This window comes from Macrobrachium rosenbergii, chromosome 23 (genome assembly GCF_040412425.1).
Source record: "Macrobrachium rosenbergii isolate ZJJX-2024 chromosome 23, ASM4041242v1, whole genome shotgun sequence".
NCBI lineage: Eukaryota > Metazoa > Arthropoda > Malacostraca > Decapoda > Palaemonidae > Macrobrachium > Macrobrachium rosenbergii.
The window spans coordinates 28,727,869-28,864,509 of NC_089763.1; the positions used below are offsets into that span (position 1 = coordinate 28,727,869).

General features: G+C 35.9%; 2 protein-coding genes and 3 long non-coding RNA genes across 11 annotated transcripts; 4 read left to right on the plus strand and 1 right to left on the minus strand.

Annotated features, from left to right (window-relative positions):
- The first annotated feature begins 11,158 nt into the window (after nucleotides 1–11,158).
- Nucleotides 11,159–22,333, plus strand: rept (RuvB-like helicase 2 rept). The gene is given in 12 exon segments (XM_067125488.1): nucleotides 11,159–11,245; nucleotides 13,744–13,878; nucleotides 15,281–15,456; nucleotides 15,797–16,025; nucleotides 16,862–16,971; nucleotides 17,845–17,963; nucleotides 18,119–18,231; nucleotides 19,995–20,215; nucleotides 21,256–21,394; nucleotides 21,717–21,725; nucleotides 21,727–21,820; nucleotides 22,159–22,333. Coding segments are annotated over 12 exon segments (1,383 nt in total). The 5' UTR covers nucleotides 11,159–11,236; the 3' UTR covers nucleotides 22,188–22,333.
- A 6,976-nt stretch (nucleotides 22,334–29,309) lies between these two features.
- Cka (Connector of kinase to AP-1) lies at nucleotides 29,310–74,681 on the plus strand. 7 transcript variants are annotated; one of them, XM_067125489.1, is made up of 16 exons: nucleotides 29,310–29,648; nucleotides 36,855–36,958; nucleotides 39,436–39,594; nucleotides 40,207–40,266; nucleotides 40,931–41,051; nucleotides 43,281–43,359; nucleotides 43,570–43,658; nucleotides 46,682–46,763; nucleotides 61,115–61,405; nucleotides 64,427–64,557; nucleotides 65,611–65,789; nucleotides 66,171–66,340; nucleotides 67,684–67,851; nucleotides 68,077–68,246; nucleotides 69,105–69,270; nucleotides 70,496–74,681. In XM_067125489.1, exons 1-16 carry the CDS (start codon nucleotides 29,325–29,327, stop codon nucleotides 70,663–70,665), a joined length of 2,463 nt encoding a protein of 820 aa, XP_066981590.1. In that variant the 5' UTR covers nucleotides 29,310–29,324; the 3' UTR covers nucleotides 70,666–74,681. The 7 variants fall into 7 exon arrangements, with proteins under 7 accessions (XP_066981590.1, XP_066981591.1, XP_066981593.1 ...); XM_067125490.1 differs by having other exon boundaries at nucleotides 65,614–65,789; XM_067125492.1 differs by having other exon boundaries at nucleotides 43,570–43,655.
- Nucleotides 74,682–93,397: 18,716 nt separating this feature from the next.
- LOC136851411 (uncharacterized) lies at nucleotides 93,398–98,550 on the plus strand. The gene is made up of 3 exons (XR_010856868.1): nucleotides 93,398–93,524; nucleotides 96,796–96,916; nucleotides 97,538–98,550. It is a non-coding gene; the product is annotated as an uncharacterized lncRNA (long non-coding RNA).
- Nucleotides 98,551–101,134: 2,584 nt separating this feature from the next.
- LOC136851413 (uncharacterized) lies at nucleotides 101,135–102,537 on the plus strand. Its single transcript, XR_010856870.1, has 2 exons — nucleotides 101,135–101,310; nucleotides 102,030–102,537. It is a non-coding gene; the product is annotated as an uncharacterized lncRNA (long non-coding RNA).
- On the minus strand, nucleotides 102,018–110,902 carry LOC136851412 (uncharacterized). Its single transcript, XR_010856869.1, has 4 exons — nucleotides 110,370–110,902; nucleotides 108,407–108,616; nucleotides 107,864–107,956; nucleotides 102,018–103,531 (listed from the first exon to the last, which is right to left on the minus strand). It is a non-coding gene; the product is annotated as an uncharacterized lncRNA (long non-coding RNA).
- Nucleotides 110,903–136,641: the final 25,739 nt, after the last annotated feature.

Sequence of the window (136,641 nt, forward strand, 5' to 3'; positions counted from 1 at the left end):
CAAATGATGATGATAATGCCAAATGATGATGATAATGTCAAATGATGATAATGCAAATGATGATGATAATATCTAATGACGATGATAATGTAAAATGATGACTAAACATTAGTCAAATGATGATGATAATTTTAAATGATAAATGATAATGATAATGTTAAATGATAATGTCAAATGATGATAATGCAAATGACGATGATAATGTAAAATGATGACGTTAATATAAGTCGAATGATGATGATAATGTTAAATGATGATGATAATGTTAAATGATTATGATGATACCATCAACTCTGCACCAGCTTATTTTCGTGACGAACGGCCATTAGTCGCTTCGGACTGATCTAAATCAGATAGCCGTTGGGAATCACTGCTTTTAACAGCTAATACGCGTCAACACTAAGAGCGTGTATTAATGTGTTTGTACAAAAAAAAAAAAAAAAAAAGGAAAAAAATCTGTATGAGCCGTGGCCCATGAAACTCTCGGCCACGGCCCGGTGGTGGCCTGTCCTAAAGCGTTGCCAGGCTCACGATTACGGCTAACTTTAACCTTAAATAAATGAAAAACTACTGAGGCTAGAGGGTTGTAATGTGTTTGTACAAAAATAAAAAAAGTAAAAATTCTGTATGAGCCGCGGCCCATGAAACTCTCAGCCACGGCCCGGTGGTGGCTTGTCCCATAGCGTTGCCAGACTCGCGATTATGGCTAACTTTAACCTTAAATAAAATCAAAACTACTAAGGCTAGAGGGCTGCAATTTGGTATGTTTGGTGACTGGAGGGTGGATGATCAACATGCCAATTTGCAGCCCTCTAGCCTCAGTAGATTTTAAGATACGGGGGCGGACAGACACATAGCCATCTCAGTAGTTTTCTCTTACAGAAAGCTAAAAGACTTTAATTTTAAAAACAACGAGTTGGAATATAAAATTTAGGCCAAATGCCAAACGCTGGGCCTGTGAGGTCATTAAGCACTGTAAATAATGTTGCAACAACTGTTAGGTGAGGGTGGAATGTAAGACGGAAGAAAGAGAATAAGAACGGAGTTACAGTAAAAGTAATGAGAGGGGTTACAGCTACTGGCCGAAGGGACGCTTCAATGAACCTCAAGTAATGCGTACAGTGTACTGTATATATATATATATATATATATATATATATATATATATTTATATATTGTTTATATATATATGTTTATATATATGTATATATATATATATATATATATATATATATATATTTATATATATATATATATATATATATAGATATATTATATACATATTTATATATATTTATATATATATATATATATATAAATATATACATATACATATATATATGTGTGTGTGTATGTTTGATTTACATTCCATCAAAAGCATTTAATCTTTTAGAACCGTTCTTCCTTAACTTGTAACCTAATCAAAAGTGCTTTTAACTACTTTCCATAATCGCTCTGGATCAAATCAAAACACCTGTCATAATGCGACACATTACCCATTGCATTCAAATTTGCAGCAGATTACAAAAAAAAAATTAAACCTTTTGACAAAGTGCAAAAGCATCAAAATGAATCATTCAATGGGAAATCGCAACGAGAGAGAGAGAGAGAGAGAGAGAGAGAGAGGAGAGAGAGAGAGAGAGAGAGAGTTGACAATCAGATTAAACTTTGAAGTTTCATGTTTCAGACTGCAACATAATGATGCCGATTTTTTTTTTTTTGTGGCAGGGTGGATTGGTGGGTAGGGGGTATCGACAGGAGTCTTTGCTAATCCTCTTCTCCCATTCTCCCTCCCCCCTCTCCCCGCCACCTCTCCTTCCTCCCCTCCCCCTCCAGAGGAAGAGTTCAAGGACACTCACACACAATATATACTTCGGAAGCGTCAGCTCTGAGCCACCATTGTAAACCCATTAACGCCAAAACTTTGGAGAACTGAATGTGTGTGGGTGTGTGGGTGTTTGTGTGTGGGTGTGTGGGTGTTTGTGTGTGGGTGTGGTTGTGTTTGTGTGTGTGTGTGTGTATGTTATGTGTTATGTGTACGTGAATGAGAGAGAAAGAGACAGATATATAAATGGATGGATAAGAGAGAGAGAGAGAGAGAGAGAGAGAGAGAGAGAGAGCTGGATATTGGTGTTTGTGTGAGAGAGATCGAGATAGAGGAATGGAGAGAGTTGAAGGCATGTGTTGTTTGTGTATGTGTATGTGTGTATGTATGTGCAAGAGAGAGCTGGGGGATGAGGGCTGGAGAAGAGAGAGAGAGAGAGAGAGAGAGAGAGAGAGAGAGAGAGGAACATAAATATATGTATGTGCGTTGGGGAGAAAGAGTGAGAGTGAAAGACGAATATTTGTGTGTGCATGAATCTGTGAGAGAGAAAAAGTGGAATGTGTGTGAGAGAGAGAGAGAGAGAGAGAGAGAGAGAGAGAGAGAGAGAGAACTAAATGAGTGTGTGAATGTGTGTGTGAGCGAGGCCGAACGAAAGAAAGAAAGAGAGAGAGAGAGAATATCTGTATATGTGAAAAAGAGAGAAAAAAGTGAGAGATGGCTGGGGAAAGAGAAACGGCCGAATATGAGAGAGAGAGAGAGAGAGAGAGAGAGAGAGAGCTAGCTAACACAGCCTGGCTAAAGAGTCATTCGGCACACACATTACCACCGACCAACGACTCCCGTTCCTCACACTGAATCGCCTCTGACGAAATGTCTCGGGGAAACCAGCCTCTTTCTCGCCTGAGGACAGTGGCGATTACAGTCGCTTGATGTTATTATGTCATCTGCAAGTCTGTTACGTGACGCTTTCCTGTTTCGGGTTATTCCCTTCTCCAGGTTCGCTGTTAGTGGACTTTGTTCCTACCTTTACCTTTCTTTCGTAGTTATTTTTTATATGTTTCCTCTCTTTTATTTATGGTTTATCAGAGCTTATTCAGTTTTCCGTGGCGTTGTCGTTTGACTGTTTTTTTTTTATTCCGCTTTCATATTTGGGAAGAACAATAGTCAAATGGAAGCTCATTGGCAGAAAGAAGAGAGAGAGAGAGAGAGAGAGAGAGAGAGAGAGAGAGAGAGAGAGAGTTATGAACGTATGTTTGTATGAAAGAGTGAAATGTGCGATATATATATATATATACACACACATATATATATATATATATATATATATATATATATATATATATATATAAGAAAAGAGAGAGAGAGAGAGAGAGAGAGAGAGAATATTTGTGTGTGTGAGAAAGAGAGACAGAGAGGGAGAGAGATTGGTTGGGAAAGAAAGGTGAACGTGTGTATGTGTTTTGAGAGAGAGAGAGAGAGAGAGAGAGAGAGAGAGAGAGAGAGAGAGAGAAAGAGAGAGATTTTGGAGAAAGAGAAAGAGAGAAGAGAGATTGTGGGAAAAGAAAACGTGTGTATGTGTTTTGAGAGAGAGAGAGACAGAGAGGAGAGAGAGATTGGAGGGAAAAGAATGGTGTGGGGAAGAGAGAGAGCTAACAGATGTATGTGTATAAGAGAGAGAGAGAGAGAGAGAGAGAGAGAGAGAGAGAGAGAGAGAATCAATCTCGACGACAGCACCACAGGACAGAGTGCCCTGGTATCCTACAAGACTTCCCAAGACCAGCCTTCTGCAAATCCCGTGGCCCCCTAAAACATAATGGGGGCTCCTAGTGAATCCACTCGATAACCCAGCCATTAATCAAGACATACGGAGCAAGCAGCCCGTCTGAGTAGCTCCATCTCGTGAGTATTGGCCGTATTTCACGGGGGAATCGCCCGTATTTCATCCGGGTGGAGTTTTAAGGGGCGCTGGATGGTAGGCCTTGGTTGAGGTGTCCGAATTTGTCGATAATGCCTTAAAAAAAGGTTTTGTTTTTGGTTGTTTATTAAGTTTTTTGATGGCATATGCGTATACATACACACACGCGTGCAGGTATAAAAGCATATTTGCAGGTATGTGTTTATATATATATATATATATATATATATATATATATATATATATATATATATATATATATTATATATATATTTATATTTATATATATTATATATATATATATACATTTATATACATTTATATATGTATATGCATTCCACCAAGGGAACAACCATACACCAACTCGGTTAATTTTTCGCATCATTGCCCATAAACCGATGAATGAATTCGATAACTTATTATAAAAAAAAAAAAAAAAAGTGATTCTCAAAATCCGCTTCCATTATTCCGCATACCTCATGCGGAGAATTCTTTACGTCCTCGAAATGACACCTAATAATAGCCAGCCACTTTACGGGGCTAATTTAAGTGGCTAATTTAAGGGGTTAATGTAGGTGGCTAATTTAAGTGGCTAATGTAGGTGGCTAATTTAAGTGGCCAATTTATGGTGCTAATTTAAGTGGCTAGTTTAAGTGGATAATTTAAGGGGCTAATTTAAGTGGCTAATTTAAGGGGCTAATCTAAGCGGATAGTTTACGTGGATAATTTAAGGAGCTAATTTAAGTGGCTAATTAAAGTGGCTAATTTAAGGGGCTAATTTAAAAGGCTAATTTACACGGTTAATTTAAGTGGCTAATTTACTCATTTAAGGAGCTAATTTACACAACTAACTCAAGTGGCTAATTTACGGGGCTAATTTACACGACTAATTCAAGTGGCTAATTTAAGTGGCTAATTCAAGGGGCTAATTTATGTGGATAATTTACACGGCTAATTCAAGTGGCTAATTTACTAATTTAAGGGGCTAATTTACACAACTAATTTAAGTGGCCAATTTAAGGTGCTAATTTACACGACTAATTTAAGTGGCTAATTTACACGACTAATTTAAGTAGCTAATTTAAGTGGCTAATTCAAGGGGCTAATTTCGAAGGTCAATCACCCAGCAGCGTGGAGGACGCTAAAAAAAAAAAAATCGGAGTTAGTTACTGAGGCGATGATTTCTAAATTTCAAGATTTTTTTAAGAAAGCGTTAATGTTCGTTTTTCTTTCTTGTAAAAGCTTTAGAGAAGAAGGCTGAATAGTATTGCTTCAGATATAATGAGGATAAAACTTTGTTGATTGTGAACACCGCCAGAAAAAAAAATCTTGCTTCAAGATACAAAGTCATTTATTTCGCTGCCATTGCTAACCTCTCTCTCTCTCTCTCTCTCTCTCTCTCTCTCTCTCTGCAAAAATGTAAGAAAAATCATTCTTCAAAATTTCGCAACATTTTTATGATAAATGTTTTAACATGAAATTCAGCGAAGATATTATTCGGAAAAAAAATCTCTCAAATACAAACATTTAAATAAAAAGGCGTTCATGTTTCTTTTACGAAAATTTCCTAAAAATTATATATTTTCCTATAGATTACAGTGAAATGTTAATCAGGAAATCCAGCCCTCCTTCTCCCCACCTCTCTCTCTCTCTCTCTCTCTCTCTCTCTCTCTCTCCGTCAAACATTCAACAGTCACAAGTGTTTTTTATGATACATATTTTACTCAAGAGTAAAATTAAATACTTATGTTAATCTGCAAAAAAGGCAATAAATTTTTAATCAAGAAAACCACACACACACACACACACACACACACACACACACACATATATATATATATATATATATATATATATATATATATATATATATATATATATATTGTATATATGTATATGTTATATGTTTTCTTCTATCGTCACCACAACCATCATTTAGTTTTCTCTTTCATCTACCAAATTAAAATCCCGTTATTCCCTCCTAATGACATTTATTCACCCCATCAAACGGCAGCCAATGGGAAGGCCACTTTTTCATTTTATTATTTTTTTTTCTTTTATTTTTTTTTGTGAAACTCATTATTTTCTTAACGCTCGATTGTACTTCTAAATCAGTTCGCGACCAACAAAGAGAGATCTATTAATTCGGGGACACTCCGATGGCAACGGGAGTCGGTGTTGACATATACGGTGGTACGGTATTTACAAAGTCATAATATTATAATGTCCACTTCAAAAAGTGTTCAAAAGCGGATTACCTTACCTAATGCGGACGAGCTTTGTACGAGTATATGTGGGGAATTAAATGTGTTTCTTCTTTAACTCGTCTCTCTCTCTCTCTCTCTCTCTCTCTCTCTCTCTCTCTCTCTGAGATTCGCGCCGTAAGGTTGATGTATACTTCCAGAATCCATGTTTTGATTATCTCTCTTTATTCGTACATACATACAGTACATATGTATATATAATGTATATGTATATATATATATATATATATGTATATATATATATATATATATATATATATATATATATATATATATATGTATACATATATATATATATATATATATATATATATATATATATATATATATATATATATATATATATATATATATACATACATATATATATACAGTATATATATCTTTAACGTTATCAAAATGTAAATTGCACCTTTATAGAGAAACGATTCACACCAATATTTGCAACGGGGGTTTTTTCAATTAAGCCAATCAATTACGGGCAACGCTGAATCGCAAAAGATTGCCTAAGAGAAAAGATTAGCTAATGACACGGCAGCAAAAGAAGATGATATTAATTACTTCCTGTTGTTATCTTGATTGCCGAGAGTGATGTCTTCCAGATAGCCTACTGAATGGGAGATTATATATATATATATATATATATATATATATATATATATATATATATATATATATATATATATATATATGTATATGTGTGTGTGTGTGTGTGTGTGTGTGTGTGTGTGTGTGTGTGTGTGTGTTCGTATACAGTAGATAAAACTACAACTAAATATATTCGCGCGCACGTATGTAATGTACATATCAGTCTAGTCTGATTCAAAAGCTCAGTTTCCTTTGACACACGAAAAATACGATGAAAAGGTCAATAAAAAACAAAGGTCATGCCTTGGTTCTGAGAAGACAAGGGACTTGTCGACTTCCAGGTAACGAAAGTGGGACGAAGCGTCCGAGCCGATAGCGCTAGATAAACACAGGTTGGCGTTTGGGAAGTTCGATGTGGAAATGATTTTATGTCATCGTTTTACTTTCACTTGAGTGAATTGGGCTGCTTATTATTCACAATACTCAATACACTGTTCATTAATCTGTATGAGAAAAGTGTATTTATGTCACTTATCAAGGCAGATATCGTCAATACAAAGTGAGAATAATGTAGTGAACGATACCTACGAAACTTGCTAGTACGATCGTTCAAAAAGTACTAATTGGCAGCTATCATGCGGTTTATTTATCTCTTCTCTGGAAGCAAAGGCACTATTATTTTATGGAACGACTGCCATAGTACGTCTAATAAGAGGCGAATCTGTCATATATACCAAAACTGTAAGAATATATTGCGTGTAGCCAAATTTCGAGTCAAAGACGCCACAAAGGTGATGCGTAGAACGCGCCTGGAACAGAAGAGCAGAGGCGTTCTCAGTAGAGTAGATTTATATAGTGATCTCGACCGAAGCATTCTCGGCATCCGTGTTTACGCCAGCGAAGGCGTCTGACGCCGTTAACTTTCCAGTTCACGGAAGGAGACCTTTCGTGGCATTCTGGATTTCTCTGGAAACAGGCGATTTAACCTGCAGGGGAACTGTCATTTATATATATTCCATTCTCACAAAAAACCGTATCGTTGGAATAACAGACCGCGCTCAGGCTAAACTTATTTTTTAATTCATCTGCTTCTTTTGAAGTTATCATCACCCAGATTGCAAACGATTCTGCTTAAAAAAAACTATATTTTGTAGTTTTTCCCGTTAGAAAAAACCTATAATGGAGTAATTTCCACTTTATTTCACTGCCAGTAAATATGGAAGGAAGGAGCTTGAGAAGAAGAAGAAGAAGCTTGAAAACATATGCTTTTAGTGGCCATAAAAACAAAGGCCTTTTGTAGCCTATCCATAGAAGTGTATGCCTTTAGTGGCCACTAAAAAAATATGTGTTGTGACCACTAAATCAATGTTCTGCAGTGGTCATCAAGCCACAGGCTTGTTTTCAGTGACCACAAATGAACAGAGAAGACGAAAACAGTTGAAAAAATATATACACATACATACATGTATATATATATATATATATATATATATATATATATATATATATATATATATATATATATATGTGTGTGTGTGTGTGTGTGTGTGTGTGTGTGTGTGTGTGTGCGTGCGTGTGGGTGTTATATACCCATAAATTAATTTTAATACATTTTCTTGTTTTTTATCTAATCTATTTCTTTTTTACTTGTGGCTTATTTTTTGTTCAGCTTTTATGTATATATATATGTATATATATTTATATATATACATATATATATATATATATATATATATATATATATCTTAAAACCTATTCTTTACACCCGGAATGGAAACGGAGAAATGTCATTGAATATTACATGAACTTCCCTGGAAAGGTCTCACCTGACTGGAGTCCTGGAATAAAAAAACAAAAAAAAAAGGTCCGCTTTCCAGCCCTCACGTGAAGAGGCGGGTTTAAGGAACTGATCTGTCAACTGGTCCACCTTTGTCCGTCCTGGAAGAAGAAGAAGAAGAAGAAGAAGAAGAAGAAGAAGAAGAAGAAGAAGAAGAAGAAGAAGAAGAAGAAGGGGGAGGAGGAGAAGAAGACTTCTGGTTTATTCCGCCTGTCTGTAAATTAGATAGCGCTGTTTTTTGTAAATAACAGACAGGTAACTTTGCCCTTGATTACAGGCTGACAGTATTACCGGTTATTAAATACAGGTATTAAAGTTATTCTTGAATAAAAATAGGACAGTCTGAAAGTTATTCTTAAGTGAAAATCTCGAGTTTTCTGTACAGCATATAATGCTGTATGAAACTCTCAGCCACGGCCCATGAAACCCTCAGCTGTGGCTAATGAAACTTCCAACCACGACCCGGTGGTAGCCTGTGTTGTTAACATCTATAGCGGTGCCAGACGCACGATCATGGCTAACTTTTACCTTAGATAAAATAAAAACTATTTAGGCTAGAGGGCTGCAATTTGGTGTGTTTGATGATTGGAGGGTGGATGATCGACATACCAATTTACAGTCCTCTAGCCTCAGTAGTTTTTAAGATCTGAGGGCGGACAGAAAAAGTGCGGACAAAAAAAAATGCGGATAGAATAAAGTGCGGACGGACAGACAAAGCCGGCACAATAGGCCTAGTGTTCTTGTACGGAAAACCAAAAAAGCACAGATCTGCTCATAAGGTGCCAACTTGTTATTTTACTTTCCCTTTTACTTCTTTCTTCTTCTTCTTCTTCTTCTTCTTCTTCTTCTTCTTCTTCTTCTTCTTCTTCTTCTTCTTCTTCTTCTTCTTCACTTCCTTTTCACAGCAGAGTCGAACTGCTTTCTTCATTATCCGTTTCCAGTTCGTAAGTTCTCCAGAAGTTGCGGCCGAGTTAACCAACTTTCTAATAAGTCCTCAGCTTCCGCGACCAAGTCTATTGTCCGATGCACAAAGTTGGGATCCTGTGGGCAGGTTTTGTTTTTCTCCCTCTTAAAACAGGGATGTTATTTGAATCAGCCTTCAAACAAGGTTTTAGAGGAAGTGGAATCATTTCTGATAAGTAGTATTTTTCGCTCGAAATAAAGCCAAATATTTCTGATCGCTTGGCTGCATATCAGAGTCACAAGAGATTATTCGCTCTCTCCGTGTGCCTGTCTCTATGAGACTAGAAAAACGCATTTTTAAACCAAAATGAATAAAGCTTTTCAAGGTTTTTACTATTATTATTATTATTATTATTATTATTATTATTATTATTATTATTATTATTATTATTATTAGAAGAAGAAGAAGAAGAAGAAGAAGAAGAAGAAGAAGAAGAAGAAGAAGAAGAAAAACCCTTATTGGTATGGAACAAGCCCGCAGGGGCCACTGACTTGAAATTTAGGCGTTCATTAGAAAGAAGTTACAGATGATAATGGAAAATCCATAAAGAAGAGACCAGTTATCAAGAAAGGAGAAAGGAGGTAAAAACCAATAAATTACTAATAATAAATACTTGAAGATATGAATAAATTATTAAAACGCATTGTGAATTGTTTTAGGATAGTAACCAAGACTTTATAGTATATATATATATATATATATATATATATATATATATATATATATATATATATATATATATATATGTGTGTGTGTGTGTGTGTGTGTGTGTGTGTGTGTGTGTGTGTATACACATATAATATGTATTCCAGAAAATTCTTTTACTGAACACGAAAAATAATTTATATGGGTAATGCAACGAGCATTGCCTTGAAACTGTAGATAGTTTCTATGAACATGAGAGAGAGAGAGAGAGAGAGAGAGAGAGAGAGAGAGAGAGAGAGAGAGAGAGAGAGAGAGAGAGAGAGAGAGAGTAAACTGCAAATAACTACAGGCCTACCTCGTAATCAGTAGGAAACAGATCTTTTTACCATTATCTTCTTTTCTGGTTAAGTTGGTCATAACTAGATCTCTCTCCCTGTCTCTCTCTCTCTCTCTCTCTCTATCTCTCTCATGCATGCATGTATGTGTACGTGTTTGTGTGGGCGAGAATGTGCACATATGGAGAAGCGCAGTGCAACAAGCCCAACAACAAAGTACGGAAAGAGAATTTGAGAAGTAAAGAATGAACATAAAAGAGAAACAGGAAAAAAGATAAACAAGCAACTGAAACAAATAAAGCAAATACAAAATAATAAATAAAAAAATTACATCAAATTTGATTTGATAGATTTGATGTGGATGTGTATGCGTTTGTAGAGATGCAACATTGGTGCCTTGTTCCCGCCAGTTGAAGACTGGCATATTTACTGCCTTTAATTTATGTTTTTGCTAATGTTTATGTCTTTGGTTAATCTAATATATTTACCGTTTTTTTGTTTATGATTTTAAGCTCATCCCCAAGAGGCTAGTACTTAGCACAGTGCCTATTTTGCGCGTAAACTGTTAGTTACCGAAACAGAGGGTTGCGTTAGAAGTCTTCAGCTTTATCTTAAAATGAAAGTTGCAGCTGACTGTTTAATTCATCTTTTGATTTTCACAGTATATCGTACACCGCATAATATAAAAATCTCCTCTTTTAGATAGCCTACAATTTCATTTTAAACGCATCTCCTCTGATACAGACTAACAAATTAATTAAAATAATTTTTACACATTATGTTTCGACGTTTTGACCAAAGAAAGAAGAAGAAGAAGAAGAAGAGTCATCACGGAGATTTGTTTGTTTACAAGTACCTTCGAGATGGCGGCAGTAAGTGTTCAATACGGGTTTTTACACGTTATAATATGAGATATTGTAGTTTTGTGGAAGCTCCGTATCAATTGAGAGTTAAATGTTGATTTTTTAGTTATCATTTGAGTAATTTATCCTTTGGTAGAACTTCAGGAAGAGGTTTTAATCTGCCATGCTCCGTTGCCATGGAACACATGCCTGTTATGAGTCTCTTTGGCCCCCTCCCTCCTCCCCAAATCTTAAGCCTGATCATGTCCGTGAAGGATGGAAATCGAGCAGATGCATTCTCTTGCATATTATCCCAAGTTTAAACAGTTATGTCTACCCTTGGCTAGTTTTTATTAAGCTACTCATGGTTACGTCCTGTGGCTAACCAGCCCGGCTAGCCATTTTTTTTTAACCTACGGTAACATAGGCTAGACAATGCCGGGTATTATTCTACTTCAAACTGTTGTATGGTGTTGGGGTATTTTTTCTGTGATCTTATGTCTCCTTAACGTGATTGGTACGAAACACCTGCTCTAGGCTACGAAATGGTAAAACTGAAGACTACTACCGCAGCCTGGTCCTGGCCAGTCGACGACTGAAATATTTACCACCTTCTGTCAGTGATTTTGTGTATGTTTATGTCTTCTGTTTATTTTTAAGATATTTCTCATCTTTTATTAATGTTTTTACATTCATCTCCAGGGTGCTGATAGCCTATTAACACGTTCCCATTTTGCTTGTAAACTGATAGTTACCAAATCAAAGGGGCGTGGTAGTATTCGTTAGTTTTACTTATGAAACTCTTTTTGCAAGTTTACTGTTACAAAGATACTTACCATCTTTTGTCTATAGATTTGCCATTCATTCCAGTGGGGCTGGCACTGAACGCGGCACTCATTAGATTGGTGCTGGTATTAAATTAAAACTTTACCAAAGGCAATCTATGGCAGCTAAAGTGGCTTAGGCTAGGCTAAGTTAGAATAGCCTACCTTCTACCTAGCCTATGCAAAGTTGGTGAGTTTAGTGTGCCTGGAGGCCAAAGTTCAATCTGGATGGTAAAATTTGACAAGAACTGAAGAGTTTTGTGTCCTTGGCATGTTGCCAGTTTGGGTAGAATGTAGCGTGAGAGGTCACAGCTTATTTGGGAGGGAGAGTCCATGTTCCAGCTAAGTGAATACATATTTTGGACTTGGCATGAGTTAATGAATACAGCTTAGCATTACTTTTGGTGATTAGCTTTGGCTTGCCTATGCTAAAGATCTTCATTTACCTTAAGAGCATTTTTGAACGGTGTTCAGACTACTATTTCTGGGTAAATGGGCCTGGACAAGGCTAGTAAATTGAGCAACAAAGCATGATTGGCAGTCTAATTGTATAACAAACCAGTTTTTCATCAAGGATGTGAAGTGTAATGAAGGCCTTTATTGTTCCAACTGCTCAAGATAGGCCTCTTGTATGGTTTCTGTTCTTTAAGCCGACATTATGTCTTGTCCATGCCCAAGTAAAAATGTGGAGGAACCTCAGTGGAAAGTCAGGGTGTAGGTTAAAGAAAATGAGAATGACTGGTTAGGACCATCACCATTTGTTGTATTTTGCTTCAAGGTTTTCATCTCACTATATGTTAAACTGAAAAGAGACAAAGTGGCACATGCTAGAAATACTGTACTTCCTCACCTAACCTAACCTCACATGGGATGCTCTGCCCCACCAGACTAGATGGAAATAGATAGGTATTTTTTATGTCAGTCGTTAGTATACATACACCATTGAAGACTTAATTGACTGTTACCAAATTTCCAGTGCATTGTAAATGTGTTGCTGTTTCTTCATATATTCTTTAATTGAGCATGGAAGTGTTGAGCTTTGCTAACTTTCAGTGATGAAGATGGATCCTCAGGGGAGCCTTTTTTGTGAATACCTTACGGCATACTATACTTAACTGTATCTGAAACCAGGGTGCTTTTGATTATTTTGTGGTACTCTTGAATGATCTATTATAATAACTATCAGTGAAATTCCGTGTATTTTTCATGTTTTTCCCTAACATAAAATTTAGAGTTAAATCACTGGGAATCCAGGGTGATACAGTTGGGAAAATATCCTAAGAGAACTACTGTTCAGCAAATGTGAATGTATGAGCGACAAAGTTTTCTTGGCTTTTCTTCCTACCAGAGAAACCTCAGTCTTAACATAACTATATTTTATCCAAATGAGTATCATTCCCCCTGTACAGTTGTTAATAGTCTTTATGTAGGTTTCCGCTGAACCTGTTTAACCTGAATCTTACTCTACCGGACCAGGGCTAGTGTATCAAAAATTACCATGAAACTCCTTTGTAAAAAACTTATGTTACAGATTAACTTTCCTTATATCTCTGTTCCCATGAGGGTTTTTATACTCTGATGATATCTCTAATTAGTCTTAGTACTGTACACTATGTATCTCTTAATAACATTGTAATGCGGGACATGTTTGAAGTCATCAAAAGAGTCAGTTATTGCTATTCAGATAACATTATTTTCTTTCAGGTAAGCCTAACAGGTGAAGAACATGAAGTGACAAGGATAGAGCGCATTGGCGCTCACTCTCATATCCGGGGTCTTGGTCTGACGGATGATTTAAATGCCAAACCATCTGCCCAAGGAATGGTTGGACAAATCAAGGTATGTTTCGAACACTGAAAATTGCTTTTTCATAAATTGCTTAACATTTTAGTCACCATATTACAGTATTTAGATTAAAATGTAAAATGCTTGAATAATTTTAGGTGGTTAGTATTCACTGGAGCTTGGAGTAGAACATCACTGCCAGAAAATAAGGTGTGGTTGAATTTTTATTGCACCATGATACTGTATTGTAATCCTTTATATAACAAAGTAAGATTAAATGTATGATTCTGTCAGTGTAATACAATAATATGTGAATTGTTTTCAGGTTGCTTTGCTGTAGGTTGGTTATTTTTTTCTCATAAGTTTATATATTTATTAAAATTATGTTCCTTAAGCTACCTCCTTGTTTGATTGAGTGAATTTATAGGTTTTGTCTGATAGCTTTGTCATTTTATGGTGTTTATGTTAGCTGTTTTTTTCATTTTAAATAGTTTTATCACTGGTCTTGATCCCATAATGTAACTTGATTGCAAGAGCATCAATAATCTTCAGATTTCACCTTTACATTTAATTTAACTTTCCTTAAAGACATGCTTTTAAATTTAACTTTCCATAAAGACATACTTTTTTCTGTATTGACTGTAAGAAGCTTCCATGTCATTGAATTTTAGAAATAAACTCTCTTAAGTGGAGTTTTAAAATTTTATGTTGAATTATTGAACATAGTTGGCCACCTTTAGAAGGTATGACTAACCAAGGCCCCCAACAACAGGGGTTGGGGGTTGGATGTGTCAGCAGGTAGCGAGAATTTGTCAGGTCAGATGATAAAGCAGTGTTCCTCTGCCTATTCAGATTAGGAGTAGAAGGCTCTTACAAATTAATGACAACACTTTAATAGGGGAAAAAATTCTCATGACTAAGGAGCCTCAAGTTGCTACCAAGTATGGTGGATAGTGGAAAAGCAGATTGGTAGAGTAATTTTTAAAGTCATTTGTGGTATCATTGATCCTTGAGTAATCTCGTGTTTAAGCCCTCTTTACTTCAGCTGTCCGTAAACAACGCCTCTTGTACTGTATTTGTTATGTGCTCAGATATACTCCAGGCATTGCTTTTTGGCAGTAATTTGCAGTGGTATCTTCCTTCGGCATTAATTAACCTTTCATAGATTCTCCCTTGTAAATTTTGTGACCAGGGATTTTCAATATAAATTCTGTTCAAGCTGTAGATTTGTCTTTAGATCTGTACTTTGCTCTTTCTGCAAGAGACGGATTATCCTGAAGTGTCATTTTTTATTTTGTAATAGCAAGCTATAGGTGATGATGGTATTGTTCTGGTTTTCCTTTCGGGTTAAAAGTGATTTCATTGCATTATGAAATAATTTAATTGAAGTTAATAATTAGAGATTTATTTTCTTGAAAGGGGATTCAACAAAATTCATGTGGTTTGTGTATTGCAGGCAAGGCGAGCAGCTGGTGTGGTACAGAGTATGATTAAAGAAGGGAAACTGGCTGGTCAAGCTGTCCTTATAGCTGGCCAGCCAGGTACTGGAAAAACTGCCATAGCCATGGGATTGGCTCAGTCGTTAGGTCCAGACACACCATTTACAGCAATTTCCGCAACAGAAATATACAGGTTAGTATTGTACAGTACCTAGATTTTTTAGAGTGTACAGAGTAAAAATGTATAGTAACTGTACAGTGCAATTTTATTTGAAAGCTCTGTAATGTATTCAGCTTTTGTTTGTTTAAGCCAAGATTACTGTTACGAAAATACAGTATTTTTGTGAAGGAGGCAATTGCATGTTTAATAACATTTATAATATAAACCTTTGTTTTTTATAAGATGGCTTTAGTGCTGTGTATAGTATAAATAGTGTGGCAATATTATACAATCTATGTTTAATGTTATACTGTATAGTGTTACGGATATATTTGCATATGAGATGCAGTGCAAGAGGTGTATCTCCTTTCAGTTTGGGTATGTCCAAGACAGAGGTGTTGACACAGGCATTCCGTCGGTCTATTGGTGTTCGCATCAAAGAAGAGACGGAGATAATTGAAGGTGAGGTTGTGGAAGTCCAGATTGACAGACCCGCAACTGGCACTGGCGCCAAAGTAGGAAAGCTGACCCTGAAAACCACAGAAATGGAGACCATTTATGATCTTGGTAACAAGCTGATTGAAGCTCTTACGAAAGAAAAGGTAAATGGTTTGCATGATTCGGTATAGTAATTTAATAATTTAGTTGCATTTTATATATTTTTTTTTTTTGTTAATTTATTTTTTCTTTTTTGATAACTGATCAGTTCTGTCTGTATAATATATCCAATTACCTTCTGTTACCTCTTTCAGATGAACACCAGATTCTTTGGACTCTTGAATTGCAAGTCAGTGGCCCCTTTGGGCTTGTTCCATATGAATCAGGTTCATCTTCTGAATAATATAATAAAAATATTGATGAAAGTTTCATTTTCGCACTTGTTAACCAAGGGTTGTTGGCATATTTTTTTGGAGACGAAACTGTCAGGTGACTTTTACTACCATAAGTCAGATGTTAGGTAATTCTAGATATTCAGAGAGTACAGTATTAATTCTGTAGGTTTGTTTATGATAACGTTTGATTATTGAATTTTAGAAAGAATAAAGAACTTTTTTGGCTCACTCAACATTCATTACTGAGAGTGGTAGCCCATCTCCAAAATTTTTGAAAGAAGTTCATGACTTGATACATCATTGTTGGTTGTAAGCAGCTAATATTTTCCTGCTTTTGTTTACATATTGTCATGGTAGAAATATGTTTTTCATATTTGAATATATTCAATATTTTGTAGTATAGTAGTCTTTCTGTATATGACATGCAGTTGACTCATGCTTACATAATAAATGAGTTCCTGCGCCTTCTCGGTTCAGGAATATTAGGCTTGTTGAGGGCATGGTCTCTTATGTGGGGCATTTTAATAGTGTTTAGGCCAATTTATTTTATTGTGTGGTGATTGACCAGATTTTGGAGTACAGTAGTCGACCATACATTTTTACAGGTACAAGCTGGTGATGTTATAACTATTGACAAGGCCACTGGAAAGATTACAAAACTAGGGCGTTCTTTCACACGTGCCAGAGATTACGACGCGACAGGACCACAGACAAGGTTTGCTGTTAAAAAGAATGCCTTTTGATGTTTGCATCAATTTTTCTCTTGGGAAGACTTCTGTTTTGTGGGTAGGAAAATCTTTTGTTTGAGGTAAATCAACAGGTTCTTACTGTTGTAGTGGGATATTTTCTCTGGCTTCTTGAATTTAGGTAGATAAGTATGATGTTATTAAAAGTGTCATATAACTAGAACTAAATTTTCATGAACTCTTCTTTTTCATCCCCACTGCAATCCTGAAGCTAAGGGGCCAGTTGCCTTGATGCACCTTCAGCCATTTACATCAAAAGTAACTTTCTCTTGTAGATTGCCCTTCTCCAAATCCTCCTTCACTTTATCAGACCACCTAATCTTTTGCTTCTGTAAACTTTTGTGAATTTTTAGTAAAAAATATGTTGCCTGAGCCGTAAATGATTTGCGAGTTTAAATCTACTTTATGTATGATGGTGTGTTGTTCTACAATAAACCATTTTTCTAATTGTGATGCTCCAGTATTTTGCATTCCCTGTAGGGAGGTAGTGCCGTCAGTGCACATCATGTGGTGCAATGTTGACATTATTTATGGGTCTTTGCAGCATCCCTTCAGCCCGTAGCTGCAATCTCTTTCATTCCTTTTACACTACCTCCATTCATATTCACTTGATTCCATTTGACTTTCTACCCTCTCTAAAAATTGTTTCATAGTGTAACTGCAAGATTTTCCTCTTGTTACACCTTTAAAACCTTACTGTCAATTTCCCGTTCAGCATCGAATGACCTCATAGGTCCCAGTGCTTGGCCTTTAGCCTAAATTCTCTATTTTATTCTATTCCAGGTCTTTGTACATCAGGCACGAGCAAAGGTAACCGTGTTCATCATCATGCTCTATTTCAGGTTTGTCCAGTGTCCGGAGGGTGAATTACAGAAACGAAAGGAAGTGGTTCATACAGTTACCTTACATGAGATCGATGTCATCAACAACCGGACACAGGGATTTCTCGCCCTTTTCTCGGGTGAGCTGTTCACTCGTTAGTAGATGCTGCAAATTAGTGCTGGAAAATCTGTTTTTATTTTACAAGTAGTATTGTTTCATGTTTTCAACCTTTTACCAGTTTTCAAGAAAAAGTTTGTGCATTAGTACTGTATGTTTTGTTTTTTTTACAAACAGGTGACACAGGTGAAATTAAAGGTGAAGTTAGGCAGCAGATCAATGCGAAGGTGGCAGAGTGGAGAGAGGAAGGCAAAGCTGAACTTGTACCTGGGGTTTTGTTCATAGATGAGGTGAGTATGTTAATAGATTTTTAAAATTCGCTTTTAGAGTCATACAACTATACAACTGGGCACCTTAGGGCACCAGAAGAATTGAAAGACCAGGACCTACTTGGATGAGAACTCTGAGAAGGGAGGCTGGAGATTTGTGGAAAACATGGCACAGGAAAGCCACGGAACCCGTGTGGCTGAATTTCACAGGGACTCTCTGCATCACAAGGTTTTGGGGCCAATGGTGACAAGTTAAACGGCCAGGGGTAATGTTATTCATACTTTTATTTCAATTTTTTTGCTGAAATGCTAATGACATTGTGGTATAGTTGAAGCATAAAAATAGTTGTTTGATGATACAGTAATTAGCATAACTGATTGATGGTGATACGTTTAGTACTGCATCACTGTACCATTGCTTTTTAAAGTAAGGTTAAGTTGTTCCGGCACTTGGTCTTCAAGACCTAAATTTCATAATCAATCAATCAATCAAGAATGTCATAATGGCGTGAATAGAAAGTGAACTCATTCCTACAACAGGTAAAAGAAAAAGAATGTAATAGTTTCAGTTGTTTGTTTGTACTTTATTGAATGTGGAACTGATTGTCATATTGCACAGTATGCATTGATAAATGTACTCAGTTTTTATTGAATGTTAATTGGAACTTTGTAACAATTTAAGTTTGCTAACCAGAATTGAATGTTAATTTAAACTTCATAAGAATTTTAAATTGCTGACAAGAATTTCTTAATTTGGGTCAGAGAAAAATATTTTACTGGAAATGTCAGGAAGAAAATACGACATGAACTAAACCTTGGTTGCCCCCAGATGTTTGAAACTTTTTGCCTTTTTTGCTCTTATTCACCTGGCTTTCCAGCTAAGCAGATGTTTTAGACCAGTAAGAAGGACATGACAAAATTTGATGCTAGTTTTGTTATTGTACATTTAAATCATTAGCTAAATAAGGTTTAGTTTACATTCTGTATGAAATTACGTAGGATCATTTTTCATTTTATTAGAAGTTTTACTTTATACATTGTATCTTTTAGTAAACAAGTTTTTACTCAGTGGTGTGGTTAAATTGAGGAGGGGTTGCCATTCAAAATCTGTAAGCGCCAGAACTCTCATCCTTCACGGAGTGAAAATGCCTAGTAACAGTTTTCTTTGATCACTCTGTGTAACTTTATATGTCATATTAATGAGTTTGGTGTAATTTTAAAGTAAAGTAGGTAACCTTTATCATTATATGTTTAAAACGGCCTAAAAATTAAAATGAAGCATCAATATAACGAGTAAGTACCATATTCAATTTGGTTATGATACTTTTTAATGATTCGTGATGAATTTATTCAGATATCTTTTGATGACGACTATAGTTGTCGTCAGAATATCAGAGGTTGAAAAATGGATGATGATCATAACTATTATTACAATATCAAAGAGTTTACAATATTTTGTGCATAAAAACATGTATTGCTCCTAGTATGTGAGTACTGCTTAAAGGTGTGCTTTGCTTGGTACACTGTAAACAGAGGTGAAAGTTCTTTGCAGTGACCCTTTGACCCCCAGCTGCATCTTGCTGTATGTTTCTTCTGTTCCCCTTTGGTCGCTTCCCACGTAGCTTTCCGTAATCTTCAGCTTCTTCTAATTTTCAGGTCATTTTCAGAATAAATCCTTCAGGAGTACCCAGAAAGAATCTGTATTTAGATAGTGTTAAGTAAGGATGCAGTCTGGGAGGTTTTCTGAGCAAAATGAAGGTTTAATATTTATTTCTCTTTTACAGGTTCATATGCTTGACATAGAGTGTTTCTCATTCTTGAATAGAGCTTTGGAAGACGACATGGCCCCTGTGGTCATAGTTGCCACAAATCGTGGAATAACTCGCATCAGAGGGACGAGGAATCTCTCTCCCCACGGCATCCCCATTGACATGCTGGATCGTATGATCATCGTTAAAACGTCTCCTTACCAAGATAAGGAAATCAAAGAAATTCTCAAGATCAGGTGACCTTGCAAGACATTCTTTCGAGTATACCTTTACTTGTCGAATAGTCCATGTCATCATCATTAATATTTTTAAGTCTAATTTAATATTCATGGGATTAGATGTGAAGTGGGTTCCCTCTGGTTTAGAGCTTTGTCTAGGCCCCATTTTCATGATTTTCTGGGCCATCTTAAAGGTTTTTGTCCCACAGTCTCTATATTTATTTGTTTTCTGGCAGTTTCTTACCTCTTGCCACATGTCCAAACTGTCTCCTCACTTTGGGATTTAATATTTTTAGTCCACTGTACTGTGTTTCTTCCCACCACATACGAGCTGAGAGTTTGAGCAATCAGTCATCACACCTTTTCAGAATCTCATATTTGTTTGTCAGCATGCCTCTGCTATAGAGACAAGTATAGGCCATGTACACATGACAAATTTAATTGCAACAGTGCAGTAGTTGTAAATTTTTGTAAAGTATGCTTTCACAAAAAGTAAGCAGTACATTTTATATTTATCGTGCAGGTGTAATACTTTAAGAGAGATAGGCACAGGAATCATTTATGCAGCGTAAGAGAGAGGCGCAAAAATTATTTATACAGCTACTGATGCATGGAGTAAAATATTTGCTGAAAAACATTTTTTAATATATGTGACTTTTTAAATAACCTCAACTTGGTCTAAGTCCTGGACTTATGATATTCATAGCATGTTTGTGTAATCTTCATTTCTACTTGTTGATGTTTTACCTTCAGGTAAGATTTATTAACTGTATTCATCATATTGTTTTATTCTGTACCTCTTATCATTCAAGTTTTGCTTTGATATCTTTTACAGTATCTGAAATTATTGAGTTACTATTCAGGGTTTACTTAATGCTCTGATAAAGTGTATTTTATTTATATACCCTTGCTTGTGTTTTTTAACTCTTGAGTTTAAATAGTCAGTGTATATAGTATTAAAGACTAGATAACTGTTTCTTGTTCTTTAATCTTTTCTCATGGTTTTTATCCATAAAAGATCACTGCTTTCTTTACCTCATAATGTTATTAACTGACAGATGTGAAGAAGAAGACTGCGAAATCAGTGACGAGGCTCTTGTCGTCCTTACAAAAATTGGTGTCGAGACTTCTCTGCGATATGCTATACAGCTAATCACCTTGGCAAACTTAGCAGCTACTAAGAGAAAGGAGAAACAGGTGAGGAAATGTAGTGTACATGTTTTATCGTTTGAGAATTCAAATGTCAATAATTTATTTGAAACGGGAAAAAAGCACGTTAAAAGAAGAAGAAGATCTGGACAAACTGTGTAAGCTTTCCTGAAAAATTGATGGTGTTGACATTGTTTTAACGACAGAATGTTTACTTCTCACGTCAGTAATTTACTGTGCTTGTTGTGTTTTCTTATTTTTAATTGTGCCCAGTTGCTTCTATATTATTTTTTTTTGTATCTTGGTCTTTGAAGCTATAAAAATCTTGTGTGCTTTTGTATGTATTTACTCGAGGTTTATATTCCTTCAGATAACAATACCCTGATGTGAAAAAAGTATACCAGCTATTTGTTGATGAGAAGCGTTCTCAGAAGTTCCTCAAGGAGTATGAAGATGAATTTATGTTTGATGAAGGTAATTTTTCCTGTTTTTCTCAAGTGCACCAAATGATACAAAAACTTTTGAACTTCATATTTCAAAACGTTTCTTTATTCAGTGAGCATTACAGCTGATTTTGCACTGTAAAAGTATTTGTGATTGGTTAATGCACAGCACATATATAAGTCTCTTCCATAGACTAAAGCATGAATTTTGCTATTAAAGCAGAATTAGTGAATTATGTCTCATGTATACTTGTGAAGCCTTAAATATTGGCAGTTTGCCTAAGCGTTCAGAGCGTGCAGTTTGTTAACAAGCTTGAAAATATTGGTTGTGAGGGATTTTTATCAATAGTCTCGTATTTTTTCTTTCAGGAACAGACAACGACATGGAAACAAGCTGATTGTAGAACTATAAGCAAGTGTACATCTCATTCACATTTAAAATAGCTAAAGAGAAAAAATGTATTACAGTGCTGATCAGTATTTGAAATTGGCATTCCATTGTTCACTTATAGTGATCATTTCAATTAAAATATAGACAGCCCAAGTAGTTTCTATGTTTGCAAATTTGTACATTTTTGACCTGGTGACAATTCTAGTGACTTGAGGTTAGCTTTTTCTGTAATTCGTAACTGGGAGCGAGTTTTTTTTTTTACAATGCTGAAGTAGCTTGATGAAATCTTGTCAAGCTGTAGGGCTGCATTTCATGAGTGACGGAATAAAACTTAATGTCAGTGATCTCAGAAGGTGGTAAATCATTCTATACTTTATGTACTTTGTAAGTCATGCAGCCCATGGTCTAATGAAAACAGCTTCCGTAGACTAGGTAACATCAGGGAAATTATGAATTACTAATATTAAGAGACAGCTGCACTTTTCCATCAGCCACAGTGATATGGCTTTGTGGATGCTGCTGTAATGAAAAGATCACTCCTGAAAAAGAATTGACATGTTCTCTGAATGACTTGTTATTTTTGATAGATCATAATGCAGTGGCTAAGCTATATGGAACCTGGTTAGGTGTAAACACAAATAGGATTATTAGTCCGTAATCCTTTGTCAAGATCAGGTTTGAAATGTACTCATGGTACAAAGTGTGATGGACATCAATGTACTTAAGTAGGATTTAATCTTGTTTATCGCTCCACTATCACTGAGCTAAGGTTGTGGTTGCCTTTTCAATCCTCCTTCACTTAATCACATCTGATTTCTTGTTGGAGTCTAGAATTTTGACTTGGTTGTCTCATTAAGATAATTTTTAATTGTAAACTTCCAGAGATGAAAGCTCTTCAACCTGACATGCCCTTGAGCTTATGGTTTTAATGCCAGCAGATTGCCTTTTGCTAACTCATCTTCATTGTCTGTAGTGGAGGAGAGGACACCAGTGTACTTGAGAAGGATTTAATGTTGTTTATCCCTCCACTATCACTGAGCTAAGGCGGTGGTTGCCTTTTAAATCCTCCTTCACTTGATCACAATATCTAATCCTTTGCTTCATCTCTTCCTCCTCAGTCATCCTTATTACATGCTCATACCATCTCACTCTCAACTCTTTTATTATCCGGTATTAGTATTCTTCACCAGCATGGCACTACTACTAACTTCAAAATTTTCCAGCCTTAAACAGCAACACCCCCAAAGTCCACCCTAGCTCCAATTTGCTTCAACTGCTGTTCCTCCTCCTCTTAAAATCCACCCTAGCTCCAGTTTGCTTCAACTGCTGTTCCTCCTCCTCCCTTAATGCCCATGTTCCTGAACCATCATCATCACTGGTCTGGTTACAGTACAGTAGATATATATTTTCGGTTTCTTTGACATTATGTAGCACACTACCGCTGCCAACTCCCAGTATATCCCGAGCTGCTTTTATCCTGCTTTCAACCTCAGCTTCACACCCTCCCTCTTGGCTTAAAACAGATCCTAACTATTTGAAATTCTCTACTTGTTTTAACTATGTCAAATGCCTTAAAGAACTAGAAGGGTTTAACTGAGAGTAAATATTGTATGATGTACTATCAAAAATGACCTGCTGTTTTACAATAATAGTATGCCATATTCTTGTTTATTTAAATATTTTCATTTGTTATATGTACTCTACTGTAACAGTTGAACTGTATTTCCTCTCATCAACACAGTGGTTGTGTCTGTCATCTTTAGATTACTTTCATACTTGATTTTATTCGTATAGACTGAAAAATTCTTTATTTGACTCATATTATCCTATAATGGACAATTATTTGTTTCATCATTTATGTATATATATCATGTTTGTTCTACATGGTTGGATATTTAAGGTCCAAGCATTCTTCTCCATCTTCCATAGTTACCTGAAGTACATCTGATCCTCATCTGTGCCTTTTTGCCACGAGTTTCCACGCTTTCTGATCACTACTCTGTCACTTCAGAAGCAATAGCTTAGTTTACTCAGGCTGCATCGTTATGAATATTGGTCTTGGTATGACATATTTACAGCTAGGAGATGAAGGTACACCACAAAGAACATTTGGTGTGGCCAGCCTTATGGGAATTGAGTATTTTAACTCAGTGGCCTAGGTAAACTTCAGTAATAATAATGTCAATTTGGGTGGTTGTGGTCACTTGTAAGGGTCTCTTGATGGTGGTGAGCAGGATTTTAAAGATAACCAATGTGGTTTTAAAGTATAACAAAGTTCCAACACATCAGTAATCCTTATAAGACTACATTTTCATAGCAGAGCCCAATATGCACTGTGCAAACTGAATTGTTGCCATACAAGAGATTACCACATACAGGAAAGCCAAAATAAACTGGAACTTACTTTTGAAAGTAAACCTATGGATTTTGTTAGGATAGAATTATTTCATTCTGCTGTGCAGTGTTACTCTATATGACTTCGAGTTAAGTTGCTAGTAAAGTTTTCCAGCTCTGAGATGACATGTAAATATGATATACTGATATTTTTGTGTTCAACATGATTAGTATGAATTCTCGAATTTCATACAGCAAATAGCTATTCAGCATAAATCTCTAGGGGTATAGTGCCAACAGTGGACCTCACATGGTGCGCTGTAGGCATTACTTGAGGTTCTCTGCAGCGTCCCTTCAGCCCCTAACTGCAACCCCTTTTACTGTTCCTCCGTTCACAGTCTTTCTTCGATCTTACTCTCCACCACCTCCTAACAATTGTTTCATAGTGCAACTGTGGGTTTTCCTCCTGTTACACCTCTAAAACATCTTAGGTCCCAGCACTTGGCCTTGGCCCAGATTTTATATTCCAGTTCCAAGCATAAATCCATTTCAGAATATATGTTAAAATCTTTAACATTTTCAGTCTGCTCAAATTGAAGTTTTTACAGAGTGGTGAATCATTAGATAAAAGTAATTAATCTTGTCCCTTCAAGAGAACAAACCCTTTGGACAGGCCAGTGAGATAAGAGATTTTTTGTTCTGTATTCAGGTTAACCTCAGTATTTTTATATGGTATGTAATTAACCTGTGAATGGCAAAAGTCCCAGTCAAAACAATTAAAATAAATATACTTTATTTAAAACAATATAAATATTATAAATATGACATAAATAATACAGCTTACTGAGTCTGCAGTACTTCAAAATTAACAAACTACGGCATGTTGATGTAAATATGATGTTCTTAAACCTCCCTGAGGAAAATGAAAGATTTGAGCTTGACATTCACAAAACTTAAATTCTGTACTTCATGGGAACATCTTTCACATAAAACTGACAAACGACATATTTTTTGATAAAGTTTGGAAAAAATTTCCAAAGAGAAGGCGTCATCATTTCTACAAATGACCAGAATTTCTTGCATTCATTCATCACTTTCATGACAATTTACTGCACGCAAATGTGCAGTAATTTAGAATTTTTTTAAGGAACACAAAATTCTTATTCACGCGCTATTATCTGGATACCGTGTCCAGCATAAGGATGGGGCTTAAAGCATTTTTTATGGAAGTTTCGACAACTTCTCCATCAACCACCATTTCTTCTAACACCATATGAAGTCTGTCGATATTGAAAAGGACATGACGCTCGGAAAACTTCCCAAAGTACCGATGGAGTGCGTTCACATACAAACTAAGGAACTCGTACACCATGAGTTCATTTTCCGACTTATCGGCTGCAACAATGAAGAGACAGGGGCCAAACCATCGAAATATGAGGGTGAAATCTCCATCTTCCAGGAAATGGCACTTGGAAAAAAAAATATATATAGTTGTCAGTGTACAAATCTTTAAGTGAAAATTGTAATATTTCAGGCCTGAAATGATGGCAAACAGCATCTTATAAACAACAAACTTATCTTAATTGCAATAGTGTCAAATAATTACTACGTGATGAATTGTCTTGCATTTGCAAAGGACCAATATATGGTTAAAGAGCTACTTACAGAATCCTTATCACCAGCTAAGCATTTGCCAACGACTCTTGCTTCATTTGTTGTCCGTATACTTTGATGTGTATGCACAAAATAATGAGAAAATTGCACATTTCCTTCTTTGGATGATATAAGTAAATACTGCATCATTTTGGATATTGGTATGAAAGTACTCTGCAAAAAAAGTGAAAAATACTAAAGGCAACAAAAGAACAATTTACAAACACTGGAAATACGTAAACTGCACATACTAAACAGCAGATTTTGGTTTGCAGTGTTAAAGACAAATATTGTACATTGTAACTTATAAAAATGAATCAAATGTGCATACTACATTTCCAGAGAACTGCACTCATAGAGTTCCTAGCCTAATTAATAATTTTGATACATTGTTTTTTAGTTCTTAGTATACCTGGCTTAAAACCACATCCCAAGGTTTTGAGACTGAACTTTTTATATTTAAGATGTAAAAAAAGATTGAAGCAATTATATATATATAAAGATTGAAGTGATTATATTCAAGATACAAGGAGAAGAGAGAATTAAGAGAAACAATAAGGACCAATATGCCACACAGTATATATACCAATGTAATTAACCTTAGTCTAATATAACCTTAAAACTCTTAAATGCTATTTTCCATTGCATGTGATTCCGCCCAGAAACGCACTTATTCCTCACTGCTTGAGTTTGGAAAATTCTGTAAAAAATTCCACTGTTAATACTAATTTAGTCAATTATCTTGATAACAAGAATGAATTGAGAGAAAGTGACTGAATAAACTGGGAAATCATTCCACATTAAGGGAGTACTATTCCAACCACAAGCTGAGCATCAATTACTCTATAGATCCTAACTCATACATCAAAGAAATATGCTCTCCCAGGCACTGTCTTGATGTATCAAATCTATCAAAAGAAAAATCTGAAGAATTTTGTTTTCCAATTGTTATGATAAGTGGATTGACAGTTAATATGGAAATATCATATGATTACTCAAGTGTTTCTGTAAAAGTGTGTAACAAACAAATGTGCAGATCTGCCTGGGCATGTTTGGCAAAGTGGGACCTAAGACAAGGTCCAGTGCAGGTAAGTAAGATAAGCTTAAGCAGTAAGCAACCACTAACTGACTCAGAGAGGATGAGGTCTTAATAGTTGAATGACTTGCTGCATACAATACAGCTAACCGATGAAGTCAACATGAGAATTGCTACAGATGGAGTCAAGTTATTAGAGCCAAGATGCAACTCGAATGCAGGCTTTCGAGCCTGTAAATTTGCCGCTCCAAGATTATACAGTAAGCTCCCACTCGATACCAGGAGGGCTGAGAATGAATAGTCGATCAATAGAAAACTAGAGACTTTTATTTTTTCCGAGTGCTATAACAGTGTAGATCTGACTATTAACGTGAGAAATCCTAACTCCTCTAGAATGCTGTGTCCTGGCGCCTAACCAGACCTTACCTTCCTAACCTAACTTAGGGCACTGTGCCCTAACCTGGCCAGGGGAGCCTTGCCCCCTCCTGGATCCCCCAAAAAACAATGAAACCTGGCCAGGGGAGCCTTGCCCCCTCCTGGACCCCCCAAAAAACAATGAATATCCTTGTCTCCCTACTCTGCGCACTATCCGACTACATCATACAATAGAAAAAAAAAATCCAAGATTGTGTCTGCATTGTTAGGCTACGTTTATGATGAAACTGTGTGCAATTTAACCTTAAAATACACTGCTTAAATTACTGCAGTTATTGCATGGGTACCAAACCTAACTTTGCCAAACAGGCTTAGCTCTCTCCGACGCAGCTCAAAAGTGATTGACAGGGGTAAGCTTGAATGCACTGCTTCAGTATGGTGCTTGATCCACGCATAAGCTTCACTTTGAACTTTTTTTTATATTAATATGCTTGGAATAGGATGGGTATACCCGACCAGGACAAAAGACATTAAAATATATATCAAAATAAAAGGGGAACGGGAAGGGTTGAAATAGCCAGGTCACCAATAGCCTTTGCACAGGTAACCTTGGTGCCAATAACCAAATCATCCGAATGTCATGACCTAACAACTCGAAAGTATCGTAAATAACCACCCATAAAACAATACGACATGACAAACTGACAACAACCATTACCACAGTAAGTAAACCTTGACAACCTACACCTTTGGTAACGTCGCAGTATGTAAACAAACAAGTCTGGTGAAGGGACGGGGGTGACTATCCCGCACTTCAGTTCAAATGATCTGTTGGCCACATTTCGTAGAGGGCTTACGTAAATAAGATCTCATGAAATATTGTACTGCATCATTTTTGACAATTTTAATTACATAAAAGACTGAGACTGCAAAATTGACCAAGTTAAAACTGTCAACAGCATCAAAGGGCAGAGGTTCCGTCCCGTGCACTCACGAAACTTTTGGCGGTGTTCTTTACGTGTGAATAACTGTTATTTTCCTGGAAGCACACTTTTCATTCTGTATTGTCCTGTATTAACAAATAGTATAACTATTCTGAATTTAAACTATTTGTTAACCATTTATTATTTTTCAGTGGCGATTATATTGCTACGTATTTACACCACAGGCAACTTTCGTACATGGCCCAGAAGTGGATTGGCTTTAAGATAAAATTACATGATACATTTTAACGAGGTTCCATTTCTGTTTTACACAGATTTTCATTATTTACATATAGTGATTCGACAGTCTATTTAATAAATCATTCATATGAAAGTGCATTAGAAATATGCATTCATATGCAAGTGCATTAAAAATAAACTTTGTAAAACAAAAACTATGGAACTAGAAATAGCTAGCGTATCTTGGTTAAATTTATTAATTCATATAGTTTTCTGTAGCTAGCATTTTTTAAAACTGAATTCATTGATTAATTGCAATTTCTGCATCCATCTCGAAATACAATGAAGCATAAAAGTTTATCCAATAAGGAACGTCACCGCGTAATTGCTCGCGAGCGCTGCCTATATTTGTTGTGATCACATTGCTTGAGAGCCCCTGTTGACACTGCCCTCTGTTCCTATGTTATTTTTCTGCATCTCAAATTTTCGTTATGTAAAGAAAGACACGATAATTAAATACATATTAAATTTAATATAAACTTATAATTTTTAAAAGCTTCAATTTTGACGCAGGAGGGATATCATGCGCAGAAACTTCGTCGAAAGGATAATCCTTCCGAAGACTGACTCCTTGTGGGAGCACGAAGCGAATATTGGTCAGTGTAGTGTTAGTAATGGCTGCCATGGTATGAAATTGCCCACAACAATGGACGAGGCTACCAGTCAAAACCAGCTGGGAGGAGGGAGTGGCACTCCCGCTGGTGTGGCGGCCAACAGACAGAACCTCGAGGAAGCCAACCAGCGACTGCAATACTCCATCCCCGGGATATTACACTTCATTCAGCACGAATGGGCCAGGTTCGAGATGGAACGATCGCAGTGGGACCTCGAAAGGGCCGAACTCCAGGTGAGTTTTCGTCGCCCAAACGACCCCATTTCCCTCCCCCGGGCCGATTCAGTTCAGTTCCGTTCGCCCTCCGTCCCTCGGAGCGATATTCCGCGGAAACGGGCGGTTCCGTCCGGCATATTGGGTAAATATCGTGTCGTTGGGGGAAAAGGGTGGGTGTGGGTGGATCTCATTGATTGACGGTGATCAGCTGTTTTATATCAGTGTTGCCATTTCCTTTTCCCCTTCTCGCGGCTTTTTCGGTTAATCGGCCTCTTGCCGTCGGCCTCTTTTTGACAGCTCTGGCGCTCGTTATCCGGATTTTTCCCTCGGCCCCTGTGCATGCCTGGAAAGCTGACCTTAAAATTCACAGGGCAGGCGAAGGCCCCCCCGCCTAGCAAAGGACGTCGCCTGATCTGTTCTAATTTCTTGTTTACGTTTCTTTCCCTGGAGGCAGGGTTCAATTTAGATAATTCAGGTAGTTACATTTGTTGGAAATGTTTTACATTTATTGGAGATTTTCCTGCTTCGAGAGCTGAGCCAGGCGAGGTATATTTGTGTGTGGGAGAAACTACTGTAACTTTGGCATATAATGCATATAATCTGTGGCTGGCAAAGCCATAGCCTATCCCATGTTAAAAGAAGCCCAGAGTGAGAAACAGGGTTTTTTAAATCGAGGAATAACAAAACAGTAATATATGTATTCCTGGGGATGTCAAAAGTTCAAGCAAAGATGCAACACATTTACTAACCTAAAACCATCCTCCTTGTATTTTATCTATTAAATTTTTGTTTTTCATTTTTAGCAACTGACGTCTTCTTTCTCTATTTCCTATTACCTTCCGTAGCTTCTTTCAAATGAACGCCATATTTTTTGGAAGCTTGAATTTCAAGTCAGTGGCCCCTCTGGGCCTTTTCCGTATGAATAGGGTTCATCGTCTGAATGATAATAATAATAGTGTAATCTGACTTACGATGCCAGATACAGTATTAGGCTATCAAGGACACCAGTAGGGACTTTTTCCACCACCAAATTGCCCAACCAAACAAGACCTTAAAGTATGGTTGCTGACCTTAAAGTATGGTTATTTGCCTGGTTAATATGTTCACCAAAGCATTCTGATGGAACTGAATACAAAACTCGTCACAATATAAAAAAAAACTATTAAATAAACTGCACTCGTTAAACCAGTTCTAAAGATCTTGGTGTTACTGAAGATTATATTGCAACTCACTTCATGGAAATGAATATATTTACTATTGGAGTTATCCACAAAACTTTTGTATAGGAGAACCATTTCAAAGGCCTTTCCAAACAAGTGACTAAGCAGTAGAAATGGAAAGAAACTTAGAAGCATCGTACCATTTGCACATGCATAGGCTAGCCTATTGCCGGTGGCAGTCCCAGGAGGAATGAAAAATAGTACAGGAAATGAAAATTTATTTCAAGAGCACATCGTCATAAAATACTGTTTGTGTTCGGTTGCTCTGATGTAACGTTACTCAAGTTGGTTCAGATGGGAAGGTGTGTTGTATGGAGAAAATGAGTAGTAATCAAATATAGCATGCAATGTAAGCAAAATAAAAGGTAATTAAGAAATAGAAACTTCCCCTTAATTTAACAGTTATATATTGTTTCCTTGAGATTTTTGCATAGAGGCTAAAAGCTGAAGATTTAATGGAAAAGCTAAATAATTTGTAATTGTAGAAAAACCCAGTGTATTTAGATGTAAATATTGAGATATTAGTTGAACCTTGTCCGTAGGCTGTTTAAGGCTTGGTGGTAGGCATCTATAAGATCAGAATGGCCTTGCCAAGGCCATCTCCAGCTTGACAGTCAAGGCTAGGCCAACATTGATATAAAACCTTTTGCAATTTGGCCTGGGATTAAGGTAGTTGAGCATTTGTGATTACTGAAAACCAGTGGGCTAGATTCAAATAGGACTTACCCTATGGATTTATTCGTAATTGATAGGTGGAATTAGAATAAGGTAAAGTGAATGATTTTAAATAGGTTTAGCCACAGTCATTAAGACTTACTGGCTCTGTAGATGAATTACTTTAGATCAAGCACAACAACTGTCACAGGAAGATTGACTATTCTGTGTATTATTACTGGGCTTCATCCTAAAAAAACATCTCCAAGTTAACAATGCCAGTTGTAGGTTATCTAGTATTCCCAAATGTTGGCACTTGGTAACACTTGGTCAAGTTTGTTCTTGCAGGCAAAGACCATTTACGGCGTTAACTGTCATGTAGGTATAATTTTAGAGTATTATATGTGTTCCAAGACGTAGTTCCATCATGAGATTCATGACATGGGCTAGCATATAGGAACCAGTTGCAGGGAGTGTAAGACATAACCTACCAATGTTGTAGTATATTTCGAAGATATGCTATATTGTATTTTGTAACCGCCTTCGAGTTTGAGCTTCTTGAAATGTGTGAATGATTTTCACAAGATTTTTAGGCAAGGTTCAATCTGTGCCCAGCTTACTTAACAATTAGGCTATTGTACAAGAATGAAGGAGTGTAAAGGAAAACCTTGAGGAAATGTGGGACCAGAAAGGTCAAGTTGTTGTGAGATTCTATTGAACGACAGAAGCAGAAATAGTGTGATTACTTGAAAGTGGTAAATATATACTGAAGAGTGGGTAATTGAAGAGAAGAAAGCCAGTGAGGAGGATTAAAAGGTATACAGGGAGGATGGGCAGGTGTCAAGGATGAAGAGGAAGGTTTGGAATTACAGGCAGTCCCAGGTTATGACAGATTTGGCTGGCGGCATTCCGAGTGTACAATGCTCTTCAAAAAATTATTTCCCGATTTACTACGCGTATTCCGGGGTTACGACGCTTACAATGCCGATCCCAACAGAAGAAGTATATATGGCTCCGAAAGGCAGAATGGTCAATAAAAATGCAGGTCATGTCATTTTCAAGACACCCAAAAGATTAAAAGTAAGGTTTTCATAGGATTTTTGACGATTTTTTGTGCTAATGATGATTTCTGCTTATGATGGGGCGTAGGAATGGAACCACCTTCGTAAACCAGGGACTGCCTGTAATGGAATCATAGGATCAGGATATAAGCACTCGCTTCGAAAAAAGGAGCACTTTACTTGCTTAGATTGCAGTGTATTCAACAATACTCGGTAATTACAACATTTGCAGGCTAAACATTGTTTATTGTTGCAACATTTGCAGGTTAAACCATTGTTTGTTGTCGCTTGAGAGGAGAGAATGATGTTGTTAACTGATAAGAATAAAAATTTTTCCTCTTTTTTTGAGACATTTAGCTCAGTTTTAGCAGGAAGACCCCAAATTGGACCGCTCAGTATATGAGCATGTGGTTAAACGGCTTTTAATGGAAAGCCTGCTTCATGATATTAACTGGATGAAACATTTTGAGGGAAACCTCGTCAAGCTCATTGGACCAGACATAACATTGTGTAACATCATAGGGGATGTACACCTCAGGAACCTTAGTGGGTGTTTGGGATTGGCAATTCATCTTATCACCATCTTTGGGATTTATGAAGAGTGTCAGCTCAGTTAACTCACGCAGGGCAGAAACAATGTTACTGATAGTTAGGCAAATGGTGCCTTCAGGGACGACCATTCACAGTGATCGGTGGAAATTGTATTGCGAAATTGAAAAGCGTCTTGGTTTTATTCACCGTACAATTAATCATTCATTATACTTTGTTAGTGGAATGACTGGTGTTCACACATAACCTGTATAAAGGTCCTTGAATAAGCACAAGTTGATTGGCTGTGCATGATAATTTTTGAACTCAAACATGGATTTTTGGCAGGAAAGAATAAACTGCACGTTTATTAACAGATGTTTTTATCATTCCTAACTTAAGTAATTTAGAAAACAGTACTTATTTTAAATAATTTAGAAAACAGTACTTATTTTAAATAATTTAGAAAACAGTACTTATTTTTACTTATCTAGTGGGAGTGCTTATCTTTACTTGCACACATGAGGGTGTTCTAATCTTTACTTGTCACCTGTGAGAATTCTTATCTTGACTTGATCTCAATAACTTTTTGCAAAGCAGAAAAAAGACTCAGTGACTCAGTTTCAAATTTGTAGTACTGATGGGGATTTTTAATTTGAAGTAGAAATAAGGTCAAAATTTTGAATTTGACATAGCAGTACTGAACTTCAAATATAGGGACTTCCAGTTTTGAGGTAGCAACAATGACTTTCATCCCTGATTTTGACACAGCCATAGTGACCTTCATTTGTTAATTTGAAGTGGCAATAGTAACTTTCTATAATGAATGTTAAGCAATAGTAGGGATATTGAATTTAAAGTTTGAAGTAGCAAAACTGAAGTTTTACTAGTGAATTCGCAGCAGGAGTCTATTTGAAGTACCTGTAGCAACAGTGATTTTCAGTTTTTCATTCAAAGCAGTGGGAGTGACTTTCAGTTTTAAGTATGAAGTAACACTAATAACTTAGAATGTTAGCATTGCAGTGGCTTTGGTCCTTGCAGAAAGTGTTAGGGGCTGCTTAAAGGAGCAAGAACGTGCTGGCATAAGGCCACCTTATGTTATAGTGACTTATACAGTAACATAGAGGATATCATTTAGTACCAAGAATAGCTGTGCTATGGCTGGAAAAATTATGCAGCCAGACACCTTCATTTCTCACCTTTGATGTCAGCAGTGTTATCAAGGCACTCCTTGAAGTTAGTAAAAGATCAGATAACAGGTGATAAGGAATTGTTTGAACACTTGATATATATGAAGCATTAACTGCCATGGTGATTTGACTCCTGAAATAGTTTATGTGGAGTTTGAGACGTTATGAAGTGATTTTTTTTAAAAACTATTTTCTTGAGCCAGGTTTTAATTTCAAATAGACTATACCTATTCCTTTGAATGTTGGTGTTGAAGGTTATTAAAATGTTAAAAGATTCAGTATAGGCAGTCATTTTTTTTGTATGTAAGGGTTTAGTGGGTTGTAAGTTCTTTGCAACACAGGTGATGCCATTCAGTAACTTATATATGGCTACGATTTTTCTGCATTTGAACTTTTGTTGTATAACTATTCCGTTTTTCACAAACTTGCTCCATTTCTGTACCTTGCTTTAGCTGAGCTTGTTTTTATGCACCAGTCCTTGCCCCAACTTCGTTTTTGTGCAGTTATCCATGCCCTAGCTTGCTTGCGTCTGTGTTGTAATTTCTGCCGTAGCTAGCTCGATTTCATACAGCAATCCCTGCCGCAACTTGCTTGTTGTCTTGCATTTAGGCTGGTGCCCCACCCCGTCTGAATTTTGCTTGTTTTGTTGTAATCCCTGCCCCAACTTTGTCTCAGGAAAGGTCTACACTGAGTCAGCCATCATCCATGTTCGAGTACATAGGCTGTATATATTGCGAGGCATTCTTTGAAGTGTTGACAAACCTGCCATTAAAAGTACTCTTCCCAGGGCAGATGCATCCACACCTTTGTTGGATGCAGATGTTATCATGGTATAGCTTAAAGCTTGTATGGACGTATGTTTTGTATTGCACTCGTATCCTATTTATTTAACGTTTGTTGGCCACTACTTGAAGTAAATTTTTCTGTCCATGGAGAAATGGGCAACCCCTTTAGACAAAGTGTTGTTTTAGTTCATTATGATTACCAGTTTTTATTTTTTATAATTAACCTATTAGCTGAATCTTTGGCCTTCTTTGTCCTGTACCGTGCTGTACAGTTAGGTGTGATTTGTAATGAAAATGAACTAGTTTGTAAGTTTTTGTGAGACACCTAAAGTTTCTGTCTTCAATTACATTTAAGTTTCGACAGAGTTGTAAGACTAAACTTGGTGTTTGATGGATGCCTTGGCAGACACTTTTTATATAAATGTATACCTGCTGCCTGAATGTTTTCGGTCATGATTTAGTTCTTAGAAGTGTTTGTAGGTTGGAGAATGAGTTTTCGTCTGTGAGTGTTTGTAAGGTCATTGACAGCAGTGATGTACTATGTTGGAGGTCACTTGAGGTGCAAGCACTTGACAGAATACTGTACTGTTCCTGCAAACTACAAAACTTATGGAGAAAATCTTCGCAACACAAAAATAAACTTACTTATAGTCAGGAAGTAATGAAAATATTAACTGCCACAAATACAATGTAAAGAATTACTCGTAATATGTATTTTCATGCAAGAAGTTTTCATTTATATCATTAAGTACAGTATTGTCCAGTATATATATTTGATGTATGTAATAAATACCATGACAAGCTTAGAAGCCAATGCTCTGTTGCTTTATATATTGTTCAAAAGTTAGTTAGAAACCTGTCCAGCATTGTTGGAAACGAGTCAAAGAAAATGTGTCTTGTAAAACTTAACTTCTAAAGTTAAGTATACCTTAGTTTAACCAGACCACTGAGCTGATTAACAGCTCTCTTAGGGCTGGCCCGAAGGATTAGATTTATTTCACGTGGCTGAGAACCCGTTGGTTACCTAGCAACGGGACCTACAGCTTATTGTGGAATCCGAACCACATTATGACGAGAAATGAATTTCCATCGCCAGAAATTGTTCGTTGTATAGAGAAAGCTGCAAAGGCTCCCTTACTTTCCATTTATAAACTAGTTAATTCAATAATTAGCACTATCTAGACAGCTATACCTGTATATCTTACTTATCAAGTTATGATGAGAAATACTTCTGGAACGCTTGACAGAGTGTTTCTGTTATCTAGTTATGAAGCTGTACGTACAATGTCGTGAGCAGGGTATTAATTATGAGCGTGTGCTTAAAAAAATGTATGCTAATGGTACGTTGTTTAGCATCTCGCTTGGAAGAGGTTTTCGAATAATTTTGACATGTATTGTGGATTGCATGGCTATTTAAGGGATTATAGATTCAGCTCTTGGGAGCATCAGGTTTCATTGCATTTCATTACGTTTCGAATAGTTTAATTGGATTTTACCCTGTGGATTACAGATGACAGCTTAGGATAAATGGCCTTGAAATACATCTGAATGGGGTTTTCATTGACTAAGAAAATAGTAGTTACTGGTTTGCAGTCTAGTTTTTTACTGTTTTCGATGATTGTGCTTAATTTTGTACGCACCAGAAATATTTCCGTAGAATAAGGCTGGAAGGAAAATTAGTTGCTTTTTAATGTGTTAAATCCAGCCTTTGTAATTGGAGATTATCATTAGTTTGAGGAATTAATAACAAAATACAGTAACGGTTTTTTTCTCTTTTCTTTTACAGGCAAAGATAGCGTTTCTCAATGGCGAAAGGAAAGGGCAAGAAAACCTAAAAAATGACCTAGTTAGAAGAATAAAAATGTTAGAATATGCTTTAAAACAAGAAAGGTAAGTGGTTTTGCATTGCATAAGTATATGGTGGTTTTTAGAATACTATTGAGGTATCTCAGACTTCTTTTTCCCTGCGTTTTGTGGTTTTTATGGTGACCAAGGAGTTGTTGGAAACTTTCTTTCCCCCTTAATTTGATATTGTTCAGTGTTATGATCAGTGTTACCTACAAAACAGCATTACATAATATTGGTTAAATGGTTAAATTATGTACAAGATTGAAACCTAGCATTAATCTTTTTGAAATTAATTTTTTTGTAGATTTTAATTTTTCTTTTAAATTTCAGAATCAGCTTTTGTAAAAATAAGTCATTACTGCATTTTAGCGTGAGTTTTCTATCTTAATGAACTCAGAGTTATTTGACATTTTCAAGGCATCTTGTTTATGTTCCATTACAGTCTTGTATAATTGCATTACCAAAAATATACTGTTTTAAAGGGGTTATAACTTGACATTCAGTGAATTTTATTTTTTATTGCCATGCATGTATTAGTTAAGTGAACATATCTTTTTCAATATCAAATTACAGTACCCAAATAGTGTTTCTTTTAAGTTCAGTTACATTACGTAGAACAATGGCGCATTGCAAATTTTTCATTTTTGACTGGGAGTGATTTGTTTATTCTTAAATAAGAGAGTTTAGATTTAGATGATATGGACATTGTATTATTTTGGGTTAATCGTATGAGCAGTTAGTATGTTTCTACTCATTTTTCTCCTTTTTTTTTATTTCTCCTCAGTAATTCTGTATCACCACCCCATTTCTGTCATAGGGGCTGCCCTTTCCCTCAGCTCCCATCTCTCTCCCCATTGTGTCAGTCAGACTCACAGCATTAATGTCATTATAAACGTTTGACATCGTGGCATTTTCTATCGAGTCATCCAGCAGCTATTTTGTGCGAGTGTGTGCGTGCGTGAGTGTTATGACAGATCAAAGGTGGCTGTGAAGCATGTTCTGTTTCACTCATACTCTGCTCTTTAAAGTCAATATTAAAGCTTTGTGTTCTCTTGACATCACAACTGCAGGTAGAACATCCCATAAGCCCTGGGCTCCCCTCCCCCTCTTGAAGCTGCTGAGCTATTTTGTATTCTCTTGGCATTTGCCTCATTTTAGTCGGGGAGGTATGGAAATCGCGTTGGGATTTTATTCGGGAGGGTGATCCGTTTGAGCCTCTAAAAAGCGTGGTGTTTTGCTCAATGACTGCCAGAAATTATATTGGAAAAATGGAAAATAATTGTATGGTATTTAGTTGTTCAGTTTTCAAGTTTTTTATTCTGATGGTTAAGATAATACAGCACTGTATAATCATATAGCTACATCACCACTGTAGGAATGGATAATACGTTTATCTTGATCAGCTCACGCAGCACACTACATTAGGTAGCTTGTGGGATATACTTTCTTTAAAATCTGAGATACAGAGGGCTTTTTGCAAGTCAGTATCACTTGATTTGAAGGTTGAAGGTCAGTATGACTGCATTAGTGCTTTGTTGGTGGTGTTTCTTATTAGAATGTACTGCAGTCCCTTCCTGAAATTTTGCTCACACAATACAGCAATATCAGTCACTGTTCTGTTTCATTTGCATATTGTGTTATAAATTCTTTGATTACTAGAGCTAAATATATGGTTTGGTGCAAGTAGTTGGCGATGAAAGTTGGGAATTTGCCGTTCATCTGCAAGCTGCTTGCTTGAATAGACTCCTTCTATCTTTTACGTCATCGTGGGGGCAGCTACTTTCCTTTAAAAAGTCTGGAAAAAATACTTTTTTTTTTTAGACGCTAGCATAGTTGCATAGTGAAACAGTGAGATGGGAATCAATTTATCAAAGGCTGGAACTTATGCTGTGTTTGAATAACAAGACTTTTCAAGCAGACCCCAGTATTCTGAGGGGAAAAGGCAGCGGATGATTGAAGAAAAACAATAATGGAAACAAAATCTGAAAGCTGCAAAAACAGAAAATGTTTTGATCAGATTTACAGGAATATTGATGCCTGATGTTCATACGCGTTGTTGAGGAAATAGATTGCCGAAGAGTAATGAATCCTCAGATATAAAATGGTAGGCTGAGTAATTTTAGCAAATGAAAGTAAATTTAAAGCAAAAAAAAATTTAGGTACCAAATGAGAATTAATGATATGCAGTTGTGAAACATTGCATTGTACAATCTCTCTCTCTCTCTCTCTCTCTCTCTCTCTCTCTCTCTCTCTCTCTCTCTCTCTCTCTCTCTCTCTCTCTCTCAAAATAAAATTAAACATGGAAATAAATGAAATTATCATTAATTCATTAAACATTTCAGGCTTGTACAATCTCTCTCTCTCTCTCTCTCTCTCTCTCTCTCTCTCTCTCTCTCTCTCTCTCTCTCTCTCTCTCTCTCTCTCTCTCTCTCTCTCTAATTAAAGGAAAATAAATGAAACTATCATTAATTCATTAAACATTTCAGGCTTTCATTAACATATGACTTTCTATTTTTCAGAGCCAAGTATCATAAGTTGAAATATGGCACAGATTTAGTTCAAGGGGATATGAATCCCCCATCGGAAGATGGGGGTGAGGAGGTACGGGTAGACACAGATGCTATTCTCTCAACCAATACAAATGTGTCTTGGAAGCAGTCAAGACAGTTACTGAGACAGTAAGTATATTATTAATCATTTTAGATGGTCACTCAATACAGTAATTTGAATGTAAACATTAAAATACTTGATTTCTCTTATGGATCACTATAACTGTTTATACCAAAACTAGTATGTATAGGTATGACAGTTGAAAGTTTAGTGAGTGTACTGTCTGCATATGGCCTGACTTGGGTGTCCTTGCTAATGTTTAGCTTCAGGGATTTATACTTAACGTTTTTTTTTTAGTTTAGTCTCTCTTTTATATGCTAGATCTAAGGGTCATGGGCTAAAATCAGTCATATTTAACTTTGTCCATAACTTCTGAACTCTGGGAGAAAGTGGCCTGACCATAGAATTTGAAATCTGTGGGAGAGAAACTTCAAATTTAACACGTATGCTTTATTTATCAAGCCTATATGTGGATAAATATATAAAGTTTTGATGTCAGATATTTGGCATGCATACTCCACTAAAGAAGCTAATGCACAGTTTGTGGTCAAAGTCATACTTGAACAGTACAGGTCATATGTAGGAATTTACTACTGCCTGAAAAAGTTGAAATGATACATTCTTTTTTACCCAGTTTTTCAGTCAGATTATTGATGAATGCAACTTTTATTTCTTTTCAGGTATCTACAAGAAATTGGTTACACGGATACAATTATAGATTTAAGAAGTAATAGAGTAAGGTAAGGCGTTTCTGTTTCCTTAATTTTCTTTCCTTTTTTTTTGAAACGGCAGAGTTTTTGTTAGCACTAAGTATTGAACGAGGGAATAAAATAGCATTCAGGGAATGGATGAAGTATGTAATAATTTTTTAGTGGGCTTGAAAGAATTTTTTATGATGTATTTATAAAGCACTATTTATACATTCATTGAAAAAGTACTGTTTACACATTCATTGAAGTAGTATTTATTCATTGTTTAACTTGATTAGCAGTTATGAGTGATGTGTTAAGCATCAGGCTCTCATTTTTTTGGTTCCATTTACTTACAGTGCCTTTGATACAGATGTAACCAGCTGTATCCAAAGCTTCTATAGTTTTTGAGACTGACTGACAACTAAAGGCCATACATTACTGTGGTTGTACATCTGTTGGTTGAACATTTCATTACGCATCAGTAGTATATATTGGACTTTCTCTGAATGTATACTGGATTTTATCCGAAGAGAAGTCATTGTTACTGATATAAATCAGAGGTCACTGAGGAGTCACACTCATTCAAGATTTTGCCCTTTTGAAGGGCAAACCTTGAAGTATCGAGAATTCACCAGTGCATTGTATTTTGGTTAATTTCCATCGTTGTTTTATAATTCTGGTGTATGTATTTGTATGTATTTGTTTTTGACAGGTCATTATTAGGCATTTCTGGAGGCGAAAATGAAGAAAACCACAACAACACGCCGGCCATGAACGGTTCTGATACGACGAAGCGAGCGCCTGATCCCAATCGGTGTTATGTTCCGAAAAAAGTAAGGAATTGAGTGTGTTTTGCTCTCAGGTTCCTCGACACTAGGTTGAATACTTTGATTTTAGTTTGCTGGATTCATAAAAAAAAAAAAAAATGGTTTTTGTTGTTGTGTATATAAGGTAGTTACTGTATTCAATGAAGTGAAAACTTAATACAGTGGAAATTTATAAATATTTTGTATACAAAATTGAATTTTATTAGCTAAGTTGGAATACTGAAGCATTTTAACCCTTTGGCTTGTGGCCCTTATAAATAGTAACGTCTGTGGGAAATGGCAGTGACTTCAGTGATAAGTATGAAAATGCATATATTTTTTTTTTGTTCAGAGACGTGTAGCTCTGGCAGATTTCATGTTAGACTGCACAATTATGATTAATTTTGCAGTTGAATGATTGCTCTATACAGTGGCGTAATAAAAAACTTGGTGAAATGAGTAGAAGTGAGAAGATATGAGACACTTTTTCTCTTCTCAAAGATTTTGTTAAAAAAGTATATGTATAGAGTTTTTATCTTTGCCCCAGAATACATGCAAATAAATTACCTAATTGTTGCAATGCAAAAATGTGTAATCATAATAAGGGAAATGTGAACAGACGAACGACAAAGGAGCATCACGTTTCCTGTAAAAAAAAGTGACCCTCATCGTTTCCTGTAAAAAAAAAGTGACCCTCATCTGTGTTATACGCACAAAAAACTTTTTGTCCTGTTTTGTGTTCAGTGGTGCATGGCTCCGACAATTTTCATGGTGGAATGCTCAATTTTGACTCATTTTGCAGCTGAATGAATGTTCTATACATTGTCACGATACATATCCCCCCAAAATCTATATATATATGACCAGTCCTTCTGGAGAGTGTGGTACCTCTCTAAGCAGTCGCCAACCCCAACCTGGTACTTGCCAAACTGATATGAGGTGTCCCTCCTTTAGCCACTCTTTGAGCACACACACAGCAATTTTTCTGTCTCCCTGCTGGCATTAGCTGTTTGAAGATATGCCGACGCAATACTGTCTTCGGACATCCATAAGGATCCAAGATCCTTGGCCTCTCCACGGGTGATGGCGTTTCCCGGAGGAGTTGTCCTTTTTGTTGTCATCATCTCCCTCCAACACAACAGGGTCATCAAGATCAACAGCTTCACCAGAAGGCATCACATGCGGGCAGGAGGGCTGTAGCACCCCTGCTCATCAACAGGCAGTGAAGAAGCACGAGGGAGTTCAGTGCCGCTAGCAGGTCAATTGTCAATGTTGAAGTAGGATCCTGGGCCATTCTGTGGAATTCCAGCAAAGTCAGTTACCATGCATCCATGCTGTACTTCAGGTACAGTACATGAGCATTCTTCTGCAACATCTGAACCAGATAAACCAGCAGCTTATTTGTCCTCATGGCATTCTGTGGGTGAAGCTGGTGTATTTGATCATGGTCAAGTCTATTGACACCTATCATGTACTTTATTTGTCGTTGTACCACACACGGACGTTGCAGAGTTGTTGTTTGCAGTAGTGACTTGGCTTGCTTTCGTACTCTCCACACTGTCAGCATCTGTGATCACATCTGATGAGGCGAGCGTCCTGCCAACGCATCGTTGCGGCAGCAGTCCTATATGTATCGTTTACTCGCTGAGGTATATGTGCCAACACTCACCCTGCCATGAACAGTGTCACCTTTCGTGGTATTATGCTCACTTTCACATTCACACTATTTGTTTTACTTTTTCAAGTATATCTGCAATATTTAAAGAATAATTTGTGAAATAATGAGCAAATTTGGATCACAAACAATGGAAATAAAACACTTTTCCTGTGAGAGGTGAACGCAGGTGCTTATCCTTTCACGTGTGTGACAAGACTGAACAACATTACTGCCTTGTGGGCCTCTGCAAGAGATGTAAGTTCAGTCACTAGGCCTTTGTTTGTCACCCCACATCACCCCCCTACATGCTGGAACAAAAGGCACCTGCGTAGTTTGGAAAAAATAATTTTATTTTATTACTCTTTTGGGGGGGATGGCGCCTATATCCGTCATTGGTAAGCCAAGGTGTTATTTATGTCACCAGTAAGCCAAAGGGTTAAAGGCTTTAGGTAAAGTGTTTGACTTTGGTATGTGAATTGAAAATTAGAGTAGGATATTTTCATCACTTATGGCAAAAATAAATTTAAATTATAATAAAGCATAACTTATTTGTGCTATCAATCATAATGTAAAATAATTTTTTTTTTTTTATCCCACAGCAACCATCTACTTTAGAGGCACAGATTAGGGATGCGGAGAAAGCGGTCATGGACAATTTTGACTTTTTGCAGCAGGAAGGTAGGTTCTTTGTTCTGCTGCATTTTTGCCCACACAATTTTACAAATTGGAAGGTGGGTCTTTGTTCCCAAACCAATCATAGTTGGGGTAGTTGAATTTCTACATAGATTAACTTCTCCGAATGTATATGTTTTGCAATTGATCCTTGAGTATTTAAAGTAATTTTAGTGTTCCATATAATATATTTAACATTTATTTCGACTTCTACAGGTATGGAAATGGATGACGACGACGATGTAGAGGAGCCAGAAGAAGATGACGATGTACATAGAATAAAGAGTCCTAAAGTAGCCAAGGTGGTAAGCAGTTACCTGTTGTTTGGGGATTTTTAGGAAATTTGATGTACAGTTTTTCCTAAACATTCGATCGGGTTTTTAAGTGCTTTTTTTTTTGTCATCAGTTCTTCACTACCACCCAAAGGTTTGAGCTTTTTTATTTATTTATTTTTGGTTACCTCATGCTGGGTTTGATTGTGTAGGGTCTTCCCTGTGGTCAGTGATCAAAAGCGCTCATTTCTTGGCTTGATGTGAGTCGTCTTGTTGGCTGTTGATGATGTGTTATCACTGGTTTGGGGGGTCACTTTCTGATGTTAATTTATTTCATTCCTACAGATGGGTGGAAGTAAACTCTGTGTGCATCTCAATACGTATTGATTTGGTGTTACTGCGTAAAGGAACCCATTCTCAATTATGTGTATTGTGATACAACTTAAAATTTTCATTAGGTCTTCTTTAGTAGTGGAGTATTTTGTTTCCTGAAGTGTATCCAAGTTTAGAGCAGGCATGACTTCCCTTTTTCAAAGGAACATCACTTTGGTCTCAGGAGTCTAAAATAAGCACTGCAGGTGCCTTCTCAACAACTTTTGTTGAACATCCAGGTGAGGGCTGTTAGTCCTTCCAGTGTTATTCATGCGTTTCATTAACTGCACTTGATCATTTATACTGCAGTAAAACATAATACTTCTTGATGCACAACTAAAATATCTGGCTGTATCAGTAGTGGAGGCTAGTTCTTTGTTCATTAACTGTATTACCCTCACTTATTTATCCATGACCCTGGTATAGGGTCGTGGATAAATGCCTATATTTTTAAATGTTTAAAACCATTAATCACTTTTGGAAATAGACTTGGGAATTGTGTTGCCTGTGTAGAGGAGTTGGATTATATTCAGTTTCATCTGAAGCATAGAAACTTAAACTAAGAGCTCAGTTGGGCATGATTGTTCCAGGTAAAAAATGTAGAAGTAATATGTGTGTATAGTACATGTAATTATGATTTTATCAAAATTTTATGATTTTTTTTTATCCTGCCATTTATGTTAAGGGCTGACATTGATTTTGAGTTGATACTCGCAGTGGGAGTACAATCATAAGAATGATTTGGGCTTACCACTAGGGATTCGCTTGTATTTCAAAGTCTGGCTAACTTGGGCATTCTTGAAGGTGGTGTTGCTTCAGGATGGAGATGACCTCCTCAGTTTTTGTCCCAAATTTCGGGATTCATTCATTCATGCGTTCATTGACACTCAAGGAATTGTGGTGAAATGGGAGAGTAAGGTCTCCAGACATTTTTTCCTTGGGACTTGTGATAGCTGCTCAGTGTATTTTGCAGCTACACAAGCCCCATTTGTATAGAAAAGATATCATAGAAGGCATGACCTGTGGAGTGTGTATAATGTGAATAGTCCTTTCTACTGTTTGTCTCCCATACTGCAGACAGCCAGTGGCTGTGACTTACGCTGGTCCACATCCAAAGGCTGTAGTAGGATGCCTCACCCTTCTACTTCCCTAAAATGGGGGTTAGATTGGGAGTTTTAATAATAACTATACCCTCTGAGCTGTTATGACCATACAAAATATGGTATTGGCAGGTTTTCCTGGCTATTTGTAGAGTCCAGGGTTCATATAAATGCTTAAGTCTGGCATAAGCAGTTAAAGAGTAATCATATTTCCCTTCCTACTCATGGACCTGGGAAACTGACAGAAGGGGGTGTGAGTTTGCTGGCAATTCTACACATTCTTAAACAGTGTCTTACAAACTCCTTGCAACCTTGCAGCTTGACTATACTGTAGCTTCAGCCTGTGAGTGCCTCTCTTGTAAGACAAAGAACTTAGTTATGCCTGTATTGTCGTGCATAATGTAAATAGCAATTTTCATATAGTGGATGACCCACCTCTAATCAACCCTGTAACTGAAGGAAAAAGTGAGGGACCAGGTAGGTGAGTGGCAAGGACTCCCCAGCACTTACAGTGTTTAGCTTTTGCTACTTTGTTGACGGTCTCAACAACTGAATCAGCTTGCACTCAAACGATACTTCTATATATGAGGGTTCCATAAGAAAAATTACAGCACAAGATAAATGTAGTTATAGGTAGGAGGATTTGACACAGTATGCAAGAGCCTCTTATTTTAGAAATCTTTTGCCTTTCAAGTCAAAGTTCTTTGAAGTAACAATTTTGTTATAATGTGTGTAGCATTGGCCAGTTAACTGAAAACGTAACAGACACGTCACATTTTTCATTAGTGTTCACTAATCATGAAATTGGTGAGTGCTTCCTAGTACTGTGTAATAAGAATTTAAAACTTTTATGTTGGGTAAACATTATTATTATTCCTTACTTTAACTTGACCAGTTTTGAATATTTTTCTCATCCAACCAGTTTGAATATTTTTCTCGTCCCACAGTTTGAGATTGATAATCATTATCTGAAAAGGTGATCAAAGATGACTTTTGGAGAAGTGTATTAATTTTGAGAGTACTATGTTACCAGATTTGTGGTCTTGCTATAGTCTGCTTCAGTCTTTGGCCACATTAGCTGCTGCGGATTCTATAAACACATCACATTCCATAGACAAGCTTGCTTAAGGTTAAGATTTAGCCATTTGAAAATTAATTCTTGTAGGGGGCAGTGCACCTCGCAGGGTGCACTGTAGGTATGACTAAAGGTTCTTTGCAGCGTCCCTTCAGCCCTTAGCTGCAACCGCTTTCATTCCTTTAACTGCACCTCCGTTCATATTTCTCTTTCTTCCATCGTACTTTCCACCCTCTCCTGACAGTATTTTTTCAGAGTGCAACTGCGAGGTTGTCCTCCTGTTATGCCTTTACAACCTTTTGCTCTCAATTTCCCTTTCAGTGCTGAAAGACCTTATATGTCTCAGCATTTGCTTGGTCTTTGGCTTAGATTTTATATTACACTTGAAAGTTAGATCTCTCCATCAAATTTTAAATAATGTCACTGGATATAAATAACTTACTCATTGCATGGCAGTGTAGACCATGTTTTAGGGATCAAGTAAACTTACACAGTTTAACCAATTGCAGACTTTGGACGTGGATGATGTCGACGGCGAAACAGAGCTAGATCATGAGTTCCGATTCCTTCCGGAAATGGAGGATCCCTCTCGTAAGTATCAAACTTTTAAAGTGTCATATTCATTGATGACATAAAGTGTCTTTTGTGGAGTAAGTTTCGATCCGGCGAGTGTTTGTGTGTAGGTTTGATATTGTTAGGCTTCTGAAGCTGAAGGTCTTCCAGTGTTTACACATTCCATCACGTTATGGCTTTTAAAAAGTGGTTTGCTCTGCTTTCATTTGGGTTTTCAGGAAAGGGTAAGATTGAATCTGTCATTAGGAAACCCTCAGCGAGATGTGACTGATGTGAAAAATGGTTTTTGAAGAAAAGGTGGCAAAGTCCTCCTGTGGTTGAGATGTTTTAGGTTTCAAATTTTCTATTTTATTTTGTATCCTGTGGTTATCGTTTCTTTAGCATTATCTTTGTCATCAGGAACTTATTTTGCACATGAATCTGTCTTCAAGTTTTTTCTTGAAATAAGCTTAGCATACTTTATTTGCATTTCGTCCTCTCACACCTTTTACTTCTAATCTTGTGATTTTCGTTTACGAAAGATCAATAGTGATCTCATACCAATGTAGTATAAGTGATTGGAAACTTTTTACTTCAAGGTCAGTTGAAAACAAATGTTTTTTTTAACCCACCACCACTTGCAAGGTTAATTTTTGTTTATCAAGTTCTTTGCATCAGCATTAGTATGTGTCTAGTGTAGTTTTGTTTTTAGTATTGCTTCATAGTGTTTAGCAGAATTGTAAAGTATTGTTACATTTTAATCTAGAAAAATTTGCTTGTTATTTCTAGTTATTTTTAGTGTGGTTTGTTGAGTAAGAAATTAAGTATTTAGATGAAGTCACAGTAATGTCAGTTGCTATTCATAGAATTTCGATTATTAATTTGAAGTAAACATGGCCATTTCTGAACTTATTGTTAAACCATAGGCATCAAATTAATGGAATGTTAATCTTGGTATTGGTATTTTGGTATTGTTTTATGAATGGTTTCATCCCAGTGAGGTGAGGATTGCCTTGTCAGGACTAACAGTGACCCACAGCAGAGGGCTAAAGCAGGGTACGTAATCCACTGTTTAGGTCAATAAAGGCACCCCAGGTTTTTAAGGAATGTGCCCATACTATTCCTCTTCCAGTTTGGGAGCTGAACACTGGTCACTTGGTTTGTGAGTTGTCAATACCCGTGCATTATGAGCAGAAAGGAACTGGGGGAGAGTAATACAGCACAGAAAAGGTGCTGTGTACCTGTTTGAAGAATCTGAAAGTAAAATTGTGGGACCACTAAGAAGGTGTGAGACAATAGTGCAATGAGGCTATGACAGAAGTATTGTGCAAGAACAGACATGTGACATTATATATTTATAGATCTTGAGAAGCCAAACATCAGTGTGCCAGACAAGCAGTTAGGTTAGAGGGTCAATTAAGGAAGCCAAGGATGCTAGAGAAACTCATTGAGCTAGCGATAGCGCCATATTTTATTTCGGTAAAATACAAGATTGAGATATAATGACAGGCAGATTCAGCTGTGTGCAGATGACAAGTTGATAAGAAAAGTAAAGAACGGGTATCAGCAGTGTTTGAAAGGGAGAAAAGAGGATTTGACGTTGGCGTAAGCCAGAAGAAGTTCGATGAACTGGAAAAGGAGCAAGGAAGATAAAGGCTGGAAAGTAACCCTGTGGGGGTTGTGATTGTTGTGGAGCATTGAATACAGTACTGTGTGTCAAATTAAACACATGGCGTTAAAATGGTGTTGGGGATTGTTGTTCTCAAGATGTAGAGGAGGAGGGGAATGATATAGTTGTGGAAAAAGGCTCAGCTTTGGGGTGGGTAAACTATTTCTGGCAACCCTTGGTGGCATCGTAGAATGTGAAGGCGACGTTTAGGATAAGAGTATGAATAGCTTAGATAAAGTGGAAAGAGATTGCTGGACTAATGGTATGCATCCCTTTAATGAAGAATTCAGACTTTGTGCTCATGAGACCAGTACTTCTGTACTCTGCCAAGACATGAATACACAAGAATGGTGAAAAGATACAATAATAAAGTGCTGAGGTTCATGGCTTGAGGGTACTGGAAAGACCATGTTGCAGTTCAAGTAGCCGAAGCACACCTGTTTATAGGCTGGAAAATAGATTTACATCGCTGAGAATGAGAAAGGCTGTGTTCATGGATAGAAGGGAAGAATGATTGTTTATTAGTGTAATCATTTACAGAAAAGGTAGGGTTGATGTGAAAGGGCACTAATCAGTTAGAAAGGCCCAAAAATTCATGACAAAAATACTGAAGATGACTACCTGAACTAGAATATAACTCGGGCAGATAATTCACAAAGAAGAGAATGAAGAGAATCATCAGATGTTTCTAAAAGGAAAATCTGATGGCATAACACAGGTGATGATGATGAAGAGACCAGAATGAGAATGGGGACTCTTATTCAATTGTCATAGAAAATGTAGAGGATAGCAGCAGTCTATATGTTTTGGATGTGAAAATTTGGAGCTGTCCAAATAGGATGAGAGGTACCTTTAGTATCATAGGCTTTTCCCAAATTCTATAGAACTATTGTCCTTTTAGAATTGGGATTGATTAGAGACAGGTGGGTGATTAGGTTAGCTTCATGCTTGAGTCTTGTCTATAGGTAGTCCTTGCTTTTGTACAGTATATTTACAGTCGTGAATGGCTTAGTTTTAAAACTTAATCATACATTTTATAAACAGTTACGAACACCTCAAACACCCAAGCATCCAATAGAAAAACAGAATTCCTCACGGCATGAGAGTAACTGGTGTTCTTTCATTTGTGGTGATGGGTTTTGATATCTCCCCTATGGCTCATAGGATTTTAAGGAGAAAATTTTAGTGTTCACATTATTGCCTTCGGGTTTGCTAGAGGACACAGATATTGTGACGTGCATGTGTCTTCCATCGGAACCTTGTTTCAGCGATGCCACTGAAAATAGTACTTATTTCAAAATTGCTCGTACATTTTTAAGGAATATAGGTTCTTGCAAGCTTGTATTCTAAAATGATGTTCCCAAAAGTATTGTGGTAAAATTGTCAGATTCCTGACTAGTGACCATTTTTTCTGTGGCGACAGTATCCCTTTTGATACAGTTTTGCTGTCTTTGTTTCAGTGGTGCCACCTTGAATTTTGCTTATTTCAAGACTTCTCTTATTTTTCTAGTGGAATTGAGATGTACTGGAAGTTGTTATATCTAAACTGACAAGGTCTTAAAATTACTGTAAAAAAGAAAGAATGGCACACTGGGTCCCATTTTTAATGTAGTATCAGTGTATAGTGGTTTCTATTAAGTTTCTAGTCCTGTTCCTACCAGTAATTAAGGGTAGGTGATTGGGAATGCTGTATGACAGCGTCTTAGTCATTTGATATATCTTGGAAATTCCATTTGCAGTTTTTGTGTAGTTGAAATACAATGGAAACATGTAGTAATTGAATTCCAGTGAGTTACAGAGATTTTTCTGTGCTGCTGAGTTAATTGCGTTTTAGTGAGGTTTTCTTATCTCATGAAATATTTCTGTAGGTTATTAAATTATTCTAAAACCACTTCAAATTCTCTTTCTCGTGCAGCTAATTTTTAACAATTTAGTAAGAATAGGTCTTTCTAGGAAGTTTTAAAGTTTTGAATTGTGGTAGATAAGGTAAATGGGCTTTTTTTTTTTTTTAATCATATGGGGTATTTCTAGGAAAAGGTAATCTTGCACAGTTTTCAAATAGTAATTCTGTCAGTTTTTCACATGGCTTGAAAGTGTCTTGTCTTGAGTGTTGAGTGTCAGAATTATGAGTCTTGATTTCAAATTTTGGTAAGCAAAGATGGAATGTGTCATCATGTTTTCATGGTATGAGCTTTGCTAGAAGCATATTTTATAATTCACTTTGTAAATACTTTGAATAGATATATATTGGGTACATTTATATATAGTATGTTCTGTAGTGGAAGAGTTTGTATACTTCGAAAAGTATTTAGCTTTTAAAATTGTACTATTGAGTTTTATTATGAGTAAAGTACTTGATAAGAAAAGTTATTTTCAATGAAAATTTCATTGGTTGTGTCTAGGTCTTTTTGAATTTTGAGCTGTATATAAAAAAGCAGAATATAAATGGGTGACCTGGAATATGAATTAACGTTTTTTTGTGCTCATTCAAATCATCTACTATAAGGATTGTCATTGCACTACTGTCGGGGGAACCGTCTGCAACGTGTATATCTTGTAACACAGAATTCTTGTTGGAATTTTAATGAAACTTTCTGTGACCTTTATTTTTGAAGGACATTCTTCTAATATTGGCAAGTTCTGCTCACTTGTGCTCTTGTTTCCCACTAGTAATTACTTATTAGAATAGTTTTTATATGCCACATTCCCAGAGTTATTACTGTTCAGGTAGTTACATCAGAGATGATTCTTTCATGTTCTTTCTGTGACTTGAGAATTGTTATTATTGGCCAACATTTGATTTTATTTTACTGCTACAGTTTCCATGGATGCCCCAAGTGGTTGCACCGTTAAGGCTGGATAGTTTTATATGCCCAGGGGACATTAATGCAGCCCAGTTACTGATTTCAAAGAGAGGCTTTTCCTCTTGATATTCATATTTGGTGATCACCATTCCTTTAATTTTCCCCTTAATTTTGGCAGGGAGCATATGTTGAGCTTAAAGTATCATTGCTTTGTACAACAAAGTATATTGAAATGGTTGTAAATCATTTTACTGTATACATTTTTGATAATAGAGCTGCCAATTTTTTTCATCTTTATTGATCAGCATAGTCAGTGTATTTTAGCTTTCTATGTAGAAACCCATCTGGTTATAGCAAGGTCTCTCTTCTGTATATCTTAAAGAAAGCTTTTGGTTTTCATTGCATTACAGTTATCACAAGCATTTTTTAATCAGAAGCATCATGTAGTGTACCCGTTTTGCCTTTCAGTCCCAGTGGCATATGGTATGTTATTAGTTTTACTTTGCTTCTTTTCACTCATGCTCGTTACGTTATGAGTTTTGTGTTGACGTATTTGTTGCTTAATTTCTACTGGCCATTGCTTTACTAATACTTGTCAGGTATCTTTTGGAAGGGTACTGTAAGTGCTGTACTGCTTTTTAATCTTACCAGCAGTGATTCAAGAGGTATGCATGCTAAGGCCAAGGTACTTGAAAAATCACTGTTGCAAAAGCAGGGCCAGATGTATCAAGGCAAATTTTTGTTACTGAGGCATGGCAAAAGATACACAGTTATAAGTGAGATGCTTTACGATCAGTTTTATCCTCTTCATCTTCATCGAACATTCCAGAACTTCTCTAAGTAGTGCTTAAATAAAATTGTAACTTAATAAATAGATCTTTATGTCATTCAAGCAGATGGTATAGAGGAAATGAAAATGCTTATATAAACAGAACTACCGAAGGAAAAGCATATATATTGGCTGACACTACTGTAGCCCCTATCATTTAAGAAGTGTCGGTTGAAGTATATGGTTTTCTGATGTTTTGTTTTTATGGGACATTTACTGTTGTAGTGCTGATTACAGTATTGAAAGATTCGTGATAAGTAGGGTAATATTGACTTGGAATGTGTGATATTTTGTTGAAACATGAACTAGGTTGATATTGTTTTCTAATGGATGCTCTGAAGTGGCAGTAGAGAGTCAAGGTAGTTTCTTTCCTAATTTTTTTTTATATAGTTTTCAACACCATCAGATCTGTTTTGAGTTTGGGTTTTACAAAAATTTTTACTATTAATCTTGTGGTATGTGCAGTTTAAACATTGATATTGCCAGCAACTTATCCATTATAACTTCTTCATGAATGGCATACAATTTCAGGTGAAAAACTTTGTTTCAAGAAGCACCCAGCCAGTGCAAGGTATTCGTTGACTAAGACACGTGACACTCTTGGTCAGATCATGTGTATAGGAGAAATTATAACCATCCATTAGCTGTTACTATATATCTAAAAGATGGGTGCAGTGTTGGTCCTTCCTGTTCATATGGTAGATTGAGTTTGTAGTTGAAGGTACTAGATTAGCTTATAATGCATCAGAACGTCAAGGACAGCATTGTGAAATTATAGTTTTAAGGCATAGCGTTTTTAGAACACAGTTATAACAGCGAGTTCATTCCTATAACTGTCTTTAGCTACCCTGCCATTTATGTTAACATAAAAGGTTTGGTTCCATGCTTTTTCAGTGGATTTAGATTTGTTGTATTGTCTTACCCTCGTTATTACAGTTTGAGATCAGATTATTTAATTCTCCTAAAACCCAAATATGTGAAGGTAAACCCAAGTATTTGAAAGTTAGAATTTTAATTGAGTTTCTAGTCGACTTCTATCTTCCGGTGATCTGTTTGTGCAATTCCTGTTTTATTAGGTATTCCTTATTTTCAGTTTTCAAAAACTTTGTATACCTTATCATGCTAAGCATTTGTGGCTGGTTTAGTTTTCAGGTGCTTTCCCCTTTTCGTGTTCAACTGTATTACATGTTTGAAAAACTAATATTTCAGGTTAACCATAAGAAAGGTCAGAAGTTTCAGCGATCTGGTTAAACTACCGTGGTATAAGGAGTTAAGGACTTGGCTTCTGTTCAGCCTACGTCCATCTCTTCTGGAAGTTTTGCTTTGTCATTGTGCCATCTTGCTGCAAAGTCCCTGTTTGTAGCTACTTAGCTGCTGTTTGTAATATCATCTTTAGTCACAGCTGTAGGGACCATAACTCTTTGTAGCATATACTAGATTTTGAACCAACAAAGATTACTATGGATGAAACCAGTATTTTTAGGTACTACATTTTGCTGCTTAATGTTACTGCTGGCAAAATTTTAATGTCATCCTCTGCCTACCAATGTTGAACCGTAGTTTGTTGTTGCCTGTTTTCATCTGATACAGTAATGCTGTGTCAGGGTAAACAGCCTTTTTGATTTACCACTTTGGTGCTTCTGTTCCTTCACGTTTGGTCTGCTTTGTCACCTGTTGTGTAGAATCTACTTTTTAGGTGTGTTAGTACCTGTTCCACATTTTTTATTCTTCACGGTAACCTTTTCTATGGCATTTTGTTATCCATCCATGTTTACCTCGTCTGTGGAATTTTCATTTTTCATTATTATTCATGTGTGAAATTTTTAGGTATCTTCCCTTGTTTTGTTCAAGTCATAGTGTGTGTTTGCGTCGTGGTGAATCGTCCATCATATATAAATTTTTAACTGTGGCCGGTTGGGCAGTTTGAATGTAAAAGGGGACTTCCGAAGCTCAGAAATAAAATAGTTTAACCAGACCTCTGAGTCAAAATGCATATTACTACTGTCGTTACAGTACGGTGTTATAAATTTCAGTAATATGAGACCACAGTGTTACATCGGAAGAAAGTAGGACGAGACCAAAGGGAACTGAAAAGTTTCTAGGTCTTGCAATTTACATTTTGCTACAGTAAATCTTTATGGAACTCTTATATTGCCTATTGACGTTAACGGAAATGGGTCAAGAGGTTCCAGGATGATCTTGTGAAATACACTAAGCAGTATCATCAGCAACATTGTACCCATTGCACTTATGGCAGAGTGCATAAAAGTTCATGGAAAAACTTAGTGTTGTAGCGTAACATAGGCAACACTCGAGACAGACATATTACCTAGGATTAAGAAGTTTCTGTTTGTTTAGCCTCATGCTTGGACTTAGGATAGTTTTAGAGGGGTTATTGAAGTTGTAATTGCTGATGTCAGAGATTCTCAGGATAATAGTACAGTACCTTGCATTACTGGATGCTTGCTGTTGTAATATTAAAAAAGATTTTGACTATTACTTCTATGGCCTTTTTGCCTGCCAGGTGATCAAGGACCCACCGGGCTTTGAGTGGCTTCTAGTTCAGGAAATTGCTTTTCTTAATAAAAGAATTCGTAAGGGCTAAAGACAGCAAATGACAAGCCAACTACGGTCTTGGGGAGCTTCACTAACAGAAGTTTGCCTTGAAACTGACTACTCCTATTTTGCTTTGTGCACTTCAGCAAGAATGTTTTGTGTTCATTTTGTGGTTCCACCTTACCTCATTAGTCAGAATGACACTAAAAGTGGAAATTCGCTCGTGAACATTTCATGTTAAGTAACCCACCCTTGATGTAAGGATCTGTTAATTGGTTTTAAGGTTTTCTTGTGGGTAATATTTAAATGTCTCAGGACTTGTCCAGTTATTTTGGCCTAACCTGTGTTGTTACTGTGTACATTTTAAAATGTCCAGCTTAGTTTTATAAAACTAACATGTAGTGGGTGTTGTTTGAAGTTTTATGTTCACAATTTTAAAACAGTAATGAACTACTGATGGAAGTTTTCTCTCTCTCTCTCTCTCTCTCTCTCTCTCTCTCTCTCTCTCTCTCTCTCTCTCTCTCTCTCTCTCTCTCTCTCTCTTCAGTGAATGAGGTGAAGTGTGAAAGTGATGAGAGCTGCAAACTTTATTTTTTAAGTAACAATGTAAATTAACTAATATGAATTTTCATCCTCAAAGATTAATTTTAATTTTTTAGCACTAATGTCTTGGTCAAGGTAATAGAATTGGGATGAATGCCTGTAGCATCTAGTATACACTCCTTTTTAGTTCTTAAATTGCCTACACCAAAGAGCTCTCTTAGTTAATTAAAGTTATCCTACCCAAGAACTACTTCAGTTGTCATGTTAACTGCATTGAGAGGTCATTTAGTTTTCAGATTATGCACACCAAGAGTCAATCTAGTTTTTAAATGACCAATGTCAAGAGTTCCTTTACCTTTTTAAGGTACCATACCTATGTCAAAAGAGCCTTTAGCTGCGTGATGTTTTATCTAGCATGGATGGATTTTTAATCATCGCCGGATATTGTTATGAGTTGTCCCTGAACTAAAATAAGTGAGGTGTTGAAGCCTTTCATCAACTAGAGATTTCATGTTTTGATATGTGACAAAGAGGCAATTCTGCTCCCAGATTGTACTCTGATATTGCTGTAGTTTCTGAATGTAAAAAATTGTTGGGAGTGTGATGTTTACATATCACTTTTCCAGTAAAGCATGTTATCGATGTAGAAAAGTACGGTAATTGCATTTATACGTGATCTTCATAAGTGAATATGAAGCTCTTGATTTTAAGGTATTTCCTTTTCATATTTTGATGATGGTCTTCAATAAGTGGTTCTTAACTAGATTAAACTCATTCTGACATTTATGTTGAAATGATTAATTGTGGATAAGAATATCAGGGTGATAGTTTGTATATTTTTTATTATAATGAAAATAATTGTAAATATCAACAAATATATCCTTCAAAAATATTAAATATATCCCATAAGTTATATATTTTAATTTTTTGTGCACCACAAGCTGGAAGAAGTTATACGTTGTTGTTCTTTCTACATTTATGCATCCTAATGTTCTTGATTTTAAAGGTTTCATTTTGTTTCTATGTGTGGTTTTTAAGACATTATATTTGAGAAGGAATAGGTGTACGCATTCGTGTTATCCTTGAGTGTTAATGAATGGAATAACTAAATATTTTTTGTGGTACAGTAAACCCCCCGTATTCGCATTCTCATGGTTCGCGGACTCTCGCATTCGCGGGTTTCTCTGTGGAACATATCTAGCCATCATTTGCGGAAAATTCGCCCATTCGCGGTATTTTCCACTGAGAAATACAGTATTCACTAATTACTGTTTTTTCATATATTTTTCATGAATAAATGCACTCTTTGTGATAAAACTATTAAAATACTCGGGTATAAGCATTTTTGCAGGGTTTTTCTTGGTTTAAGCTATCAAAATGGGCAGTTCTAAGTGTTTTTAGATGGGTTTTAAGCATTTGCGGATTTGACCTATTCGCGGGGGGGGGTGTGGGACGCATCCCCCGCTAATACGGGGGGTTCACTGTAGCAGTATCATAAGCTCTGGTTAGGTTTTGGCGTCTCCCTCAGTTTCATGAAAGGTGTTTGTGTTGAGAGGATGTGGTTTTGGAACGGCTTTGAACGAACAAAACAGGATTACATTTTGTATGGCATATTTTCAGAATTCTTGCTACTCTTGTGTTTTTGGTGAAGATTTCATTTCACTAAAATCCTTAAAGATTGTCACTAATGAAAATTTCTTCAAATAGTTTTTATGCTGTAGCATTACTGTATACCTGTGTTTGCTGAAACCTTTATTTTGGGGTAATGTTATTCTGTAATTGTAATGGTGGTAAAAATGTTGCCACTTCTTGTAGTTCAGGTGTGTTGTTTTCTGTTCTGCATTTCTTGCAGATTTAGTTTTCTTGAGCACTGCATTGTGTGGGTATTCATCTTTGGTTCTCATGCAGATTTTGATTATTTTCAACATTGTCAGGGTGCATTTACATGAGAACGTCTTAGGTAGTTTTTAAAGTACAGTTATATCACGTCCACTCGATTAAACTATTTATTGTTGGTGTCAGATATGGGGATGAGGAATGATTGGTCAGAATAGCAGTAGATAAGCAGGTATGGAAGTATCAGACAAAGACCTTTAGGAGGGCCCATCAGATCTTGGAAAAAGGTGTAGATAAAGGTCTAGATTGTGTGGAGTTCTTGCAAGAACACAGGAAATACTGGCATAAATATGTCAGTGATGAAATTCTCAGGTTGATAGTTCATTGAGTGATTTCCACAATGTCCACAATGGTTAGATGGTTTGGATTCCTAAATGACAAGTAGGTTCCTGAGGTAAATAGGTCCCATTCCTAGACGAGTAAAAACTCTGCATAACATCAAGAGTACAGAGGCTCTTGTCTGTTGGGTATTTATTACCTAAAGTTTACTTCTGTCCCTCGTGGACGGAGGACAGTTAGAAAAATGCTGTGATAGAAGAATTGTATGAAATGCTCAAGATAAAAATGGAAGATTTTTAGACAAAGAGAATGTATATGAAGAAGTTGAGATATGGCGAGATTTAAAATATGTAGTCAGTTTCCATTACAAGAATTTTTTTTTTTTTTTAGGAACTATAGAGTAAAGATTAAAGATGTGACTATATGCAGGTACTGATTTCATTGTTTTCTGGCATACATTTATTGAGATTATTTTTCTCTGAGATGAACCTTGAGACCACAGAAGATTGGCAAGTTTTGAAACAGAAAGAATAAAACTGGTCCACTTTGGAGGGAATATTTCTTCTTATGCTTGAGAGTAGCCCCAGTAGAATGTAGAGTTTACCACTGCATTTTTATAGTTGTCCCTTTTGTGCAAAGTAAGCTAACTGGACTCCGAAGACATGAGTTTGGCGAAGTGTCATTATTGCATCCGTGGCTATAAATTTAAGGTTGCTTAATTGAAAATATGGTATCCTTCATCATTTAGGGGTATCACATATATTTTCTCACTTCAGTGGTGTTATTAATCTTCACTGTCTAAAATCCTGTACAGTTACATCAGTGATGCTCTTTCACCTTCATTTTTATTGGGAAAATGTAGACTTTACACCAATGTGTATATTGCACTACATAGGGAACTTTAAGACAAGGAAAATAGGGATGGTTGTGAGCAAGTCAGTGAACTGAATGTATGGAATACAAACATAGCACCCTTTTCTGTTTTGTAGGAAGTTTAATGTTTGTATGTTGACTCTGGTATTGTGCCTTCTGAAGCACACCTCAGATAGTTTCCAAGGCTCTTTGCTGTGCTGATTTGGCCTGTAGCTGAACTGCATTTCTCCCAGACTTTTACTTTTCATTTGTTCCCATGATTTTTTTTTCCTGGTTGTCCAGCTTCTAAACTTTGCCCTGCTTCAGTTTTCTCTTCTCATTGAAGTGCAAATCCTTCAGGCAAGTCCTATGAGAATCTCAAAGTGGGAAATAAGGCTTTGTGATCTCGTCAGAATACATCAAATAAAAGAAAGCTTGTATGTAAGCACAAGTGTTTAGTACCCCGTTGAGACTTTGGTATATGAGGTAAACAGTGCCTGGCAAAGTTCATAATTTTTTTTTAAGCATGATTGTTTCTGAAACTGGGAATTAAGATGGAATTTTATTTGCTCTGAAGTATCTGAAAACTGAGGAGAGTTTTATTTTCAACTTATTCTTCTCTGATATCATCAGTGTACTAGAATACTGATGCAGTTAGTATTCCCCCTTGCTAGATTTTTGGTTGGATAAGAATGAACCTGATCTTTTAATATTCAGTCTTCTTTAACACATTGCTTATTTTCGAATTCCAGTATTTTTCTGTGGTAGTAAAACATAGATCTAGGTACTGTAGCTGCTTTTCGTGCATGCACCACGTTTGACTTGTTTATCAGTACATGATTTTGTGAGTGCTATATGTGGGCATAATATTGAAATTGAAAGAAGAAAAGTGTATTTACATGTATATATTGTTTTATCGAATGCAAGGAAAGTTTGCTTTTTTCTTCCGCATTACCGGAGTCATTGTTTTGATGTAAGTGAAAATTTATCGGGTAAAACAGTAATGTTTTAGCACCGACATGTCAAAAAATGTTCTAATTCTTAATACAGACATATTGGGTAACAAGTGTTGGGTTTTTGTTTCCTAGAATGTGTCATGCATGTATCTGACTTATCTGTGCTAAGTCAGTTTAGGAGAGATTATCTTCCTACCATAAATTCACAAAGCAGAAACGTGAATGGAATGCGATTCTTGTGTATCCCAGGATATTTACGCGTGCATCAGTCTGTTTCCGTCCTGTTGGATTGGCCTTTTACTCATCAGAACTTGTCACCATTCCATTTTAATATATAAATATTTTTCTACACCTTGGGGGTGTTTGTTTTATAGTTGCTTCTGATCCTTTCAGTTTTGAAACATTTTGCTCTTTTAAGCTTTTGTTGACGAGTTCGTGATTTTAGCCGTTACTATTTTCAGTCATTTTGTCGTTCTGTGCTCTTCTGTCTCATCCAATATGATTCATTTTATATGTGAAATACTTTTAGGGGCCTCAACTTTAAACACTACAGGCAGTCCCCGGTTAACGGCGGGCTCGGTTAATGGTGACCCGGTTTTACAGCGCTTGTCTAGCGACGAAAATCGGCAATTTTCGGCGCCAAAAATCGCCAATTTCCGCTTATTGGCGCTGATAATTGGGTATTGGCGCCAATACATACCTAACAGAGGCGCCGATAACCAAAAATCGGGGCTTTTCAGCATATAAGCCCTGAAAATCGCTGCAAAAGCGCCAGTGATTTTTGGTTAGTGGCGATTTTCGGTTATCATCACACCCCCAGAACAGAACCCCCTCCGATAACTGAGGACTGCCTGTATTCATTTTGATTTATTGTACTTTTTTCTTTCATGTATACATTCAATCTTGCCCCTCATTATCTTTTCATACCTTTCCCATTTCATACGTGTTTTTTAGTGTTTTTCCCTTCACTGCTTTTGTACATAATTTTCCTGTTTTTCTGATTCAATTGCTTTTAAATTCTTTTCTGTAAAAACACCCTCCCACCCATTTAAGTTCTGTTTTTTAGTACTTTTTAATGTAGTCTGTTCAGTCCGTTCTTATTCTCTCAATTTCCATACTTTTGCCTGCTCCAGCTTGGTCTGTGATCTATACACCAATCATTCACTGCTTTTAATCTGCCCTCTCATGATAAAAAAAAACCAGTTGCCTTTGATAGTTTGAGAGCATGTTATTCCTCTGGGATGCTGTACACTCCATATTTATAACATATGACTTTTGGAGTACAGGTATCTCATTAATTTCTTTTCTTCAACTTGACAAGTTAAAGTATCCTTTTGTCTAATGGTAAAATCTGAACAACCTTCTGTAACAGTAGCAAGTAAGCTGTCGTAGGATCATAAACAGCTTAAGATTTGCTTACTATGTGAATAGTTTTGGGAACGGAAATTGCTTTGTTAGGAAGAACATTCCAGAATCTTGTGTTTTTGAATTCAGTATGAAATAAACGAAGTCTTTCCAGTCCAATAAGTTAGTGTCAGTAACCATAACTACTTTTCTTCATGGAGATTGATGTTGCTATTTCACTTGTGAGTGGGTTTGTGTCATAATTGTAACCTGATTGTTTAATGTTTATTATTATGTAAACAATTGAAATTATTGGTGTTATAATATGAATGATTTAACATTCTTTGCAGAACTGTAAGATAATTAAGAACATATGCATTGAGATTTGCTTGTCTATCTGATTATGGTACTTTTATTAAATACAGTATTAGAATGACTTATCCCCTTTTTATGTTTTGTTTGAGAATTACTTTTTTTTTTCTGTGCTTTACATTAGTCCTTCGTTATAGTTGACATGTTGGAGGATGGGTAGAGTAGTTGTGTTGACTGTGATGAATCTTAGTCGCTTATTATCACTTTGTGGAGTTCACCACTATGGTTTATTTTGATGTGATGTGGTGTGGTGCCTGTCCATCCATGGTGATGTGGATTACGTCGTGTAGTGCACCTGATGGGCGGGCACAGAGCCGCTTGGACGGGCACAAGGCGGAGGCCGGAGTTTGAGGGTGAGGAGGAGGGAATGGATGGCATTGAGGAGGAAGTGGTGGATGGGGGCATATCCTCATTAGGAGGAGAGTGGGCTTGCCCACCCCCAGCACTGGAGGCTTTGAAAGCCAGATACCGTGCAGCAGTTGGGGCGAGGGGGAACCCTTCCTCGCCTCAACACACGCCACCTTCCCCACTCACCACTGCCACCCCTACCACCACCACAACCACCACCACTGCCCTCACCAGTAAGTTGCACCATTGTGTATTATTTTCCATCTGACCACGTCCTCTCACTCCCCTTGCGGCTGGCTGCTTGAAGCATAGAGAGAGAAGAATTTTGTAGAGCCTCTTAAGTAACTGTACTGTACATTGTAGATGCTGTATGAGCATTGCGAATGTAGATCATGGAGGGTTTGACGTATTTCTTTGAAACACTCATGTCTTTTGTCACGTTTGTTAATCTGAGTCACTCGTAGAATGAAATTGAAAGTCATTCTGTTCACTAAAATGTGAAAGCACACAGTTGCTTTTTGCCTTTGTGCCAAAGGGAAGTTTTTGGTTACGAAAGCTCATTACGTGATGCCCTTAAGGCTAAAGGTTGGCATTATGAATTATTTCAGGCTATGTGAAGGGTTAACTTGATATATAACATCAGTGTTCTTAGTTTTTTACATGACAGATACCAGAATGAATCCTCATATAGATGTTAACAATAGTGAAAAAGTCAATATTCATGTAATCTGATCAAAAGGATATGTATTTAATCATTCTAGATGACTTTGGTCTATTGTATTAGATATCTGTAACAGAACTGTAAAGTAAGGGTATGTGTATTGACCAATATAATTTTTCTTACTCATGTCATTGAAACTTTAATATCTGATTCTGTGCTTTTCTTTGAAGTGAAAATAAATTGTTTTCAGTTTTGAGGAAAATAATATAAATGTAACTACATACTTTTGTATTGATTTAAAATGCAGTATGAGCAGGTGTGCTTTGTTTCTGCAGTTAGGGGGGCATTATTTTTGGTTACAATGTATTTTGATACAGAATGGCTCTTAATTGAATTAATTCCAATATTCTTAATCAGTTTGAAGCTGTTTTGAGTATTTCAATTACTTAACTGTCATAGTATTATTCAGGACATTGTTACAGCATTCTATAAAAAAAAATGTTGAAGATGGCTTTATAAACATTTTTCCACGTAGCTGCAGTTAATGGTCAAGTGCGAGGAGGTGTGGTCACCTTTTTGAAAGTTGGTTGTGCTCCTATTTTTATCATCATTATTTCGTGGTGGTGCTGGTGGTTGCTGCAGTTAATTCTATCACGTTTAGTTACGCATAGATATCTTCTGTTGCTTATGTTGGTACATGGGGCTCTGTTTATACATTTTCTTAATTCCACCTGTTATCCCCTTTCATTAATACTCCCACTACCTCCAAGATTTTGTATGATTTTCACCTTTAAGATTATTCTTGGTTTTATGCCCACAGCATATTTCATTCCTGAGTCATATATCTTGCTTTTCTTCCTTTTTTATGTATAAGAATTTTTTCCAATTTATGGTGTCTTCCACGGTCCTCCCTTGTACCTACTTAGTTTTGTCTGAAGGAAGTTAAGGAGTTTCGATTCAGCATTCCAGCCTTCTGTCCGAGGGAAAGTATTTTCCTTCCATATCGTCATTTTGTTTCTTTATTATTTGATCCATCAAGATTTTCCTCTTTCTTCATCTCTGGTGGAATAAACAGCACATTGCAGTTAAACAAAGCCCCATTCTTTGCCTTGTATGAGTTAATCAGTAGCATGCACTACTCTTGAACATGAGGCATAGCCATTTTAAAGCATAGCACAAACTACTTTCTTTCCGTTGATCGTATTGAATTATTCTTAGAAGGTGCAACTTATGGTGTTCTGACAATTATACTTTATACTGTACCCTGTTTGGAATGCATACACTTCATTATTGTTACTGTCATCATCATTGTTCGTATTATGATTATTTAGATGGTAATAAATATTGGGCTTTTTTTCTCTTTTTTGGTGCTGGTGGTATATCGCCTCCTATAGATCAGTTCTGCTCCTTCAGTTGCAAGCATTTTCTCCGTATATGCTTCAGCTTGGCATGTACTTGACCCTTACATGGTTCCTTACAAGATTTATGGTTGCCACTTGTGCACTGGCACAAGAATATAGGAGAAATCATCAAAGACATTGAAGTACTGTACTTCCAAGTGTTGCCAATCATGTAAGGGTTGATTAAATTTTCATCTGCACCTCAATTGCAGATCCATATTAAAGCCTTCATGTGATTACCATTCGAGGAATCAATAATTTGAATTTCTAAAAGTTTTTACAGTCATAGTAAAGGACAGCGAAACCTTTAGTGGACATCAAAATGAGTAATGTAATTGTTTTTGATAAAGATAATTTTAAGTTTGATTTCATTGAGCAGCATAGATATAAGATGTTATTATTGAGGAATCTTTGGTTCCTTTGTGTTGTATCCCATACTAGTCTCTCACAAGAGCCTAAAGAAAGTAACCTTGTGGTTAATTAATGGGATATTTGTATTTGAGGCTTTTGAAATCAGAAGACCTTGCTCTTAATCACGTAAGATTTTTCAGTATACATGGTAATTGCACATTGTGGACAGTGAAGGTTACAGATAGTACAGTGCAGAGTTTGTCGATACATTGCTTATGACCGTGAAAATAATCATCAAAGAATTTCTTTAATTTCAGATATGGAATTCCATCATTTGGGGTAATATAATTTGTGGTTGATTTTGATGCTGTATGAACTCTGTTGAGAATAGATGGGTTTGTGATGTTTGTCATATTTTGTCTTGATCTGTAAATATTTACATAACCATTAGAAGCAAAAATCTTGACATTCTTAGTCATATTTTAAAGAAATGCTTAGAATGCACTAGGACAGATTTCTTCCTATCAAAATTGCTTCAGTGTTTAATGATAGGTTGGTTGGAACAGAATTGAGTTTGCTTCCACAGAAAATGTTTGTCTACAGTAACTTCCTTAGATGGCATCACTTGAAATACCTTACCTACACTGTAACCTTCCTGGACACACAAGTATCAAGTTTTTATTATAGCTTTACACTTATTACCTTTGCCGTGCCACAGATTTTATTGCTTCTATAATTTGTGTACAGTTTAGTATTGGCAGTGTTCATAGTATTTTACCTGGTTTACTTTTTTTTTTGCCAGCTATTGTAACTTGTTTTATTACATCCATAACTATTTGCAGCTGGCGTTTTGGGGTTTGGTCCAGGGTCCCGGAGGTATGTTGGTGGCCCGGGTGGAGAGGAGGATGCCTTGGAGGGGCTAGGAGAGTTAGCACAGCTGACTGTGACCAATGAGGCAGATGCTTCCTATGACGTGAGTGTTTGACCCATGGCTCGTGGTTGCTCTTTATTCTGTTGCTAATGTTAAGGAATGTATAGTCTGATGAATTTACATTTTTTCATTCTTAAGAACTGCAGGGATGTCAGTTGGTTTTTTAATTGATACCCCCTGCATTTTACTGCTTAAGGGGAAAATTTATGCTAGTGTACCTTAGTGCAGTACAGGCAGTCCCCGGTTAATGGCGATCCGGTTTTACGGGGCCTGTCTAGCGACGAAAATTGGCAGTTTTCGGAGCCGAAAATTGCAGATTTCCGCTTATCGGTGCCAGTAATTGGGTATTGGTGCCGATACATACCTAACAGAGGCGCCGATACATACCTAACAGAGGCGCCGATGGGCGCCGATAACCGAAATACATACTAACAGAGCGCCGATACATTTTCTTTAGAGGCGCCCGATAAAACAGAGGCAAGTGATACCCTAACAGAGGTAGCGATAACAAAGAGGCCACCAATGAGCCCCGTTAGTGGCAATTTTCGGCTATCATCACACCCTCAGAACGGAACCCCCGCCGATAACCGGGGACTGCCTGTACATTGTTTAATTAGTAATTTTTCTTAGCTGCTTCTCTTTGCCCCCCACCACTTCATATTGTTTTTATATGGCTAACCAAGTTCGTTTATTTTTTACTCTTGTTTCTTGCTAACCTTGTGAGAGCCATGCAATCTGTAATCCATGACTTGTGTAGTTTGCGTTTCTCTCCTGACAAGTTCTGGAATTCTGTCCCTGTTTCAGTTTTCATGGGTTCCTACAGCATTTCATTCTTCATAAAGGGTTTTTGATGTTGTTGAACATCTGATTGTTCTGTTTACTGATGTTGATATTAAGATTTATACAAGAATTGAGCATCTGATTGTTCTATTTACTGATGATGATATTATTTATGCTTTCTTGATGTGACTAAGGCTGACTTGTTTCAGAGTAGGAATTGTTTATACATGTCTTTCGTTTGGTAGCGTAAGTAATGTATCTGGTGTTTCATTGTAGTTGCTAATCATATATTGCTTTGCTAATTACTTCTCTAAGCAGATCTCCTCAACCAAAGAAAACTTCCGAAAAACTTGGACTGCCAAGTATACCTTACGATCACATTTCGATGGCGTACGTGCTCTGTGTTTCCACCCAACTGAACAGACATTAATCACAGCATCGGAGGATGCCACGCTCAAACTATGGAACCTTCAGAAAACTGTACCAGCCAAGAAGTACGTTCATCTTTTAATTTTGATTTTGCATACTATAACCAGTACTATTTCATCACTGCATTATTGACTTGAAACAATTCTCCTTGTATTTTAATAATTTACTTATTTTTATCCATTTACTTAGTGATTTGTTAATTTATTTTTTCTTTTTTCAAAAACTGATCTCATCTTTCAGTGTGTTACCTTCTGTTACTTCTTTTTAGTGAACATCTTATTTGTTGGAAGCTTGAATTTCAAGTCAGTGGCCCCTGTGGGCTTGTTTCATGTGAATAGGGTTCATGTTCTGAATAATAATAATAATACTTGACATTTTACTTAGTTGAAAGTAAAAATGAGTTCTTTTCGTCATTCCCATTAATTATAAGCTAATCAACTTTTCAGATCTGCGTCTTTGGATGTTGAACCAGTGTATACTTTTCGTGGTCATTTAGGGCCTGTTTTATGTTTAGCCATAAACAGTGATGGTGAAAAATGTTACTCTGGAGGTATTGACGGTACTATACGCATCTGGAATATTCCTTCGTCTAATATAGATCCCTATGATTCTTATGGTAAGTCTTGGGAATGCTGTTGTTAATGCACATATATTTAATGATAAAGAAAGAGAACTTACTGTAGTTTCAGTACGATGTCAGTAAAGTGAGTATTTTCAAATGAGGATGGAGAAGTTGATGAGAACTACTTAGTGCGTACATTTGTGCCAAGCTTAATATGACATAAATGTTAGGTAGTGTAGTGTTTGAGCATCATATGAATATAAAAGACCATTCTGTTGTTCTTATGTAGGTTTTTGTGGTCCATTGCATGACAGTAATTTGTCATTAATGGTTAGCGAGGGACATTCCAGTGTAGTTAAGGAATGTTGCATTATTTTAGTTGACAATCCAGGGAGATGTGTGCTTGTTTATATGTCAAAATAGCCCGAGAAGAGCCCTAAAAGAGCTCAGAGGTCTGGTTAAACAAATCATTTATAACTAACTATATGTCAAAATGCTCTTGATTTAATAGGAAAATAAAGGGATGTACTGATCAGTGAGTGATATGCTTTGTGTTCCTGAAAGATTATACAGTCATTTGAGTTGCAGACAGAATTCTTTAAATGTTTGGTGGTTATTTTGTTTACCTGGGTGTAAACAAAGGCATTATTGAGTGACTAGAACAGGTAGTGAGAGAGACCGTGGCGAATGTTTGGAATACCTAGATCGGTAAGTTTTACTTTGTCCTTTACCTGCAGGCAAGGTGATCAGACTGCCTTAGATTAGTTGTATACAATATCGTATGAATAGTTTAAGGATTAAAAATCTTTCAAGTTGTAATCATTTTACATGAGTTAGATCAGTCAAGGCATTATATAAGAAAATATTTTCTTCCAGAGTTTGGATAAATTTATAGAATGTCATGGCAGATTAGTTTTAATTATTTTTCATTTGTAAAAAATTTGAAATTGTTTAACTTACCCAAGAGTATTTTGGCTGATATCAATTTTTTAAACTTTTGAGTAGGCATGACGGAACAATCTGATAAATTTTATTACATATAGAACATGTAGGGATTTTATGAGATTTTACAGTATATTTCAAAATGTTTTATGTAAAATATATTATGAATGACATTTTTATTGTAAGATACATTTCTAGAAATAGTAAGATTAGTCTGATTGTGATAAAGAAAAGAAGGAATTACATTCCATTCTTCAGTGGTCAAAATGCCTAGGTTTCGTGATTTTTTTTATGTATTGAATTCTTTTTGTTGATTTTCAAATGAAAGTAGAAATTACTTGTCTCTGGGCCTTAGGAACTATGTTTCATTAGAGGATAGTGTGAAAAGATTGTTTTTTAGGTATACTCCCTGATAGTTTTCAGTAATCATAGTGAAATGTGTTTTCTCTTTGCAGAACCAATTGTAGTTGGAGGCACTTTATCGGGCCATACAGATGCAGTTTGGGGCCTGACATTCCATTCACAGCGTAATCACCTCTTATCGTGTGCGGCGGATTCAACGGTTAGGCTGTGGTCGACAGATGCACGTTCTCCTCTTTTATACACTTACGCTGTGGAGAAAGGTAATTTTTTTGTTGATTCTGTGTAGGACATCTGATTTTTTTCATGGTAATAAAAATATTGTAAACAGCTAAATCTCTTATTTGAGGTTGTCCTTTCTCCTACAGTTGAATTTTTAGAATAGATTTATATCTTCTCCATCTCTCAAACATGTGAACCCTGTCATTGATTATTTGCAGTAGTATGTCTTCATCGATATTATTTATATTTTCATTTTACTGTTTCAGATGGTGTTCCAACGTCTGTAGACTTTGTGTACGAGTCCACAAACCAGTTTGTTTGCAGCTTTAACACGGCAAACTGTGTCATATTTGACATTGAGACGGGAAAGCCTATCACTCGTCTTGACACAGAGCCTGACCAGGGAAGCAATTCTCTCAATAGACAAATTAATAGAGTAAGTCTGTTCTCCTTGTTTTTTCAGTCCTTGATAATTTCAGGAGCGATGGTATTTCTGTGCCCAAGTGTTTAAATTAGGTTTGGATGCTAAAAACGTCATACTTTGTAAGTAATTTCACCTGTTGGATTTTATTTTGCAAAAGAGTCAGTACATGGTTATTTCAAAGAAAACTTAAGTTTTTACTGGAGAAATTAAATTAACCATTTTTCTTTGATTCAGCATTAAGATAAAGCTTTATATTGCAGAAGTAAACTTTAGTTTTCAGTATCTAACAGGTTTCAAGTTGGACAAAGCACGTGATGTATTTTAAGATGGACATGACCATATAGGATCATCCTTTTAGTAATTCAACCATTGCTTGTTACTAAAAAAACTACTATCTAGTGCTGTTAGTCTCATCATTATCATTACCATTATTGGTTTGGTGTTAGGTTTTCTCTTTGTAAAGATTTTTGTTGTGGAAGTATGGAAGTTCTTGTCTCTATATTTTCCTGTAGGTTAGTTCTTTATGATTTTCAAGGCTTTTGCAGGAGCTAATCCCTTCTCATCATACGGTTAAACCTTGTTAATTTTCAAATCTCATTTCGTATCCTTTGAACACCTCAGACCATTGTAATGTGGAAACCATTTTAATTTTGTTGGTATTGAACATGATAATAGCCAACATTGGGACCAGAAATATTTGATTAGTCATTCTTTGATGAAAATTGTTTATTATCTTGTCATAATTACTACAGAATTTCAGCATTAGGCTATGGAAACTGCTTTTTGCACAGTTGGACTGTCTTTATGAAGAAGTAATGCTTTTTGTCAGAAAAATATATAATAAGAAAGCACTGCTCTACGTTCAAACAGGTTGTGTCCCATCCCACCTTACCCTTAACTATTACTGGTCATGAAGATCGTCACATCCGATTTTGGGATAACAACAGTGGTCGGTTGGTGCAGTCTATGGTTGCTCACCTGGACTCTGTTACATCTCTAGCAGTTGACCCCAATGGTCTCTACCTCCTTTCAGGCAGTAAGTGTTCGTCTTTTTCTTTTTTGTTGTTATGTTTGCCTATAGCAAATGTTACCTGTTATAATCATGAAAAGTCATGAATTTGTGAAATAAATAATGCAATAGATTGGTTAAATTAATGGCCTTAGATTCTGGATAGAGGCAGTCCCTGGTTTACGGCGGGGGTCCCGTCCCTGCCGGCGCTCCGTAACCTGAAACATCATAATTATAATGGGAATAAATAGCACTTACAGCACCATAAGTCCAGGTAACGGTGCCGTAATCCACTGACAGCACCGAAGAATTAGGGTTAACGCCCCTTTACGCTCCATAAGTCGGAGCCGAACCCGAGCCTGACGTAACCAGGGGGCTGCCTGTATTATGACTTGCTGTTGCAAAGGAAGAAATTGACTATGAAGTTATAATTGGGGAAATTTAAAATTTGTAATTATTAACAAATAGTTTAACCGGTGGTCTGGTTAGACTGTTCATTACTGATAATAAATAAGATTGGTTAAACCAGCATACTCAGGTTTAGGGTATTGCTAACTTTGTTAATGCAAAGGAGGAAGTTTATTCATGAAACAGTAGATTTGTATGTTCACTGGTACATTTCTAAGGTTCTATTTCATTGGGAAAGCTGGTTAAAAATTCAAAGTTACTTCCCGATATTTTTGCATGCATGCTTCAAGAAGCAGTATAGTGGAAAAGAGAACCATTTGACAATATATTTTCAGGCTTGATGAAACGATGCAGATTTTTTTAATGTGAATTACACATTAGTCAGATACATTTATTGTTTGTAAATCTTAGAAGGCAGAAGAGAGAGAGTAACTGATATCCTTAATATCTCTCTAAAATATTTGTCAAAGTCCTTTGTACCTATTATGCTAAGCACAAGTATTGTCTAGCCTTAGTTGATGAGAAACATTTTGTGATTTTCTGATATGATTTGGAAAATTAATTTTAAATATCCACTAGATAAATGGAAATAGGGTTCTTAAGATTTATTATAGTATTTGCCATAGAAAGTTAAAGGCACTGTTTTAGGTTTTCATAATAAGTTTTGATTTAATGAACGCTCAAGTTCATTTCAAGTAATTAAAATTTGTCGTGATACAAAAGATTTCCAAAAGTAATAGTTATTCAGAATATAATTTAATGGAAACCACTGAATAGTACAGTATTGACGTTTTCCCCTTTTTTCAGGTTTTCAATTTACTGTAATTGTTATTTAATTTTGCAGGCCATGACTGTAGCATTCGTTTATGGCAGCTAGATAGTAAGCAGTGTGTCCAGGAAATCACGGCCCATCGAAAGAAGTTTGACGAGAGCATATTTGATGTGGCTTTCCATCCTAGCAAGCCGTTTATTGCCAGTGCAGGAGCTGATGCCCTTGCCAAAGTGTTTGTTTGATTACAGACGCTACACACGTGGCACTGTCCTAAAATCCAACCCTTATGAAGCTTAAAAATATTAAAAAAATGGTGGAGCAGATTCCTGGGTTACTTAATTCTCCGAGTGCTCAAGGCACAAATTGAGGAGAATGAGACATGGATATAACAGTGATGACACTGAGAGAGAATAGGCATAATCCATTAGGAATTAATTTTACATTAGGTCCTGCTTAGACTACATTGTCAAGAAAATGCTGTATCAAAATTGGGAACAGAATCCAAGGAAAGTGCCCTTTTTTTTTTTAATCATCAAATTTCTCCATAGCACCGGGATTTTGAACATCCCTCCTACCAAAGTTTTTCAAGTGATAAATGTAAAATGGATATATATATATATTTATAGGATACTTCATAATCACATACTGATAACATGAACCAAATTCTGAGTATGGTGTATTCAAAGAACACTCAGGTAGATGGTTTGTAGTGTCATGTTTTACATACTCATGTAAACAATAAACAGTAATGCAATTGTTGATCGAGGAGGAACAAACATTTGGCGCTTTAGTATCCCAGAAATATTTTTGTATATATTGATGATCAGTAGAGGGTTGGTATCCGGGAATCAGCTCAAGCCATAATACTCCACCTGTAGCCTATTCCACCCAAGAATCTTTGCGGCTACAGGTTTTACAGACATGGGATTTTGTGAATCCTCAATGGTGGTGAAATCACCTGCCCCAATTAGAAAAAATCCCAGCAGTAGAGTTGGTGGTAAGTTGCTGTGGTTTGTGGTGTAGTACCATTGCCTCAGTGATGCAAGAAGATAAGTGATAGAAAACGCGCTGTGGACTCCTTGCATTGCCATCGCATTGCAGAAGCTATGGGAATGTGACAACTGACTCTGAAAGTGCTTGGGGCCTCCTTAATACCAGCCAAGATAACAATGATTGCTGGGTGGCTGTCTTAATCAGGCCAATACAATGCTCGACTAGTCTTTAAAAAGGGTTAACATGGAGTTTCCCTGTCTGGCTTGCACACAGACTCCAATCATGGGATGGTTTACATTCTTTATATTTATCTGTAAATATGACAATTTACTTCTTGCTCATCTTAGTAGCCATATGTATATACCAAATATTGTATGGAAAATAATTCTAGTGTTTGAAAGGAAAAATTGAAATTACATGAGAGTAACGAATAATAGCAGAGTTCACAGAGGGTAATGAAGCCCTTTGTACAATGTACTACCATCATCATTATAATATTTTACTCCCATATTATCCTGAAACCAGTCAGAATGGCTAAGTGTCCCTGTTGAGTTAATGGTGTCCTGTTGACCAGGACATAGCCTTGAGGTTTTTTCCCTTACCCATTATTGAAATGGTTTATTATTGTATCCTCAAGCAGTCAAGTTCTGTTCAATTTTGTAGTTAATCCACTGAGTAGTAGTCGATAACACCAAACCAAATTGCTTTCATGTGAGTGTGTTCAAAGTTTCAAAGGTCTTTGATAATCATCACTCTAGACTCTGGGCTTTACTCTCCTTTACAAGAAGGATGTGAAATAGGAAAACAAATTAGCAAAGTAGGGAATTCCGTAAAGGTAGTTTAGACTGACGTAATCTCATGCTGTAGAGTGCAGGTTGCTTGATTTTTGAAAAGTGATAGATCTAGATGATGAGCATTGAAACAGCTTTGCCAGCCTTGCCACACACTCAGGCTATAAAATGTAGCTAAAAAGCTGAAAGGAATTTGAAATCACCTGTGTATTACATTGTGGATATTTTAGAAACCTTATTTTAAACAAATACATTATTTTCCAACCAAAATTTGGCTAAATCTACTACCCTCATTGCAGTCTTTGTATGCATTACTTTCATTTTTTGTGATGATATCAGAGATTCAACACAGCTGCAAATTGCAAATCCTTTGGGGGCAAGATGGATAATGCAAAACATCTGTGCAACAAAAGGGGAGGAAGCAGGATTGAAAATAACCCTGTGTAGTTCCAGCTTATTTTATGTAAGGAAAATGTACTTAAAAATTTGTTAGGGATGGAATTTCAATAATTCACCTCTTCTAAATTTTTGATGTCAATTACTGACATAATTGAGCCTGGCCCCATTTCATTCTGGTGTTTACTATAAAAGCTGAATGTGTTTAGAGAGATACCTGTTGATGTCTTTGGTTGCTCACTGGTGTTTTTTGCAGTAGCTGTTTCTGTTTAGGTACATCCATTTAAGCTGCAGTATTTCATTGATTTACTAGATTTTTTAGTCATATCTGGATCTCACAAGGTTATGTGGTGTTTGCCTATGTTTTTAAACACACATGAGAGGCCTTTCATGTTAATGAATAGTCAACTTCAAGTATTTTTTGGGTAGGAATGGGATTAGTCACTGAGTTGCTTGCTGTTTTGCAATTCGTTAAAAATCGTGTGATGTGTTTAGAGGAAGAAAGGATTCAAAACCAAAAATTCTAAAGGTAACAGTTTCAGAGGCCATATAACATTTGTGAAAAGATGATGAATTAATTGGGTATTATTAAACTATATAAACTACAGATCAGTTTGGTACCTTCCTATTCATTTTAATTCAAAGTATTTATTTACTACTGTTGCTTGATTAATGTGTCCTAAAATGTATGTGTATAAAGCAAAATCGTTTTAATACTGTTTTAGGTTTATCGTCAGTAACATTACTATGTAATTTTAGTTAAAAATATGCATTTTTAGGTAAAAATAATTCATTTGATTACTCATATTTTCTTTTATGCTTGATTCATTGCAGTTTTGCTGCTGTTTTTCCCAAGAAATTTTTGAAGATGTCTATTGGTAATGGTTATCTATTTTGAATCGGGAGATTAATAGCCAGTCTGTTTGGCAATGCTGGTTGCTTGTTGCAAGTGATTTTTGTCTTGAGTTGAGGAATTTTATGAATCTTGAGTGCTGTAAGGTATTCATAGTTTGCTTTTAACCAATATTTTTCTGTTTGATTAAATAGAGGTTTTTACCAACTTGAGAATTGGAAGCTTTGGAATTTAATATGGGGAAATGAATAAAAACTAACTACTGGGTGATGTTACTTAGATGGTTATATTGTCATCTCATTGCTTGGGCTTCAGGGTTACTCTTAGAAAAATGTCCTCAAAACTAGAGTTTACTCGTATTACAGTACCATTTATAGTTAACCAGGGAAGTCAGGGCTGATCTCTTTATTGACAGAAGGTATCGATTTCTGCTAATTTTTAGCCGGGGGTTGGGGGTAACGAGAATTGTGAACTAGGAAATGCATAGGCCAAGGTTTTTTTAATGCTTTTGCCCTTTCTGTTGCTCCTAAGGAAAAATAATATCGTGGAATTTGAATGACAAGTTAGACTGGCTGATTATGATGGTTTTAAGTAAATATGCTCGCTATTAAAATGTTTTGGCCTCCTGTCTTTAATGTAATTATATGGTGCCAACTTTATTTTCTCTCTCTCTCTCTCTCTCTCTCTCTCTCTCTCTCTCTTTTAAAATCTTTGATTTCAGGCAAACCTTCAAGTATTTATGTGGTAGAGAGGAATGTAATTTTTTTTAAGATTGTTTATTAGAAGAAAAATTAAATATATAGAGTAAATTAAATTATTGTAATTATGTTAATTTTCATTTAAAGTAACAGTATGTTAGAACACACACAATTTGCAGTAGCCATTCATAGTTGAAGAATCGATGGTGGCTTTGTCTAAGAATTTTAAGTGCTTTTTATCATCACAAACATATAGGTTTTTGGATGAAAGTGTAGTTCATGCAAATTTTACCTAAGAGATCTTTTGGAGCACTGGCAGAAACTACCTCTTCCATTGAGCTGTTTCATACATTTTGAAGTACACATTCTTCTGCAAAAGCACACCCACAATAAATCATCCGATGGTTCTCTGGCGACCTTGCCAGTGGAGTTGTACGAGACTGAAGTACTATCGTTGCAGTTTTCGTCATGCTTATTACTGTTGCCTCTGTAGGTGGTTTCATTGGACACATTTACAGATATGTAAATCATATTTTTCAGAAAAGTATTTTTGTAATGTATTGCACTATGAATTTATATAAAACCATCTCTCACATTATACAGTATCTGGTTTGTAGGTAGGTCACGAGTATTTTTGTTTCATTGTACAGTATGGAACTTCTTTCATTTTAAAACACTTTCGGATTCCCCTCAGTGGATATGTATGTCTCCCTTGACCAACGTGTAAATAATGAAACAAAAAAGACAGTTGTAAACTATTGCTGCTATGTCTTGAAAGAATTCTAATAAGCAAGCAAGAGGTCATATGTATATATCGTATTATGTACAAATGTTTATTTTTAGCCTTGTATGGTCATTCATGTATATATGTAAATGGGTGTATTAAGTGACCCATATTTTAGAATCTTTGACACATAAGAAATCACTAGTAAGATGTTGACATCCTACAGTAACATGACCCTTAATAGAGCGTAGAGGTCTCTCTATATAAAATCTCAGAGTTTTAACGTGTTTCCCCCCCATTACGTTTTAAAGCCATGTGGGATGTTCGTTGATTCCCACTTTGGTGTACTTCAAATAGGAGATAAGTATTTGTTTTACCTATTAGTTGGAGTTGAACCTCCCATTGGCATCCATTGTTATAAAAGGCATATCCTGCAATTGCTTTGAATAGAATGTGTTGGTTTCTGATTTCATCACAGATTGTTGGAAGATATTCTTTATAAGTTCCCCTCCTTTATCACATGAACGTTTGGATATCTTTTCATTTACCTGTCGAGGGTTCATTCTTCCAAAGCTTGTCATTAGATATGTAAACCCCCATGTTAATTTATATTAGAATTATTGATAAGTACTTCTCTTACCTATACATGCTTATTAAGTGAAGTGTTGAACTTTTTCTAACAACGTGGAAAGCTTGAACGTACGAGGGAGCTGTAAATTAATATAAATACTGTATCTGGTATGTGTAATTTATTAATATTTTCTTTTTATGAAGCAACAGAAGGTCCAGGAATGGTGCCTCCACATAATACTCCCTCTTCCTCTATTTATTATTATTTTTTTTTTACTTATACTCAATGACTGACACTAGTGTTCTAAAGGGCAGTGCAGGGTTTTGGTGAAAAGGATCAGTTACCAGGATGTATTTCTGTGTGTTTTTTGAGTGTTGGTGGAAGTTTCTGGAAGTATGGACAGCCACAAGTTTTGTATGTGAGTGTATATGGAACGATAGGCGAGTCAAGTATTTTTGAAATTTGAATGTTTTGCTATTTACATAGTTACTTTTGCGAGGTATGTTGTATTCAACTTTGAAATTGCATTTTTACTTCATTGCATACTTGGCCTCCTCAGAATAAACAAGTTACTAAGCCATTATTAGCAAAACACGGACAGGGAGTACAGAAATAGGTTTCTGTTTTGTGTGGAACTTTTTTGACTAATGGTTAGGCTATTGGGTATAGGATGCAACTTCTTGATTATGATCTGATTTTTGGTGTGTAAGCCGTAAGTTCTAGGTAAATTTTTCACTTTGGTCATGTGTTTCAAACTCAAAAAAAAAAAAAAATTGCTGTGGGAATATATTTTGAGAGATTCCATAAAACTTTGAAAATAGCACCCAGTCAGGTGTTTGTTCGATTGTTACTGTTATGGGTTCATTTTACTTAGTCATATATCTCATCTGTAACTTGGTGAAAGAGGTGTGGCATTGCTGACTGGTGGGGGCCCATTCAAGGTTTTTTTTTTTTTTTTTTTTTTTTTTTTTTTTTTTTGGCAAATTTGTTACATGTCTGTGCTGTACTGTACTTGGGAAAGGCTGTTGATACTTTGGATATTTTTTCTTCGTTTGTGCTTAAAAAGTATTTTTGGTTGCTCGATTCAATTTGTTGTTCAGTTAAAGCTGAATTTGGTAATTTTTGAGAAAAGTCTTTCATTTGTGGCTATAGTGAGTTGCAAGATTAAGAAATTGCCTTGGTAAACTCGAGTTGTTTGTGGATTTTTTCCCCCCCTCATCCGCCTTGAAATTGAGTTTGTCATATTCATTACTGTGATTAAAATTGCGCTGCCTTTTGGGAGGAAGAGTCTAATTGTATCTCCGCTTTTTGCTTGTTAGTAATCATATTCTGGGTTTTGTGGTTTGTAGGGCCCATCCTTCAGTTGGCCATGTTACCTCTTATGTAAAGGGAAAAAATGAGACAACATTAACAGGCCAGCCTTTTATTTTAATATTGAAATTAGTGCATGTAGTTTTTAGTTTGTTAGTAAACTTGGCTGTCATATTCTAGACGATGCTCGTTCAGTAAGTGCTGTGAACTGGCTGCAGTAAAGTGGTCCAGAGTATTGGCGCGAACAGAGTGCTACAACCTGTGATTACATGATAGCAGTAGGTGCATGTTCTTTTCACTGATGAGATCCATTTCTATATTTTTGGAAATTTTTCGCTGTGTCCTCCTGCTGATGATAACGCTCGTAGTTTCACCACGTCATTAGATAGCCGTTTTTTATAAATTGTCAGTAGGAAATTTTTCTGGACGAAAGGGCTACCACATTAGATTGTAACGAAAAGTATAAACAATATTTAGAATGTCATGGCTAGATTTTAAGCAGAATAAGTGTGTATACAGTTTTTGGCCTTTACTAGCTTTTTTTCCGTGAGGTATAAATATCTCATGGTTAGGTAGTCCTTTAGTGAATTGTTCAGTCATCTTGACTTTCAACTTTTGAGAAATACACTTTATAACAAAATCTGTGCATCATCATTATATATAATAGAGTATTTTCTTTGATTATTAAGTTAAAATGTCACTGGAGTTTTATCATGCACGTGTACTATAATCATTGCTTTTATTACTTTTCAGTAAATCTGTTATTCCTCTTGTTTAGCAGAAGAGAAGTATGCTAGTAACTATATTGGACACGTTTACTCAGAAGGCAAAAAAAACTTCCACCGACGACAAAATAGTTGTGGGTGTTAGCAAATCTTTTATCATTAAAGTCTGTTCCATGGTTTTAATCTGTTCAGTTGCCGTAGAGTAGAGAAAGTTGTCCTTTTTAAGATTGTAGGTTTTTCTTCTTTAACAGTTGATAAGTGTTTAGCTTACAAAATCAGAGGATTTTGTCTTTGGAAACATTTCCTAAATTTGTCTGCCTTTGAACCAAAAGGCACTTTTGAAATATAGGAGAGAGTATTTAAAAAAAAAATTTAGTTGCATCCTCATCATATTCTTGTCACCCATTCATCTGTCTTACAACTAATAGATTTGAATTGTAACTGGGCTTAGGTTGCAATGGAGATTTTCTGTTATGGCTTGCGAGTCTCTGCATGGTTCGTAGTTGGGTTAGTTACTGCAGTAAAAGTGGTGCACTACCGATTTCTTTACGACAGAGTAATAAATAGTATTTAGTTAGGCTTTCCTTAGAGCAAAGCCAGAAGCAGTGCTCTTAATCTTTTTCACGGTTTTCTGTCATTTCTTTGATGATAATTCAGGTAGTCGGCTTGGTTATATAATGGAATTTCAGGGTGTCAGTACTGACCTGGTATAAATGCTCTCTTGGTAATCTCCTGGTAATTGTTGCCTTATTCCTAAGGTGAGTCACTAAACTTCTGTTGCCAGTGTGTTTTGTGTGTATGCTCTTTTTATTTTCCACTTCCCTGATTGTGCTTTGTTTCAGACACATTTCATATTCTTGTGGGTGCACTGCTTTCATGCACACATGCCATGTGTATTGTACGGTATACTCAAATATGTTATTTTATGATTGGATAGAGTTTGGAGAAGACGGTATACTTTTGTTGCAACTCGGCTGTGGAGAGCTTGGTATGGATTACATGAAATTGTCAGTGTGCAGAAGCAAAATGAATTCTGTATCATAACTGGTACAATACTTATGTGTCTTTATGCTACTTATCTTGTTAATTTATTCTAGAGATATTTTAAGTGTTTGATTACTTTTTTTATTTTTTGTACATATTGTATATTATGGATTAGTTAATGAGCAGCCCTTTAGTGTGGAATACTGTGGAGTGATATTTGGTCTTGAATTTTACTTTTTGAGAAACTGGTCCTATGTGTGAGTCAGTAATTTTGAGAATCTCAAATCATTGTCAATCACAGCTCATCCTCATCATCATCATTTCTCTGTTCTTCATGCTGGTAGCCGTTTCAAGTTGAAACTTTTAATAGATGGTTATCTGCGAATTAAACCTTGGTTTGAATAGGAAGCAAGCAGTAGTTTCTTGACACGTCAGCATAAAAGTGCAAAAGATTTATTTTGTATTTATTTATGACTGACCTCTTGATATTTTTGAAATCGTCCATTGTTTTATGCATCCTAGTCTAAACTCTCCCCGTATTCATTGGTCAATGACTTTCGTGGAAATGATGAAGGAACACTGTTGCTGTATCCCAGATTTGTGTGTTTCTTTGTTTCTCCTTAATCAGTTGGTGAGTAGTAGTAATAGATATTCTGATTGACAGAAGCCACCATTTAGTGTCGTACGAGATGAGTAGTTTGAGCACTTGTATGTTATTTCTTTTTATATATGGTTTAAAGCACACTTTCCTTCAAGGAGTTGTTCTTTATGTTGATGAATATTTATATAATGTATCTATATATTTATCTCCTATATTTAGGCAATTTGTTTCTTATTCGGGAGGCACCTGTTCCTGGATCCTATTTTGCAGAGTGGTGAGCGTCCTTGAATCCCAAGCATCATTGCTTAGGTTCGGATTCCCTTGCCGTCTCTTCTCTCCTGTACGTAGCCTTGTACATGTGTTATAGAAAAAAGAAAAACAGTAGGTCTGGACTAATTAGCCCGTTTTGTGGAATTAAGTTACAGTTACTGATGCTTCATTTTTTTTTTAATTATGCCATTTTTTTTTTAGGATGGAGTAAAGAGAGTTCGTTGTCACTAGGGCCTGCGTATGCTAGTTCTATATTAAGAATTTTTTATTTCTCACAAATTGTATTTATTTTAGTTCAGGACTACTGCTTGTATCTTAGTGACAGTAAATAATGTAAGAGAAAACAAACTTTGTGTATTTTAGAGTCTGTGTTTGATTTTCCCTGAGTGCATCTTTACTTTTCGATAGTGGTGACCACTTGGTCATGAGAGCACTATAAATAATTTTGTCTTGCTCAGAATGCGACATAGTACAGTAGTGCATAACTACGCACTAGTTTACTTTTCAATTTTTTCTCTCAGTCTGTTGATATGAATGTTTATATGTACCAAATATCCAGAAGAAATTTATGTACTATGCCTTCATGCTGCGAGAAGTTTATACAAGTGGTTGTCTCATCATGTTGAGATTTGCTGCAGTCACTACTGATAATTACTTCTAAGTTTTAGCAGTTGCTGATGAATTCAGAACAGAAGTAAAGTAGCAGATCTCAGAAATAATAGGAGCACAATTCCCCTATTACTTTTTCAACGTGACCACGGGTGACTTACCTACTTGCTCATATAACTCATCTGAAGGACTACAATTTGATTTTAAAATTTTGGAAAATTTGTGCAAGGTAAAGTTCAGAGTTTACAGTTAAGTAGGAAGAGATCAAAAGGAATGATGAAAGTAAATGACAGACACCGCTAACTGGCTCAGAACTGTTGTACCTCCTACATTGGGCCAGGCAAATCACTCTGTAACTGGTACCCACATTTAGGACTTTATTTCTTGATGAGTGTGGACTTTGTAAGTCCTAGTGGAGTGTGTTTATGAATTATTTTCTTAGTATCTAAAAGAAGAAATCCTTGTGACTAGTGCTGTGAAGTTTGTTGATTACAGTTGAGTAATGAGTAAATCTGAAACAAAAGATTTCTTCTACTTAACGAAGTTAATTTTACACTTGTCTTTAAATATACAGACACCACCCTGCTTATGAACATTCAACTTAACAAACATCCAGGGATACAAATGGGATCGCAAATTAAGATTGTGTTGCAAGTGCACCCCCTTGCCACCCGTAAGTTCAAATTTTGTTTTCCTTAACTATTCTGTGCATACAGTACCGTATATAAAGTGTATTTTAGGATGAAAAAACGTACAGTAATATATTGATTTTATATCATGCTGTACTTAAATAGGCATGAAGAGTACGGTAACTAACATGCAGACAATTCAACATATAAATGGGCGTCTGGAACGTAACCCTTTTTGAAATTAACAGCAATAATATGGAATTATGTGGATTTCGGTCATCGTTGACCGGATGAAGGTAACTAACACGTCAGTAAATGTGTTCCCCAGATAACTAGTGCCATCTTGGATTCTTCATTAATCATAGTTGCTGCAGCTGGATGATGAAGACTAGGTTGCTATTTCCTTATCACTAATACAGTATCTGAAAATTGGAATTACAAGATGCAGAATCGCAGAAGCTATCGAATGTATCGACAGTTCCCAACGTGTAAGTAACCATTCTGTATGCTTTGGTCTGAAGTCAAATATACCCATGTAATGGGTTGTCTCAAGTTCTTCAGGTGGTGAGGGACACTTCCATTACCATTTGTGGGTTTTGGAAAAAAACAGCACTGGCGGGTAAATAGTCAAATCTGATATTTTGCACAACCCCTTTTGAGTCGTCTTCCAGTTTTTATTAAATAGATTGTTTTGAGTGAAAAAATTTTAATGAGCAAGGCTGAATTATTAGCCTGTGACAGAATAAACAAAGCAATGCTAAATCTTATAGGGGTTTTAGAGCTGTCAATGCACTTATCACTGTGCACTGCAGCCATAACCAAAGGTGGTTATGCAGCTTTACTTAGGCCACCAGGTGCACTCATTTGTTAGCCTTTTGCTTTAAGGAAAAGAACACTGGACTGAACTCCTCACAGGTGGAGAACACTAGAAGGTGGTTCTCTCGAGAAATTTGGCTCCGATGCCTCCTAACCAATATCAGAGCTGCTCTCTCAGTGTTGGAGCTTTCCAAGGTCTTGGGACACACTGCCCACAGCATCTGTCAAGCCAAGGACGACGAAAACCAAGCCAGTGCCATAAAGAAGTACCCTTACGATCCACGACAGAAAGGGTAACTTGCACTCAGCCCTCAGCTGTGTATACCAGTGGAGGTTCAGAAAAGCCAAAAAAAAATCAGCAGCCCCCAGCTGCAACTGTAGAAAAGCAAACAGATGCGTACTCCATCAGGCCCAAACATCGACTGCACTTCTGGCAGGAAGTTATTGATAGGGTAGACGTAGGTGTATTCAAGTCGACCCACCCAGCATAGCAGAAGACAGATTCAAGACCTGAAACGGCAGCCTAGTCGCTGTCAACTGTGGTCACATAACCATTATACGACCACCAAACCCTCGCCCTCCACCTACTGGGGAAGAATTACCAATGGGCGTTCCTCTTCGCTGACGTCTTGACGCCCTTGATCAGTGCTGATTTTCTGGGAGACACTGGCCTGCTGGTAGATGTTTATCCCTGCGTTTTGGACCTAGCTGCCTCCTTGACAAAACCACTCACCACTGGTCCCAAACAGCTGTCCATCTCTTTGGTGGGTCCCATGAGTCTCCACACCCTCCTACAGGAGTTTTCAGATGTCCTCAAAACAGAACTGGAGCAGATTCACTTAAATCCCAGTATCTCGGCAAAGCACAGCATATACCACCATACAAAATTAACGGTGGCCCCATCCACTCAAAATTCTGCTGTCTGGCCCCTGGTAAAACTCACCAATGCAAAGAAGGCCTTCAAGAAATTAGAATTCTCGAGCCTTTGCTAAGAGGCTGAATGGCTGAAAGTTTCTCAGTACATGGATTTATAACCTAAATTTCAATCGTAAATGCCTTGTAAACTTGTTTAATTTCTAGATTGTGTCAGGATTTTCTACTTTATTCTGCAATTTGTCAATATAATATCTCAAAACATCAGTGCTCAGTATTGGCTTTAATCAGATTTCTTAGTTTAATAATACCACCACTTTGCTGAATGATGAGGGTACGGAGCCTATGAGAGAGTGCCATTCTTGACATTCAATTTTAGTAGTTGTGTAGCCGTTCACGACATAGTTACCAAAATGTGAAAGTGTCTTGGCGCTCTTTCGGAAACTGAAGGTACAAAGGAAGCCGCTTGTGATAATTTTGTTCCTCTGTTAAAAGTCGAGATGAGTTTGCGTTAATCCCCCCCCGCCACAATATTTTATCCAGTCCAGATCCCGTGGCACAGTGAAAGCTAGGAAAAGGGAAAGTGAAAAAAAAAAATGCAAGCGTAGTTTAACCCAGAAAGAAACTATAACCCCTTCTTGGGAAAACTGAAGCAGTGAACATTTTCCTTTGGAGGTTAAGTTTCGTGTTATCAAAACATTGCACTATTCCTTTATTAAAGTTTTCCCCGTAGGGGAATGGCGCCGTTAGTGCACCTCGCGCGGTGCACCGTAGTCATACTTTAGGCTCTTTGCTACAACACCTTTCGTTCCTTTCACTGTACCACCGTTTATTTTCTCTTTCTTCCGTCTTACTTTCCACTCTCTCCTAACACCTGTTTCATAGTGCAACTGCGAGGTTTTCCTCTCGTTACATCTGTGAAACCATTCTACTGTCAACTTTCCTAATATCCCTGAATGACCTCGTATGTCCCATCGCTTCGCCTTCGGCCTAAATTGCATAGTCTATGACTCGGTAACAAAAGAATGACACAGCTGGTCTCTCCTCTTCCGGCACTCCTATTCTGTAATTCGTAATTCCCCCAAAGCATTACGAAAGTATTTTTTTTTTTTAAGTCTGGGTTTGTAGGGCACCAAACGAGACTCGCTACCTGGAAGAGTTCCGGTAATTGAAATTCTTCTTACATCTATTCCCCGGGGCGTTATTGTAGCAGTTTAGTGAAAGAAGGAATTCTAATGGAAACCTTTTATTATATATGTTCGGTATTTGAGCAGCGTAACGTCGAAAGGAACAAGTTATTTTCTCTCTGCTTTTGTTAGGGAGCAAAATATGACCCGCGAACGAACATATAACTGATTTTCAGCCATATTACACTAGTTAACAAGTGACAAGCACGCTAGACCGAACATCATAAAGCTTAAAAATAAACATCGAGACGAGTCATGGTATTCGATTATAGCGTTATGTGATAATGACTCTCACTCTCTCTCTCTCTCTCTCTCTCTCTCTCTCTCTCTCTCTCTCTCTCTCTCTCTCTCTCTCGTGTTGTCAAAAGCACTTACTGAAACGGAAACTGCACCTAAGTTATTTTCACAGTCACCCTTTCCCCCATATGGCTTCAGTAAATCATTTACATACATAAGTCCAAGTAGTTTACGTCAACAATCAGTGTCTCGGTCTCGACGGCGGTCGACGAGAAAGGAATGATGTTCTCACATTTAATGAGTCTGAGTCTCTTATTTTAATCCCTCGCATGTGACCAAATATCTGTGATTGCTTATTGCACTGAGTTAAAGTCTCGGAGATCCTTTTAGGCATAGAATATATATATATTATATATATATATATATATATATATAATATATATATATATATATATATATATATATATATATATATATATATATATATAGATTATTTACATTATGTATACCTCGTATTATAAATACAAATGTGCGTGAATTCCCGCGGGCAAACGCTGACTCATCGTAACCCGTGAATCACGTCTACCGGATTTCAAGAGTTTTATCGCCCACCCGCGGCTCCCAGTGACTTTCATTGCGTATATATTTTATCATTGCGAGACCAAACGACATTCTCTTGGATGTCTCCACTCAGCGAGGTGGAATGTAATTTCTCCTGCCTTTAAGGTAATCGGCTGGATTATTTTCTCCCATTCGTTTTTCGTTAATTTTGGGACGAATTTGTGATACGTTTCTGCGTCTTGTGGTAAGCAATTGAATTATTTTAGTTTTTCAATTTTTTATTTTAAATTTTATTATTTCCTGTATTTTCAATGTATTTATACATCAGAAAAGTTGGCCTGTATGTTTCCTTTCTCCGTAGGGGTGTGTAGTGCCGCCGTCAGTGCAACTCATGTGTGGTGCACTGTAGGCATTACTTAAGGTTCTTAGCAGCGTCCCTTCGGCCCCTAGCTGCAACCTCATCCATTCCTTTTACTGTAACTCCGTTCATATTCTCTTACTTCCATCTGACTTTCCACCCCCTTCTAACAATTGTTTCATAGTGCAACTGCGAGGTTTTCCTCTTGTTACACCTCTCAAACCTCTTACTCTCAATTTTCCTTTCAGCGCTGAATGACCTCATAGGTCCCAGCGCTTGGCTTTCTGCCTAAATTGTATTATGTATTATGCTAGGTGTGTATTATTATTATTATTATTATTATTATTATTATTATTATTATTATTATTATTCAGCATGCAGCTGGTATATCAAGTTTCTAAGAACTTAAAAGATTTCTGTTACCTAAGACAACAGAATTCTCTATACGGATTAAATGCCGTGAAGTAGCTATTATTATTATTATTATTATTATTATTATTATTATTATTATTATTATTATTATTATTATTATTATTATTATATATTCATAGCTTTCGTGTGACTTTTATTAATATTCTGCTATTTCAAATTCACAAGAAACTCTTATTAACATTAAAAATAACCACGCCAAATCCGTCTCCACTTCATGGCTGCTCGTTTCAGAAATCACTTCGCGGAAAATGCGGGATCTGCCGACGGCAACACTGACCGTGCCCCTAGCTGTAACCTTGTTGGCAACAGGGTTTTCGGTAGCCAAGCCTCCTTCCACGCCGATGGCTCTCGCCCAGGTAAGTGAACTCGAACGCTAGAGAGTTTTCTTGAGATTCTCTTTCGAGAAGAAGAAGAAGAAGAAGAAGAAGAAGAAGAAGAAGAAGAGGAGGAGGAGGAGGAGGAGGAGGAGGAGGAGGAGAAGGAGGGGGAGGAGGAGGAGGAGGAGGAGAGTCCCTCTTACTTTCTACCCTCTCCTAACAATTGATTCATAGTGCAACCGCTTTGAGATTTCCCTCCCGTTACACCTTTCAGAACTTTTTACTGTCAATTTCCGTTTCAGCACTGAATGACCTTATAGGTCCCAGCGCTTAGCCTTTGGCCCCAAACTATATATATCCAAGGAGAAGAAGAAGAAGAAGAAGAAGAAGAAGGAGGAGGAAAAGGGTGGGTGGGAAAGAGAAGATGATCTGAATTTCACCACGGATTTTTATTTCCAAAAAATGCCGACGGAAAACAACTTCGTTCTGCAATCGAATTGTCATGGCGCAAGAATTATCACCCAGAATCCAAATCTCGGAATTTTGTTTATTTATCAGAGTTACTGGCGTCACATCTTCAAGTTACCGTAACTTGTTCCTTAGTTACTTTGGTTACAATTAAGCTTTAATATTTCTCTTACCCATTCATGTTTCCAGCAATAATTCTATTCCGTAGATATCACACAACACTCCTAACGCTAATACCACCAGAAACGTCCTGAATTATTATTATTATTATTATTGAAGAAACAGATCCACAGTTATGCATGGGTGCATATATTAAAAAAAAAATCTCTACAGAGTGCTTTCAGGAACTGAAAAGGAGAGTCGAATAAATTTCCGAAAGCTCTCTGTAGGTATTTATTTTTAAATTTATTTACCCATACATCACTGTAGATTTGTTTCTCCATTTCAAGATTCGTGCTACTATGAGTATTATTATTATTATTATTATTATTATAGACCCAGAGAAATATTAGAATTATTAAGGGATAGAAAAAGCCAGTTTAGAGATAACCAGCATAGATAAAAATACAAAAAAATGTATACACATTAATAAGCCCTAGAAAACGAATTGGAGAATCATTACTTATTATCCGCAGTTGATTTTTAATCCGTGAAGACAAGCAAACGGATAAGGCGAAGTTCGCATATTCACGAACCTAGACGTCTTTAAATCCACTGAAGAGATAGGGAGCCGTTTCAGAGGCAAATCCTGTTTGATACTACTACTAATGCTACTAAATGGTTTTCTTTGGAAGTTGTTCTTGGAAGACCGCGTCAAACTAACACTCTCTCGTTTCGTGAGGTGCACTGTAGGCATTACTAAAGGTTCTTTTCAGCGTCTCTTCGGCCACTAGCTGCAACCGCTTTCGTTCCTTTTACTGTACCTCCATTCGTATTCTCTTTCTTCCATCTTCCTTTCCACCCTCTCCTAACAATTATTTCATAGTCTAACTGCGAGTTTTCCTCCTGTTACGCCTTTCAGACCTACCTACTCTCAATTTCTTTTCCAGTGCTGAGTGACCTCATAGGTCCCAGTGCTTGGCCTTTGGCCTAAACTCTATATTCCATTCCATTCCAAGAAGAATTGGTATCGACTGGAAATGAAAGATGAACGAGGTCTGTGAAAAGATTAAATGTAATTTCCGTAGACTGTTTTGTGTTTATATTCGATAGAAATGGCAAGAACAACTAAGTAACTAAGGGTTATCTGGTGTCATGGAGAGAGAGAGAGAGAGAGAGAGAGAGAGAGAGAGTCCGTTTAGTATGACACTGAAGTAAATACTTGTTTCGTCATCGTTCTCAATACAGAATAAGGAGAGAGAGAGAGAGAGAGAGAGAGAGAGAGAGAGAGAGAGAGAGAGAGAGAGAGAGAGAGTCCGTTTAGCTTTACACTGAGGTAAATATTTGCCTCGTTATCGTTCTCACTACAGAATAAGGGAGAGAGAGAGAGAGAGAGAGAGAGAGAGAAGAGAGAGAGAGAGAGAGAGAGCCCAGAGAGAGAGAGAGAGACATGGTAGATACGTCATATTTATGCTTGAGTAAACTTAAACTTTTTTTTTTATTTTTTCTTCCTCATTTTTAGGTCCTGACCACCATCGATGCTTTGAAAAATCGTGTGCAAAAAGTCTTTTATGATTTCAGAAATCGTTCGTCTGGATTCGATGCTTGAATCGGTGGTTGCAGAAGGTCTGAGAAGATGACCAGCTTTCGGGTAATATGATTGGCTGCCCGGGCAATAATGATAATAACAATCAATAATAATAATAATATTTTAATAAAAGACTAATAATAAACATAATAATAATAATAATAATAATAAGATAGAAAAGACACTTTAAGATAAATTCTAATAAGCCAAATAATAATAATAATAATAATAATAATAATAATAATAATAATAATAATAATAAAAAAAAAAAAAAAAAAAAATAAAAATAGAAAAACAAGACTAAAAATAAAAATAATAAAATATTTTTTTATTTGAGTAATAATAATAATAATAATAATAATAATAATAATAATAATAATAATAATAATAATAATAATAATAATTTTTTTTTCTTTGATTTCAGGATACTTTTCAGTCGTCAGGGACAAACGGGAAATCTTCGACGAGGTGGAAGAGTGAGTATTATTTTTATTAAGTTTTTTTCTTTTTTGCATTTTCCTTTTTTTTTTTGGTAACAATCCAAGATTTTTTCCCTTTCCTATTTTTTCCAATTTGGAACACCCCCAACTTTTCTGTTTTATTTCTATCGGTACAAGTCCGATTTTTCTTTTTGGGAGAATGGAAAACTTTTTTTGTTCGTTTTTCATTGCTTCCGATTATTAACATTCTTTAATTTATATATTTTTTAATTTGTTAGTTTATCTGTTTTCCTTACAGCTGATCTCATCTTTCCGTATTTCCCTTTACCTCCTGTTTACTTCTTTCGAATGAACACCATAATATTCTTTGGAAGCTTGAAGAATTTCAAGTCAGTGGCCCCCTATGTGGTGGGCTTGCTCCATATGAATAGGGTTCATCGTCTGAATAATAATAATAATAATAATAATAATAATAATAATAATAATAATAATAATAATAATAATAATAATAATAATAATAATTTTTATAATAATAATAATAATAATAATAATAATAATAATAATAATAATAATAATAATAATAATAATAATAATAATAATAATAATAATAATAATAATGTGGCATTATAATCCATTTTCAAGGCATGTGTTACATGTGTTTTATTCAAAACGATTTCCAGATTATTGTCTCGTTTTCTACTTTGTGTTCATAAAGTCGAAGTATTTTCAGTCTGATTTGAATGTTTTAAGAATCTGTTTTTTTCTCAAAATTTTCGAAGTGCATCAAGTTTTATTCATATTCAGACCCTTGAATCTACGACTTCCATTTTCTCTTTTCTCCATAGCTTTGTGCGTTAGAAATTGACGTTACGGCTGAAACGGTTCTTCTGGGCATTCAGTCCTACACCTGACTTTTGAGTGATAATGATAATTTTTCATGAATTTTATTACTTATATATATATATATATATATATATATATATATATATATATATATATATATATATATATATGTACACAGTATATATATATATATATATTATATATATATATATATATATTTTATATGTATATAAATATATATATGTATAGATATAAATATTTATGTGTATATATCTATAGATATATATTTACATGCATACATACATACACAAGACAGTTTAAGAATATTTGATATGAGTTACTAAGCACTTATCAATTCATGAGTAAAACAGCAACAATAATAATAATAATAATATTAATAACAATAATAATAATAATAATAATAATAATAATAATAATAATAATAATAATAATAATAATAATAATAATAATCACGGTTGAATTTTAAACTGATACGATGTCAAAGTTCTCTTATTTAATAAATATAACTGCGATAAGACAGGAGAGATTTGCATGGTCTTGGGTAGCTTATTGTAGAATAATTTTTTTTTTTTAATGTTTGTGTGATTTTCTGAGTTTCAGTGGCAATTTCATTCCGCTGAATCCCTGTCGTGGAATAATTCTCTGAAACTGATTAGGATTCCTAAAATTGTCACTTCGTTTTTTATACCGTAATTTATGCCGCTGAATAATTTTTTTTTCTGAATGAGAGGAAATTTGCCCGGAATCTGGCAATTCCAGTGAATATAATTATTTGAATAAAACGTGAAACGGTTTCAATCGACTGATATGTTATTCTTCTTCTACAGGTTCAAAACACGTCGCTTTCTGTTATTGTTTTCGATTTGGACATTGTCAAAAAAGGCAATCGAAGGTTAAATAAAACAACTTAAACCTGGTGTTTTTGTCAATAAATTAGATATTTCAAGAACTTTAAATAGGTTTAGATGAGATATGAAGTTCTCCAAATTCTGCTGAGTTAGTGTTCCTAAATATGATAGAATTATTTTTATTCATTAAAAATACTGATAGTTTTTGGAATAATCTGATGTTCTAAATTCTTTAAAAAATACTGAAAATATTGTAAAAATTATTCAACCAGTTTTAGAAGGAATCTGATGGTCTTCTAAATCTTCTGCATTGGTAGTTTTAGATAAAATATTTTCTATCAGAAGAAAATATTGTAAAATTATTCTAAATATTTAAATCTACTGAACAACCAGTTTTAGAAGGAATCTGATGGTCTTCTAAATCTTCTGCACTGGTAGTTTTAGATGAAATATTTTCTCTCAGTGCTGGATAAATTTTTAGACAAAATACTAGGGAAAGCAAAAGCCAAGTATTCGATGAACGCCAATTACATCCAGAAAAGACCAACAGATGTCCTTTTCCTTTCTGTGGGACTGCTACCAATTACTTTTGCTATTCCCCTGCAACAGAGACAATGGAGGAAGAAGAGGAAAAAAGAGAAGAAGAGGAAAGTGGAGAGACGCCGAAAGAGTGGAGAGGAGAAAAACAGGAGCAGAGAAAAAGAAGAAGAAGAAGAAAGGCAAGGAAAAATGTGGCGGGAAAAGAAGGAGCCGGGAGAAGCATCTTTGCAGGACTCCGAGTTCGAAAACAACAACAACAATATTGAAAACTACAACTGATACTACAACAACAGTCACTCCAACAACAACAAAAGCTATACCAGATGCTGCGCCAACAGTCACTCCAACAACAACAGCAATAACAACAGCAAAAACAGCAGCCACTGAAACTCTGCCAGACGCAACCGATGTGACGTCAACATCACCCGCGACAGCGATTACTGAAACCTCTTCCTTTGGCCCTACAACTCAAGTGACAACTCCAGGGTTGGAGGAGGACGCAGAAACCCTCATACCATTCTTCCGAGTCGTCGATTCGAATTAAGTCAGAGGAGATGGACAGATGATCATCATCTAATCAACTGCTTTTCATTTTGATGAATTTCTCAATGCACGGGAAATTTTAACCAATTTATTCTCAAGTGTTGACAAGGCTTCTTGCTCATCGAAGCTCGTAGAACTAATCTTTGGTTAAATTGTTGAAATATTTTCTTACTAAATCCTCCATTGAAATCAGGTTATGGAAGATTAAAAAAGGGAGAAAAATGGGTCATTTAGCCACGAAAGATCTTTCTTAGATAGTGACCCCCAAGGGTTTTCGGGGGTCGTTATCTAGGACTAATATTTCTTGGGGGTCATTATCTTTATATTTACAGTTTTTGTTTATATTTTTACGGTCATCCCCAACGACCTTGTACTAAACACGCCGCAAAGGCGGACACATACCGGGTTAAAACCCGTGGGGGTCACCATCTAGGAAAAGATCCGTCAAGAACAGAGAAATTAAAGATGAGAAGAGAGATAAAATAGAATAATTCTGAGACCCATTTCGACCAAAGGGACTACCACTGCTCATTCATCAGCAACTGTAAGTACAACTCCAACCTCCCGGCCAGTTACAACCACGGCAGCAACCGCGTCTTATTCAAGCGAATTGGGGACAGGCTCTGCATCAGATAGAGAGAGAGAGAGAGAGAGAGAGACAACTGCGCTCGGGAGATTTCCTGAAGGCACTCAGCTCCCCAAGGAGGGTGGAGATAAGACTAGTCCTCTCTTGGACAGAGGACGCGTTCCTGGCTTTGGCTGCCTCGTGGAATAGACCACTCGATTATTCACTCTCATAGTTTTGGAAGCTGTGATTTTATATATATATATATATATATATATATATATATATATATATATATATATATATATATATATATACATATATATATATATATATATATATATATATATATATATAATATATATATATATATATATATATATAATAAGTAGTCATAGTTTTTATATTGCGTTATAAACTAAGATATTCTCTCTCTCTCTCTCTCTCTCTCTCTCTCTCTCTCTCTCTCTCTCTCTCTCTCTCTCTCTCTCTCTCTCTCTCTCTAGTAGATTCGTGTTAGCCAGTTCACCTGTAAAGAAGACATTCCGTCAATATTTAAGAGTATATATTCTGTTGTTTCCTTATAGGTATATTTGATGTCATTTTTCTTTCCAAAACTAAAATGTTTTTATTTTATTTTATTATTTTTTGGAAAATTGCTGATGATGACGAGATTATATGAGTTGGTGAGTTTCTATAAAAAAAGATAGTTGAATCACCTGCCAATGTCCATTATACATACATACATATATATATATATATATATATATATATATATATATATATATATATATATATATATATATATATGTGTATATGTATATGTATATAATATTGACACTTCTGTGAAACAATAGCAAAATCAACTTGGCTTTTGTTAATTAATAGGCCTATGTCTGGAGTTTTTTTTTTTAAGGGAATGGAAGTTTGATAACGAATGATGATAAAGTAAGTCGTGGAGAGTGAAAAGAGAGTGAAATGAGAGTGAAAGGAGAGTGAAAAGGAGTTGGAGTGGTTGGACAGTAATATAGACCTAGGAAATTAATGAGATGAATTATAAGGCCTGATAATCCTAGTTGCACTAAGAGGTAATATTAGAGAGGTTGAACAGCAATATTAAAGAAAGAAAACGGGAATGTGAGTGGGCGGAAATGAGTCAATTTGTGAAAATGGTTTAGTTAGCCACGAAAATTTCGTTTTCTGTGGAAGATAAATGTAAAGAGAAAACATAACCATCATTACTCTCTCTCTCTCTCTCTCTCTCTCTCTCTCTCTCTCTCTCTCTCTCTCTCTCTCTCTCTCTCTCTCCCCTCCGTGGCCAATGTTCGTTTCAAGGCAACTTTCATTTAGAGAAGCGTACAACCTATTTTTTCACCGAAATTCATACGCTTCCAAAACTTGATTTGCCACGTTGATAAAAATAAAAAAAAAGATACTTATTAAGACTTTCTTTTCCCTCTCTCGTCTGATCGTTGTCATCACGAATAATGAAATACACGGCATTAATAATTTTCTAGCCCATATATTACTTCAGTATCGTAAATTTATTATGTAAATGTGAATTGAGTGTTTATCCAACCCTCTTTTCGCCCAAAGAACATCAGTTCTGTTAAGACGTGCAGAAAGAAAATTATCATAATTTGTGCATTTCCCAAATGTTCCTCATGGCCACCCTAATTAGTTATGAACTTTTAAACGCCAGAGAAGTTTTCATAATATGAATTTAGCTCGGAAATATCAAAACATCTTCCATAGAAGTATCGTCGAGAGAATTATCTATAACTTTGTTGCACTTCATGTAGTTACAGTGTAAAACTACGAGAATGCATTGTTTTCTTTTCAGGTTTGTTTATTTGTAGTAACTCTATTGTCCATGAATTTGCTTTCAGTAAACTTAATGACGCATTTCGTTTTATGGCTACTAAGACCTAACAACAAAATAAACTCAAATATCGAGACTACTTATTTTACGAGAATGCATTGTTTTTCTCTAAGTTTGTCTTTTTATTATAGTAACTCAAGTTGCCAACAGATGTCGTTCGTGTAGTAAGGCGTGACGTCACTTCTCTTAACAGCGAGATCGTGTTCTTTAGAGTCCTTGGTTTTCACTTCGCCATTGCTGTTCAACTTCGTGGGTCATTTTATGTTTTTGTCCTGAAACCTTGAGGTTGATTGTTGTTGACTGTTATCTGTTGGAAATCTTTAGAAAGGTAAAGAATCTTTTTAAGGTGGTTTTATATAATTGTGGTAATCATAGTGTTTTTGATGGATATCAAGTTTTTTTGTACAGTTGCAGTAACTTAATGGCTTTGGTCAATGATATTAAGGGTTTATCTTTCAGTTTTCCGTGTGAAAGTAATTTTTGTACTTTATCGGTGGTTCAGAAATAAACTTTGGATTGGTGGATATCAGTTTTTTTTTAATCGTGGTACCCATAGTGCCTTTGGTCAATGATATTAAATGTTTTATCATTCATTTTCGGTGAAGATATTTTGCTTTAACAGTGGTTCAGAAATATAATTCTTGTAGAGCCTATGAATTAGTGCATAAGAAAATTTTGTCCAATTGACTCGAGCTCAAGTGGGTACGCTTAATTTGAGGCTTGTGTTTTTACACGAGTTTTAAAAGTTTTAAGGTTAAGGAAGGTCGTGAGGCTCAGTAATGCGGATTACATATCCTTTTTTCAGTGCGATGGAAATAGAACAAACTGGTATTTTAGTTTTGTGGATATGATTAATAGCAGTTATTTGGTAGTGCTGATTTTCTTAAAAAAGCAGACTATATCAGTTGGGCATCTTGTCTCAAAGTTAACTATTAGTGGTAAAATAATTTTCTCTCAGCCCTGGTCTCCAAAGTTGTGGGATATTGTAATGAGAGAAGTGAATTTGAGTGGAAAAGTGGAAAAGTGCAGTGGCCTGAACAGGTTGGTAAGAAAAGTAGTCACAAAATAAGTAAAATATGCTGATAATGTAATAATCTGCAAGAAATGTTTAAAACATGCCAAAATAGCAAGGATAATTACAGGGTACATTCTAACCTAAACCTACCCTTGCTTAACCCAGGGAACCAGGTCCTTTTGCCAAGGGTGTGAACCCCAATTGTAACCTGATCTATCAGTTTGTACAACTTTAGGTTGATTTTTTTTAAACTGATTGCACTCAGTTGAAAATGTGTTTTAGTGGGCGCTATCAGATTTTGTGCAGTTTAAGGTAAATTTTTAAACTGATTCCACTAATTGAAAATGTAGTGTTTTAGTGGCCGTTATCAGATTTTATGCAATTTAAGGGAAAATTTTCTTTAAAATGTGACTGCGCTAGAGTTGAAATTGTAATGTTTTAGTAGGAGTTATCAGATTTTGTGTAGTTTTAGGTACATATTTCTTTAAACACCTTAAAATGTAGCGTTTTAGTGGGCGTTTTCAAAGCCCGACACTCATTTCTGTAGTAAATCTGATACAGAACATCCTTAAATCTGAATATATTGTGGGGGAACACTGTGTAGAGTTTTGGGGTGGAGAAAAACTGAAATACAGCATTTATTAAAGATGTTTACCTGAAGGCTGTTTAAGCAACGCCTGAATTCCAAAATACCAAGTAACCAGTTTGGTTTAACTTAGTCCACGTAACCACATTTTCAGATGAAAAGACGAAATTGTTATTCATCCTTACCTTATTTGCACTGAACGGGAGTCTAATTAAATCGACACATTATGCAAATAAATTGGGTAGCTATTCAGCGATCATATCTTGAGTGATTTTTCAGTAAAGTTATTTATGCAATCCGGCTTAAGGGTATTAAGAGTTGGTACCAAAATCAACTCTATTATCGAGAACTGTCATTTAAGGTGAAGATTCCTGTTTTTTCACCGTATTGAGATTTAATGGAATGTTTACATTATGTAATTGTCAGACTGAATTAACTGAAGTGAATACAGAATTTAGGCCAAAGGCCAAACCTATGAGGTCATTCAGCGCTGAAACGGAAATTGACAGTAAAAGGTTCGAAAGGTGTAACAGGAGGAAAACCTCAAAGCAGTTGCATTATGAATCAATTAAAGAGGGTGGAGGAAGATGGGAGAAAGAATGATAGGAGGTACAGTAAAAGAAACAAAAGGGGTTGCAGCCAGGGGCCGAGAGCACGCTGCAAAGAACCTTAAGTAATGCCTACAGTGCACCGCACGAGGTGCCTAACCGAATGTGTAAGTGCTAGCTAACGTAATTAGTTTCCTTAATTAGCTCATTTAAATTTTTTGATCAGTGAAATTTTTTCTGAAACTTAACATTACATTTGGCCTTAACTGAAGGAAACAGGTCATTAGTGATCGTTCTTTTAGGGATTTTTTAGGATGCACGTTAGATTAAATTTACACATTATTTTACCAGCCTTTCGAAAGTTTGTACATAAATGACAGAAATGTAATGCCAAGTTTAAACATATGTTCACTGAGAAGAGGAATTGTAGAGTATGGAAGCATTTGTAAAATTTCCATGGAACCCAGGAGCCTTAAATTGCTTTTCTCCTTACTGTCGAGAAATGATATAGTTTCGTGACTTTGTGGTGGCTTTCACTATGAACAGCCGCTGAAAATGTCTAGCCTTGCGGATAAAAGGCAGTAGGTCATTTATTGGAGATTTCCTTCAGCCCAGAAGGGAAAAGGATAAGTAATAAGTGAGCAGTGAATTTTACTTTGAGATTGTTCGCTTAGTTGTATAACAAGGGCTGGGTGCAGATAAGGACTAGTTGATGAGATTTTTTGGAGACCTAAAAACCATGCACGCCAAAAGGAACACTTAAATTTCAGTGGTGTTAGAATGTAATGAAATTGGGCTGAGTTAAGGGATCCATAATTGGTTAGTCTCAAGATTTTTCGGGAACGAGATATGTGGTGTGAAATGCTGAAGGAAAATGTTGGGTTGAATAATCAGGACTTTGAGCATAGACAGAATGAAGTGACGGATGTGGCCAGGAAAAGCCCAGCAGGTGACTTAGGGGACAGTGAAAGAAATATTTAAAGTAGTAGGTATTTTAATAACCAGTTTTTAGTTGGCTGTAAAAGAACTCTTGATGGCTTTTTGTCTGTCAGAACTTTTTCTGTGTGCCCTCAGATCTTAAAAACTACTGAGGATAGAGGGCTGCAGATTGGTATGTTGATCATCCACCCTCCAATCATCAAACATACCAAATTGCAGCCCTGTAGCCTCAATCGTTGAAGTTAGCCATTCTGGTTCTAGAACATGAATCATTGGGCATTCTTTTAGAGCAGTGTAATTCATATGTCAAAATTCCACGAAGTTTTAAAATATTAAACTAAAATCATTTGGACGAAATTAATTAGGGAAAAGTGAATTGTGATACGGAAGTCTGAATGCCTGCTTTGGACAAATTTGTCAACAAAGGAAGGCCAAATCTTTGAAATCTGGTGTAAACTATTATGTGAATTGTTGGTCTCTTGCAACAAATTAAATGACAACTATATTTCAGGTGAAGGTTCAACTTGAATTAGAGAAGACAGAGCAGTAGTTAATAAAACAGCAGTGAATAAAACTAACATCAGAGTACTATAATCAGATGTGGAAAGCTGATTGCAGTGAAGTCTATTAAGGTAAAATTGTTTCATTTAGTTCTGATTTGTTCTAATTTTAGTTTGATAATTGTAGCGATTTCATTGGCCATTATATTACTAAGCATCCAGTATTAGGATAATCCTTGAAAATTACGAGATGCATACTGGACCTACCCTATCGGTTTTTTAAAGTAATAATTGTAGTTTGTTGAAGGTAAAATTTTGTAGTTTGAACTAAATACCTTCGAAGAAAAAGTACATGGGTAGCTCTCAGAAGCTTTCACAAGTGGATTTGCAACTCATTTCAAATATTGGATATGTTAGGTAAATGTTTTGTTAATTCTTAATGACACATTTGAGTGCCCTAAGACTTTTACCCTTGTTAGGTAAATGTTTTATGTTAATTTTTAATGACACATTTGAGTGCCCTAAGACTTTAACCCTAGTTTTGGCCATCTATGAAAACCCATTTGCTTTATGGGATGTTAATATTTTTGAGATTCAGAATCACTTCCAAGGCTTCTTTGTTCATACTTTCATTTTTCATAGCAATAAGTTATTCACAACCCCTTAGGGATTAAGACACTTTGTGAAGTTTACAGTGCTTTCGAAATGCATTAGAAATTGTGCAGTTTTAAAATGGGATTTTCCCTTTTGCAGGAATTGAGCCATTACAACATCTCAGGCTGAGGAGTCAAACTTGAGTCAGCAACCTAACCGACTAGTCACTTCCTGAGACGCATTTTCCTGATAATTTGGATCGAGGAATTTATCGGAATTGGGACCTATTGGGCAAGTCACTCCGAGAAATCTTCCCAGGAATTTGAATCGAGGAATTTAGATTGAGTATGAGCATCTTCAAGCTTTTTAATCAATGCTGAGGCACTAGATACTCCAACCCATAACTCCTAATTTCCCATAATCAATTGGCATTAAGAACTTGAGGAAAGTTTCAAGAATCGACACTGACTTAGATTAGTGCTTTTTCATATTAGGTAAAAACCAAATTTATAAGTTTTAATATATTTTTTATAAAGTTCAGCACTGAAGGTAGGCATGCTTAGTGCTCCAGTAGTTAGCATGAAAATTTAACTGTGAACTGAAAATTTGTTTAAATGTGCTCGTAGTGAGTTTCAGATGTTACTCAAGTCACTTTGTCAGGATAGTCCCCTTATGTTCGTGTGGTAGACAATATGAATATTTAACAAATTTTTCACTTTCATAAGTGTTGAGGGTATTTTGATAGCTATAGTTCATGGCATGGGGTTAATGTTTTCTTGGTGTAACTTAACTTCTGAAGAAAACCCAACTAATTCTGAAGTACTCCTCACCATATCTTCTGATATTCCTTCCTTGAACTTCTGGACCAATGTTCTCGCCCAGCAGGGTTATGGCTGTTCCTTCCTAAGTGCAGTTCGTTTAATTTTTTGTATTATAGTCAACAAGACAGATTGCTACAATATTTGAGGTTTGCCAGAAATACTAAATGAAAACCGCTGGTACTAAAACCAATAATTAAAACCACTGTACAGTACTTAAAAATTTTTAGTTTGGTTAATATTTTTGTAGTTCGTTGATTCTAGTATGAAATAAATACTTTGATTATAATGTGGTACATAGAAATTATTATATAAAGACTTTAAATATTTTTAATAAAACTAAAACCATTTTAATGAAAGCTTTCAATAAACCTTGTTCAATCTTAAATTCTTTAGTCCTACATCTCTTGAAAATTTTTGTGGGAGATAACCCAGTATTTAGATACCTTAGTCTCACTAGTGCTGGAAGCTGCAAGACTAAATTTAATACAGAAGTCTTTGGTATTGATGTATGTAGTCTACCTTCATGAAGTCTATCTTCATGAAGGGCCAAGAGGTTGGTGTATGCACCAAACCACTATTGAGACTAAAGGTCAGGTAGGTCAGCCTAGCCCTGTCGAAACCAGAACATCTAGTCCTCTATTAATCGCTCGAGGGATTGGCCTAACCTGTATTTTTTTGTGAATAACTGGTTTTGGTGTATTACCATTGCCATTCAATAGTCAGTGGTATGATCGAATACTGGTTGACAAAAATATTGGTGAATTTGTGATCTATCCAGTAGCGACAGTGCTAAGTGGTTCTTGTTTGTTGGAATCAGTGCTGTAGCCTTTGCCATTGAATAGTTTAGTCAGTTTGTGGCTCTTGGTTGTGTTAGATGTTTGCTCTTGAGATTACCAATATTTGGTGGTAAAAGGCATCGAAGTTAATTTTATGGTGATTACCTTAGTTTAAACCCATAGAGACTTGTATCTATGGCGGCACGCCATGTCTTGAGAACTAACCATAGAATTTTCTTGAAAATAGTCTTTGTTTTCCACACGAGGTGCGAATCCAACCCAACCTAACCTAAACTAACCTAGGGGCAAGGCAAAAAAAAAAAAAAAGGCTGGTGCAAGCTACAGGTGAAAGTTTCACTTGGATATTTAAGAGACCTCAGTAATGTCGGTGCACTGCTGATAGGTGAGCTTGTCACAGTGGCTGCTTCAGATGTGATTTTTGATATTTTTCATCAACCTCGAAAAATAAGTTCAGCTATGATGAGATGTACAGTCATCTCGCCAGTCTTTGGAGAGCTGTAAGATAAATCACAATTTCAGTTGTGGCTCATTTCAGAATTTTGATTTGGTTTGAAATGGGAAGGAAGGTGGAGGAGGCCTTTGTATTTACGAGTGTAAATACACCAGAAGCTCTTTGCCTTCATATCCTCAGGAGACACGCTAGTCATTTAGATTGCTCAGGGACAGTGGGCCGGTAATATCCTCACGGGAACTTTAGTATGGTCCTGATTTCAGTCAAGTATTACTTTGAGGCAGCAGACATGCCAGTAATTATGGCCCATTTTTGTCCTTCAGGCAATGTTTTAATCTGCAAAATCGCCTAAGAACTGATGTTTGGGAAGAAGGGACAGTTAGCTCTTGGGACAGCAAATATGTGACCTTGTATGACAACACTCGATGCTTTGTTCTGTTGTCACTTTGAAATCGATCTAATATGAGTAATCTCAAAGGATCAGCTACCACTTGACATCTCTCTACTAATACTGATTAGTTGATTATGAAAAGATGAATGTGGCATGAGGCAGTTGGTAACTGGAGCCAAATTTTCTGTGCAGCTACTTTAGTAACTAAAATTAAATGGTTGATTATATTAAATGGTTGATTATGGAATTGGAAGCTACTGAAGATTTTAAGACAGTGACTAAATTGGACCAGTGCATCTTTTGTTCTTGTAGAGCTCGTATCCAATAGTCTAATTGGTTTGAGATTCTCATTATTGGTGGTTACACTTCTGTGTATTTGATGTAATCTAAGAAACCTAAACTTGATTATTCATAATACGTTGCTTTGGCCCGTCTTTGATGACGTAAGCCTGAATGAAAGCTACATGCCTTTCATAGGTCAGTTGCTTTGCCCATCTTTGATGCCCTAGACCTGAGCCCCGAAACTACCTGATTGCTACATTTTTAGATCCAGAAATTCATTTCTTTAAATTGTTATTTCTCTAAATTCAGAAAGTCATTTGTCTTCAATTCAGAAGTTGTCATTTCTCCCAGTTCAGAAATTGTCATTTCTCTCAATTCGGAAGTTGTCATTTCTCTCAATTCGGAAGTTGTCATTTCTCTCACTTCAGAAGTTGTCATTTTTCTCAGTTCAGAAGTTGTCATTTCTCTCAGTTCGGAAGTTGTCATTTCTCTCACTTCAGAAGTTGTCATTTTTCTCAGTTCAGAAGTTGTAATTTTTCTCAGTTCAGAAGTTGTCATTTCTCTCAGCTCAGAAGTTGTCATTTCTCTCAGCTCAGAAGTTGTCATTTTTCTCAGTTCAGAAGTTGTCATTTTTCTCAGTTCAGAAGTTGTCATTTTTCTCAGTTCAGAAGTTATTTCTCTCAGTTCAGAAGTTGTCATTTCTCTCAGTTCAGAAGTTGTCATTTCTCTCAGTTCAGAAGTTGTCATTTCTCTCAGTTCAGAAGTTGTCATTTCTCTCAGTTCAGAAGTTGTCATTTCTCTTAAATTCAGAAGTGATCATTTCTCTTAAATTTAGAAGTGATCATTTCTCTTAAATTTAGAAGTGATCATTTCTCTTAAATTCAGAAATTGTCATTTTATTCGTAAGCCTTAATATACACTGGAAAAAAGTCATAAGTGTCAGATAGTATACACACTACTAAGATATCTGACAAGTATCTCAGTCTGCGACAAGTATCTCAGTCTGCGACAAGTATCTCAGTCTACTGCTGCATAGGCATTTTCCTTTTTTATTCCTTCATCTAATATCTATAATTTTTTTACAGATTCTTCTCAGTCTATGAAAATAGTCTATTCGCAAAGTTATGTCGACCTCAAGGAACACTAGTCAGTCATGTGATCTTTCAACAGTTAGCTACTCCAGAATAAAGGTAGGTTTAATACGTTCATTTTTAAGCTAAGTAGGTCAAGTTTTTTGACAGTAAAATTTGCGACTTAATCATCAGTTTGTAATTTACTTAATCTGATTATGTAATTTACTTCGTTTGTCGAAATTTGAATCTCTTTAATTCAGAAGCCCTTTTATTGGGGAGGTCATTTGAAGATTTTTTCGTATTTTTTTTTTTTTTTTTTTGAAGCCATAGATAATTTTGCTTTTGGGGGAAGTTCAATACTTTTCAAGATTTCAGTTGAGTTAGTTAAGCTTTGGGTCAAAATTCCAGTTTATTTTCCAGCATTATTCTAGTTTATTTTCCAGCATTATTCTGTACAGTTAAGCTTTGGGGCATTGGAATTTTCCAGTTTATTTTCCAGTATCCTGTATGAAAACATCTACGTTTTTAGATGCTTACCTGGTAATCTTTAAATGTTGATTCAAGTTTTTGTTTGTAAATTAAAATGCCCCTTTTGTCACACCATAGATTTTATTAATGAAAGTGAGGCATATTTTCTCATAAGTTTTTTATTTGTAAATTCTTTTGTCACATAAAACGTTTTGAGGCATATTTTCACTGTTACAGAAATGTTTTAGTGTAGTAGCAAAAGCATTTTTTTGTAAACATTTAATTGTTCTGTAAAAGGAACATTTACTAGTAATATAATTCCAGTCACAGAAAACAGCTACTAATAATTTTTTCCACGTTAATTCCAGAGAATTTAATGTGCGCGTGCGCATCCTTTACAAGTGTGAAAGCTATTCATCTGGACCAGAAGTCGGCTACAGAGCTACTCGAAGACGTTGAAATTAGAGATGTGTATTCATAGCAAGCAGAGATTTTGAAATCCTTCAGTAGAACGCATCTCCCAATGACTGACCGCCGGGACTCGTATGTTAGAGAAGGTGCAGCAGAAGAATTCATACCAAGAACATAGAAAGTCTCCGCACAAGTTAGGCGACGTTCATGTGGCAACGTTCCTGGTTGGGATTGGAGGTGCAGTCATAGCAGAGAGGTATTGAATTCCTTCCTGAGATAGAATGTATTTCCCAGTGACTGACCGCCGGGGCTCGTAGATTAGACTATGCAGCAGAGATAGAAGTCTCTCACAAGTTAGTCGGCTTTGTGGCAACGTTCCTGATCATCAAGATGCAGCATAGGGAGAGAGAGATTGGAGGTGTATTCACAGCAAGCAGAGGTTTTGGGATAGAACTCATTTCCCATCGACGGCGGTGCTGCTAGGTCTCGTCAATTAGCAGGTGAAACAGAGAATTGTACCATAACTTGTCTCCGGTTCTCTGGTAACACTCCAGAAGACGCAGCAGAGACTGATTTATCGAATGACTAGGTGCTACCTGGCACGGAGAAGAGGCTCCAAGAACTTTGTGACTGTTCCGGAGCAGCAGAATCTGTTCCCTACGGAAAAGTAGCTGATGGGGACTTCTTTCCCCTTCGGAAACTTCTTGAGTTGTTCTTTGACTATACTCTTCCTCAGAAACATCTTGAGTTCTTCTTCTACTATTATTCTCTTCCTCAGGAACAGCAAAATCACATGTGGACTTCTCTCCCCTTCAGAAACATCTTGAGTTCTTCTTCTACTATTCTCTTCCTCAGGAACAGAAAAATCACATGTGGACTTCTCTCCCCTTCAGAAACATCTTGAGTTGTTGTTCTACTATTCTCTTCCTCAGGAACAGCATATGTGGACTTCTCTCCCCTTCAGAAACATCTCTTGAGTTCTTCTTCGACTATTCTCTTCCTCAGGAACAGCATATGTGGACTTCTCTCCCCTTCAGAAACATCTTGAGTTCTTCTTCGACTATTCTCTTCTTCGACTATTCTCTTCTTCAGGAACAGCATATGTGGACTTCTCTCCCCTTCAGAAACATCTTGAGTTCTTCTTCGACTATTCTCTTCTTCAGGAACAGCATATGTGGACTTCTCTCCCCTTCAGAAACATCTTGAGTTCTTCTTCGACTATTCTCGTCCTCAGGAACAGCATGTGTGGACTTCTCTCCCCCTTCAGACCCCCTTCAGACCCCTTCAGAAACATCTTGAGTTCTTCTTCGACTGTTCTCTTGCTTAGGAACAATTTATATAGACTTTTCTTCCCTTCAAGAACAGTTATGTTCCTTGCTTCGTTTTTTCTCAAGTGTTCAATGTTTTCTCCTTCAGAAACACCTAACGTTGCCTGCTGCTGACTTCTCTCCTCTAGTAACTGTCAAAAACAAAAAATTGACAATCCAGACTAAAAAGTAAAATAAACAAAATTCCTATAAACTGTTTGATTTTAACGTATCAAAAATTCTTGCTATAAAATTGTGAAATGAGCATAAAATTGAATTACCATAAATGATTGAAAACGTGACAAGAAAATGTTATATTTATATAACGGAAATTTAATGGAACTTGACTGCTGTCAGGGTTTTTTTTCGGGGGCTGCATGTTTGCAAAAATAAGCCATTAATGAGAAAAGCAATATTGAAAGCAGTAGTTGCCAGCTCATGACAAGCTCTCAAGACATGATGAAAGTCATCGAATACCTTACACCTTACGAAACCGACAAAATTGCAATTCAGTCTCTGTCAATATATTTAGAGATTAAATTTGACACAAATTTATTCAGGAAATAAAGGTTGGAAATACTTAAGAACGAACAAGGGAAAGTAAGTAAACAATTACTGGCAGAAAGACTAAACTCCACATCTGTGAAGTATTGAAAAATTAAACAAGATTTGCTCCAATAGTAATTTCTGACATTCAGGAAATAATGGCTGGAAATACACAAGAACGGATAGGAGAATATGAGTACGGTATACAAGATACTGGCTTTCTGCCAAACTCCACAGCAGGAAGGCACTGAAAAGTTGACAAACAATATTTGCTCCAATGGTAATTTCTGACATTCAGGAAATAATGGCTGGAAATTCACAAGTACGAATAAAGGGAAAATGCAAGTACTGGCGAAAGACCTACTTCTACATTAGGGAGATACTGAAAAATAAGATATTTTACCCAAGTATGACATGGCCAGCATAAAGTTTTATATCAAAGAACGAGCTTCAGAAAATACAAACATGGTCAAGGAATATCAGACTACTTTCTCACGAGAGCAAACCGTTATAAAACCAGTATGATTTCGTTAAGCTTTGCAAGAGCATATTCAGAATGATTTAAGTTCAAGACCAACTCCCAATTCTGACCAATCTAATCTTGAAAATAAGACATTCAATTGACAAAATGAATGCTCACTGAAAGTGATGGAAATCAAGCAAAGATCCTAGCTACAATTTTTAAAACAATTGAACATCGTTATGGAAGAAAACTGAATCATGTGCTCTTAACCTGGCACGAACTGGAAAGTGAAAGACAACTGGCACAAACACTTAACTTGGCACGAACTGTTAAGTGAAAGACAACTGGCACATAAGCCCATATCTTGGCATGAACTGGAAAGTGAAAGACAACTGGCACATAAGCCCATATCTTGGCATGAACTGGAAAGTGAAAGACAACTGGCACATAAGCCCTTAACATGGCATGAACTGGAAAGTGAAAGACAACTGGCACATAAGCCCTTAACATGGCATGAACTGGAAAGTGAAAGACAACTGGCACATAAGCCCTTAACATGGCATGAACTGGAAAGTGAAAGACAACTGGCACACAAGCCCTTAACATGGAATGAACTGGAAAGTGAAGACAACTGGCACACAAGCCGCAACATGGCACGAACTGGAAAGTGAAAGACAACTGGCACACAAGCCCTTAACATGGCATGAACTGGAAAGTGAAAGACAACTGGCACACAAGCCCTTAACATGGCATGAACTGGAAAGTGAAAGACAACTGGCACATAAGCCCTTAACATGGCATGAACTGGAAAGTGAAAGACAACTGGCACACAAGCCCTTAACATGGCACGAACTGGAAAGTGAAAGACAACTGGCACATAAGCCCACATCTTGGCATGAACTGGAAAGTGAAAGACAAGCTGGCACATAAGCCCTTAACATGGCATGAACTGGAAAGTGAAAGACAACTGGCACATAAGCCCTTAACATGGCATGAACTGGAAAGTGAAAGACAACTGGCACATAAGCCCCTTAACATGGCATGAACTGGAAAGTGAAAGACAACTGGCACATAAGCCCTTAACATGGCATGAACTGGAAAGTGAAAGACAACTGGCACACAAGCCCTTAACATGGCACGAACTGGAAAGTGAAAGACAACTGGCACACAAGCCCTTAACATGGCATGAACTGGAAAGTGAAAGACAACTGGCACACAAGCCTTAACATGGCATGAACTGGAAAGTGAAAGACAACTGGCATAAGCCCCCTTAACATGGCATGAACTGGAAAGTGAAGACAACTGGCACACAAGCCCTTAACATGGCACGAACTGGAAAGTGAAAGACAACTGGCACATAAGCCCTTAACTTAGCATGAACTGGAAAGTGAGAGACAACTGGCACAAGCCCTTAACTTGGCACGAGCTGGAAAGTGAAAGACAACTGGCACATAAGCCCTTAACTTGGCATGAACTGGAAAGTGAAAGACAACTGGCACATAAGCCCTTAACTTGGCACGAACTGGAAAGTGAAAGACAACTGGCACATAAGCCCTTAACTTGGCATGAACTGGAAAGTGAAAGACAACTGGCACATAAGCCCTCAACTTGGCACGAACTGGAAAGTGAAAGACAACTGGCACATAAGCCCTTAACTTAGCATGAACTGGAAAGTGAGAGATAACTGGCACATAAGCCCTTAACTTGGCACGAGCTGGAAAGTGAAAGACAACTGGCACATAAGCCCTTAACTTGTCATGAACTGGAAAGTGAAAGACAACTGGCACATAAGCCCTTAACTTGACACAAACAGGAAACAGATTGTGATTCACGTGATACCAATAACGCAGTCTTCCAACTGATGCACTGCTGAGTTTAATCATTATCCGGTATTAAATTAACAAATTAGGTTATAACTTGACCAGAAGGGCAAATTCAAGTAACCCACAAAATGTTGTAACTTTAACGTTCTTGGACCATATTTCAACACTGTAACAAGGCGTGTTAGAGGCACACCACCCTCAGTACTTACTAACAACAGGAAGGTGGGGTGACCAGTGCTCAAACCAAAAAGCAGTCATCCATTATTAAACTGGAACCAATTCTCTAAATCTTGTCTGTGCACACCATGAACTAGTACAGACGAATCATGCAGTGAAAGCTAAAAACTCATACGCTAGAGGTAGACAATTCTGACAAACTTATTCAGCATCTACAGCAGATGTAAACATGTAAACCACATACTAAAATACATGCCAACCAACAACAAAGAAATATGAAAAAAGGGAAGTTAAAACTCTCAAACTTAGATTGCCAACTTTAGAGAGAGAAAAAAAAAGAAAACGCCCCAAATAACTAAGAAATCATCACCTTGCCATAATTAGCAACAAAGTGAGCAGTGGCATCACCAGGAGGAAGCTTCTAACGAAACTGCAAAGCCTTTCAGTTCAGTCACTTACCAGATCTAAAGTCCTTTCACATGCTCTGAAGTTCATGATAACTCTTGACAAACTATTTGATCAGACTCCAAGAATAGAGACTGTCCCAGAGACAGGGTAAAGAACCTGCTCATTAAAGAGCACCAGTGCAGTCAAGTACCAGATCTAAAGTCCTTTCACATGCTCTGAAGATTATGATAACTGTTGGCAAACTATTTGACCAGACTCCAACAATAGTGACTGCCCCAGGGGACCAGGGTAAGCACCGGTGCAGTCAAGTACAGTCACATGCTCTGTGGGTTTATGATGCTGTTGGCAAACTATCTGATCAGACTACAAGAATATTGACTAACCCAGGGGACCAGGGTAAGCAATCTGCTCTTTAAAGAGCAACCATGAAAACCCAGGCCAAATTCTACGACGACTGCTGGGTGTTAATGGACAAATACCGGACCTCTCAAACGAACACTCCACATAATACATTATGCCCTTCTTTAAAAAATATATAGAGAGAACAAAGACATACCTCTGGCTACGACATTCTATTTCGAGTACATAATGTAAGTCATGAACAGAGAATAGTCCCTTAACCGAAGAGTAAGTGTGACAATAAATGTAATGATTGTGTATCTTGGAAGCAACTGTCAACCACGAAGGTAGTTTCCACTGCAGTGATTACTGTTTCTAATGCAAATCTTTGATGAATCAGATATTTGATTCAAATTAGGTTTTAAGCTGGTACAAGACCAAATGGCAACTTTATTTACGATAGTGAACAAATGAAAAAAATTTTGAAAGTCGATTATTAATTAAAACTTAAAATTGAGGATATAAGACTTACAGGTCAACGCAAAAAACACAGAGTATTGTATTATTGGCAATGGGATTTTCTGACAGGCAGCTTCCATTAAAATGGTAAAAGTTTATTAGACTGACGAGAGAAAACTTAAAACCTCATTTGGAAATATGTGCAGTACAAACTTGGAAGCAGCTACGAACATTGTTACTAATGTTCAATGGTAAAAGACTCTGCTCACCTTGAAGTACTTGCTGGTCTTGGTTTGTAATGAAGCTGGCTCCTTTTGCTATATAAACTGTGAACTGTAAGCACTCTATTTATGAAGTTTCACCTGAAAAGGAAAATCTACATTAGCCTCACCATTTTTTCTGAGTAAGTTAGGTTTTCCTAACTGAAAAAAACTATCATTTCAGCCTTACGACTATGAGAGTCTTTTTGTCGACTGTAAACGTTTAATACGTTTCTTCCTAATATTAATGACATTTTACAAATTTACCCGTTGAACTATAACCCTGTATTGATTTGAAAACAAAGGGCCTGGGGTATACTGTACATATAGCAAAAACCCAGTGTTTACAAATGACCACGTTTTTTTTTTCTATTTTTTATAAATGCAACGTTTCCATAAATTAAATCAATATTACTGTGAAAAGAAAGGGGTTTCAACTGAATAAATAAGTAATTTCTACATCATGACCTATTTTGGATAATCAAATCATCGAGTAGGTTGAGACACTAGGACATGACAAATTTACTAATATGAAGTTTTCCTAAATCTCACCTTCAGTCATTCTTCAAAAATTAAAAAGGGGGAATGTCGGTCGCGTTCTCTTCACAGCACGCTAATTCCTCTACATTCCAAACTTCCCTTCCAGTGTAGGTTTTTCGGAGATCCTTCAGCGAAAAATGGAGTACCTCTTTAATGAGCGAAACTGTAGTTTCCACTGATGATATCACTCTGGTAAGGGCTCCTAATCGGGGTGTTTCTAATCTGGAAAATGAATATCCATAGGATTACAACATTGTAAGAAACTTCAATATGAATGCATACAATTGCGTCGAATTAAAAAAAAAAACAAAAAAACAAATGCATCCCACCTTTGCTTTTAATGTGCATTATCTCTATAAAAAACACATGCATTCCACCTTTGATTTTAATGTGCATTTACCTCTATTAAAACACATGCATTCCATTTCTGCACCTTTACTTTTAATGTGCATTACCTTTATAAAAAACTTATTATGCATTACATCTTTGCTTTTAATGTGCATTACCTCTATAAAAAAAACAGGCATTCCACCTTTGCTTTTATTGTGCGTTACCTCTATAAAAAACACATGCATTCCACCTTTGCTTTTATTGTGCGTTACCTCTAAAAAAACATGCATTCCACCTTTGCTTTTAATGTGCATTACCTCTATAAAAAACATGCAGTCCACCTTTGCTTTTAATGTGCATTACCTCCATAAAAAACACATGCATTTCACCTTTGCTTTTAATGTGCATTACCTCCATAAACACATGCACTTCGCCTTTGCTTTTGATGTGCATTACCTCCATAAACACATGCATTTCACCTTTGCTTTTAATGTGCATTACCTCTTTAAAAAACACATGCATTCCACCTTTACTTTTAATGTGCATTACCTCTATAAAAACACATACATTCCACCTTTGCATCTTTGCTTTTAATGTGCATCACCTCTATAAAACACACATGCATTCCACCTTTGATTTTAATGTGCATTAACCTTTATAAAAAAAATGCATTCCACCTTTGCACCTTTGCTTTTTATGTGCATAAGCTCTATAAAAACACATGCATTCCATCTTTGCTTTTAATGTGAATTACCTCTATAAAAAACATGCATACCACCTTCGCTTTTATTGTGCATTACCTCTATAAAAAACATACGCATTCCACATTCGCTTTTAATGTGCATTATCTCTATAAAAAAAACACATGTACTCCACCTTTGCAAAAATTTTAACGTGCATTACCTCTATAAAAAAAAACATGCATTCACTTTTGCCTTTAATGTGCATTACCTCTGTAAAAAAAAACACATGCATTCCACCTTTGCTGTTAATGTGCATTACCTCTATTGATTGGGAAGTGGCCCTTCAAGTTTCACTTAACAGTATTGGCAAGTTTGCCATCTTGGAATACAGAATAAAAAATGTGCTTTTGGAACGTTGCCCCTTTTGGATTGGGAAGTGGCCCTCCAAATTTCACTTAACCGTATTGGCAAGTTTGCTATCTTGGGATAAAGTATGAGAAATGTACTTTTGAATCATTGATTTTTTTTCTATTGTTAAGTGGCATTACAAATTTCACTACACTATTGGCAAAATTGCTAGACACGAACAAAGTATGGGAAACGAACGAATGACTATAATGTTCTTATGAGACTTTCACACATTGACACGAAGCTTCAAGAATTCAAAATGACTTAGGAAAAATGTCAAGAGTACAGTTTTTCTAGCCGAGGGATCATTACACTCAACCACTTCAGCGCTTTTTTTTTTTATTGACACTACCACTTTCAGATGACGTTCGCAATACCAAAGTCACAGTAAGAATCTTAGCTTAAAATTTCACACCTGATTCCGAGGCAAATGACAACGGATTTGCGCAAAAAACGGCTATTCGTGAATTACAACCTTCGAAATCCCTTTCGAAAATCACACTTACATTAAACACCTATCTAAACGTGGAAAAATATCTGTAGCCAACACTCACATTAGAAGATGTCCCGCCACATCCAGAGATATCGAACAAAATGGTGGAAGAATCTGATAATTTTCTGATGTTTCTTGACACAAGGGAACCAAGGACGCGCAAATGAGGAAGTTGCTGATTCCAAATAGTCAGATTCTTTATTTCTAGTATCCTTGCGAGAGTAGCGCCACCTGCACTTCAAAACTTGTGTTGTACCCTACGAAACATTCAAGGTCAAAGAAGCATTCATAATTTCAAAAAGAGCTAGACATAGGACTGCTTTCAAGCCAGTAATCATTTTGGGGTCATGATCTCTAAAACGTTCCTTTTTCATCGTTCCAAAATAAAAAAAAGAAAAACGCAAATGAACCAATATATAAAATATAATAATTATCCTCTCAAGTCTAGCAAAGACAACAACGAATTCACCAAAAATTCAAAAACAGCTGATTGATTGATCTTTATTATTTCCTCGAGACTCCATTAAGGCAAAAGAAAAAAAAATCACGTACCTGCTTCAGCTTTCTTTTCAGTCCGACGAGGAAAAACTTTCTTAACGCAAAAAAAAAAAAAAAAAAAAAAAAAAAAATGCTTTAATGAGTTTGAGCGGAGGCTTTTTTCCCATTCTTTTATACCTTTGTCAAACACTAAAAGCCTCTAATGAGTTTGAGGAGGAGTAGAGGAGATGTGATGTCCCACAACATCCAGTCGCTTGCTTGAAGGAATCGCTGGGATCCTTTGAGAAAACTTGTAGGAAAGCAGGAAAGTTTTTATTGATTTATCTTAATATCCCGTCGGTGGATAGGGACATCAGTGCACCTCGTGCGGTGCACTGTAGGCATTACTTAAGGTTCTTTGGCTAGTACAACCCCTTTCATTCATTTTGCTGTCCGTTCATATAATTTTTCTTCCATCTAACTTTCCACTCTCTCCCAAGAATTGATTCATAGGGCGACTGCTTTGAGGTTTTCCTCCTGTTACGCCTTTCAAACCTTTTACTGTCAATTTCCGTTTCAGCGCTGGGTGACCTCATTAGAGGTCCTAGCGCTTGACCTCTGGCCTAAATTCTATATTCTATCCTATCCTATTCTATTCTATTTCATTAAAATTTAGAGATGCTTAAGATTATATCCAGTGGTGAGTGATTCAGACAGGAATTAATTCTCTGCCTTGAATATTCACTTAGGCTCCGTTATGGATAATTTTCTGAGACGTGTTATTATTATTATTATTATTATTATTATTATTATTATTATTATTATTATTATTATTATTATTATTATTATTACTATTATTATTATTATTATTATTATTATTGGTTAAAGTAAAAATGCGTAGGAGACAGGGAGATGAAGTCTGCTGATGTAAGTACCTTTGTATCCCCATTCCCAGATGTATTGAGAGAGAGAGAGAGAGAGAGAGAGAGAGAGAGAGAGAGAGAGAGAGAGAGAGAGAGAGAAATTATAATACTGTTCCCAGATACATAGTGGGTGAGATAGCGATAATATAAATACTTCTGCATAACCATTTTCAAATGTATTTGAAGAGAGAGAGAGAGAGAGAGAGAGAGAGAGAGAGAGAGAGAGAGAGAGAGAGAATTATACTACTGTTTCCAATACACAAAGAGTGAAAAGCGCTAATAAAAGCACTTTCATTATAATCATTCCCTAATGCACAGGAGAGAGAGAGTCTATCCTCTCTATCCTCTTATTAACCTCGTCTTTTGATAAGCTCCAACCCCCGACCTTTCAGCTCTCATCATCAGGCTAGGGTTAAGGACACCCTTTTTCTCATTTTCTTCTTTTTTTTTTTTTTTACATTTCTTTTTTGTGTGAAGCCCGCAATGCTTCTTAAGCCTTTCTGGCCCACCCAAAGGACCCAGAATTCGGACGTGACAATTTCTTCCAGAATAATACCTAAGGTTGGGATGAATGAGACCCACTTGCTCGTCGTTAGATCAATTTAGTGTTTCTCTTTAATTTATTCCTGTAATTAAACACTATTTTTTTTTTTACTGTGGTGTATATTTTTCATAGCCACGACTTTGATTATTTATTCCATATTTGGTTAATGTAAAGTTTCAATATGATTATTGTAATTTTGCATGATTATATTCCTCAAGGTTTTTTTTTGTTGCTGTAAAGTTTCAGTATAATTGATTCTTGTCATTTTGAACTGTCATCACTGAAAGGCATTTTTTATCATACCAGTATCTTCAGTTTATCACATTAATATTCATATTTCTTTCACACTACTAAATTCCTTTCCATTATCATAATATACTTAACTTATTTACATAATTTTGAACTGCCTTTACTGTAATCATTGCTTTTCATCAACATTCTTATAATTTATCTCTGTAATTTTCATTTCTTTTGCATGACGGTCCATTTTATCATTAATATTCACGATCAGTTTATCAGGTTCAGAACCAATTCTCATGATTTTCCTCTCCTATACAGGGCTGTATTTTTCATCAACATAAAACTTTTAAACAATTCGTACTACTTTATCCGTTAACAGAACAGTATCTTTGATCAATCCTGGTGACATTATCATGTTAAAATATAACTTATTTCAGCAGTTTATTTGTTAGTGTGTGTGGTTCCTTTCCCTTAGTCTTCAAACCACGAGGCTTTGTGCCAAATGTTACAGCCGTTATTGGTCTGATGCCCGAGTAAATGGCAAGTCTTATTATTTAGACTTATTATTTAAAGCCTTTTGGCTTTCTCGGCCTTGTTGTGACTCGTTGCTGCTCCCACCAAGCTTTGTAGGACCGTTGCAATTTTTTAAAAAGTATTTTGCCCCCCCCCTGAAGACTACTTATGAAGTGTAACCTCTGGTGAGACGTCTAAGTGACACAATAAATACCGTCGCCATCATACTATTCACTGGCTTATGTAGTCACTCAAGACTCAGTCATTTCCAATAAACGTTTCATCCAACACCTCTTCAGAGGCAGAGGTTTTGTAGCAGATACAGCCAAAGGTCGCCCTAAGCCTTAAAAGGGGCATTCAATTCCACTTGGAAGTCACGTTACGCACATTCCTAAATGTCATAATTCTTCAAGATACTAAGCCTAAACTCACTATTCTTGGCTAGCAGCCTTTGGTGTGTGCGTTTCTGTTATGGCCACGGAGGTCATTTATTTGTTTATTTTTATTTTACGTTGTGTTTTAACGCCCTTTTTTCTGAATCGTCAGCCAAAACATCTGAATAACGCACACTGAAATAGAAAGATGGAAATCAAGTGTGGTGTTCGTACTTTCAGCAACTAGATGTCCATCTTCCTCACACTGTGCCTTTATATATATATATATATATATATATATATATATATATATATATATATATATATATATATATATATATATACATATATATATATATATATATATAAATTATATTAAAAAAAGACAATTACATATATAGAAAAACCCCGTCGGACCTGTCCTATCAGACAAGCAATATAAACATAAAACGTATGCCAGTTTTGGTGTAAAACAATATATTTTTATTTTGTTTTAGTAACTGCACTTATTTCCATCACCCTTTATATAAGAGGAAGAATGAATGAAGGTACGTTTTCGGTGACAATATTATCTCGCAGAAAGAACTCTATTTGGAACAGAAAAGCACCATAATCGCATCTCACGTATGACCAGTAATAACAATTTGGGTACATGCACTTATTAGCGCGCACACAAGCATGCATGCACACGCACAGCTGCAGAGAGAGAGAGAGAGAGAGAGAGAGAGAGAGAGAGAAAGAGATTGCTGCGTTTGTCTTTAGGAAAACTAGTGAATTGGAAAATCTGACTCATGCATAGTAAAAAGATATGCACATTCGAACGAGTACACAGACATATGCATGCCAACACACACACACACACACTCAAAACAATAGATTTTTAGTTTTGAGAGAGAGAGAGAGAGAGAGAGAGAGAGAGAGAGAGAGAGAGAAATTGCCATTGTCTTTGGGAAAACTAATGAAGTGGAAAATCTGACACATGCATAGTAAAGATATGCGCATTCAGGATGCATATATGCATACCAACTCACACACACACACATACACACACACACACACACACACAGAGAGAGAGAGAGAGAGAGAGAGAGAGAGAGAGAGAGAGAGAGAATTGCTGCCTTTATCATTAGGAAAACGAATGAATTGGAAAATCTGGCACATGCATAGTAAACATACATGTACGTTCGAACGCGTACATAAACATATGCATACCTACACGCACACACACACACACAGAGAGAGAGTTTTTTTTTCTGGTTTCCAAACAGTGGAACAAAATAGAAATTACACTTTTTCTATTTACTAGTATACTACTGGTCCCTTACACGGACAAATTTACCGGGAAAACTGACAAGACTTTTGTGTTTTCAGGTCAGCGTCGTTTCCATTTTGATACAAAGACGCATTTTAGAAATTATAATGACGCAGGAACCTTCGCCGAAGGAGGCACAGAGGGAAAACAGGATTCCAACAATTTACAATTGCGTTGCCTTTGAGTGGTCTGATATTTTAGCGTTAGACACGGGAATTACTCTCATAAGGATTATTATTATTATTATTATTATTATTATTATTATTATTATTATTATTATTATTATTATTATTATTATTCAACAAAATAACCAACTATTCACATGCAATTACTTTCCTAATTATTATTATCATTATTATTATTATTATTCAAAAAATAACCCCTATTCATATGGAATTACTTTCCTAAGTATTATTATTATTATTATTATTATTATTATTATTATTATTATTATTATTATTCAGAAGATAACCCCCATTCATATGGAACAAACCTACAGGGGGCCATCGACTTAAAATTTAAGCTTACAAAAAATACGGTGTTCATCTAAAAAAAAAAAAAAAATCAGTTATAAGATAAGAAGAAAAAAAAAGTATAAATATACGAACAGATAAACAGATAGAAATATAAATCAATCAGTAAAATACAAGGTGAATTGTTTTAGGGCAGTAATGCATCGTATCTTCCCTTGGACCTTTGAGGTAAAGGACGAAGTTTTTCTCGTCGGCCTTCGCGAGAGACGGACAGACGGGGAATCCCCGAGGGACGGACAGACGGGGTCTTCCCGAGGGACGGACAGACGGAATCCGCGGCTGGAATCCTTCGTACAGGAAGGAGACAGCATTGTGTGAACGGCGAAAAAACCGAAGGGTTTGGAAAGATGGCCTCCTCGGGAGGGACATGCATTCACCATTCAGTCAAGTTCGCTTGGACCTGAGAGTATCGTCTCCTAGTGGGGTGGAGGAGTTTCCTCACTTTGAGAGGAAACCTGGAGAAAGGAGAGGTTCTGGGGAAGCCTTACACAGACACACATACACATACACACACTCACGCACACACACCCACTTTCACTCTCACTTCCACGTGGACCTTTGATCATCCTTTTAAAACGATGAGAGAGAGAGAGAGAGAGAGAGAGAGAGAGAGAGAGAGAGAGAGAGAGAGAGAGAGAGAGAGAGAGAGAGGTGTATATGGCCGGAGAGAATTCCTTTGAAAGGGCTAGCCTTTGTGGATGAAAATGAAGTGATCTCCAAAAAATTATCTCGGGGAAAAGAAACTTATTTAGAATAAGAGATAAGGCAGGTAAGAAAATGCGGTCTGGAAGTCATGAAACTTTGTCTTAATTCATAGACACCCAGACATATATATATATATATATATATATATATATATATATATATATATATATATATATATATATATATATATATATATATATATATATATATATATATATATATATATATATATATATATATAAATATATATGCATATGTATATATATATTTACTTATTTATTTATTCTGGTTATTTTTTGCTTGTGTGACTGCACGCAAAGTTGCTGCCATACATACTTATCAAGACAGGTGCATTCAGAAGTGTTAAAGCATGTGCGAAAGAGAAACCAAAAAGGATTATTTAGGTGTTGTGCTAAAAAATGAGAGGTAAAAAGTATCATAATATCTTTGTTTTCGCTCTATTTCTGCTTCATCTTCTAACAGCTTCTGTGATGTATAATCATCATCATCATCATCATCATCATCACAATGCCTTATGTAGGAACAGTAGTCATTTCTTGACTACTGGGGAGCCACTTTCACTAATGAGATTTAGTGACCACAGAATCAGAAGTAATTGGTGCTATGATCAAAAGCTCAGTGCACTGACGAGAGATCACAGATAAACGCCACAGAAAAACTGAGGTGTAGTGCCCTAGAAGGATCCAGGTCCCTACCAAAGGTAGTCCTAAAACTGGAACTAGAGATGACCCCTGCTAAGCATCAGAAAAGGACCCTAGCCAAGGCCACTGGGAAATCTACTTTAGGCTTCAGAAAGGGACGCCAGCTAAGCACTTGAAATAAATCTCTGTGTATTGTCTCAGAGGACTCTCTGCTATGCAAGAGAGAAGAACTCTTGATAAGTGTCTCAGAGGGACCCCAGCTAAGTGTAGGTGAGAGATCTCAGCTAAACGTCAGAAAGGACACAAACTAAGTGTTAGAGGAGGACTGCAACTTAAAGGCAAAGAGGAGCATAAGCTCACTGGTAGTGGTGGATCCCAGAAAGGTTGGAGAGTGACCATAGGTCAGTGCCAAAGATGAGTTGTTGTTAAGTGCTGAGAGGGACCCCAGTTATAGAGGCACCCACCCCCGCAGTTAATTGTACGAGAAAGACCTCAGCTAAGCGTCAAATAGGAGCCCTAGCTAAATGTCAGAGACGGATTCCAGATAAGTTTCAGAGCGGAAAACTATTTAGGTGTCAGAGAGGGACCCCAGTGTGCCAGAGACCAAACTTGTTTGTCAGGAAGAGAAACCATTCATGTGTCGTGTTGGAAAGGAACTCGAGGTTAGCAAGGTGTCAAAGAAGTGTCAGCTAGACACGAAATTAATTTCATGGAATGATACCAGCTGCGTGTCAGACTTAAAGTTAGGCCTCAGCTAAACCAAATAAATTTCAGCTCTCTGCTGTGACACGCTACCTTTCGTAATGCATTGCTTGTAGGATTTGGCGCTCGTTCTAAAATATCTTTGAGCCTTGAACAACGATTCTAACAATTCCTATTACCAAATTTCAAGTCACAAAGGATATAAAGTCTTGGAATAATGGATTATTTTTAGAACTGCCTCCCGTATCACATTTGGCTAACAAGTTACCTTAAATACAAACGTTGTTTGAGTGTTGTGTATTTATATTCAGCTACATTTTGTGCGATATCCTTACTCTACTCCGTTTTATTCTTTCACCTCTGAGTGTTTTGTAGTCCCTGCTACAGAGTAGTTAGAGGCAGTTGCTGTCCTCTCGCAACAACCGGATTTGTTTACTAAATCAAGGAGACAAAACATCCCGAAATGGAGCCTCCAGACTAAACTACCGCTGTTGACTCTAGCTTTGAACTCTGGGACCGAGAGGGCGGTCTGATGCGTTTTATTCGGCGGTCTTTGTGGCGGAAGAGGATAGTAATAATTGAACAACAAAATCCCAAGCCGAGGGGATACAGGATGTTGGTTCAGAGCCACATGCAATTCCATCGGACTTTCGGTCAAGATTTTTTTTTAGGGCTATTCCCATCACAGCACCAAAAGTGGAAAAAAACTTCGGTTTGGCGAAGCGTATGTTTAGGAGATGATGTTCCTCTTTTTTGGGGTGGAGGGGTGGGGCGGGGAGTTGGGAGGGAGGTTCGAGATTCATCGATTCTTGCGTCAAAGTTTATATTATCTCTTCAGCATCGTTCTTATTATTTGTGGAACTTCTTCTTTTCAAAGGAATTCGGACTTGGATCTCGAGCTAAACGAGATTCGATATTCGGTAACTGAAGGAGGAAAACTTCCTATAGTAAAGGAAGAAGAAGGAGGAGGAGGAGGAGGAGGAGGAGGAGGAGGAGGAGGAGGAGGAGGAGGAGGAACATAAGATGACGAGGAATAAGAAACCGCGTCGCATTTATGCAATCCGAACTCCTGAAGAAAACCAAACAATTCGACTCGAATTTGCATAAAATATGCGGATCTTGGAATCTAAAATCCCCCCTTCCTCCCTCCCTCTCTCTCTCTCTCTCTCTCTTTTTCTCTTTAATTAGTAAACACGCTCACACAAAGACAAACGGAAAAAACACAAGTGTCTGCTTAATGTATCACGCCCTGAAACGTTTTCCAAAAACAAAAAAAGATACAAAATGTTGACACTTGTTAATTAGTTTCTTTAAATGTTGCATCATTCTCATTCCTGTATAAAGTGTTTTCTCTGTTCTTTACGTAAGAATAATCAAGTTCGTTTAAAGGCAACGCACGAAAGACATACTGAATGAGGTGTGCTTAACACAGAGATCTGTTAGAGGGAGGAAAAAAAAAATCTTTTGTTAACCTTTTGTTGCTTTTGTTTTTGCGACAAGGCAGGAAAAGATGAAGTGAAAAATGAACGTCAAAATCATAAATCGGTCAACAGCAGATAAATGTGAATTTGCCTTTTGTTTATAAAATGTCAATCTAACAATGATCAGAATTCAACAGGCGTCTTGTTAGAATTATTCGTACTCAAAATGGCGATTATTATTATTATATTATTATTATATTATTATTATTATTATTATTATTATTATTATTATTATTATTATTATTATTATTATTATTATTATGTTATATGTCAAAGTCGAGAGACCAAACTTTTGGTATAATATTGACAAAAATTAGCACACAAATTTTTGTAATTCTTTTTAATTTTATTATTATTATTATTATTATTATTATTATTATTATTATTATTATTATTATTATTATTATTATTATTATTATTATTCAAAAATACTCATAGTAGTACAAGTCTTAAAATGGAGAAACAAATCCACAGTTATGTAATTGTACAAATATTATTATTATTATTATTATTATTATTATTATTATTATTATTATTATTATTATTATTATTATTATTATTATTATATTTGTACAATTACATAGCTGTTGATTTGTTTATCCGTTTTATTATTATTATTATTATTATTATTATTATTATTATTATTATTGAACAACAACAGATACCGCGACAGACAATCCTTGCCTGGATTTACGAATCCAGTTTTCCATTACGGAACCTCCAGTGACGACCATCTATGGAAGCCAGAGGACCCATCCCAGCGGGAGGCTTTCACGGGACCTGTCAAATGTTTCTGATGGTTTTGGAAAGCGGTTTGGATTGACTGATGGCTTATGCTGACACGGTTTGGTTGTGACTAAGTGGAGTCGGGAAAAAAGGGGATTTGAATAACGCGTTGTGGAACGTTGGCGTTCATTTGTTTGTTTATTTTGGCGAGCAGACGAAGAAAAAATGATCTGATCATATATTTATTCGACTTTGTTGTGTTCAGTGAATTGTGAATTATGTCATTTATTAATGTTCTTGTTAATTGCAATTCATTTCAGAATATGAAGGCCTAATTCAAGCTATTATTCATATATCAAAGTTGTGTGTTCGTCTTGAAGACTTTATGGATTTAATTTTTTATTGAAAAGACCCATTTAATTATATTTGGATTATAGTGTATACTTTATTATTATTATTATTATTATTATTATTATTATTATTATTATTATTGTTATTATTATTATTATTAATAAAATAATAAATCAGTCAGGCTAAACCTTTTGTATGACATTGGCAAAAATCAGCACATAACTTTCTTAAGTAAAACTGCTTTAATAATAATTAATAATAATAATAATAATAATAATAATAATAATAATAATAATAATAATAATAATAATAATAATAATAATAATAATAAGTTAGCAATAATTATGTGCTGATTTTGCCAATATCATTCCAAAGGTTTGGCCTCTGGACTTGCTATTTATTAAATAATAATAATAATAATAATAATAATAATAATAATAATAAAATTCAAAATCTTTTAATGGAGTAAGCCTTAAAGGTACTACATTTGCAAAGAAAATTTCACAAAAACATTTTTACTTTGTTTGTCTATTAGTCATTCTGTTTGCATTTCTCTCTCTCTCTCTCTCTCTCTCTCTCTCTCTCTCTCTCTCTCTCTCTCTCTCTCTCTCTCTCTCACGTACAGACTTTTTTGTGTACTTTATATAACATAATTAACCAAAATAAGAAAGAAAATGATGGCCATTACTGTGGGAAAAAGAGCCTTCACCTTCATCAAAGGTAATGGAAACAGTTCGATTTATTAGGGATTTTGTCTTGGGACTGGCGCATTCTTCTTCTTCTACCTAAACACTTTAGATAAAAAAATACCTAACAGAGAGCTAAACTTCCCTTCTCAAGGAGGCGGGGCAAGTGTTTTAAGGACATGTTCTGACTAGCCAATTGGCCTTATGTCTTAACTGGTGCGAGATTGTCCCTCTTACAATTCCTGGTTGGTAGAAACTCCCATATGGCTTGAGGATTGTATGTTGGGAGGGGTGGTGGGGGCGTGAACTGGAGATTGATACAACTTAAATTCAACATTCGGCATTTGATGCTTTCAAAACAAATGAGGACAGGAAATGTGAACCAAATTCAACATTCTCCATTTGATGCTTTCAAAGCATAAGGACAGCAAACCACAATATATATATATATATATATATATATATATATATATATATATATATATATATACTCTTATATATATAGATATATATATATATTATATATATATATATGCATATATATATATGTATATATGTATACATATAAATATATATATATATGTATACATATAAATATATATATATATATATATATATATATATATATATATATATATATATATATATAAATATATATATATATATATATATATATATATATATATATATATATATATATATATATATATATATATATACATATATATATATATATATATATACATATATATATATATATATATATATATATATATATATATATATATATATATATATATATATATATATATATATATATACATATATATATATATATATATATATATATATATATATATATATATATATATATAAATATATATATATATATATATATATATATATATATATATATATATATATATATATATATATATATATATATATATTATATAGTGGTTTGCCGTACTCTTATGCTTTAAAAGCATCAAACACAGAATGATGAACATCTGCTCTGGCCATCTTCTTGTATTTTTTTTTTCACAAACATAAACAAAAAACGAAAACAATAAAAAAAACGAAATACGGTAGCTATCACCCCTAGCTCAACCTCAAAAAAAAAAAAAAAAAAAAAAAAAAAAAAAAAAAAAAAAAACTTCCTATACCCTTTAAGAACGTCCCCCGAATCTTTTCCCGGATAAAACTCGATACCCGAAGGCTCTCTCTGATCTCTCCCATTCGCCCTCCCTCCAAATCAGTCAATGGAAGAACAGACGTTTCGTCTGAAAATGAGGCTCCGAGAGCTGCTTTCACGAGGCGCCCTCGAGGCCGTCATCCACTTTGGCAGGCTTTTTTCGTCCTGAATTTACAGTGGGCTCCGCCCGCCCCTTGCCCTGGTTCCTCTCTCGACGACTTTCATGTAAAAAAGGAGGTACGATTTCAGGAGACTAGATGCTCTGATTATCTCTCTCTCTCTCTCTGGATTTTCATGTCAAAAATGAGGTAGCCTTCAGGAGATTAGATGCACTGAGTATCTCTCTCTCCCCCCATGACTTTCGTACAAAAAAGGAGGTACAATTTCAGAAGACTAGATGCTTTTATTCTCTCTCTCTCTCTCTCTCTCTCTCTCTCTCTCTCTCTCTCTCTCTCTGACTTTAACGCTTGGAAAGGCACATCGCCAGGAAATTAGATTCACCCCACCCGGCTCCCATCACTGATTTTAATATAAGAAAAGTGTAAGACCAGGGGACGAGAATCTCTCTTTCTCTCTCTCTCTCTCTCTCTCTCTCTCTCTCTCTCTCTCTCTCTCTCTCTCTCTCTCTCTCTCTCTCTCTTTACCTTCCGAGCTCTCTCACTCTTCCTTATCGGTCCCTCATGAAGCATTGTCGCCACCCCTTTTCCCTTTCAGCTCGAATGTGCACTTTCCAATGACTTTCTTCAACGACTTTCTTCAAATGACTTTCTTCCCACCGTCGTTTGTACTTCAGCTCTCGCGCTTTCGAATGTGACGCTGTTTTCAGAGACTATCTTCTTCTTCTTCTTCTTCTTCTTCTTGTGTCTCTTTGATCGAGTCGTCTATTTGAGGCTGGAGCTCAGCTGACTCTGTAAGCACTCAGTGTTTTGAGGTCATGAAGAACCTTTGGTAATGGTCTGTTCAATTTTGATGATCTTTGAATATTGTGGTGAAATGTGAACCGGAGGTTGTCAAGTGCTTGAGCCTTTTTGGGAATACTTATTTTAAGCATAAAAAAAAAGGAAAAAGGGACCATTTCAATTACCACAATTACATTTTTATTCACTAATAAGAATAATCATGTTTATTCCTACATAATATTTTAATTGTAGATGCTGAAGTGGCCCTGAAACATTTTTGTGATAGATTATCTATGAAATGATTCCTTTTTTAATATCCTTGTTCCTCTTTCCATGTCACCAATGGAAAATATCTCTTTTTTTATCTGTTAGTGCAAGTGGTAGGAACTCCTGCGTCGTATTTTGTTAAAGCCCAGTGCAGCCATTTTGTCCTCGGAATTGAAGCAGGTACCTGGTCGTTTGTTGTGGGTCCTCGCTGAGGGTGGGGAGAGAGAGAGAGAGAGAGAGAGAGAGAGAGAGAAGTAGCAGACGTGAGTGATTAGCATTCTGTCAAGTACATCAACCATATTTCATACTTATGAACAAGAATGCCTCACGAAAACCCATTATTAGTCTCCTCCCCTTTAGGGGATTAGTGCCGGCAGTGCACGTCACGGGGTGCACTGTAGGCATTACTAAAGGTTCTTTGCAGCGTCCCTTCCGCCCCTAGCTGCTACCCTCTCATTCCTTTTATTGTACCTCTATTCATATTACCTTTCTTCCTTCTTGCTATCCATCCTCTCCTAACAATGATTTCATAGTGCAACTGCAAGGTTTTCCTCCTGTTACACCTTTCAATCAAACCTATACCTACTCTCAATTCCCTTTCCAGCGCTGAATGACCTCGTAAGTCCCAATGCTTGGCCTTTGGCCTAAACTCAATATTCCATTCCATTCTTAATTTCCTTCCCCTCCGCCACAACCCAGAGTTCGTCAGATAAGCATCAGACGAAATCTAGTTCTCTACCTTACGTACACACACACATACACACACACATACACATACACAGACCAGTGTTGCAATCATTCATCCATTTTTTTTCTTTCAGGAATGAGCTTCCTTGTGAATATGTGTTGGCGTTGTGTGTGGGGAGAATTATGGTGTCATAATGTAGCCATTCATCACGAAAGAGTAATATTGGATTAGCCGCTGGCTGGATTCACTCCATTTTTCGTCGACGGCTGCCAAAGATTCATACTTTTTTCTTCTTCTTTATTTTGCAGCAGAGATTTTGAGGGTCAGAGCATTGAGCGTGTAATTCATTACCTTCCTCTGAGAGAGAGAGAGAGAGAGAGAGAGAGAGAGAGAGAGAGAGAGAGAGAGAGAGAGAGAGAGAGAGATTGTAATCATCTGGTGCTGTGAATCTGAAGTTAGTTTAGAAATTACTATATATATATATATATATATATATATATATATATATATATATATATATATATATATATATATATATATATATATATATAGAGAGAGAGAGAGAGAGAGAGAGAGAGAAGAGAGAGAGAACACAACGGTAACAGGAATCCTATTAACATTTTTCTTATATTATTTTTGTTATTTCATCCACGATAATATTTCATTTTTTCATCCACGACAATATTTCACGCCTTAGAGACCATATATTCCACTATTTCATCATTATGATTAATAATCAATTTACTATTTGAACTATCTTAGTTTGTAAACTAGTCCGGATCTGTTGAATCTTCACATAATGTCTGAATTTTCCAGTAATTACCCCATCCTCTAGGGAAGCACGCTAAGAAGCAACGAAATTCCGAGTAATAACCTCATTGCACGGTTGGTCTTCCGATCAGGGAGGTTCAACTTAATTGGATTAGGTCAGGTCTTTGATTAATGACCGCCTGGAAAGCAGGGAACCGTTGGTATATACCCATCTGAGCTGGATGGGTAGGGGTCTTGTCTTGGGACGATGGATCTCTGCCAAATTCCTGGTTGTGAACCAAATCTGTCAAGAGGCCGGAAGTACTCATTGTTTGTGGATAACTGTTAACACTCTGAAGCAAGATAAAATGAGAGAGAGAGAGAGAGAGAGAGAGAGAGAGAGAGAGAGAGAGAGAGAGAGAGAGATTTCCCATTAATAAGGTTTTCAGAGAGAGAGAGAGAGAGAGAGAGAGAGAGAGAGAGAGAGAGAATGATTTTCCATTTTAACAAGGTTTTCTGCACACACACACACACACACACACACAGAGAGAGAGAGAGAGAGAGAGAGAGAGAGAGAGAGAGAGAGAGAGAGAGAGAGAGAGAGATATTTGACGATAAACCTTTTATTAGAATGATTCCCTATGTGTACCATTCCTTGCTCTAATTCTTTAAAAGTGAGACATTAGAATTATGTACTTATCAGAAACATTATGTCCAGGAAGCACAAGTGTGTCAGTGAGATAGACGCATCACTGATGAGCATTCCGTGTAGGTGTATGAAGGGGCTAATATTGCGTAAGTTTACATCATGAGGGTTCATCCACGATTCGGCAACGAAAGCATGAATATGACAGTGGCCATTTTTTTCGGAGCCACTGCCTGGTGAGGGAAAACTGATATTGATGTAAATTTTCCTAAATACTTTTACCCATTTCCTAACAGAAACTAATGACCTCCAGGGCAGAAATTCTCCATCACCAAAAGAAGAAGAAGAAGAAGAAGAAGAAGAAGAAGAAGAAGAAGAAGAAGTAGAAATTCTTCATAACGTTACCTGCTGTGGCTTGAAACTCATAGCATGAACGTTCAGGATCGGACTTCTGGATTGGCCACCCACCATTCGCTATGATTGGTTCAGTCAAAGTCTGGCTTTTACGAGAGCTCTGTATCGCCTTCATCTCAGTAAGCCGTACTTGTAATGGCCGTTTAACTGCAAATGCGTGCCCGCAATTAAATGTGCTATCACATGCTCACAGATATATATATATATATATATATATATATATATATATATATATATATATATATATATATATATATATATATATATATATATATATATATATATATACACACACACAAGGGCCAGCAACACACACACACATACATATATATATATATTTATATACATTTATATATTTATTCACATTTTTTATTTACAAAAACTCTCATATCATGAAGCACATAACGCCAGAAAGGGCAAAAATCAAAAGTAAAAAAAATGGAAAATTTGGGCATTTTGAGAAAACAGCCAACAGCAACGCATAAAACTGGTTGTTCCCCACACAGTTCCTTCTGTTTTGGCGGGAAATTTACTGCCATATGATTGGCTGCTGATGAAATAGTTTCCATGTACCTCTAAATTTCTAACTCTAACCCATTTATTTATTTCAATCTATCTAGTCTTTGCACATATGTACATTGTCAAAAAGTCTTAAATTGTAAATAAAATATTTTCTTTGAGATTTGAAATAAAGGCATGCTCCATAATTGCTAATTATTCGTTATTTCTTCCTTGGGTGAGAGACCAGTTATTGTTTTTAATGGAATGAAGCACGTTTTCTTCTCCAAGGAGTCTAAAATGATAAGCAGCAACTATTTGAATTCTTGGTGTGATTACGTCAATAAAATATAAACTTGTTTTTTACTGTATTTTTATCAGATTATATAGTATTTAAAATATATATTTTGGCAGATGAACTGCAATTACCGATGCAGAATCAAATATTTTGTAAGAATTGGTATTGACCCAAATGGCTACACTGGGAAAAGGCAGCGTCTGCATAAGCAACTGAAAAGACTAGTTGGCTACTTTTTCGGTTGTGAAATACAGAAAATACCACTTGAGGAGACACAGTGCACATTTCATCGCACCTTCCATTGGCTTTATACATTTAATAGGTACCATAATGCAAGAGCAGACATCAGCAAAGCGAAGATTTTTCGAAATTTAAATACTTCATAATTACGTAAGTGAAACGTGGCACCTCCCTCGTTACTTAAACAGCATGAGTGGGGAGGAGCTTCACGTCCCATTCATAACTTTAATACCTGATGACGTACACGACCAAAGTTATGAATGGAGCACAGAAGCTCCTCCATACCCTTGCTGCTTACGTAATGAATTAGTTGCTAGGTGTCGGTTATACAAAAGTAACACGTTTATGCTTCGCCAAATTTTTGCACTATGAGTGTCTGCCCTTGTATCGTGGTAGCTATGAAATGTACACAGTTTTTGCAGGTGTACTGAAATGTGCCTTTTGCCTCCATACGTATTTTTTTCTGTATTTCTCAACCCAAACAGTAACCGACTAGTCTTTTTTCGTTGCTTATGCAGACGCTGCCTTGTCCCAGTATAGCCATTTGGGTAAACACTAGCTCTTACAAGAATGTTGGTTTTGTATCGTAAATTGCTGTGCATCTCTCGTTATAATTATTTAAAACAGTACTTGACCTGATACAAAGGCAATAAAAATGAATTTAGATTTTTTGGATTCAATAGTGTCAAAAATTTGAATAGTGTTTTGTTTATTATTTTAGGCTCCTTCGAGAAGAACACCGCTTGACGCCATTAAAAGCCACTTATCGACGAAAGAACTAACGAATAATTTGTACTTTTAAGAGTATGCATTTGTTTCAAATGTGTCTAAGAATTTTTTTACCTGGAATTTAAGACTTATCGATAATGGGCACACAGTAGCGAAATATTTTTTAACTAATGAAAGATTAAAGTTAGAAGGTTAGTGGTATATTGCAACTATTTCATCTACAGCCAATCATAGGTTAGTAAATTTCCCGCCTTCAAAGAATGAACTGTGTGGGATTCAGCAAGGTTTATGCATTGCTATTTGTTGTTTTTCCATAACCCCAAAAACGTCCGTTTTTGTAACATTTCAATTTATTTTTTTATTTCTGATATATATATATATATATATATATATATATATATATATATATATATATATATATATATATATATATATATATACACACATACATATGTCTCTAAAATATGAGTTTCATTAAAATAAATTGTAAATAATAACTTAATCATAAATAATAAAAGTAATGGAAAAAACGATAATGTACTTTTTTTCTTTCGAAGGTGAGAATTACATATCTTTATATATAATATAAATATAATATATATATACATATATATCTATGTATATATATATATATACTGTATATATATATATATATATATATTATTGTTATATATATATATATATATATATATATATATATATATATATATATATATATATATACATATATAAATCCACGCATTCAGGCAAGCCGCTGTCAGAACGAAACCCCCATAAACTGTCAGTAACTTCTCTCCGAATTCTTTCATATCGCTTAAAAATTTTATTTGCCTCTGCTGATGGGACATAAAAATCCCCTTTGGCTTCAATGTTCCTGTCAGTTTTTGTTAGTCTACTAAATTTCCTATAGCTCTTCTCTTGACGTTGGACTCTTCATCTCAGTCAGTTATTGTTAAATCGGATCAAGAGGGGAAACTGTACACACACATATATCTGTATACATACATACATCCATATATATACTGTATATATGTATATACATGTATATATATTATTATATATATATATATATATATATATATATATATATATATATATATATATATATATACTTAACTTATATATCATATATATATATATATATATATATATATATATATATATATATATATATACATATACATATACATATACATAAATTCATATAAATTAAATGCACTATGTACTCACATGGATTCACTCAGAAATTGACACGATAAGTTAGGAGGGAAAATGGAAAAAAAATAAACACATTTAAGCCTGCTTTATGGCCAGTACCAAAACGAAGATTACTGTATGTAGTATTAATGAATGATATATTTTCCGAGAATGAACAACTCGAATGTTAAACAATGATGTCTTTTCTTTTCTTCGTACTTATTCAGGTAACAATTTGGTCGAAAGTCAAAAATAGAAAGTTCATTTGTATAGCAGTGCCTATCCATGGTTCATCCTCTTCTCTTCTCTCTCTCTCTCTCTCTCTCTCTCTCTCTCTCTCTCTCTCTCTCTCTCTCCCCTTACATTGTCGAAATACTGCCAGAGCAAGCATCAAATATGAATCGGTGCCCGGTGGATGGCGCATGAATTATGCTAGCAGCTGGAAGGTCTAATTGTTTTGTCCGTCCATATTTCAAATTTAATGATCACAGCAGTCACGTGACATCAGTGAATGACTGGTTTATTGATATATGCAAATATCCTCGAGGCGGGGAGGTGAATGACACTATTGTTAGCGTTATCAGAATTTAATCAAGAGTCATGATTACGCGAGGCTGTCATGCAACGTCATGAATTCAACTGGGTCGAAGAATTGAAGGTATGCTTTTAGGTTTAGTCCGCTGGGCCTGACAGTCTACATCTTTTCACCCTTAAATAAAAAAAAAAAATTTGACTTTAAAAAAAAATTGACTTTCATATTAAAAAAAATGAACTTCATATTAAGAAAGTTGACTTTTATATTAAACTAAATCGAACTTCATATTAAAAAGTTGACTTTCATATTAAAAAAAATTGAACTTCATATTAAAAAAGTTGACTTTTATATTAAAATAAATCGAACTTCATATTAAAAAAGTTGACTTTCATATTAAAAAAAATTGAACTTCATATTAAAAAAGTTGACTTTCATATTAAAGAAATTGAACTTCATATTAAACTAGTTGACTTTCACATTAGAAAATTTGGACTTCATTTTTTAAAAAGTTGACTTTCAAATTAAAAATATTAAACTTCATATTTAAAAAGTTGACTTTCATTTTTAAAAAGTTGACTTTTATATTAAAAAAATTGAGCTTCATATTAAAAAAGTTGACTTTCAAATTAAAAAAAGTTGAACTTCATATTAAAAAGTTGATTTTCATATTAAAGAAATTATACTTCGTATTAAAAAAGTTGACTTTCATATTAAAAAACTTGACTTTCATATTAAAAAATTTGACTTTCATATTAAAGAAATGAACTTCATATTAAAAAAGTTGACTTTCACATAAAAAAAATTGAACTTCATATTAAAAAGTTGGCTTTCATATTAAAAAAATTGAATTCCAAATTAAAAAAGTTGAAGTTCAAATAAAAATGTTGACCCTCAATTTTAAAAAGCTGGATTTCAAATAAAAAAATTGACTTTAAATTTTTTTTAATATGGAAGTCAATTTTTTTTAAAACGAATCTAAATTTTTTTAAAATTTGAGGGCGAAAAGGTGTAGCTTAGTTATGTAGCCTAGGCAAAAGAGGAATCACATATGATGGCTGTATTAGGGAAAATCGAATTTTGAGTGCTTATCCAAAGCTCGCAGTAGAAGGAGACGAATAATAAATTAGATGCAATATTGCTGGCCTCGTCTGTCTGTGCATCATTGATTGCTTGCTAAATAGCTCGAGAGAGGTGAAAGCATACGAACGCATAATCATATACATAGGCACGTATGCCCATATATAATATATATATATATATATATATATATATATATATATATATATATATATATATATATATATATATATACACATATATATTTATGCATGCATATCTATATGTATGTATGTATGCATTTCTATATACACACACACATATATATATATACACACACATATATGACGGAATGAAAAATATATAAATTTTTCCTATTCTATTTCCATCGCCCAAAGAAAGAATTTGCCAAGAATTAAGAGCCAACTGACACTAACATAAGCACGCAACAGACAAATAAACGCACACACACACACACAAACGAATTCACAAGACCAATACATCCAAAGGGCCTGTTCCCCCATTGAAATGTACCGAGCGACTCACTCGCCGCGAGTGTAAAATGTTCAAAACCCAATTAAAAAACGCTCATTAAACTCCGCCCCGGCGGCATTAGTAGACAGATGGCTCAAAAGAACGGCTGGAAATAAAACACGCAGCGTATTGTTGGCGGGGAAGCAGGCGTGTATGCATTTTTTGGAATGGCTGAAAAGCCTTAATTGAACGTGTTCGCTTCGCGTTAAGCGAAGGAAAGGACATCTGATGGACTCGCTTTAAATTGCTGGCGATTCTTCTTCTCCTTTTTTTTTTTCAGGGTGAGAGTTTGTTATGCAAGAGGCAAATGGAACGAGAGATTAAAAGATAAAAATAGGTTTGTTTTCAATATCAGGAATTTTTTTTTTAGTCTGTTTCACTTTGTTTTCCTGATGTTGGGGGGAGAGGGGGAATGATGACTTTGGGGGTGGGGAGACGTTCGTGTTGTTGGGGGTGGTGGTGGTGAGGGTGAACTTTGCATTCAGTGGAATAAAACTTTCGCTTTTCAAATATTTATAAAACTTAATTTTTAGTGGTACTGGACGTTAACTGTGGCATGATTCTGATATTTGCATATGTGCATAATTCAGTGATTCAATATTTCTTGCTCCTGTCGATTGCAACCTTGCATTTCTTCGTCCTTTTTCTTTGGATTGTTTATTTTTACACCCAACACTATTTACTGTTAATCGTAATTAAAGTAAAATTTAAGAGTATTCAGTACTGAAGCTACCAGTTCTATACAAGCAATATTTCTTTCTCTCTCTCTCTCTCTCTCTTCTCTCTCTCTCTCTCTCTCTCTGCCTCTCTTCTTTCTCTAACCGTCTTACTCTGTTTCTTTTCTCTTTATTTCATTGCATCTGTATTGACTTTTCTCTCATACACAGTCGTGAGCACGAAACCACAAAATACCTTCCAAATCCATATCTATCAGCAACGGTCTTATTCAGTTGCACAGCGCATATTTTCCATCCTTAAACTTGATTTTCATTCATCAACAGAGCACATAGCATCACCTAATAAGGGGCGTTGAAAATAAATGGTACACTGGGAGATATAGTATAGTTCTATTACATATATATATATATATATATATATATATATATATATATATATATATATATATATATATATATATAGATAGATAGATAGATAGATAGATAGATAGATAGATAGATAGATAGATAGATAGATAGATAGATATATAGATAGATATATATATATATATATATATATAATATATATATATAAATATATATATATATATATATATATATTAATATATATATATATATATATATATATATATATGTACATTATGTATGTATATATGAGTGTGTGTGTATATGAAAGTGAATTTAGTTCCTTTTCATGAAATAGGACATAGATTTGCGAGGATTCACCAAATACCATAAAAGATTCCGATACGTTAATGTGAAATTTCCAGCTTTTGTAGTTTTGAAAAATAGATGTTCAGGCCTTTTTATATCCTTTGGCGAGGGTCTATTATGAAATATATTTGATGGTGGCATTTAGATAAATTTAACACACGTGAGAGAGAGAGAGAGAGAGAGAGAGAGAGAGAGAGAGAGAGAGAGAGAGAGAGAGAGAGAGAGAAAATCAAAGGTTCAATCTGATTACCTGACTTTTATTAGATTACCTGTGCCAGGGAAATTCAAGGAGCTCATCATGAAACGAAATCCTAACATTACTTACCATGATAAGGTCAAATAGAAGGAGTTTGAACTTTTACGTTTAATTATATCACTGAAAAACCAGAATTCTTGGTAACAGTAAATTTCCTTTAACCTTATTTTATCTATTTCTTTGGAAATTACCTCCTTCTATTTCTATCTATTTGTTCGTCTATCTATTCTGTTTGCACGAATATAACATTGATTGTTCTACATTACATTTATATGAGTGGGAGGACGAAATATAGCTTAGTACGGAGATTTCAGTGAATTTTTTTCCTCCTAAGATATTGCCATGTGTGGAATATATCTTAGAGGAAAATAGAGAGAGAGAGAGAGAGAGAGAGAGAGAGAGAGAGAGAGGTCAGAGAGAGAGAGAGAGAGTTTGAACAAAAGATTTTATTTAAGAAACACAAATAAAAACCAGAAGAGAGAGAGAGAGAGAATTTCCTTTAGAGAGAGATTTTATCTAAAGATTTTATGAAGAACAAATAAAAGAAGAAAGAGAGTTTCATCAAAACTGATGGATATATGAATATAATTAATGATTGAGAGATCAGAGAGAGAGAGAGTGAGAGAGAGAGAGAGAGAGAGAGAGAGACGAGAGAGACTTCAGTGAATTTTTGAATAAACATAAATAAAATCAAGAGAGTGAGTTTCATCAAAACTGGAAGGAAATATTAGAAAATTAAGGAAGAGAGAGAGAGAGAGAGAGAGAGAGAGAGAGAGAGAGAGAGAGAGAGAGAGAGAGAGAGAGAGAGAGAGAGAGAGAGGTGTTCCTTGCAACGTCTGACATCGATACGTGGTGTATACATCCCCCCAAAAAAGTTTACATCACTTGAACTGATATTTGCGAGACGAGAAAAATGCAAAGCCACGGGATCCTCCGCCACTGCAAATACCATGAATCGAATATCTTTTTTTTCCCTTTTTCTTTCTCACCCCCTCCCACACCCCCTTTTTTTTTTATCTGGTGCCAATATCGTAGGCTCGTGCATGAAGGTAAACAATGGGAAAAAATTCTCCCGTCAGAAATCTCCCAATGTTTTTTTATAGTAATGCTTTTTCTTTTATCTTCCCGATATGCACGAAGGGGTAGATTGTTTTCTGTTATATATATATATATATATATATATATATATATATATATATATATATATATATATATATATATATATATATATATATATATATATAAATAAATACATATACATACACACACATATATATGTACATGAATCTTAGAAAATATCTACGTTTCCCTTAGTACTTGAATATAAGACGCTTTCCACTGACCCTCTGTCCTAAATAATTATATATCGCTATTTATCTTTAACAAAAAAATTGTCAGAATCTTTAATGAACTATGGAGTTCTTACAGTTCCTTAAATTTTGACAAACTTAGAAAAATTTTTAAAGTAATTTTAAAAGGACAGTTATACCACAGTTACCTTTGTTTAGGTTAAAAAAAAAAATGAAACGCATCTTTGTTCTTCCTTTACAGGAATAAAAAAAAATGTGCACTCGGAGGCAGATTTATTCTGCGAAAAGCAAAGTTTTCGAATTTTACAGACCCATTTAGTTTTCTGAAAAGAAAACTATTAAGCCGTCTTTGTCTGTCCGTCCGCACTTTTTTCTGTCCGCCCTCAGATCTTCTTAAAAACTACTGAGGCTAGAGGGCTGCAAATTGGTATGTTGATCATCCACCTTCCAGTCATCAAACTTACCAAATTGCAGAAAACTAAATTCAGAAAAGTAAAAGTGAGAAACAGAGTTCAGGGAAGCAGCCTAAATGACAGATGGACCAATAAATGTGGTGTCTTGATTAAACCTCTTTATAAAAGGTTCAAAAAGGCTCTTGAAAGTTGACTTGTACCACACTCTATGAATAAGAATGAAATGAAACCATGACTATTTTTGGCTGTGATGGGAAGAGTGGGGGGGGGATGGTTATAGACCAGTGGTTCTCAAACTGGGGGGTAATTACCCCCTTGGGGATAATGAAGCCATTTCTTGGGGGCTAACGAGGCACTTGAATTCCAATTTGTAATACAAGGAACAATGCTTTATTTTTGATTTTCTTGTCAAAGTAATTATGTCTAAAATCTAAAATCTTTATTTCTTAAGACTTGAGTAAAAGTAAAATGAATTTCTTACGTATAAAATGCCCTAGAAATTAAGCATTCCAATATTTTTCTTTCCTTTATGTTATAACTTCACATAACTGAAGAGGAATGGGGTAGGGGTCATGGTTCTCTATCACACCACTGGCTCCGGGGGTAACGTCACACACCACTGGCCCCGGGGGTAACGTCACACACCACTGCCCCTGGGGGTTACGTCACACACCACTGGCCCCGGGGGTAACGTCACACACCACTGGCCCCCGGGGGTAACGTCACACACCACTGGCCCCGGGGGTAACGTCACACACCACTGGCCCCGGGGGTAACGTCACACACCACTGCCCCCGGGGGTAATCGAATACCAACAAACCTGAGAACCACTGTTATAGACGGTCTTTGGTAGGGATGAGTGGGAGTGCTGACTGGTATTACCTGCCAGTGGGTATAATTTTCTAAACAGGTTAGCATTTGGCTAATATTTCTTGTTGGTGGGAATGATTTCTGCTAGTGGGAACGATTCTTTGAATATGGGAATGTGGTTGGTATTCCTAGCTAGTGGGCTCGATTATCTGTATTGCTGAATAGATGAGGGCTTAGCCAGTAATTACTGCTCTCCAGTAAATTTCACCGAATAGCAGGAATTTAATCTCCTCCACATACCTGAAAAGTTTTCTGTGAAATATAAAGAGCAAAGATTGTTTTTGGTCGTGATATCTGCATAAAAGTTTGGTTTCATTGATGCGTTAAATAAACAGTTTTTCCTTTTAGATTAAAATAAGAAATTACGCATAAACAAGATCGTTTTTTAAAAAAATTGTTGAAGAGGAGAATGAATTTAATACGTCTGTCTGTCTGTCTGTCTCTCTTACACATATACTCGTGTATGTATGTGTGTGTATGTATAAAAGCGTGTGTATCTAAGTGTTTTATGTATACACATAAATGCAAATACATTTTTCATACTCATTGCTGATTTCAACACAATTGTAGACAATGTTACGTGGCATGTGGAAGTGAAAATACCACACATTAAATATCTAAAAATCCAGTCTCTCATTTCAGTTAAAGAATCCTTCACCACGAAGCGTGACTTGAAAAAATGGAATGAAAAAGGGAAGAGGAAAAGGTGTGGGAAAACTAAGCAAAAACAAAACTCTGCGGACAGAGAGAGAGAGAGAGAGAGAGAGAGAGAGAGAGAGAGAGAGAGAGAGAGAGAGAGAGAGAGAGAGAAAACAAATATTAATTGAAGGGACAAGAGACTCATCACCTCCCCTCTCGGGCAAACCTTTCCACTTCGCTCTCCCTTCTAATATTATCCTCTCTTTTTTTTTTTTAGTTTCTCTCTCCTCTATTTCTTTTTTTATTTCGGCACTAAAAAGTGGAAGCAAAGGAACGCAGATTTAAAAAAGGGGAAGATCAGAGGAGGTGGAAATAAGTACGAAAATAATGAACACTTTAGAATCTTTGAAGTCATTCTGATCTCAGCTCGTTCATATCTTTTATGTATGTTTTCTCTTGGGGGATATTTTATCACTAATTGAGATCCGGAATTATATATTTATGATTATAGATCAGTTGGTTAAGAAAAAGACCACTGTAATAAAATAGTTTTTAGTAAATGATTATAAAGACAGGCGCTTTCGACTCTCAAGGTCCTCTTCAGCTGAGGACCACCTTAGTGCAGGTGGAAAACTCCTGTTTTATATTTATTCATTAAAATTTTTTTCTTTAGTGTTTTATTCTTAGCCATTCAAGACAAACACGAAGAACATGTTTTTACTGGATTAAAGGTCAGTGTTAGTTACACTCTTTAGGCTTTAACTTATCTCCCACCCTCGGAGCATTGGTGAATTATTGAACAAGTTGAAGAAATCTTCAACTTATCTCCCATCCACGGAGCATTGGTGAATTACTGAATAAGTTGAAGAAAAGATAACAATAAATTCTTTGTGTTTTGCTTGGCTGGGGAACAGGAAAGTTATGATTTATTTCTGCTTCTGTTGGGGGCACAGGGCTGCCGCAGCAGTGGCTTTTGGGGTACTTTGGAACTTTCGTTCAACAGCCTATGCACTGTCGTGCTACTTGTCTCGAATCCTTTTAGACAAAATCGTGGAAGTCATTCCAGGGAAAAGTTTGAAAAAATATTAATAATAGCATCTATTTTCAAGAGTTCCCTTTTCTCAAGGATGACTTAGGCATTGTTAGAGTGAGAAAGGGAGATGTCAATTTTTTGAGAGATCAGAAAAGCTAATGAAAGAAAAAATATATTTCAAAATTTTTTTGTTTCATTGCTAAGGCATTGTCTAAAGATAACAAACCTATATTTCGTCTCTCTCTC

Excerpts from the sequence above, each read along its gene's own strand:
- Cka (XM_067125489.1), top strand. The coding sequence starts at position 29,325 with ATGCGCAGAAACTTCGTCGAAAGGATAATCCTTCCGAAGACTGACTCC. Across the intron at positions 36,959-39,435 it reads TATGCTTTAAAACAAGAAAG|AGCCAAGTATCATAAGTTGA; the intron begins GTAAGTGGTTTT and ends TCTATTTTTCAG. Across the intron at positions 65,790-66,170 it reads AAAACTGTACCAGCCAAGAA|ATCTGCGTCTTTGGATGTTG; the intron begins GTACGTTCATCT and ends TCAACTTTTCAG.